Consider the following 114,320-nt stretch of genomic DNA (forward strand, 5'->3'; position numbering starts at 1 on the left):
TAGTAGTAGCTGAAGTAGTAGGTAGTAGCTGAAGTAGTAGTAGTAGCTGAAGTAGTAGTAGTAGTAGCTGATGTAGTAGGTAGTAGCTGAAGTAGTAGTAGCAGTAGCTGAAGTAGTAGTAGCTGAAGAAGTAGTAGTAGCTGAAGTATAAGTAGTAGTAGCTGAAGTAGTAGTAGTAGCTGAAGTATAAGTAGTAGTAGCTGAAGTAATAGTAGTAGCTGAAGAAGTAGTTGTAGCTGAAGTAGTAGTAGTAGCTGTGTGTGTGTGTGTGTGTGTGTGTGTGTGTGTGTGTGTGTGTGTGTGTGTGTGTGTGTGTGTGTGTGTGTGACAGTTGACATTATTATACTACCAAAGATGTGTCGGGCTACTCTTGCCTATTAAGTGGATTGAAATAGCGATTTAGTTTTTACCATAACACATGCCCCTATCATTCCAAGTTTATAGCGTTTTGATAGAATCGGCTAAAAACAGCCAACTGAAGAATCCGTCTATATGCGTTTTTTTGCTCCAAAACGAACGTTCCAACTCATTATAATACCTAACATATCCTAAATCCATTTTACACCGGATTTGTCCTTTAAGTAATATAAGTGTCAGAATGGGCAGACGGCTTCAATGGGACCAACTGTAGAATATCCCGGTTTGAAACTAAAACTGTGATTCTGAAGAAAGTTTAAATGATATCGAAATTCCGTTTAGATATTATTCAAGATACAAGTGTGTAGATTTATTAAATGGTTTGAACGAAGATAAACGGTTGAAAATCGATTGAGTTACGTCTTAAACAGTTAAAGTACAAGAGGGAATTGACTCTCATGTTAAAAAAATGTGGAAAAAGCTGAATAGTTTAAAAAGTTGAAAGAATTGAAAAACGCTGAAAAATAGCCATCATGTCGTTAAAGAGCTGAACGTTTTAATAGTTGAATGGTTTCTGTACCTGAAAGTATGGCGGAGGAGTTGAAGACCATAAAACGGGCAGAAGAAGAATAAAAATAAAGATTTCAATATCTAGCGTGTGAATGCTACAGCATTCACACTAATAATAAAGATTTCAATATCTACAGTGTGAATGCTACAGCATTCACACTACAAAAGGATTTCAATATGTAGAGTTTGAATGCTACAGCATTCACACTAATAAAGATTTCAATATCTAGACTCTAGATATTGAAATGTTTATTAGTGTGAATGCTGTAGCATTCAGACTCTAGATATTGAAATCTTTATTATTAGTGTGAATGCTGTAGCATTCACACTCTAGATTCTAGAGTGTGAATGCTGTAGCATTCACATTCTAGATTCTAGAGTGTGAATGCTACAGCATTCACACTAATAATAAAGATTTCAATATCTAGAGTCTGAATGCTACAGCATTCACACTAATAAACATTTCAATATCTAAAGTGTGAATGCTACAGCATTCACACTAATAATGATTTCAATATCTAGAGTGTGAAGGCCACAGCATTCACACTAACAATAGTTGAGCGCTGCATGCAGCGCTAACCTAATTAAAGACTGCGTCGGGTTCTCGGACGTCTCTCTCTACTTCCACAACAATAAAGACTCGTAGTGGGGGTTATCTCGGCCAGAGTCCTAGATGGGATCCGGTACCCGACGGGTGACCCGCACAATTTTGATGTAACGGGGGAAAAATTATGTAGATAATGTGTCGGACACGGGTGCTGTTCGGGTCGAACGCCTGAACAGCGCGGGTCGGTCGCAGGTTTGCCGATTGGGAGCAAGACTTCTCCGGTGCTGGAGATGTTATTCAGGAGCAGAGGAGTTACTAAAACCGTCCACAGTGGATGATGTGCTTTTTTGGCACAGCAATCTAAAGCACAACACCAAACACCAGATAGTGTAATTTCCGGCATTCAATCTAATGTTTCTAATTTTCCTTTGGGTGCGGGTCTGGCGTCGGTACCAATTCATAGAGGGTCTGTTCGGGTGCGGAATGTAATTCTCGGGTACGGGCGGATGCGGGTTTGCAATATAAGTGACTCTCTAAAGTACAGAATGAACTGCAACTTCAGATTGATGTGGAACCGCGAACCGCGACATGGAGGAGAAAGGGATTGTTGCCCGCGATTGTCTCCCGCCGAAGTCCTGCTGCCCGCTGTGAGGCACCACCACCGCAAGGCACCACCGCCACGGTGCGGTGGTGCCTCGGCCCTGTCCGCTGTCCGCTGTCCGCTGTCCGCTGTCCGCTGCCCGCTGCCGAGGTGGAGGTGCCTCAGCGTGGGCAGTTGTGCTCCGGCGGAAGACAATCGCGGGCAACAATCCCTTTCTCCTCCATGTTGCGGTTCAGTCTACTTCAGATTGATGTTGAAGTGGAAGAACCAGAGACGTCAGATAACCCGACGCAGTTGTTTGAGATGATATTATGAATAAACGACAATCTGAAGTTGCACTTCAATCTGGACTTCAAGAGTCAAAGCCAATGTTTCTTCAGGACAGCTGGGCCAAGGGAAGACTGGGTAAGACTGAGGGAAGAAAAAACTTTTTTTTACATTATAATATCGATTTTATAATGATAGAATGCCGGTTCTGTATCTGTGAAGTATTCCTTTAGTTTGAATATTTAAATCCTAATTATGTTTACTTCCAAATTATATTTATATACTAAATATCTCTATATCTTAATTACCTTTACATCCTATCTTTACATCCTTACTATCCTTCCATTGCAACTATCTTCAAATTCTAACTATCTTTACATCATAACTGCCTATACTCATCTATCTCTACATCCCACATCCTTACTATTGTAATGAAGGACATTTTGTTTTGACTGTCTTGTGTGGGGGAAGAGGCCTAAGGTAGGAGCGGGTTGCATTAATTAATTGGTCGCACCTGCTCACTGATGAGTGTGGAGGAGCAGGAACTTGGGAACGGGGATAGAGAATAAAAGAAGAGCACAGCGTTGAGTTGATCTGGGAATTGGCGTGTTGTCGCTAACGCCGAGCTGCACTCAAGGTTAGGGGTGGGTGCCGTTCGCATGCTATTAGGGCTGCTGGCGGTGAAGTCAGCTCAGTGGGATAAATGTAGATAGGGCCGAGGAATAGGAGTGCGTAGGTGGTGCGGCTTTCCAGCTAGGGGATCTCCGATTCCGCTCTATTCGGAGGCCTCATGAGTGCTGGACGGGCGTCTTCCTTATCCCTTCTGCCTACCAGCACCAACTCCTAGACCCCAGGGGAGGGTCTCGTATCCCGGGAGAGTTAAGTTTTACACCGTGTGTGTGTGTGTGTGTGTGTGTGTGTGTGTGTGTGTGTGTGTGTGTGTGTGTGTGTGTGTGTGTGTGTGTGTGTGTGTGTGTGTTTGTTGCTTGTTTTAAACTTGCCAGTCTAACCACTTCATGATTGGGTTGGGAGGGTTAATGATGAACTGAATCCTTATGTTGCCTAGTCTGATTGCGTCTTTAGTGTGGTTTGTTATTTGCATTGTGAACGTGTGCAGTGCCCTAAGGGGTTGGTGTGTATAGCGTTGACTTATTATGGTGTGTGTGTCTGAGATAGCTGTTGCATTGCCTGATTATTGTGGGGTTCCCTGTGTGCCGTGTTAGGGCCTATACTTTGCTGTGGTGGGTTCTTCACTTAGAAAAACATTTTGGGTTGAGGACTTCATGAACCTGACCCAGTCTGACATGTTTGCTAACTGCCTGAATTACATTAAAAAAATGTTATTGCTTCTACCTGTGTGGTGTTGCCTGGGTTGTAGATCATATCCCTCTAGCCGCAACATTCTGACCTCACATTCTAGGTTTATTACATTATCTTTACATCCAAAATATCTTTACAGCCTATGTTTCATTGCTAACTTTCTTCCGATCCTAACTTGATTTACATCCTTACAATATTTACAGCCTATGTTTACATCCTAATTATTTTTACAGCCTGACTATCTTTACATCCTAACTATCTTTACATCCTTATCATCTTTATAGCTTAAGTTTTTTCCCATCCTTACAATCTTTACATCCTAATTATCTGCAATGCTTGACTATCTTTAGATCCTATATTCATATCCTAACTAACTTAGCATCCTTACTATCTTTACATCCTAATTATCTTAAATCTTAATTACCTTATCTACCTTTGCAGCCTGTTTGTGTTTAGATGCAAAATTTAGTAACTATGTTTTTATCCTAACTATCTTTACATCCTTAGTATATGTACATCCTAACTATCTTTACATCCTAATTATCTAATTATCTTTAAATCAAAACTGTATTTATATTGCAACTCTCTGTACATCCAAAGTGTTTTCACATCTATCTTTACGTCCCCCTTTTTTCATAATTTTGATAACTTTCCTCCAGAAACCAAAGTGCTGTTACAGACATCTTTTTAAGCCCTTTTAATAAGTACATCTGATATTGACTCACGGTGGCATATCATCTTAGAACCTCAATACAACGACACATTAATACAAGGTTTATATTGTAATATCGAGGGAATCTGTGAAACACACACAAAAAAAAGTGTATTGGGAATTGTGGGAAATATGAAATCCATGTCATAAAATTGCACACATCATACACTACTATGCAATACCCCTTCTTGCTACGCATATGTTTAGAGCTGTGCTGTATGTCCAACAGCAGAATGTTCTCTAGTTTCCTTTGGGTCATGTGGAATCAACTGATTTACCCAAAGGAACCCAGAGACGTCGTTTTGGTTCGGCTCCAATGTACTCAGGGTTGTATTAGTTTGAAACACTGGTTTGAATGACATTAGTTAAGGTAGATTTGGTTTTGTTAAGGTAGGGTTGGTTTGTTTCAGGTAGAGTTATTTGGGCTAAATCAGGGTTAGTTTTGTCCAGGTAGAGTTCGTTTCAATAAGGTAGGGTTAGTTTTGGATAAGGCAGGGATGTTTCTCAGGATTGGTATAGTTCAATTTGAATGTATTGGTTGTGTTTAGGAGTGCAACGGATCACAAAACTCACGGTTCGGATCGTGTCACGGTTTTTGAGTCACGGGTCGGAATATTTTCGGATCAACAGCAACAAAAAACATAACAAATGTGACTTTAAATAAAATCTTCAAATGTGTAAAAAAACAAATAAAGTGAAAAATTAGGTAATAATCCTGCTTCGTTTAAGCATAGCAAATATTTTTAAAAAATTGCTTGTGTCCACATAAAATAAAAACTTATTTGAAAACAAAATAAAGTGCAATCTGAGGCATTATTCCTTCTTCTTTATAACATGGATAGTAAATAAAATAAAAAAAACCTGTGTCCAAAGGAAGCACAGCAGACCTGGATTTACAACTTTAAATTCAGGATGTCTGCATTGCCTGGGGAGAGATTAGAGTCTACGCTCTCCCCAGGCAATGCAGACATCCTCATCTTTTTTTTTTCATCAAGTATCGTAGCGAAATACAGTTTCTGTTGTGTTTTATTTGGCATTTTGTAAATCCATTGATTTCTGTTTGAAGACTCATTGCTTGTTGACCGGAAACGGAAAGGAGGGGTTGGTTGTAGTCTTTTCGCTCGGTTTTAGCCCTACTGTTAATACAGAGAACCAAGCGAAAAGACTACAACCAAACAACAACAGCCCATTTCCGCTTCCGGTGCGGTTTACGTTTCAATTGGATTTACAAAATGCCAAATAAAACACGAAAGAATCACTTGCGTCCCGAACCGTGAGGGTTGATCCGTTGCACCACTAGTTGTGTTACAGTGAGGGTGACAGTAGGTTATTTTAGGTTGGTTTGGATTTGGTTTAAATTGTTCCATTTTGCAAGAGTTCAGTACCTCTGGTATCAAACCAAGCCTCTGGTAGCAAACCAAACCTCTGGTATCAAACCTAATGTTGTCAGAGGAAAGCAACCCCTCTGCGATCACAGGCTGGGTCAGACGTCGGTGCTGAAGCTGTGAGGGAGTGAGTGGGTGGGGCTGCTGGAGTGCCAGAAGCCCAGTTTGTTGTGGAAGGCATCCAGGTGAAAGGGCGGCTCTGGCTCCCCCTGCTGGACGCTTTGGTAGAGCACATCCCCGTGGGCACCGTTGCACAGGTGCTCTGAATGCTGGAGGTGGAAGGGCAGCGCCCGGTGAGTGCACGACGGGCAGAAGCCGCGCGGGCGCTGCCTCCTCCGAGGGGGGGGCGGTGGTGGAGGGGGTGGGGGGAAAAGGGGGGAGGGGCTGGCGGGGCCGTCGGGCTCGGTCAGGAACGTTGGGGGGTAGATGTCTGACTCTGTGCGGTCGCTGTAATGGTCCTGGATGGGTGGGGTCGGGGGCGGAGGCAGGGCCAAGGGGAGAGGCGGATACATGTCCACCAGCCTTTGCTCCTCCCCTTCCTCCTCCTCCTCTTCCTCCTCCTTCTCTGACTCCCCCCCCTTGCCGCAGTAATACTGGATTATAGTAAATATTATTAATTTAGGACAGGTTCAAAACAACAGGTCTTCAACACAGACAAGGAAGTGCATAGAAAACCTTCGAGCCGAAAGCAGCCACTAAGACACAAAGTCTACAAGTCAAGCTGATCTGCAGGAAGGCTAATGTGTTAGCCAATGTAGCAGCAATTGCAAAACCATGTTATGTGGCTCGTGTGGCTTTACTGGCAACATGCAAGTTATCTGTGATGGTTCTTCTCGTGTGAAAACATACCTGCAGTCTACATAAACATATAAAGTAAGTGTTATCTCATGTGAAAACACAGCTGACACTATCTCTTTATAGTTCATTTGAGCTAGCCATATGGAATGCTCAACTGCACTATATATATTATCCATTTTACATATCTTGAGCTTTTATTTAGACTTGAATAATTTTCATGCTTTTTTTTATATACTTTCATGATTACTATTTTGATAAAACTTTATCATTTGTATTTGACTTGTTAATCTAACTTCCCTGTACTGTTGAGAGCTTGGAACACAAGAATGTTATTGCCAGCAAAGACTGCTGCTGTCTATTTGTCAATGCTTTGCATTGACAAATATAGAACTTGAACTCCAGTCTACACCTACATATAAAGTAAGCGTTATCTCATGTGAAAACACACCTGCAGTCTACATATACACAGCACAGCTACGATGGTAAGTAGGATGACTGCAGCCAGGATCCCTCCAGCGATGACCACTGTGCCAGCAGACATTCAAACACCTCCCCATCCACAGTCTGCAGGGGAGGAGAAGAGAGAGAGAGAAGAGAGAGGAGGGGAGAGAAAGGCGGTAGAGAGGAGTAGGCAGAAAGGAGCAGAGAGGAGAGGGGGAGCTGAGATGGGTAAAGGGCGGGGAGAGGATGAGATTAGAGGGGTGATCATATTAAAATGTCATTCAAGATAACCCTTATTTAAGTGTAGTCAGCTTAGGTGTTTTTGCAGCAAAAGTCAAAAAGATCATTAAATAACATAAAAGGACGGAAAAATATGTTGGTATCATTATTTGTTTTAGTCACATACACACACACACACACATTCAGAGGATCCATTGGTTATTGTTCTCTCCGTGTTAACAAAGCTTCTGTTTGATAACGACTGTGTCCTAATCATTATTTAGAACATAACAGTTAAAACCATTTTCATTTGATCTACATTTTTTCAATTCTCTGCATAGGCACATGATCCAGTGTATCTGCATAGATTAAAGCAGGAAAAAAACAAGATTTCTCATGATAATTTAATTGATCAGTGCTGATCAGACTTTTCGTTTGGCTTCCTAATGGATTCATGACGTCATCAGCATCAATCAGCCCCATGGACAGAACCATCACAACTATACATTCAAAGATCATTGATGGTTTCTCGCCTATATGCACTTATATATTTGCATACACATTTGTGCCGGTAGTAAGTGAGGGTCGGTTTCTGATATGTGATCGAAGGCGACCCCCGCAGACGTAAGGTAAAATTGAGGACAACTTACCTTCCGTTAAATAAGTCTTCTCTTTCAGACACGTGACGTCCAGAAGCTTTAGCCTGGCAGACAGAAAACCCAACTCAGCTCTCACTTGTCAAAAGTCTGAACCTGACGGAATTCAGCTCCTGTCGTTGTCCAGCTCAGTTTCTTTTCCACTTCAAATCCACTAAAGTTGTTTTGTTGTTCTTGATCATTCAACACATAATGCCTGTTCCTTGGTTCTCTGCCAAACAGTCTGAGGTCTCCTCTGTGTGACGGCAGAATAACGTACCACCACCTCTGCTGTTGACCTCACGGAGCGCAGCTCCGTGCTAACATCAAGGCTCCTTACCGGAGGACACTCAGAAGACGGGTAGAGGTGGCTATGATTTCATATCCTCTGCAGAAAGAAGAGAAAGGAGAAAGTCGAACAAAGAAAGAGATACAAAAAAGAAAGAAAGCAAAGAGACCGACAAACAGTATCTTATCCGTCCATCTCCCTCTCTCCTCTCCCCCACAGGCCACAGTTTGCAAGCCAGCAGATAAAAATGGGTTTTTAATGGCTGAATTATTCAGGCCATAAAGGAGCAGAGATTTCAGAGTATTGTGCCGGACTTGCAATATTGATGAGAGGAGATGTGGAGAGTGAGGGTATGCATCATCCCTAACCCCACCTCAACCACCATGATCACCTCCACCCTGAATCCAGGAGGAACCAGGACCAAATTGATCTGCACTAGTCCAGCTGTCTGTGTTTGTGGCCTCATATCCTGACACAGATCTTGGAACAGGTACTCGGGGCTAGGTGTTAGGCTAAGGGGTAGGTCGTAAGGGCTTAGGTCCTACGTTTTGGGGTTAAGGTTGGTTTCAGGGTTAGGCTTCAGTGTTTGGGTTAGAGTTCAGTGTTAGTTAGGTTTTTGGTTAGATGTTAGGTCTAAGGGTAAGGTGCTAGGGTGTCAGGGTTAGGTGTTAGGGTGTCAGGGTTAGGTGTTAGGGTGTCAGGGGTAGGTGTAAGGGTGTTAGGTTTTTGGTTAGATGTTAGGTCTTAGGGTTAGGTGTTAACGTTAGGTGTCAGGGTTGGGTGTTAGTTGTCAGGGTAAGGTGTTAGGGTGTTAAGTGTTCCAGTGACTCCTGGACTGGCCCAACCAGAGATGAAACCATGCCCAAAGCTCCAAACAAGGGGAATATTGTGAAATATCTTGAGATTTTCTCCAGCGCATGTGAGCAAAAGCTGAGTAGTGCTGCAGAGATGAGGAAGCGTCTATCTTCTCACTCACAACCCTCCCGCCCTTTCAATGGCTTTCAATCTGTGAAAGCCTATTTTGATGCTGGTTGTTAATGTAGCTATGTATTGATATAAAGCTGGGATCTGGGTCACATCTCTCTGAAATGGGACGTTTAATATGAATGGGAATCAGCAAATCGAACAAAAAACAAACCAGAGCCTGATCAGATGTTCTCTGGCCTGACTGCCATCCAAGGGGCTCAGGACTGTTTAGTCTGGGCGTCCAGAGGAACAGAGCTCTGCTTCAGGGCTAACCCTTTTATGCAGTCTTCAGCTGCTCAAAAAACCTGTGGTCTGAGGATGGTAGCTTTAGTTTAAATTAAAAGCGCTAACCCAAGCACCCCTGATACCCAAGGAAACCTCCGACCTCAGTGTTTGTTCAGCGTATTGAGTTGTTATCATGTTACGTTTTCTGATGTCAGTGAGCGCTTGAGGCTCGCACTGAGCACTTCCTACCTGCGTCACCACGGCCCCCAGTAACGACACCCGATCCAGAGTCCCACATCATTCACTGCTCCCACTTGCAGGAAAAGGTCAGTGGAGCTTTAGTCTTCTGATTGTGTTCAGGAGCAAAGCCACACGTTTTGAAACTCTAATTGAATGTCATGAACTGCAGACCTATGCTGGCAATCTGACCCTCTACCCTGATGATCTGTCCCTCTACCCTGAAGGTCTGACCCTGTACGCTGACAATCTGACCCTCTACGCTGACGATATGTCCCTCTACCCTGACGATCTGACCCTCTCTGCTGATGAACTGACCCTCTACGCTGACGGTCTGTCCCTCTACCCTGACTATCTGACCCTCTACGCTGACGACCTGACCCTCTAAGATGATGATCTGACCCTCTACGATCTGTCACTCTACCCTGATGATCTGACCCTCTACGCTGACAATCTGACCCTCTACGCTGACGATCTGACCCTCTACGCTGATGATATGACCCTCTACACTAATGATCTGACCCTCTACACTGACGATCAGACCCTCTAAACCAATGATTCCTAACCAGCTGTATACATTCTATTTTAGTGTAGTTAAAGTAGTTAAAAAAAGAACAACTAAAATTTGAAAATGAGTTTATTTCCTTAAATATAATGCATATTTATTGGTGATGAGTTTAGAGCGAAAAGAAAGGGCAACTTCTTCCATTTACAATGCCTAGGTTTTCAGTACTGGATCTGTAGTGATGGAGCTGTGGGGGAACATGAGACAAAAAAGGTATGGAAACACTGTTCTATGCAGACGATCTCAGGGTCAAGCTAATTTACCATCTCTACTGAAGACCATATCTGCTGACAATCTGCACTCTCAATCCTCAGTCACATTGAAAACAAGTCAAAAAGTCAACCACTTTATTGTTAGCATTGATTGACCTGTCAATCAGAAGGTAACCATGGAGATTCCACCACGCAAATCGGATTGTGTTTGGTTGGGGAAATTTCACAGAACGCTCTCCCACAGAGTCCCCGCTCAAAGGTCTTCTGGAATAAATATTTTATTTTCAAGAAAGATCAATGATTAAAAATATATGCGGTATGAAACCAGAAGACAGGAGAATACTATATATATATATATATATATATATATATATATACACACACATATATATGTACAGTATATTATATACGGTCTTGGTTAGATGCTGGCTGAATGAGAGCTTCCAGCATCAATAATACAAGACGTGATCTTCATCTGGTGGCTGTGGCCTGATCTCCAGCTTGTCTCACTCCCGGTAGAGAGGAGTGGTCCTTCTCCCACTGTAAAGGGATGGTAACGTATCCTCTATACGCATTCCGTTGAACTGAAAAACAGCAGAACAGAACCAGATCAACCTCAGAAACAAAGGAAATGTGCCACCAAGGCAGCCACCATTCTACCCAGATGGAGGCTAGAGAGTTTGAATCAAATCTAACGAGGCATTTCTTTGTTCTTGTGTCTTGTATCACTTATGTCTGAGATTACAGGTCTACACTTTCAGGTCTCCAGTCTACAGTCTAAACTAATATCAAGTATACAAAACTTAAAACAAGGTGACCATAATGAATATAAGTCAACATACTTTTATTTAGGAAGTAAAAAATGACATAAAATATACCAATGAATGCTCCTTTTCCTAATCTCTCTCTCTCTCTCTTTCTCTCCTTCTCTCCTCACTCTCCTCACTCTTCAACACTGTGAGAAGGTGACAGAGATGTCATCGTAGGACAAACACAGCTGTTGCTCATGATACTAATTATGGGTCTGCTTTTTTATGTACAAGGGTGAAGGAAGTAGACTAAACCAGTGTTTCTCAACCTTTCTTCAGTCGCGGCACCCTTTGCATGAATGAAAAATCTCAAGGCTCAATATATATATATATATATATATTATTTTTTTTAATGTTGATTATCATTAGAATACATACACACACTGTCTCTGACGAACAGCAAATGCATGATGTATGTAGCCTAATACTCTCACACACACGCACGCACGCGCGCACACACAGGAGGGCGTAAATCTGACTTACTCAGTGATAGATTTTGGCCTGGGAGGATGCACACAACCGCTCTGTTCTCGCAGGAATGGATGGCAGACACAAACGTAGCTCCTGGTCCACAGCGCTTAGGCGCTCTCTGTACTTGTTCTTGATGCAGGTTAAGCTCGAAAAGCTCAGTTCACACAAATATGTAGTGGAAAGGGGTAACAGTATGTCAACGGCGCTACTGGACACTATCGGGTATTCTTTTTCCAATGATATCCAAAATGTATCAAATGTCATATCTTCCAATTTCATCCTTAATGTACGATCTTCTTTCATCTCTGCCAGTTGCACCTGTGGTCAGCTGCGCTCTCCAAAGCGCACGAATTCCAAGGGTCACGGACCCAGTCAAAACCAGCAAAGGTCTCAGCTTTTATTTTAGAAATAAGTTCATTGAGGTGCTTCAATATATCGGCCACCATTGCGCATCTGCAATGAACTCTTTATATGCAGAATTCTCTCCCGCTAAAAACACTCTGAGTTCTTCTCTTAACTCGTACATTCGGTCCAAGCACTTTCCACGTGAGAGCCAGCAGATTGTGCAGCAACAAGCTCTGATGCTCGGCTCTCATTTCCTCGCATAAAATGGAAAAAGACGGGACTTTAACGGTCACGTCTTTTTGAAATTAACGATGTCCACTGCCCTGTCCAGTACATCTGAAAGATCTTTGGGTAAAATCTTGGCAACCAGTGTCTCGCGGTGAAGGAAACAATGCGTTATGCGAAAAATTTGGTTTGCTTTCTAATCCTGCTGATGAAACCTTTGACATTGCCGGTCATCGGAGCAGCGCCATCGGTGCAGACACTGATACAATTTTTCCAACTTTGACCTCCCTGTTCAAGGTACTCTGTCGTTACACAGTATATTTCCTCTCCTGTTGTTTTGTGCGGTAAACACTTGCAAAATAAAAAATTCTCATGAATTTCTCCTCCATCAATGAATCTCAAAAATCCCAAAAGTTGTGCGCGGTCACTCACGTCTGTTGATTCATCAACTTGCAGAGAGAATTTCCAACATTGCCTTATTTTCTCTAAGACCACGTCTTCTATGTCTGCCGACATAGAAGTTTGAATGTGGTACCTTTTGCGATCTCTTTAGCTGCTTGTGGGCCTATAATTTTGTTTACAATAACAGTGCAGGCTGGCATTATTACTGATTCCGCAATGGTGTGAGGCTTTTTAGCCTTAGCTATTATTTTGGCTACCAGGTAGCTAGCCTCTAGTGCATTTTTTGAGACTTTTGCACACTTGAACATCACCTGCTCCTGTCAGCTGTGTTCGCTTTTGAAACGAAAAAAGTATTCCCTAATTTGGTTGGCATCTGATGGGTGATTTGTTGTCAGATGTCTTTTCAACTTGCTGGGTACCATAGCATGGTTGAAGCATTTCATATCACATAACAGGCACAGGGGGAGAGGACATGACAGCTCTCCAGTGAAGATGAATCCAAACATGAGGTAATTGTCATCATACTGTCGTTTTTTCATCTTGCTGGTGGTGTCTACCTCCTTTACTGACTGACCGGACGATGACGATGTTGAGGGCTCAGATTCAGATATATCAGACTGTGGAGCTTTTCTTTTCAAAAACCTGTTCAATGACGCTGGCTAATAAACGCTGCGCAACGCTATGACAACTCATCCGATATCGCGCGCTGTAAATAATGCCGCCTTCAAAGCAGCTCGGCGGTTCGGAAGCTCTTACCTGTCTTTACTTCAACCTTCCTATCCAAACTATGTTCTCTGATGTGTGCCTCGATTTACTTACCGTAACTGTATGCTATCAGTAAAAGAAAGATTCCAAAATGATGCATTAATTTATTTCCATTTCACCATATTAGCCTAGTGTCAGCCACGTTTCTGCAGCACCCCTAAGGATGCCAGACGGCACCCAAGGGTGCCGCGGCACCCATGTTCAGAAACACTGGACTAAACTACTGAAGATAACACCCATTGATCACGGACCCTCTCTATGAGCGATGCATTATGTCCTGGGATGACGGCTCTGTGTAAAGGCGAAGAGAGAAAGGGAGAGAGCCTATGAACTGTAACACATATTTACTATATGAATATCAATTAGCTGGTAATAAACCGTAAAATGGGTTAGAGTAATTGGAGTACTAATTTGTGCTAATTGTGCTAATTAATTTAGTTAAACAGCTTTTTAGTGCAACTGTGAATTGCATTTCCATATAAGGTTATTAAGTGTAAAACTTTGTTTTTTTAAGCCATATTAGTGTTGACTTATGGTGTATAATATTTTGTCATTTGCATATATTCAACCCAAGGTGTGTAATATTTTGATGAAATAAAGAAACAGCTTAAAATTGTGCTACTTTCCAAACATACATCGAAGCCAATTCGTTTTGACAATGACGTAAATTCCTTCAAAGACGGTGAAACATTCAGTTAATGGAGAAGGGGCTTTGGGCCTGTCTGCTGCTTCCCCCTAGTGGGGGACGAGTGTTGCTACACATGGGTGTTCGGTGTCTGTCCACCAGTAGCACACTGTGGTTGTACTTTGCAGCTCCCAGTATATCCAGGGGAAGATTGATATCTACGGAGCCCGGAGGTGACATGGGAGTCCATTTTTTATAAAGCTGAGACAACCAGTATCTTATCCATCCATCTACTCTCTCCTCTAGTGCGTTTATAACTCGGACGCGCGCTTTAGTGAGTCGCATGCGCGCTTTAATGAATCGCACGCTCGCTTTACTATAGCGCGCGTTGGCTTACTTTCACTCCTTCACTTAAGAGATATATTCAATAGAAGCAAACATGTCCCGCCTGTTTAGTTAGATCCCGTTTTGATTTTGGTTGATGTATGTGACGTCGCGATATAGGCCTATTCATGTCTTAAGTAATATTGATGGCATTGTTATAAGTTTGTCGACTTGGAGCACCTCAGGACTGATGTTCTGATCTGATGTTTTGATCTGATGCTCTGGTCTGATGATCAGATCTGATGTTCTGATCTGATGATCTGATGTTCTGATGTTCTGATGTTCTGATCAGATTTTCTCATCTGATGTTCTGATGTTCTGATCTGATCAACACCCTGGTGTATGTGGAGGGTGAAGCTCAGTCTGAGCAGCAATGCATTTAATGTCTGCGTCCGAGTGAGGGATAGGCTTCCCGGACACCTATAGTATAACATTTAGTATAACATATAGTGTAACCTATAGTATTACATTTAGTATGATGCTACGTTGTGTGGTGCATTTTATTAACATCATCGGTCATTATGATGCTCATACATAACGACTTACACAACATACTTTATCTTTCTGCGCCAATGTCACCTTCCGGGCTCCGTAGATATCTCTTTTAGAGTGAAGATACTTTTGGACACATCTAAATAGAATGGCAACATGCCAGCTGTATCTGATCAGACATGACTACATGAAGGTCATCTTTCTCCTTGATCACTGTATCTCCAGCACATGTTGATTATCTACCCCCTTATCTAGCTTCACACGAATAGTATTTTTTTTAGTTATATGTAGTTGAGGTAAACAGGTAAGCCTATATAAACCTGCAGGTAAAGACAGGTGTCTGAGTAGAGGACACAGCCAAGACAAGGTGAGTCGAACCCCTGATAGACCTCTAGATAGATATATTATAAGAGATACAGACAGACAGACATGCACATACATATACATATATATATATATATATATATATATATATATATATATATATATATATATATATATATAGATAGAGAGATGGATTAACCCTCCCCGATCACGACCATTACCCTATTTGTTTAGACTGTGCTTCTGCTTGTACTTTATATTTCCCTTTTTTATCTTTTTCTTATTTTAATATTACTTCTTTATTTTTTTTTTCCCTTCACTAAATCCGTTTTGCATGAATTGGGTAAATAAAGACGTATACACTGAGAGACGTTGCCAACATGTGTTTCCTATTGCCTGCAGATGAAAGCGTGTGTGCTGCTGATCTTGGCCTTGTTTGGTCAATCGGGCGCGAAACTCAAAGACATCATCGAGAAGAGCTCCAAGACAGGTAGCCTTCTAAACACCTACACCCTCTATCCATCGACACAATCGACACACGTCTTTTTGCTGAAAAGACTATATCCTTAGACATAACCAATAGTTCCCCTCGGTGAAATTCTGTCTCTACCTTTGTAGATGTGCCAATTTCTAATCTAACAATAACATTTACAGTTCTATCACCAGTTGTTCTGATAAAAGATGTCATAAATTATAATGACTAACCATATTCTATGATATATATGCATTGTAGTGCAAATTGACTTGCTCTTTGCTCAGTAATTTTTATAGATCTGATTCTCAGTCAGCATTTTTATAGCGAGGTAAGCAAGCAGGCAGGTAGGTAGGAAAGCACAGGCAGGTGGATGGTTAAATGAATCAAACTAAAGTAAAGAGTAAGACGGTAAAGATCCATAGGCCTCCAACTTCTTTCAATGGTTTCCTATAGACTTTCATCATCAAATATGCAGTTTAAAATATCAACACCACATGGGTCCTACATGTTCTCATAGCCCCTGTGGTGTCCATCTATTCCCTGCAGCCTCCTCCCTGAACCCAACGCTCTACGATCGGGAGCCCGGGCGCTCTGGTAAGGGTGTGATAGCGGGGAGCCTCCTGACGCCCCTGGTCCTGGAAGAGCAACCCCCCACCCCCTTTGTGTTCGGTGACAACGTTAACCTGGGCTGGCTGGCTTGGAACCAGTCGCTGCCCGACGGTGCGGTGGCCATCTACAACGGCTACACTGAGCGCACCGACTACGTCTGCAAGCACCAGTGCGAGGCGGGCTTCTACAGCCCCAGCCTGGGCCCCTACTGCCACTACCCCTACGCCGACCGTGGGTACCGGGCTGCTGACTTCCACGTCCTGGTCAACAAGGACAACTTCGAGTTCCTGGAGTGGAAGGAGGACTCGTACGGATCGGTGCCCAAAGACTCGGTGCGGACCTGCTCTGGCGTGGACATCTTTGTGGGGAAGAACAAGTATGGCCTGGGCAAGGTGGTGAGCCTGCACGAGGCCTTCTTCCTGCCCTGGGAGGGGGACGAGTACTGGTACAAGAAGTACCAGGTGCTGAGCATCAACCGGGACGCCTACAGCCAGCACATCTCCCATGTGGTGTACGCCCTCAATGACGCGCAGATCTTCCAGCACCCACCGGAGACCATGCGCATCTCAGGGGTCACCAACAACGAGTGCCAGACAGTGACCAAGACGGTGACCATTTCCAAGACCACGGAGACCGAGACCACCTGGAACATTGGCCGTGGCACCATGCTTGGCGTGCAGGGCAGCATCACCGCCAAGATCCCTCTGCTGGGTTCCGGCGGCATCGAGCTGGGTGGGGAGAAGACCCTCCAGTTTGACCGGGGCACCTCGGTGACAGAGGCCATTAGCCACTCTGTCTCGGTGGAGCTCAGCGTGCCGCCCAACCACTCCTGCCGCGTGCGAATGGAGGGCCGCAAGTTCACCGCCGACATCCCCTACACAGCTCGCCTTAGCCGCACCTACCAAGGCGGGGAAACCCAGTGGACCTCCGTCTCTGGGACGTACGATGGCGTGCAGATCGGCGAGGTGCGGGCAGTGGTGGACCGCTGTGAGGCGGTGGTGGACGCCAAGCCGTGTCCCTGAGGGCTGACACAGCCCAGAGTCATCCAGCCAGCATTCAGAAGAGCACCTATTAACCACTGCTAGTGATTAACTGTCTGTCTGACTGGCATTATGGGTAATAATAAAAAAATATATATCAAAAAGTCTTGACTACGTTTCATTGTATGCTTTATAAAGTGGTGCTGTCATTTTGATTTTTGAAGATGTCAAAAATCTCGCTCTTAGTTTGTCAGAAAAGTCCAGCAAATTAATCGAATAAGGAATCACTACTTGAGTTATTAACTCTTGCAAAGTATTATACCTGACCAGATGATCTCAGAGTTTATTTGTAATGATTTTGAGTTTGCTTTGTAACTTAACCACCACAATAATAATGATAATGCTAAATGAAAATCGTATAATATTCATTAAGCATTATCATTACATGTATTATGTATATTATTATATTAAATTATAACAGTTTTATATTAGTTCCTAGGCAGCTACAATACAATTAATAATGCTAAATTATAATAATATAATATGAGCTACAACGCCACCACAATATGATTAAAAACAATAAATAATAATGCTATCATATTAGTTAAAAGGACAACATTGTGGTTTGGGGGAGAGGGTTGTGGGAGTGCATGGCGAACATTGGTGTATTATGTTAAACATAGGCTATACATGGATGTATTTAAAAAGAGAGGGCAGGCCCTGCTCTCTTTTTTTTGGCCCCTGGGGTATTAGTTTAGATCTGAAGAGGAGCCAGAGTTATGAGTTAAACCTGCAACACGAAGCCGTGGCGTGTTACTACAAAGCCTCAATCAAGTAAAAGACCTTGATACCTGTTTGATAACTCTGTTATCAAACAGGTATAATAAACAACCCCGATAAATATCTGTCTCCAGGCTTATTTCAGCTGGCCTTGACACTGCACGCAATCAAAGCAACTGTAACCCTCCAGAACAATGGATCAGTCGCCTGTATTCTGTCCCAATGACATAAGAGCAGCAATCAACACGCAACCCCTGATGGCCCTGAAGAGCTTCAAGCGGACGATAAGGAGCGATATCACGGTGACCTCAAACCAGCTATCTCCACTATCTTCCCTCCTCACCACCGTACCACCGCATGGCATAAAACTGTGGTTGTATCGGACAGTCTTTTGGTGAGTGTTAAATCTCTCTCTTTCCCTCTGCCCCCCTGCCCCCTCATTCTCTCCCTTTCTTTCCCTCCCTCCCTCTCCCTCTCTTCCCCTCCCTCTCTTTACCTTCCTCCCTCTCCCTCCCTCTCCCTCTTTATCCATCCATCTCTCAACCTTCCATCCTTTCCCTCCCTCTATCTCTCTCCCTCCCTCTCCCTCCCTCTGTCTCCCTCTCTCTCCCTCCCTCCCTCTCCCTCCCTCCCTCTATCAATCAGATCACGGGCAGCAGTGTATTTCTGACAGGTAGAGGAGCTGAGAAGGTAGAGATCAGTTCAGAGCTCTATATTCTTTATCCATAACTTTACTGAATCATCATTTTGATCTGATTTATTGTGATTTCCATAGAAGACAAAGAGAAATGATTTATTAATGATTGATTGATATTTTGATTGAGTGTTTGGTTGGTTGATTGACTGGTTGATTCTACTTATATACTGCAGGCGGAAAGAAAACTTCTCGATCAACCAACTCTTCTAATGTATAATGCAGTACTAAATTAGTACTGAAGTAGTATGTCAGAACTGTTAGTACTGTAGTAACATGTTAATACTGTTTGTACTGTAGGAACATGTTAGTACTGTTTGTAATGTAGGACCATGTTAGTACTGTTAGTGGGCTACTACTATGATAGAACTATGTGACAATAATGTTAGTACTATGTTAGTAATATTGTAATGCTGAAGTACATTGTACTTGTACTATTCTTTGTTAATACCATATTAAATGGGACCTTTGTAGGATTTTAGGACATTCAGGGCACAGATTAACATTAATTTACAAGTAAATTAAACATTTATTAACAATCTACACCACCAGACTAGATACAAAGTGCCAAGTTTTGTGGAATTATTCTGCTGATTGGAAAACAGCGATGGATCACTAAAATCGTATTACTTTGAAAGGTTTAATGCATGATCGGAAGGATAGATTAAAAGATCAATGGATATCTTTTTATTTGTTTCACTGCTTTGAGACCGTATATTATATATATGGTATATATATGAGACCTATTCATGAAACATTGGGGTCTTTGGGCTCCAGCCTTGGGCCTGAAGATGCCATGTATACTAAAATAGTGCTATGATGGTGCTGATACTGTAGGACTGCATATTTACAGATGAGGCACTTTCTTCCCTTCCTGCTGTTGCTGCTCCAGCTATGCAACTGTGGTGAGTTTGCTACCTTATATTATCTACTTCAGATACCTGCACCACCTTCTAATTACTGCATATACCACGTTCTACAACCTACTAGTACTACCTTCTAATACTTCATATACCACCTTCTACTACCTAGTAGTACTACCTTCTAACACTGCATATACGTCCTTCTACTACCGTAATCTTCAACTACGATCTCTGTGTTCTTGGGGAACACGGAGATCGTAGTTTACTACCTTCTCCTACCTTCTCTGTAGGCTTACCATTTATTCCAAACAGTAAACCAGGTACTGCTATATGGGTATCCTTCATTAATAATTTATAATTGTTAAGTTTCTTACTGCTACATTAAAAAATGCACAATAATCTTCTCGTGTCTTAAGGTGAACGACAGCGTCATCCTGAGGCCAGAACAGTCACTGCAGGGAGACCGTTTATTCATTAAAGTCCTTAGTGTCCATTCAATGACAAAATCATTCAATATACTGTTCCCTTCCTGGGGTTTATTTATGAAGGTGGATTGATTATTTAGAGCGTAAACCTACCACTCTGTCCTTCTGCCAGTTATCCTGTTTTCTGACGACTCTGTTCACTGTATCCAATATAAAGAATATACCATAAACTAAAGGACGGGTATGGTTTATTTGGGATGATCCAGATGGTTTCCTGAAGCCAGAGCTGGAGGAGGTCGTCCCCTCTCTGGACGCCCTCAGCACCGCCTCCCCCCGGGAGATGGACCCTGTGCCAGGGGTCCCCGAGGGGCCCCACCTGTTTGGGGAGAACGTGAACCTCCAGTGGGTGACCTGGGAAGGGGTTCTCCCCAATGGCACGGTGAGCATCTTCAACAACTACGCCGGGCGCACTGACTACGTGTGTAAAGTCAACTGCGAGGCGGGCTTCTACAACCCCAGCATGGGGAACTTCTGCCTGTACCCCTACTCCGACAAGGAGTACAGCTCCACCAGGTTCCAGGTCCTGGTCAACGTGGACCACTTTGAGTTCCTGGAGTGGAAGGAGGACTCATACGGTTCCGTCCCCCAGCACGCCATTCGGACCTGCCCTGGGGTGGACATCTTCGTGGGAAGGAACAAGTACGGTCTGGGCAAGGTGGTGAGTCTGCACGAGGCCTTCTTCCTGCCCTGGGAGGGGGACGAGTACTGGTACAAGAAGTACCAGGTGCTGAGCATCAACCGCGACGCCTACAGCCAGCACATCTCCCATGTGCGCTACGCCATCGACCAGATGGAGCTCTTCCACCACCCCCCCGAGGCACTGCAGCTGGCCAAGGTCACAAACCTGGAGTGCACCAGTGTGGAGAAGAGAGTGTCCCTTGAGAAGAGCAGCAGCACCCGGAAGACCTGGGACATCGGCCGCCAGACGCGCAACGGATCCGTGTCCACCATGAAGGCCCAGGTGCCCATTCTGGGCCCCGGCACACTGGACTTCACCAAGGAACAGACGGTGAGCTTCTCTGAGGGCACTAGCTTGGAGGAGACCCTGGGCCACGAGGTGGCGGTGGAGCTGCTGGTGCCACCCAACCACTCATGCACCGTGAGGATGGAGGGCCGCAAGATGACCGCCGACCTGCCCTTCACGGCGCGGCTGAGCCGCACCAACCCCCGCGGGGAGACGCACTGGACCTCGGTCACGGGCACTTACGACGGCGTGCAGGTGGGCGAGATCAGCGCGGTGGTGGAGCGGTGCCAGCCGGTGGCCGACGTCGCGCCCTGTGCCCCCCGCCCGCAGTGAGGTGCTTGCAGGGAGTCATCAGCATCGTCGTTAAAGCCATCGAGTTAAATTTAAATAAAGCTCTCTCAAATCTTCCGGCTCTCCTCGAAATCGTTTGTGGGGGTTTTTTCACGTTATTTGGGTTGTGAATCCCAAAAGTGCTGAATTGTGGGAAGACGGTAGCATAAATGAAATATGAAGCAGATCAAATGCTAAATATTGTTATACCCTCTTTGTCAATGGCAATAGACTGTATGTTCACATATTCAAGGAATTTCACTGGTATTTTGAATTTTCTGGAGCTGTCAGTGAAAATAATTTAGACATATTTCTAATGAGACATATTTCTAGTAATATTAAAGAAATGTTTATTCATCGAAAATAAGAAATACTTGAAAAATGTACACGGGCTAAATACATATATTTTTACAGACAGTTTACATTTACAGGGTTATTCATAGGCCAAGGTAAAGATGCATTAAATTAATAAAAAACACACACACAAACTGTGTATATATAGTTTGTATAGTGCTTATAGTGTGTGTGTCTCTCTGTGTGTGTGTGTGTGTGTGTGTGTGTGTGTGTGTGTGTGTGTGTGTGTGTGTGTGTGTGTGTGTGTGTGTGTGTGTGTGTTTTATTCCGCCCGCTGGAGGGCGCTGTGATCGGACAGAACAGGAAGACGTTGACTCTGGAACCGTCTGAGCTCCAGTGTTATCATCTTTCACCCTTGTTACACGCTGTGTTCCTTGTACCTCCACACAGGTTGGACGTTTTTGCAATAATTATCGATTAAACCACTAACGACGTAAAGAAGATATCGGAAGTGATTGATAAACCGATTTTGAGTTGTGTTGTGAATGCTAATCCGTAACTATTATCACTTCAATATCAGAAGTACCAACATTTGTAGAGATTATTCAAATCAGCGGAATTCCAGAGCGTGTGGATGAAGACATTGAGAATTATTGACAGTTTTTGCCAATAATTCTTTGCCAATAGTTTTTTTTTTAACTTTGCAACTATGCGACGCACAATCACCCGAGTCGTGAGTCGAGTTCTGCTGTATAAACGGTTCAGTCCGCTGATGGAGACGCAGAGAGACTCGCAGAGAGACGTGCACTCCGGGGCGCGCCGGAGGATGGTACGTCTGTCAACGGAGAGACAAGTTTTATACTTGTCTCTCTGTTTTTTTGTTATATTTTTTAAAAAATAAAAACACTACGATGTTGAAATTCTGTGAATGGACACATTTTCGGGATTATATACAAGTATATTGATATATTTTCCAATTCTATTGTTCCAGTGATACTTTGTGTGTGTGTGTGTGTGTGTGTGTGTGTGTGTGTGTGTGTGTGTGTGTGCGCGCGTGTGCATGCTGGATATTCTGGTAGCATTCTCTGAATGCAATGTGTTGGTGTACCGTGGTCTGGTTGCTATGTAGTGTGGTTTCTACTAGGTGGTCTGGTTGCTATGTGGTGTGGTTTCTACTAGGTGTTGTGGTTGCTATGCAGTGTAGTTTATTCTAGGTGGTCTGGTTGCTATGTGGTGTGGTTTCTACTAGGTGTTCTGGTTGCTATGCGGTGTAGTTTATACTTGGTGGTCTGGTTGTTATGTGGTGTCATTTCTACTAGGTGGTTCTGTTGCTACTTGGTGTGGTTTCTACTAGGTGGTCTAGTTGCTATGTTGTGTGGTTCCTACTAGGTGGACTGGTTGCTATGTGGTGTGATTTCTACTAGGTGATCTGGGCCCCGTTTCCCGATAACGATGGATCCACGCTCGTACGATCATTCTATTATAAATTTCTTTGGAGCGTTTCCCGAAACTCCTCTTAAAGTTAGGGTGGGTAATTTTTTTACTGTAATATTTGGCAAAACTGTCATAATAGCCAGTCAGCTATATGTAGGTGAAGTGCTCTGAGAATATCTGCCCATTACTTTGCTCTCCCCTGCCTCTGTGTGCCGCTCCCAAAAATTGCCACCGCTCATGTACACTTTGACCAATCAGAGCGAGGCTCTGATTTTCCGTTCTTATTGGCTGTGGGACTGTCCGTTTACCTTGGCAACGACGTTGGTGCATCCCTGCGTGAGCGTTCACGAGCCTAGCAGTCTGACAGTTTTGCACTACTACGGCGACAACAAATGAATCGCAATGTCTTCATCAACGGCCCCTAAATTTCCCATTCCCCGGATACCAACAACACCACTTAGACAGCGAAAAAAAGAGGAAAGACACTTGTTGAAAGGACAGCTACTAAAAGGGAGGCGGAGAGAGCTCGAAATTAAACCAGAGTAAACATTGGCGTGGCTTATGAGCGATGGAGAGAGTTACGTGACCTGAGAAACGTAAAATCGGACGCTGAGATGGCTACATTTCTTATAGACAGGTAATGAATAGTGATATCTCTCCATGGTATATTGTGAAGAATATGTAAAGTGTCGGCTGGTATGTTTTTTTACTAGACAGCGCCACGATAACTGTTACATTACGGTTCTGTAATGTAACCGTTTCAATACGGTTCCGTAGGATATCTTGCATTGGCCCATGGTTCTTTTCCGGTCCGTTTTATGTGTTAGTTATGGTCACTCTAACCTGTCGGAAAAACACAGAGATTGTGCTCACACGTCGCCTGGGCCTCAACGCAACTGTGGATAATGTCCGAGTCACATTTGTGTAAAAGCTACTTTGACACAACTGCCAAGATAAGCACAGCGAGGGAAGTGTAGCATATGATATTCCATGTATTGTTATAACGTTGTTGAAATGGTGTTTAGTCTTCCTATCAATGTAACTGAATTCACATGAACGCGCATAACTGACGTTCGGAGGGAGGAGCTACAGCAGGTAGAGCGTGGCAGGGAGGGACCAGAGAGAACACAACGGAATCTCAACGGCTGTTTTCTCCAAAATTACCCACCCTAGCTTTAACATGAACACGCGTTCACTGCACTCACGACGTTCGTAGGATTGTAACTGTCTACTGTCGACACGGTACTGAAATGGGCTCCGTAGGAGGGGGAGACGTAGGAATGTCACAGGAAAATGGGGTTAAAAAGGGTTAAAATATCTCCCCATCGAGGCCAAGAGCAGAGTAGCATACGAAAAGAATAAACTGCAATGATATGAATGCTAAAGATATTAAAACACAATTGATTAGGCCTAGGCCGACATATGTATCAGTCCTAATCCTGAATGCAGTGTGCGTACATTTTTTCAAGGCTTTTACCCCCCTGAAATAATTCCATATTAACAAAAATCTAAAATAGCTTGTGTGACAACTACATTTATCTTAATGTGCTGATTTCTGAAACGTGCTTTGCACAGCAAAGAGAGCCGACTTTATCTGATTCCGCATAAGGTTTCATTGATTGGCGCGCACTCTCTAGTCTAGAATATTTGTAGACATTAAAAATGCAAAGTTCCATAATTCAAATGCAGAGGCAATGACACACGGCTATTGCTGACCCGATTAGGAGAGCTTGGTCTAGATCCTGCCCATATTGTTGGGCAGGATGAAGTAGGCTATAGGTCTTTTTACACTGCCAAGCTGGTTCGGTCGCAGCTTGGCACGCCCGGCGATTTCACCTTCTTATCTCAAGTTTCCTGTGTAAAACCGAGGGGGTCCAATCCCCCGTTCGTTGGGAAGGCGGGGCTGCGCACGGAGTGTCTTACCTCTTTAGAATAATTTGTATTATTGCATACTCCTGAATGTTTTAATTTTTTTATGAATGAAGACACCCGCATGCAATAATGAGTGACTACAATGACTGAATGACTACAAACGCGATTAACTATGTTCAGGGATGTTCATTACTGTCTAGACAGGGTCCAATAAATAGTGAACTTCATCACAGCCTCACCGAAGCGCCTACAGTGCTTAATGCAAACAATCGCAACGAAAAACGCCTGCAGAAATTCTCCGAAACCCACTGGTCTCAGCATGATGCATGTCTACAGTAGCCTATGTCTTCTGTCATTGATCAATATGAGCACAGTGCGATTTGTGAAAAAACCAGAGGGGGGGATAATTTTGAGAAACATTTTAAAATGTTTCAAAATGAAGACGGACCCTGTGTATTTTGGTTGTTAATTATTACGATGTAATGGTGAAAATACTTTGGGTGGGGGGGATAATTTTTATCCCCACCGAGGATGAAAATAATTCAGCAGAGGGTAGGACGTGTAAACCAGAGGGGGGGATAATCCCCACCATCCCCACCGGCAAATTGCACCCTGAATATGAGGACATTTTAACCACAATGGTTGAATTAAAATCAGAGGGAGACAGCAAGTGCAGCTCAAAAGCGTCCTCCCACACAAGAGCAATGGAATCATTTGATTTTATTATATGCCTTGTGACGTGGCATTTCATCTGTACATTTCTGCTGCGCATGTATTTTTGGAATTTTAAATTGCTGCAATAAATTATGTTGTTGACATTTCTCTATCTTTGCTGTTTAAATCTAACAGTAGTCTATGAGTAATATATCAGCGGTAACCACTGTTTTCGGTTGCGAAATTGCGCCAGCTGGGCATTCCGTGGTATCGGATGTGTTTTAATAAAACGCATCAAATACACGGAATGTCCGCTGGTGATGCCACTAAGGCTATAGTAGGCTAACGATGCTCTTAGCATCCTATAAGTACCCCTGGAGTCCTCGTTAGCTACGAGCATTTTCACGACGTTCGTTACCATGGATGCTTTCGGGAAACGGTGTGACAACTACGATGCTTGTACGACGCACTTCACGATCCATTTAGGCTAACGATGCTTTCGGGTAACAGGGCCCTGGTTGCAATGTGCTGTTTTTTTCATAAGGTTCATCTACGTCACGTTTTTTGGAACGCCGCCATTTGCACGACCGATCTCGCCTAGTATGGCCGCCCACACCACTCATCTGAATGTTAGAGAGAGACAGAGATATCTGGAAAAAATAATAATTTTAGGTTCCGATCCTTATTTGTTACCCCAAGTTTTTTTTTGTCCATTAGTATCGGCCTCACGCTTGCCTCAAATCAATTTTCATGACATATATTTATTTAGTCCAAAACCCCTCCCCATACAGTGGAGATATCTTGAAAGCGTTCAAGAGCACTGATGCCCACCAATATGCTGTGGCTGGATGGGTGAAGCTAAAGTGAGGCACTTGGCCACCAATAATCTTTATCTGATAATGGCAAAGGTAAGTACTATAGATTTGTGACTGTATGTGAACAGTTTGTGGTGGGTTACTATCATTGATCGTTGCAATCAGTCATCAAATCATAGGAGATAATTTCGCTGCGGACGCTTGGGACACAACACACATTTGACGAATCTTGACGAGTTTTCGTCAAGATTCATTTTGTACCCACCACAAAACCCAAGTTTAATTATTATGGATTATTTTTGTATGAGCTGCCAGCCTGGCTTGGACAATGAATTAGGCATTAATACCAATACTCTTTGGCTGGGACGTTGTCAACATTGGGTATATGGAGCAGAACATAGTGGGGTCATATATCAATGTTTTTTGTATACATTTTATTCATTAGTAAGCTACATGGGTATGCCATCTTTCAGAACCTTTCATTACCTGCACTAAAGAGAAAAAAAGTGCATCCTCATTGTACCCACCACTTCGGAAAATGCACTTCTGAATGCGTCTCTGTCCAAAGCACATTTCATAACAAACTGACGCTATAGTGGCTTTTTGCCAAGATTAGAAGCCACTATAGGAGCGGGGTAGACGATGCCAATCCAAAACCAAAGTAAAGCAATCTGATTCAAAGTTTAAACAAAAATGCTTTATTAAATAAAGAATCAAACAAAAAAAATTTGTCTTGATAACTATACTTTTCAACAAACATTTGCGGTCAAAAAACTGTCCCGCTTCCCCCTGTCACTCTCGTTTGTGTCACATTCCCGCAGGTGAATTAAATCCCTTCATTAGCTGAAGGAATGCAATAATATAACTAACCGACAGGGGGAGACAATACAAAATTAATGGTTAAATCAATGGTTAAATCAATTTAACCATCATTATATAACTTATTATTATTTCCATTCCATTATAACCATATATCCGTTATGGCTCCAACATACCGGCCCCTAATTGTTAACGCGGTAGCAAGACAATTAATCAATTAAATAAGGAGCCAAAGCAAACAATTTCATAAATTGACAAACACAGCATACACTTCATAGCCCATCAGAGTCCATAAATCATAATTTCTCGTAATCCATAGTTCATTATAATCAAATCCTTGGGAAGAAAAAAGTAATCCATGGAACAAAAAAGTAATCCTTTTGGAAAAATGAATCCTTGGAAATCCATGCATGTATTCATGGGCAAAGGGGTTCAAAAGTCAATGAAATGTGTGCGTGCAAGTATGGGAAATGAGAAACTCAAGGTTCAGGGGGAATGTGTGCAGGTGTGTGTTTCTGTTAACAATCACAACTCGATCACACTCAATCACCTGCTTCCAGGAGCAGGCAGCCCTCCTGGCCCAGGTAGTGCCTTCACCACACGACCCATGAGCCAAGAGCTCCTTGGTGCTGTGCCGTTGACTATGATGACCAGATCATCAGGGTGAAGGTTCCGCTTAGAATTCTGCCATTTACTTTGCTGCTGCATGATAGGGAGATACTCTTTTACCCATCTCTTCCAGAAGAGGTCAGCAAGGTACTGTGCCTGTTTCCGTCTCCGCCGTGAATACATATCTTCCTTTTTAGATAGTCCCGGTGGCATAATGGGTTTGGCCTTTAGTTGAAGGAGGTGGTTTGGGGTTAGGGGTTAGGGGTTCCAAATCATTAGGATCACTGGACACTGTTGTTAGCGGTCTGTCGTTCATGATAGACTCAACCTCACACAAAGCAGTCTGCAGAGTCTCATCATCCAACACCTGTTCCTTTAGGACAATGGCAGAATCTTCTTCACCAGCTTAATTAGCCTTTCCCAAACTCCACCGAAGTGGGCTCCAAATGGGGGATTTAAAGTCCATTTCTTTAAAGAGATTTCTGCAGCTCTTTCTGCGCTCCAACAAAATTGGTCCCATTGTCTGTGCTTATGCTGGTGACTGGTCCTCTGCGACATATGAACCTGCGAAACGCATTAATGCACGAGTCTGTATCCAAGTAGCCTGCTACTTCCAAATGCACAGCCCGGCTCACCAGGCAAGTGAAGATCACTCCCCAGCGTTTCACATGTGCCCGGTGGCAGAAAACACAACTCTTGATGATCTTTCTGGCGGAGGAGTTGGCACTAGGCAACCAATATCTTAATTCAGTGTGGAGAGCATATGACTTCTTCCAGAATGCCCAACTCTGATGAATGTCGCGTAAGACTAGTATGGATATGTGAGAACCTTTTGGAAGGATAATTGGAGTCTTCATCTCTATCGGTATTGCCAACTTGCTTATCTGCCCTCCCACTCTCAACATTCCCTCATCCAGAATTGGATTTAGTTTACAAATTGAGCTACTTGCCTTCACTTGTATACCTTTCTCCAAGTGAAGAAGCTCCTGAGAGAGGTAGCATTTTTGCTCGAAACAAATTATGGATTTTTCAGCTTCTCTGATGTCTTCTACAAACAGCTCCTGTGCCCCAGTTTCTATCTTAAGATGCTTCATCTTTTCTTTCGACTTTAATTTTGTCCACTCTGGGCTCAGGTTTCCACTAGCTGCTCTCTTCCTTTCCTGTAGTAGAAGGAGAAGTGCCCGTATCCTTAATATCCATGCAATCCCTTGTTTCAGTCTATTCCATGATAACTAATACTCAATCAACATGCTGGTTGGATTAGTGTCCACACTAAAGATGTTTGCAGAGCCCTCCCTTTTGACCTCGGGATCATCTAGAGCAGGGGTCTCCAAACTTTTTTAGGATGAGAGCTACTTTCAAAAAATAAAACAAGTCGCAAGCTACTTCTACTCCCCGTATTTTTATTTTGCTTTTGCAGTGTATATTAGCACATTTTAATATTATTATGCATGCTGTCGACCAGGGCTTTGTATTCTGGTGTGTATCCCAAGAAGTTCATTCTGATGCAGTCATCCAGGTAGGCATCAGTGAGACAAGTTCGGAACTTCATTTCGGAAAAGGCAGATTCGCAGAGGTATGTTGAGCCAAACAGGGTAGCATATTTCATGGCTCCTGTGCTAATGTTGGGGTACTTCTGTGCATCCACAAGTTTCCAGAAATCTGCAACAGACTTATTTGATTTCAACTGTGTGTCATTTTGCAGATTTTATCAACAATCTGTTCAGAAATGTCAGATATTTCCACATCCTTGAAGGGGTTTGTAATAAATGTGGCACAGGGCTCCAGCCTCACAAAGTCTGTGAATCTCCTCTCAAACTCCGCACCCAGCCTGGTCAAGAGGTCTAAATATTTCTGGACGCCATGGCCCCAGATGCAGTATCATTTTCTTCCAGCATTTTGTGTGCCGAGGGGAAGTGATGCATTTTCCTTTTCCTCACCTGTTGGGAGAAACAGGGCCAGTTTTGCCTTGAAAGCGTTCACAGCACTAATCAAGTCACAGATTTTTTCCCCTTGCCTTGCAATTCGCAGTTCAGGTTGTTTAATTTCTCTGTAACATCTGCTAAAAATGCCAGGTCCAGTAGCCATTCAGTGTCAGACAGCAGAGTTTTATCCTCATTTCTTTCTACCATGAAAGCTTTGATCTCATTCAGAAGTGCGAAAAAAACTGCAGGACTTTTCCTCTGCTAATCCATCTGATTTCTGTATGCAGCAAAAGATCGCCATATTCTGATGACAGTTCTTCCAAAAATAACTTAAAACTTCGATGTTTGGTCTTTGCTCAAATAGAATTTATTATCTTGACGACAGGTGTCATGACATGATCAAACCCCATGACTTTGGCACAAATGGACTGTTGGTGGATGATGCGATGATAGTTTAAAAAACAAGGAAAATCCGGGTCTGCTTTGCAGTTTGCAATGAAGCCATTATGCCTCCCTGTCATGGCCGGGCATTCATCAGTTGTTATTGACACCAATTTTTCTAATGGCACATTCTTTTCAGCAAAGTAGTTCTTCACTACGTTGTAAATGTCCAGGCCTCTGGTTGTCAAAGGTAGCAATGTGAGAAATTCCTCTTTAACGGAGAAGTCTTCAAACACCATTCTTATGAAAACCGCCAACTGAGCAGTGTCGCTTGAGTTCACTGATTCATCGCACTGAATTGAAAACCATTTGCATGTTCTGACTTTGCATCCTCTGACAGCACAGAATCCCTCCTTGCCATGGTATTCGCGCCTAACTGCACCTCTGATATAGCAGACAGGATTTCAGGGTCATTTTTTTGATCTTTGAACAAAGAATCAGCCACGAGAGTCATAGCATCCTTGACAAAACCCCCTTCGGTTGCAGCCTCGGCTCTCTTCCCTGGTTTCGTGAAAAACTATTGCTGCTGTTGCAATCCCACTTTCACCTCACTCACCTTAACTGCTTGTGAAGTGTGGTGAAGTGCCGTTCCACATTGCCTTTCTTCCCGACTGCGACGCTCGTCCCGCAAATCAAGCACACACACTTGTCTTTTACCCGTGTGAATAAATATTCAGTCTCCCACTCTTGATGGAAATGATACGCCTTTGGTTTTTTCTTCAATGGCCCTGCCTCACTCATTTTGCATGATGTATCTTGCTTCAGTCATGTTAAAATAAAATCCACACTTGTTCGATAGTGTTCATGTTCGGCTCAAAAATCTTTGCCACCGGCTTGCGGTCCTGTTAGCATACTCAAACGTGATTGGTTGATATTCGTTGTGGGGTGGTGTAGGGGTTAGATAGATATAGAGTTGTAGGAAATAGATAAAGTTCGCTTAGAGTGAGGTTTTGTTTATTCATAGTGTTGATTATTTTCTTTCTTTAAATTTTTTATATTTTTGATTTGCTTGGCGAGCTACTAATTGAGGGCTTGCGAGCTACCGGTAGCTTGTGACCTGTTGAAGACCCCTGATCTAGAGGGATTTGTCCTAGTCTCACTGGGATTTCAGGCCAGTCTGTTTCCTCCTCCTCTAGAAACTGAGCACACTTCAGCCATCTTACCGACTTCAAGAATGGCTCTATGTTTAACCCACGTGAAGCGTCATCAGCTGGGTTGTCCTTAGAGTTAACATATCTCCATTGTTTTGGGATAGTTCACAGATCAATGAAACTCTGTTGGCAACACAGGTATGGTATCTTCTTGTTTTGTTGTGGATATATCCCAATATCGATGTGCTATCTGTCCAGAAAACAGAGTCCTTAAGTTCCTGTTGTAGCTCCCTCTTCAGCATCCGATCCACTTTCACGGCAAGTGTTGCTGCAGTAAGCTCCAGCCTGGGTATCGTGATCTGTCTGAGAGGAGTCCCTCTTGATTTTCCCAGAGAAAATACAACATAGACCCTTCCTGCTGTGTTGGTGGCCCTGAGATAGCGGACAGTGCCGTAAGCTATTTCACTTGCATCACTGAAGTAATGGAGCTCTGCATTCCTTAAAAGGCCAAAATCCTCCCGTGATCCATCTCTGCCATTGGTTGGAAAAGTCTTCTGGGATCATTTGGTCCCATCCTGACTTTACTTTGCAGAGTCCTTGGAGTATTTGTTTTGCTTTCAGGGTGAATGGAGAAAGGAATCCTAATGGATCATAGATTGAGCTAACCATAGAAAGGATGCCTTTTCTGGTAAGGGCTCTATCCTTGATGGCAACGTTGATGGCGAAAGAGTCACTTTCGGTGTTCCATTCGATCCCAAGTCCCCTTTTGATGAGATATTTCTCCTTGTAATTGCTTGGCTCTGTGATGTTCTGGAATACTCGCCAGCACTTCACGGCTATTACTGACCCATTTGGTCAATGAGAAGCCCCCTTGGGCACATGCCTCTCTGAGGTCACTGACAAGCTTGATAGCTTCTTCCACTGTGGCTGTAGACATGAGGCAGTCGTCGACATAGAAGTTGTTCGTGATTGTCTGAGTTACTTCTGTCGTACCTGTGGCAATTGTCTTCTGCAGTTTGCCTTAAAGCGAAATTAGCAATGCTAGGAGAAGACGCAGCACCAAAGAGGTGGACATTCATCCTGTGGGTCTCCAAGGGTTTGTTGGTGTCGCCTCCTGGCCACCATAGAAATCTGAGGAAGTCCCATTGATGTTCTTGGTCTTGCACTTGGTAGAACATTGATTCAATGTCTGCTATGAAGGCAATTTGTTCTTGGCGGAACCGGAGAAGGACTTCTATGAGGGTGTTTGTTAAATTGGGTCCTTGGAGGAGTTCCTGGTTTAGAGAGGTACAATCAGCACAATCAAACACAACTCTTAGTTTACCCTTCTGTTGATGGTAAACACCATGGTGAGGTATGTACCAGACCTGTCCATCCTTACGATGAAGCTGTTCCATTGGTACCTTTTCTGCATAACCCTCTTCCAGCACATCAGTCATGAACCTTTTATACTCAATTGCATATCCTGCATCCCACATTTCCTGAGGAGATTTAGAGTGTGTTGTTGGGCCACTGCATAGTTGTCTGGCATAACTGTGTCTTTGTTGCGAAAAGGTAAAGGCAGCTGGTGGTGTCTATTTTTGAGAAAAAAATAATTACATGCCATCGTCATGAACTTTTTATCCTCATCCGATGTCTCTTCCTTTTCATCATACTCCTTTTCGCAGAGGTCGTGGTTATACTGCGTAAGGAGAAGGTCCTTGAGATTGGATACCGATATTCGATTGGCTAACACCACGCTGGGTCCAAGTTCGACAGCAGAGCAAGAAGAGAGTGGACCATTTACCTCCCATCCAAACAGTGTCTTGACTGCATATGTGCCATTGCCTTTGCTATTTATTATTTCCCAGGGTTCCATTGCCTTAGGAACATCGATCCCAATCAGCAGTTCGATATCTGCATCGATTTCGTCCAGCTGTATCCGGCTCAGGTAAGGTCATCTTTCAAGATCCTTTTTGGTGGGCATATTTTCTTTGGAGACAGCAATCTTGCCCTGCGTGTAAACCTTAGGTAGATCAAGATATGTGCTACCATCCAAGTGACTTATCTCCAATCCTGATATCTCGTAAGTCCTAACCGTAAGGCCTTTCCTGACCCATGGTTCTTAGGAGAATTGTTGTTTTGAGTCTTTGGACTCAACTGCCTCATTAAATTCACCTTCAGAATGACGCTGAGCTGCCAGGGTCAAGGAAAGCGTAGGTTGAGATGAACCTATTTCCTTTGTCAACCTTGATTTTGACGGGAACATGGCATGGAACATTCTTACCGGCCCCAGTTGATTCACCTGCTGATACAAGGGTACTGTTGACAGTTATTTTTCTTTCAGCTGGGCTGGACGTTGGCTGATGTTCCAGGTTTGTGTTTTCAATGTTCTCTATATGCAGTATGGTTGGGTGAGTCTTTTGACACTTGTCACATGTCAGCCGTCTCCTGCAGTTTTTGCTCATATGACCTCTTTGCAGACATCCAAAACATTAGCCATTTCTTTCAGAAAGTCTGCATTTTCTTTGTGTGGATGGGCTTTAAACTTTGGGCAATTGATGAATGCATGTTTGGCTTTGCAGAAATTGCATGAAGAAGCAGGATTGATACATTGAAGCTGTTGCTTAAAGGTCCAACTTGGTGTATTTGTAGGTACAATGCTGTCTTCTTCATTAGATGATTCCACTATGGTCGCAAAACTGCTGCCTCTGTTCTTGGGTGACTTGGGAACAACTGCTTGGTTCCTTGTAACTATCCTCCTGATAGGGGGGATGTGGTCTTGTATATCCCCAAAAAGTGGATCCAGGAGTATTTTTGCTTGCCTTTCCATGAATTCCACCAGGTGATGGAATCTAGCTCTGCCTTTCGTTTTCTGTAAAGTGTCATAGGCAGTCGTTCGCCGTGTTTCTCGCAGCTTGTAGGGAAGTTTGGAAATGATCAACTTTAAATCTGATGGCACATCAAGCTCTTCCATATACCCTAAGCTTCTCATTGCATTACAGTATCCTCTTAGGTACAGCGCATAGGCATGGAGCCCTTTTCCATCATCAGCTCTGACTGCTGTCCAATTTAAAGCTTTTCCAAATAGACGTTGGTTATTTTAATTTCATCCCCAAAGTGCTCCTCTAGTAGCCGCTTGGCTTCGACATATCCATGACGTGCGTCCATTTGGAGACAGCTACGCACAAGGCTCCTTGGCTGGCCTGATGTGTACTGTTCCATAAAGTAGAGCCTGTCTTGACTGCTACTAGTTTTATCTTCAATAACATGTTCAAATGCCTTCATGAAAACATGGTATTTTAGCGGGTCACCATCAAATGCTGTGCCTTGCTCCCTAGCCGGTAGCAAGGCTAGCCTCTGCTGTGTGATAAGTAAGATAAGAGTTCAGCAATATTTCCTTGACATTTTATTACCGTGCTGAGGTTATCATGAGTTTCATGACTGTGGCTTAATTCATCCGTGACACGTACTCTTGAAGGCTTAAATTGCTTTATTGGAGTCTGAGGGCTACGTTGGCTCTGCACATTTTGACTAAAGCCAAAGGTTTCAACAGTGTGCTGGAGAGGTGTTTTGGGTACTGCACCCATACTCATGAACTCCACTGGTGAGACTTCAGGATCCATAAAGTCAATGGTCTTCAATTTGCTGGCTACAAAATAGTCATTCATTGCATCCTGTTGAGTTTCCTCATCCATATCCATTAGCAGAACTTTAATTTTAGCTGCTGATGCTGCAATTTCTGTGTCCAGCTCCATTCGTTCCAATCTTGCTTTCAGTTCAGCTTCTTGAAGTTTTAGAGCATGTTTTTCCTTTAATGCTGCCGCTCGGGTCAGCTGAGCAGTATTCTCAGCAGCTGCTCTTTTACATGCAGATGACACTGAAGATTGAGCCCTTGATCCTTTTGATTGTCGAGACACATTGGAAATGCTGTCGATGGGATTGATTCTTGATCGAGCCATTTGTTAACTTTTCCACACTTTGACCTCTTTCTCAAAGTATTTGAAATTTGTAATTCGTGGCTCATACCAGTCCACATGATCCTCCTCTCTCTCCTCCTTTTATAGGCGCTTTTGCACATAATGATTAACATTTTTAAAATCATTGACAGCTTGAATAAATGTTTCCACATCTTCCTCCACAATATCCACATTTCCACCATCAACCTTTATTTCATTCATTTTTCTTGTGCATGATCCCAGTTGCCCTCTGCGTGTGGCTTTGAGGGATTTTAACAATGCTTCTGCGTCAACAGCAGTCTCAAGTAGGCCTATGTCTGACATATTTACACACTTTATTATGAAGTTTTTCTTTTTTTTTAATGACGTGTGTCACGGACGCAGTGTGCGCTGTTCCTTTAATGACATTTATACAGCGCAACACAGTATCCTTTTACACTGCTTGCATCCACAGATCACCAGATATTCAATTAAATTTTTTAACCACCGTTATCATCTTCTTCGTACATCCCGACAACACGTTGTCAGCATTGTGTACGGGTTCATTCATGAACTTATTCATGTAATCACGACCTGTCCAAGACGTCCACTCCGGTGTGCTTTTCCTTCCGATGCGGTGCTTACCTTCTTCCTCCTGGCAGAGTTTTTTGACTTGATATAGTGGCTTTTTGCCAAGATTAGAAGCCACTATAGGAGTGGGGTAGACGACTCGCAATCCAAAACCAAAGTAAAGCAATCTCATTCGAAGTTTAAACAAAAATACTTTATTAAATAAAGCTTCAAACAAAAATGATTAGTCTTGATAACTATACTTTTCAACAAACATTTGTGGTCAAAAAACTGCCCCGCTTCCCCCTCTCACTCGCGTTTGTGTCACATTCCCGCAGGTGAATTAAATCCCTTCATTAGCTTAATGAATGCAATAATATAACTGACCGACAGGGGGACAGAATACAAACTCAATTTAACCATTGTTATATAAATTATTATTATTTCCATTCCATTATTGCCATATTTTCATTATGGCTCCAACAGACGCACATGATGCTTAGGTTATGTCATAATGTACAATTGTCTCCTTTCTCTACATTAACTAATGGTGTTCAATGCTGTTTCTTGGGAACCTGCAGAGCACAAAGGATACAATACAATACCTGAGTTTACAGTTATCTTTGGAGTAGACCTTCAAATTAAATAACAAACTGGCACAAACAATGCAATTTCTTATTTTGGTTAGATCGCATCTGTTAGTTATGCAAAAGGTTTACAGAAGAAAATCATGTCATTTGTGAACTAGATAGGATCTATGACTCCAGCTATCATTATGTCACCCATTAGACCAATATTAGGAGAATTAACTTTTGAACAGATATTCACTATTTAACGGTTTGTTCTTCACTGAACAGGTCCTTCATTCACAGGTTCTTAACACTAAGCCCACATGGCCATGGGTAGTTGTGCAGGAGGAAGGGACTGTTGTCATGGCACACTGCACTTGTATGACAGGACTTGGAGTGGTGTGCTCCCACGCAGCAGCACTAATGTTCTCACTCCTGGCTGAGAGGGAAAGGCATGCACAGACAATGGATGTGCATGGGAAGACCCAGGGAAGTCATTTGTGAAGTATGATGAGCTATCAAACATATTTCAAAAGAAGGAGAAAGCTAAAAAACAAGACGACCACCATCAAATAAAACCATTCGCTGATGAGCTCAAGCAGTTTTTTGAACAGCTCCACCGCAGTAAAAACCAGGAGGCCATCCCTAAGAAAAGTGCCATTTTGTAAGTTGCTGAAGGCCATTGCGTCAGATACATTCCCAAGAATGTTCAGTTGGATTTGCCACCACCTCTCTCTACTCTGTACTCAAGCGCCAGTCTTGAAATAGATTTGCCCTCACTGCTGGAGGAGGCTGCTAGGATTTTTGAGGAGCTGCATCTGACTCCGGAGCAGGTAAGATATTGAAAATGACACAAAACCTCCACTTTTACCTCATCACACTAACGTAATGATTATAATAATTACCATTAAAACCCTTTTGATGATTCGATTATTTTTGAAGTGTTTGGTAGTTGAGGAGAAGACAAGAAAGCAGAGAAAGTCCAGGGTGCAGTTTGATCAGTGAGCAGGAAGAGTAACTGCGTCAGTATTTCGTGAGTCAGCCAGGACAAAGAACTCTTCATATCTGATAAAGACAATTTGCTATCCCCAGTCTTCACACTTTTCAACAGAAGCCAGGTATACATTTTAGAAAGCAAGAAATTAATCAGGCTTTTTTTCTCGGAATTTTGTCATGGTTACACTCCAGGAATGATGTTTTATATAACAGTGTTAGGGACAATGTAGACTAGTTGGTTTATCATAAAGTTCAAAATATCATTGCTGTCTTTCATGTTTTCATCAGATGGGGTCTGCAAAATGAGGAAGCTGCCAGAGTCATACCTGAAGACCATGCAAGATCTCCATGGGAACTTCAGCATTACAGCGTGTGGTGACTTGTGATTGTCATGGGACTGGTGTGCTTGAAATAAAATGCCCTTTAAATGGATATGGCTGCGCTCTCAGGGATTGTGTCAGCGACCCACGTTTCTGCCTTACCATGACTGCAGAAGGTATGGCCCTCAAGCAAGATCATAGCTACATGTACCAACTGCAGACCCAAATGTGTGTAGCTGGGGTAATGTATGGAGATTTTATTGTGTGGACACCACAAGAACTTTTTATGCAGCGGGTCCAATTTGATCAATGCTTTTTTGATAAGGCCTACTTGAGGGTGGAGGAATTCATTAGAACAAGAGTACTGCCTGAGCTGTTGGGTAAGTGGTTTACTGTGCCACGCCTCTCCTCAAGTTCTAATTTTGAGACAGCACCTGAGGGATGTTATTGTGGAAACCGTATTGATAAAGCAGACATTCTTTCTTGCACATCTGAGCAATGTAAACAAAAGAAGTTCCACAAGTCATATCTGAAGCTGAGCAGGGTGCCAAAGAGTTGGAAATGTGTAGAATGTAAAAAACAAACAAAAAATAAATGAGTTTGGTATCCAGAAACACTTTTATTTAAATTAATATTTATTCAATTGATTTAAATTTCTTTCTTTTTTTAACCATTTTGTTTGTAGTCATGTGACAAATAAATGTGATCCATACATAAATGAAGAAAAAAATAATATTTTTTAATAACTGTATAGTAGTTGGTCTATGTAGTTCAGAGTCAGAGAAAACAATTGTATCACGTCTCTACTCTGTAGGGATGACTGATGGGCAAATATTACAAAGAGCACAGCAAACTCACCATTTTGTCAATGGAGGTAGGCTGTCCATGCGAAGCGGCTTGGCAGAGGGTCAGAGGGATGGTGGTCTGAAGAATAGTGTACTTATACCTCACCAGGCCAATGACTCTCCACATGGATCCTGACAGCTGCCAGTCCCCTTGTTGCCTCTAGCTCCAGTGGATGCAGCTGTTTCTTGCCTTTGGTAAATGCCGGTATTTTCAGCTGAGTACAATACAGACCCGTTGTATCGTTCACATTAAAACCTCTATCAGCTAGAAGGACATCTCCTGGTGACAATTTATCAAGATATCCACAATTTTATGTTATGTGCTTGTCGCTTGTGCGACCCCCCCACCTTTTGGCACTTAGGATATAACACCTTGTGATGTAATTGAGATCAGAAATTTTGCGGTGTTGTGGTGCTAATATTGTGAGTGTCGAGTATGTGCACGGAATCTCAGGTCCTTTGGCTTTTCTATAAATATTTCAAAACAATCAATTATGGTTGTGCAGTTTTTAAAGTTATTGGGAAAACACATTGGGAGACTAATTAGAATTTGTTCTTTAGGTGGCCATAAGATTAGTTCTGATAATCTGAAAAACAAAACATCTAATGTGCTATTAAGCACTCGGACAGCAGTTGACTTAGCAAATCCAAAAAGTAGTCTGGCAGGATGGATTCACGCATGTTTCTACAATGCCAGGGCCTGCGTCTCTTGAATAGCTGTGGTCAGTGTTGTGGTCAGTAGTGACTTCATGCTCCTCCATGTCAGCAACATCGGTGGTTGAAGGGTCAGCAAGACATCTGCTGGTCTTGCGGATCTTGCGCTTCCTCTGCTGAGTCTTCAGAAACTCTTGGAAGACGTAATTTTGCTTTTCCCTCTCCCTCGCCGAGGTATATGCAAACAGGCTGGGCACAAAAGCAGGGCTCAAGGGGTTGTCCTGTTTTGCTCCTACAAAGGCAGAGCATAGTTAAACAACAATTGACACATCGTCCAACCTGAGTAAATACATCTCTCGCAGATTATACAAATGTAGGTTTTAGTGTCTTGCTGGAGCTGGGGACCGAACTAGCAACCTTTCGGTTATAAGACAACTGCTCTACCTCCTGAGCTAAGCCGACCACTGATATGCAATTGTACAAAGCAAATTGCAGCTGTAAATCTAATCATGAAGTTACTGCATGGGCTCAACATAGGGACTGACATAGTGATTTCATCCTACTTTCAGGAAATGTGTTTTTGTGAAGTATCACAAACACAGTGCTATGCATTTATTGCATTGCATGTCTTTTCATATTTGTTGTCTTGTCTATGTTGCTGCTATGACAATGTCATTTACCTCTGGAATGAATAAAGTAATTATCTATCTATCTATCTAATACAACACATACGCATTAGTGCTACAGAGGCTGAAAGACATGTTTACAAAAAACGTGAAACTCAAGAACTTCTTACAAAATCAAGTTTTGTAAGTTCTCCTGGTTCTCCAGACATAATATTACAGCTCTTGTTAGCCCTAGCTACTACTAGTGGTGGATTTATTGATTTGTTTCCATGATTCAGTTCGCGTCGGTCAGTTCGCCAAGAGAAGCGAATCGTTCGTTCAGTCGAGTTCCTGGTAGCGGTGACTCGAATCATGGAATGCACGGTTCTCAGACTCAGCTCCTACCTCTTTCTCATTCTCAAACGTCAACATTACAACTTTAACCAAACGCAGCGGGATGGGGATTAGGGTGCATCAAAAAACACAATTCTTGAATTTTGATATGGCTGGGTGCTAAACGTGTTCCAATATTTGTAGAAACAACACATGCAAAATATTTTTCCAGTACATGATGATTTAGGGGCGCCACCGCACATCTGTTTTTGTTGGATAAAGTGGTTAACAGGGCTCAATGGTTGCCATGGAAATCTGAGGTAAACAATACTACAGCTCAAGAAAACTGAGGTGATCTTTCTGTTTGAGGTGATCTTTCTGTGTTGGGTATGTATTATTACATATTCCTATCATATCTGTAGTTGTGTCTTTGTATAGTTATTTAATCATAAGTCATTTAAGCCATGTTTATAGGATTTGGTGCTCATTACATCTAGGTAACGTTAGCTAGCAACAGTTTGCTATCTATGTTAGCTAGGCTATTAAGCTTAACATCAACAGTATTCTAGAGTGGACAATGTCATATTCAGAATATAGATGTCTCATGTTTATTGAGAGTAGCATTGTAGTTGTTACAGTAAATTAACATTTTAAATACAAGTATATTTGCAAGCACAGCTAGCTACTCTGGTAGTGATGTAAGTAAGTTATGATGAAGTTAGACTATGTACAGAAAAATTTGAGGCTTATACAAGAGTGGTTTATCATAATTGTGTGGAATTAAGTATGGTAAGATATGATTTTAAACACTATCCTTGAGCTTGTATCCTTTTCATTCTCAGGCACTGCACAACACAATCCACCCCAGGACCCAGCTCTCCTAAGATGCTGCTCTCACCAACTGGTCCCTGCCAGACTAGCGGTCGCAGCCTGGTCTTTGGTCTGGGCCCCAGCATCACCAGTGGGGATGGCATCATCACCGGTGCCAAACTGCCAACTGGTCGTCAGATCTTACGCTGCATGCTTGCCAAGAAACCTGGTGCAAATGGAGCGTTGTCGCAGTTCGAGGCAGCCAAGGTTGTCCTGGAGCAGGTGCGGCCATTTTACAAGAAAGCCAACATCCCAATGGTGAGCGATAAGCGTGCGTGCCACAAGATGGTAGACTTAGTCAATGCTAACAACAAGCTGCGGAAAATCTCCATGCCAAGCGCTCCAATGAGAATACAGCGAAACAATTGGAGAAAATGGAGTGCAGACTTGATGCCACATTTCCGCTGTGGCCTCCAAATATTGAAAAGCTAATTGATAACCAAGAAGACCTAGCTTTCTTGGCCAGCATGAAGATTGACAGAGTGGCCACATTTGGTGTATTGGATAAAAAGCTGCAGCTCAAGGTGAAGCGGCGAGAGGAGCGTCAAGCTGCCGCAGCAGCCAGGCAGTCCCGCTGTGAAAAGGAGCTGGAGGAGATGACGGCAATGTCCATCTTGGAGTCGGAGAGTGATGAGGAGTCAGAGGAGGATACTAACAGTCTATCCACCATCTGAGGGCGAACCATCCCACAAGCATAAGAGTGGAACAAACGTCTTCATTCCACATGACATCCTTAGCCGACCAAGTGTCGTGTCACTGGCTACAAGGTTGAAGATGTCACCAATGCAACAGGCTGCCTTCACGCGTGGCCTTGTTGCAGAGTCAGGCGGTGAATGTACACATCTCTCTGCATCCTACGCAACAGCTGACCGAGCAAGACGCAAAGTGCTGGAGACAATCAGTGAGGAACAGCACAAGCAGTGGACACCACCTCCATTGTGCACCCTACACTGGGACAGCAAGTTAACACCGATGCTCAGCAATGTGCGCCAGTTGGAGGAGCATCTTACAGTGGTCGTTGGAGATGCAGACCGGCTGAAACTGCTTGGTGTCCCGGCGTATAAGAAGCAGACTAATGAGGCATGTGGAGTGATCATTGCCCGGTTGACATGCAAGTTGCTGCAGGACTGGTGCTGCGCTGACCAGGTTGTCAACATGGCATTTGACACCACTTCGTCAAACACCGGCCATCTCACGGCACCACATTGGTGAGGTCCTCCTGAATCAGGTTTTCACAGACCTGAAGGTGGAGACATCACGCTCGCCAGAGGTTACCTTGTTCACACATCTGAGAGAGAAATGGAACCTGTTACCACAAGAATCCAGCAGCCAATGGTCCCGCTACATTCCTGGCAACACTGAGCAATCAATCCTGGGCAATTTACGTGCTGAACTTGTCAGGTGCACAAAAAAAGTCACAGACCACAAGCGAGGTGACTACCATGAGTTTGTGCAGCTGTGTCTTGTGATTCTGGATGCAGATGGTGAAGAGCAGACTGCAGTGACCTTCCAACGACCGGGAGCGCTCAACAAGGCACGATGGATGGCCAAGCTGCTCTATACTCTCAAGCTGGCTTTAATGGAGCAGCACATCGCGTTGCTTCCCCAGGGCACAATCACCACACAGCAGCAGGTGCCGAAGATTCGGGCATTTGCCATTTTCATTACACACATCTATGCAAAGTGGTGGTTGACCTGCGAGAAAGCTGTAGATGCTGCCTGGAATGACCTGACACTCTACCACCACCTGCAGGCATACAAGGCTGTAGATGAGGGCATTGCAGCATCAGCGATCAAGGCGCTGGAGAGGCATCGCTGGTACCTGACAGGTGAGATGCTACCCCTGGCTCTCTTCAGCAGCAAGGTGCCTAATGATGACAAGCGTGCACTTGCTAGAGCGATCTTGGAGCACAAGCCCGCTGATCTCCCCATGCACATCCCTTAGCAGCGCTTTGGCACTGGCTTTGGCAAGCCAAAGTTCCCCACCCTCTTGCCAACCACCAGCTTGGCTGACCTTGTCAATAAGGATTGCTGGTTTGGGATGCACCAGCTGCACATTGATCAAGAATTCATGTATCTTGATGTGAAGGAATGGGCGACCAATGCTGCATTCAAAAAAAGTGAGGGCAATGAACGTGGTCAATGACTGTGCCGAGCGTGGCGTCAAGCTCACATCCGACTTCGTCGCAGTGGCAAGGAAGGAGCAGCACCTGCAGAATGTGCTGCAGGCAGTTGAACATGACCGCAACCAACAGCCAAACCTTCGTCGCTGCAAACGCAAGCTAATCCCTGAATAGGATCGTTACTCTTGGGTGGCGGGTGGGGAGACATATCTGGGGGGAGACGCACTGGCTAGGTTCAGGTTCCATTTCCTCTCTCTTTCTCCCTGGTGATGTTGCTCAGTGGAGCAGACTCTGGCACAGACTGAGCAATTAAGTTTGAAGTTTAGTTAGTGTCAGCTCTTACCATTAGGCCCTGTTAGTTGCCAGTGAGTTAGCCACTAGAGAGGGTTTGTTCTTTTAAGTGTGTCAGTATCGCCCCTTGTGTTTAACAATAAAGTCAATTAAACTTTATATGTGTGTCCAACATCCATCACTGCTGCACAAAATTCAGGGTAAGGCCACGTGAACATGTCCCATTGACCTCCATTAATTTTGTCTATAGAACAAATGAATGAAGAATCTTGAAAGTTGAATTCTGAGAAATGCCCAAGTTACCCAAAGGGCAAACAAACAACTTTTACTTTGATAACCCTATAGAACATGTTACTGTATAAAATTTCACTGTACTCAACATTTCCAGGTCAACCTTTTGGCAATTAGACAAAAAATTGCACATTTGTCGAAATTTTGCCAAAGTTCATGTGTTAGGTGGAACCCCTAAATCTCAATAGAATTCCTCAAAACTTTGCAAAAGTCATTTTTATGTTAATTGAAACAAAATGCAATGCCAGCCAAATTGATATTTTGAAATTAAAATTTCCCATTCAAATTTGATGCACCGTAATGGGGAGTGTAGTTGATTATTGGATGTTTAACATATCAGCAAGATAATAGACTTTATTTAGCAATGATGGTGGGGGTCCCGGGTGTTTTAGGCTCTCATAAACAGAACCCTGTGCAGCCCAAGACTAAATCTAAAATGCCTGCCAAAATTAACACTGCCTTCAAAACGAGAGCTGGTAAATTGTGAAAAATGCATTAAAACTGTAATCAGAAAATGCAGTTATATGCTATAGACCCTATAGTATCTGTGGTATAAAGGCTGCTACGAATTTCAAATTACAAATATGTACACTTTATGTTGAAAGTAAAGACTGTTGCGATTCCCATTGAAACGAATGGCGCGGTGACTAGTCTTCAAAACGAGAGCTGGTAGGTTGTGAAAAATGAATTAAACTGTAATCAGACAGCGCGGTTATATACTATAGACCCTAGAGTATATGTGGTATAAAGGCTGGGCCGAATTTCAAATTACAAATATGTACACTTTATGTTGAAAGTATAGACCGTCGCGATTCCCATTGAAACGAATGGCGCGGTGACTAGTCTTCACAACGAGAGCTGGTAGGTTGTGAAAAATGAATTAAACTGTAATCAGACTACGTGGTTATCTGCTCTAGGCCCTGGAGTATCTGTGGTATAAAGGCTAGGACGAATTTCGAATTATAAATATGTACAATGTATCCTTTAAATTCGTCCATGCAACAGATGGCCAATGTGAATAATAGATAGCCTACGTGTGGACTGATGAAGAGGTAAAACTTTTCCTTGTTTTCATCAAAGAAAAAATCATTACAGCTATTTTACATGGAAAACCACAACGCAATTCCACTATATATCAGGACCTAAGAGAGAGCATGTTATCAAAAGGATACGACAAGCCCTGGAATGTGTGTACGGGTCGCGTGCGGCAGAAAGAACCATGAAAGAACCAGACGGATTGACGAGACATTCAAATATTTTATTAATCTGGCATGACACAGAAAATACAAATACAACATGCATTTACCATTTCACTGATATTTAATCGTATTATCGTACACTCGCTCACTAAGTCAATTTGTTTTTTCTTCCCAAGAAATCGGTTGATTTCTGTCTCTCATTGGCTAAAATTCAACGAGAGCGTCCTAGACTCAGTCCTAGAAGAGCATATGAATGATTGGCTGGCTCTCGTGAGTCATGACGTCTCTCAGTTAACACTCACACAGTGAGTGAACGAACTGTCAGTGAGTCAGCGACTAGTGGGTCTGGGATCAGTCGAGTCTGAGAACGAACAAGAGACCAGTTCGGTTCGTTCATCTTAAAGATTTGTTCATTCGAACTGATTCGTTCGTGACCGAGCCACCTCTAGCTGCTACTAAGTTGAGGCGAAATCTTACCTGACACAAAGTGATCTGAGCACAGCAAGCTGTGAGATGTGGGTGCCCAATGATCTCGTCTGATTGCAGCTAACCACTTATCTCTTCTCGTTTTTTCGGATGGTAAAGAATAAAAAATCAAGCCGGGGTTCCTCGTACGGCTGTTGTTACAGCCCACTGCACAACAAATTGCAGGCATGACTGTTGTTTGATTGTGGTCGTAGGTGTTGTTGTTGGTTGCTGAGTTACCACTGCAACCAGTGGGTCAGTGGGTGGGATTGGTCGTCAAGATGGCGGCGCAAAGCTACAGTGACGTCACATGAACCAAACAAATAGTTGATGGTCTTAAGTTTTTGCTTTGTGGTTCAAAACGTGATCTGATTGCTAGGTTAATGGTGTAAGTGGTTGCTAGTTGATTGAAAACAGGGTCTTGTTGCACTGGGATCTGGTTGCTATGTTTGGTTGCTAATTCATGGTATAACTAGTTGCTATAGTTGCTATGTAATGGTTGGTAGGTGATTTAATAACTGTTTGCCATATTGGTTTGCTCTGTGAAGACCAGTGTATAACTGGTTGCTCTCGGTGTGGTTGGTAGATGGAGGCATGTGTATAAGTGGTTGCTCTGTATGGTTGGTAGATGAAGGCCATTGTATAACTGGTTGCTGTGTGTGGTTGGTATATGGAAGCCTGTGTATAACTGGTTGCTCTCTGTGTGTTTGGTAGATGGAGGCCTGTGTATAACTGGTTGCTCTCTGTGTGGTTGGTAGATGGAGGCCTGTGTATAACTGGTTGCTCTCTGTGTGGTTGGTCAGTGAGGACCTGTGTATAACTGGTTGATATGTGTGTGATGGCAGGTGGTGGGTTTGGGGAACCCGGGGATGGATGCGACCCGGCACAGCATGGGCATGGCAGTGCTTGGTGCACTCGCTGCCCGCCTGGAACTCGCCCACTGTTGGCATGGTGACAAGCAAGTGTCTGGTGAGGTCATCGTCGCAACAATCCAGGACACGCCAGTAATTCTCCTCCGACCCAAACTACTGATGAACATCAATGGGGTGTCGGTGGCCAGGGCAGGTTGGTGACTCCACTCAGGACCCCAACATGTTAGTGTGTTGTCCGTAGCATGTTGTGTGTTAACCGTACCATTTTGTGCGTTGTCTCCTGCCGTGTTCAGCGGTGAAATACGGCGTGCGGGCAGAAGACATCGTGCTGGTCCACGACGAACTAGACAAAGCACTGGGAAAGACGGCCTTCAAAGATGGAGGCAGCGCCAGGTGAGTAGGGTTATCTTATATTTGACTGGTAGATTAGTAGATAGACTGGATAGTAGACTAATATATATATATATATATATATATATATATATATATATATATATATATATATATATATATATATATATATATATATATATATATAATACCAATGTTTTGGTTATGTTTAGGGTTATTAGAGCTAGTGTTAGTTGAGGTAGGTTAGGGTTAGTAGAGATAGGGTTATGTTTACGGATAGGGGTTATGTTCTGATAAATGATCATATGCAAAGGTCAGAATGCCAGGACAGGATTAACGAAGACCATTAAACCATTTAGTGGTTTGGAGACTGTGGGGGGGGGGGGGCCTTTAGCGTTTAGCTGCATAAACGCTAAAGGCTGACTCAACACATTTTGTTTTGGCAGTAGTTTGAACCAAAAGATTTTTGTTTTCAGACCTCAGTGATCTGTGCTGTATGAACATGTCATGTGTGTATAGTTTGGTCCAATGCCATTTAGTGCTTTAAAAACAAGAAGTAGATCTTTAAAATCAATTCTGTAAATAACAGGAAGCCAGTTTAAGGACCTTAGGATAGGGGTGATGCACTGGAAAAAGATTTTAAAGCTGTACTTCATCTGATTATTATTTTGTAATTCAATTCAAATAAACATTTTTTGTTTTATTTTTTAAATAACTTTTTTTTATTTCAAAATACTGTTAAATATAGATATTTTTAATTAGGAGCTCAATTAAGAAATATCCATTTTGCCAAATGTAAAATTGTAAGGGTGTGTATTCAACTGATTAATAATTAGTCAATCAATCCAAATAAACGTTATTTGTTTTCTTTCTAAAATACTGTTAAATATAAATATATTTGATTAGGAGCTCAATTAAGAAATATTTGTTTGGACAAATGTACAATTTCAAGGTTACGTACAAGCATGCGCATGCGCATTAAACACAACGACGCTTGACTACTGGACCAAACCGGATTTCAGCCATCAAGACTGTGGATAACTTGAGGGAATCAAGTTCTATAACGGATACATTCTAGTAAGTTAAATCAACAATAATGCTGCTGTGTTTAGTAACCTGTTAATTGTATACAATATGTTGTCTCTATACTGACTTTCTCTTGTAGATAAGTGTAGTTTGAAACATTACACTAGGTGTTTGCTAGCTAAGTTTGCACTAGGTACCACGTGAGGTCGGAGTTAATGGGCCTAAATGTCTAACCTGTTCCAAAAATGACTGCATAAGTTAATACATTTGACACATGGCTTATTTTACATGGGTTATTAAAGGACAATTCCGGTATTTTGAACATTGAGCCCCCTTTCTCGTTTGTTTAGGATGAAATAGAGTGGTTAACACCAAAATTTCGAATATTGGTCCTGCCTGCTTCACAATGGCTGGCTATGGGCATAGAAAAAACACCCCTAAACGTTTGTTTTCAGAAATGTGAAACTCATCAAGTGGTTAGTGGTGTTCTTTGATGTTCCTTATCAAGTATCATGGCAAAATACAGTTTCTGTTGTGTTTTATTTGGCATTTTGTAAATCAGCATTTTGTAACAGAAGTGTAGGTTAGTCTTTTCGCTCGGTTCTCCGTATCAACAGTAGGGCTAGAACCGAGCGAAAAGACTACAATACCATTTTGTAAATCCCATTGAAACGGACGGCTTCAGTGGGGGGGCAGAAAGGGGGTTCAATGTTCAAAATACCTGTAATTGTCCTGTTTCTTTACCGTTTAAATGTAGACGTTTTTTGTGTCTACACAGTAGGCTGAGATGAAAAGTTACGTTCTTGCCTGAAGTAATATTGGCACTGGGAGACCACATGTCTAATAGCGGACAATTTACATACAGTCTGTAATTCCTTCGCAGCTTGCCACAACAATTATTTAAAAAAAAAAATGAACTGTCTTCAATGTGAGTGTAATGTAAATCAACTGCCATTAGTCAGAAACGTAGAGTAACATTATGGGGTGAAATTGGTGAGATGGGTCTGCTCTGATCTGAGCATCTCCTAATAATAAAAACAATGATGCACAAAGCTATTTATAATGTGATGTTAATTGGACGAATGTGATATGAAATTTAATCAATATTATCTTATATACAAATGTATTTTGCTATTGATTTGTGCATTTCAAATGCTGATGTTTGTTAAGAATCTTTTTTTCTGTCCCTCTTATTCCCTCAGTTCTCTCCCTCTTATGCAGCATATCGGATTCCTTTTCATATGTAGAGACCCCAAGAATCAAAAGTAGTGGAAACAACATTCATAGCAAAATGGACCTTATTTCTGCGCACACCAGAATTATTTATTTAACTTAATTTATCTGAGTAAAAAAATTAGTTGGATGGCTATGGAAGAGGTCAAGATAACTGAGATAACTAGATGACTTCTTCGTTCCACCTGGACTTCCAAGATATGACTTAACAGTAGAGCTTAATTAGCAATTGTATCTTTATTCATGTAAACATGCATTTCCTTGCCACTTTAATCAGAGTACCATGTGCTGGTAAATGTGCAAAACTGTAGAGGTAAACCCAGGCTGAATCAATTTCAGATTTTTTTATTGTAATTCTAAATTATTATCCAGGTGTTGGAGAACCATGGCAGTCTTTGTCATCAGAGATGCACAAGCCTTACCTCAAGACATTGGCATCATACTTGAGGGACAACAGGTTCAGAGTGAGTTGCCTTCTGTGCAAATGCTGTTGCCGTTCTCATGGGCATCCTTTATGCTCTCAATCTGGAATATCCCAAAACTTTGAAACTGATATTTGAATAAATCCAGAAAGTCCTCATGGAGCTGGACCCGAAAGGCATGACCAACAAAGTCAAGATTTACACAAACATCCCAGTTGACCTAGTAAGTTATATCACGTTTGAGTGGCTGCCTGTTTTGGAATTATTAAGTACTGAGTTCAGTATTTCAGTAGTAGAAATTGTAAAGCATAAGAAAACATGCAAATTGTTTAAGAAATTACTGTGGAAACAAATTGAACACTGCCCTGGCATGTGTATATATTTTTTGGTTTTTGTAATATGAATATAATATTTTGTGATAATATCCATATTATGTTGGAATGCCAGCTCTAAGTTGGAGTTTAAGTTGACACATCCCAGTTGACCAAGTAAGTTATATCACATTTGAGTGGCTGCCTCTTTTGGAATTATTAAGTACTGAGTTCAGTATTTCAGTAGTAGAAACTACAGCTTTAAAGCATGTAAGAAAACATGCAAATTGTTTGAGCAATTACTGTGGAAACAGATTGAACACTGCACTGCAATGTGTATATATATATTTGTTGTAATAATATACTATTTATCCATATTATGTTGGAATGCCAGCTCTAAGTTACAGTTTAAGTTAAAAATCTGACCTTGATGAATGGATGTGTGGAAATAATGTAAAGGATGCTAATAAATATTGATATAATGATAATTATTGATGTAGTCCATATGTTGGGGGGGTGGGGGGGGGTTGGATTATATATTAAGTAATGAACCTTAAATCAGAATTTTCTTTGTTACTAAATTAATTATTTCGATTTTTAAAACTCACAATTTAAATTTATTACAATTTTATTTTAATGAGAAATATTTTTTAATTTAATAGTTTTTTATATTGGATAAAATTAATAATTTCTAATGCATATTGTTTCTTAAATGAAAAACAATTGTTTGATTCGATTTTTAGCTTTTAAATTGGATAAAACAAATGTTATCGCATGCATTTTATGACTTAATTGAGAAAAAATTGTTTGATTACATTTTTATCTTTGATTGGATAAAACAAATTATTTCTGATAGATATTTCTTAAATGAGAAGCAATTGTTGGCGTGAATCAATATTTTTTTGTTTAGGATAATACAATTTAAATGTATTACCTTCATTCAAAGAATAAAATTATACTTAGAGCCAAGTTGTATTATTTTGTTTCTGTGAACATAGGAAATATTGTTTGAGGTAAGCTATATATTTGTCATTGGCGCAAGTTATGCAATATAGATTTGAACCATTACCCTAAAAAATTGTATTAGTTCAATGAAACACTTTTTCCAGTGTGTGCTCACTCCTTTTAGTCCTAGTTAGTACCCTAGCAGCAGGATTTTGTATAGTTTGTAGTTGCTTTATAGTTTTTTTGGGAATCCCAGTTAAAATGGCATTACCGGCGTAGTCTATCCTGCTTGAAATAAAAGCGTGAATACGTTTTTCTAGGTCGCTCTCTGACATAAGGTTCTTCAATTTTGCAATGTTCTTCAGGTGAAAAAATGCTGATTTAATGACTGATTTCACATGATAATTGAAGCTCAAATCACTGTCAATGATGATGCCAAGATTTCTTACAGCATCCGTTGCCTTAAGTACATTTGTGCCAAGTAGAGTAGCAACCCTTGATCTTTGCTCTTTGTTCCCAAATATAATGACCTCAGTTTTGTCTGTGTTCAACTGAAGAAAATTTTGTGACATCCAAGTGTTAACATGTTCGAGACACTGATGGAGAGAATCAAAGGGTGCATAATCATTAGGAGAAAGAGCAAGGTAAATTTGAGTGTCATCCGTATAGTTATAACACATTGAGTTTAGATGATAACACTTCTGACAGCAGCTGATTTTGTGTGGGCACATCAAATGTATATTTTCATTTAACTACTACTACTATATTAATAAACTAGTTCTACAAGCACTACTACAAAAGTGGCAATGCTACTACGACTTCTGATACAAAATACAAATGCTGCTGAAAGGACTGCTAGCTTACCAATTGGCATTGTGGAGACCACAGCAATGATCCAGAGACCAAACCCTTCTCAGACGCCACTTGAGGTGGTTTGTGTTGGGACTGGGATAGGGTTAGGTCAGGTTAAGGGTTGGGTTATTGTGAGGTAGGTATTGAGTTGGGGTTAGGTTATAATGAGGTATGTATTTAGTTGGGGTTAGGTTAAGTGTTGGGTTATTGTGAGTTATGTATTGAGTTGGGGTCAGGTTGAATGTAAAGTCTAATGTTTGAATGACCTCTGACCGCAGTCCTCTTTCCAGAGGTCACAACGGTGTGCGTTCCTGCGTGGACATGCTGCAGAGCGACGTAAGACTTCATATTATAACTATTTATGACATCATATATGAAGTATAACTATATATCATACATTAATATAGAATAATCAATTATATATACAGTCAGCTCATCACCTACATCATTTATTTTGTACTGCTAATATTTCTGTTGTACACTAGCATTGGCAGCTAAAGAGACAGACCTGTTTATAACTGTATTGTTACAATGGATCAGGTAAGCCACCAAAATCCTACTTGTTTTTTAAACTGGATTAAAACATGTCTGAACTGGATCCAGGTGATGCTGCGGCTGAGGGTGGGCATCGGGAGGCCGGAGGGGAAGACGTTGGTGGAGCGCCACGTGCTGGGCTGCTTCTCCCGCTCCGAGGAGCTGCTGGTGGCGGCCGTGCTGCAGCGCAGCGTGGACCTGCTGCTGGCCCGGCTGGCCCCCACCCACCGAAGTTCCCGGGCCCACCAGCAGGGGGGGGGACAAACCCCGGGAGCCAATAGAGTTTCCTAAACCCTTACATTAATTTAGACATTTAGAGAGCATCTAGCAGTTTGTATTGAAAATAAGTACATTTGTCAGAAGAAGCTGAAACAATATATCACTGTCGGTACATTAAGGACCCAGGGCATGGACCCTAACCCCTGACCCAGGGCACGGACCCTAACCCCTGGAGCCTAGACCCGGACTGAGCTGGGAAACCGCCCGCAGTGGACTTCAAAATGTTTGCCATCCATTTTTGCATTTTTGAAGCAGACCTCCTTAAAAACTGAAAATAAATAAATAAATAAAAATAACCGTGCTCCAAAGAACGAAATGTAAACCAATGCATTCTGAATGGGAGCGTTTGTCCAATTTTTCCATGCTACACAGAACGAAATGTAAACCAATGCATTCTGAATGGGAGCTTTTCTCCAATTTTTCCATGCTACACAGAACGAAATGTAAACCAATGCATTTTGAATGGGAGCGTCTTTCAAACGAGAGAGAGTACGCAGGTAGTACAGTGCACCCTCTAGTTATATATATGTCAATATTTCCATTTTTGCATTTTTGAAGCAGACCTCGTAAACTGAAAATGAATAAATAAATAAAAATAACCGTGCTCCTCCAATTTTTCCATGCTACACAGAACCAAATGTAAACCAATGCATTTTGAATGGGAGCGTTAGTAAAGTGCACCCTCTAGTTATATATGTCAATATTTCCGATTTTTTATGCAGACCTCAAAAACTGAAACGAACATCTCAGACAATTATCGTGCTCCACAGAACGAAACGAGAGAGAAAGAGAGAGAGAGAAAGGCTTCAGAAGGGGTGTGCGATAGTACAATGCACCCTCTACTTACGTTTGTGTCAAAACAATAAATGCATCATGAAATGTCCACGAAAAGTAATGTATTGAATCGTGCCCCAGAACAGATTGTCTGACTTATTTTGTGCTAGACAGAACAAAATTTAACCCATTGCCTTTCAATTGGGATATTTTCTTCGACCACAGAAGGGGTGTGCGCAGATAGTACAGTGCACACTCTACTTATGTATGTGTCAAAAAATAACAAATGCATCAAAGGGTAAATGTAGTGTATTAGGGATGCTCTGATCTTCCCGTTTTTTACAGCAAACCTCCTCAAAAACCTTTAGTTTTCACACTCACGGAAAGTAATCTATTGAATCCTGTCTCAGAGCACGACTGTCCGACATTATTCGTACTGCACACAACGAAATGTAAACCCATGCATTTTGGATTGGAGCGTTTCTCAAAATATATATATATATATATATATATATATATTCATTATATAGGAGAGGCCCTCTTAAACCCATCAGTTACTTGGATCCGCAGTGCATCAGTGTCCCTCTCTATGGCTCCCTCTCTCTCTTTTCCACTGTGTTTTGAGAATTCATATCGATATTACGAGAAAGGATGTAATGATAACGGCAAGAAAATAAAGGCTCCATGGTCATAATAATTAAAAATAATTAAATTAAAGTGTGTAACGAGGAAATGAGATGATCTAGTTGTGGGCCAGCAGAGGCTGAATTTTAACCAGAGGCTTTAATTTTAATTCGGCCCATAACCTTATTTTTTACATCGTTTTTATATTATGAATATTTTAATATTGTCGGTGTACCTGAACCACACTTACACATTGGTGGAAGTGGATTTTCAACGGTCAGTTAGGCTACAGATCTTGTTATAACGATAATTGAATAAAAGCTACATGGTCTTAATATTATAGGCTAACTAAATAATTGCATATTTATATATATATATATAGTATATATTTTAATATTCAATTAATTCAATATTAAACCAATGCATTTCAATCGGGAGATTTTTTTCGACTTCAGAAGGGGAGTCGGGCTGCGCAGTGCACGCTTAAGCATCATCTTGTTATTACGGTAATTGAATAAAAGCTACATGTCTACTTATAATATTATAACTAAAGAATTTTATAATAAAAAAATATATATACAGGCCTACATAATATATATTTTAATATTTCATTAATTAGATATTAAACCAATGCATTTCAATCGGGAGATTTTTTTCGACTTCAGAAGGGTGGCGCAGTGCACGCTCTATATCGCCCCCATATCGTTCTAATTCCCACAGTTGAGACTTGTAATTAACAAGTTTCTTTTGTAGTCAACGTGACTCTTTTCTTTTTTTTTATCACTGTCTGGTGGATAGTAGGCTATAACGTCACTCTGAGAGATGTGCAAGGACACATTTAACGAGGCAGGGTTATTTGAAGTAATTCATTAAGTTATCATGTGTGAGAGGTCATTCCTCCTCCTGAGTGTGTATTGGGGGCAGACGCTATTGCCACGTTGCTTGGCAACACCTGCATACGGGAGATATTAAATAGTCCGCTCGACTTGTAAAAAAAAAAAAACCCAGATCAGCTGCTTTCTGTTGACCCAGGTTTGTGGCCAGCAAGATTGACTTACAATGACAGGGCAAGTATTTTCAGAAAGATTGCTGTGGGGGAAGATGAGGAGATGCCCAACGATGGAGAGGGAAAGCCTTTCCCTGATTACCTTAAATATTCCAAGACTCCAAATGGCAAGGTAAAGAGGGACTGGTTATTCCATAGCAAGAGTCTCAATGCACTTTTCTGGATTCCCTGCATCCTTGATGATGATAATGACTACCCAATTTTGACCCAGTATTACCCAATATTTAATGATTATAAAAGGGGGTGGGCTCCATAACTGAATTCTGTCAGGGGGCCCAGAATTCCTAGGGACGTCCCTGGGCACGCGGATGGTCCAACCTCTGTTCAACCAATGGTCATCAGCACATCGTCGTGGCTCCACACACTCTCTAGACGCATGAATTCAAACATTGACTTTCAAAGATTTGTTTCTTCAGTTTCTTGTTACAGCATATTTAAGTAGGCCTACTGTAAGCGCAGCATGTAAAGAAACACATGTAGGGCGAATATGTCATAACTTGGGGAGCTTGTAACTATACATTGTGATTAGGCTTGGGGGTGAAAGTGAGCGCTTATCAAACTCACATTCGCTGTACAGTCAGGGCATGTTCCATCACATTAGAAGTAGGACTACCTTTTTGCGGCAGGTTGTTGTAACACAGACACTAATATAAAGTGTTACAATAAGTTATTTAATCTTAACATGAGCTCATTTGTTTGGGAATTAAATGATCATATTTGACTGCAATATTTCCGCCAGTATCAGGAGATCAATACGTGTGTGTGTGTGTGCATGTGTGTGCATGTGTGTGGTGTGTGTTTGTGTGTGTGTGTATGTGTGTGTGTGTGTGTGTTTACAGTGTTGGCGTCCGGTACTCAGTTATTCTAAGCAGGATGTGAAAAGGAAGCAGCTGGCAGGTCTTTAAGAGGCAAATGAGCATCCATAGAGGATGTTCCCCAACCACCTCTCCCCCTCCTCAGCACGATGGACATGAGCCCCCCCCCCCACAAGCCTAATGATGGACAGCAGTAGGAAGAAAGAGATGGAGAGAATGAAGAAGTCGAGAGAGGACAGATGATATATACCATAATAGATAAGTGCATAGAGCATATAGAGTAGGCCCCATAAAGAGACTCCAGTCTCACTTAGACTGAGAGAGGGTCATGGTCTGCAGGGCTATCCCAGTCGACCACAACGCAGTATTGCTCCTCTTACTTCCTCTGTGCCATGTAGTTAACAGTCCCTAAAGTGAGACAAATATAAAAATGATGAGAGGAATTACAACAACAGAAGCAAGGAGAATAAATATAGCGTTTTAGACAAATAATGTGACAAAGCAATATCCCAAACATTTAAAAGAAACGGGTATCCCTGTCGCTGGCCTCTTGCTGCTTAGCCAGTTCTTGTTTTTATGGACAGGCAAATCTGTTCAAGACGCAAAAGGCGCCCATGGATTCAACTTAATAACGTTTAGGGTTTTGATTGTAAATCCCTGCCTCTGAAGCATTCTCAGAATTCCCACCCTCTCTCTCGTTAATAACACATACTAGGCCTAACTTAAATTGGATTATTGTTTTCACCAGACGTAGTCAAATTGAATCCAAACTCGCCACCTGCAGTGGCTCTGCCTGCAGTGCCAACTGTACCTGTTGCTGCTCTCCCCATAGCTGCACCTGTATCATGCCTATAGCTCTCCCCATAGCTCCACCTATAGCTCTACCCATAGCTCCACCCATAGCTCTCCCGATAGCTCCACCTATAGCTCTACCCATAGCTCCACTGTAGCATACCTGGAGGTCCACCTGTAGCTCTACCCATAGCTCCAATGTAGCATACCTGGAGGTCCACCTATAGCTCTCTAGGGCTGGGCGATATGACCAAAATACCATATCCCGATATAGGTCATTCATATCCCGATAACGATATATATCACGATATAGCACATTTTCTGTATATTCAATGAAAAATAAATAGTTTAGATAAAATCACCACATGGAAAGGCCTATTTCGTATTACAATTTGAATTATATACTCTACAAATAAAGATAACTTACTCATGATTATTTTTCTCCTTTTATTTAGAAACTTTGTGCAAATTATGCATGCAACAAAATATAAAATATGATTGTATAAATATAAAAAGGTAAATAGAAAACACCTTTTTGGTTGGTTTTCAAAAATATTAAAACCAACCAAAAAGCTCTTGAGTCGTGGGGACTGCGTGAGGATCACCTAGTCTGTGTCACCACGGATAACGCCACTAACAACATCCTTGCACTTCGGCTGAATGACTGGACACGCTTACAATGTTTTGGTCATCGTCTTCATCTAGCCATGGTGAGTGTCTAAAACAATGTAAAAATATATTTCAGCAAGAATAAGAATTTTTATAGTAACAGCCATACATGGTAAAATATGTCAATTGAGTTTCTGAGCATTTAAAAGCCAGTTTAAAAGCTTAAAATCCAGAATACTCCCCCTGACTTTGTAAACAATCAAGTCATGATTTTTCCCACCCCCTAGTGCGCACCTCTATAAAATACAGTAACAATAAAATATAATTTTTAAATTAAAATAGTGGTTGGTTTGTGGCGTTATCCGTGGTGACACAGACTAGGTGATCCTTACGCAGTCCCCACGACTCAAGAGCTTCCCTGAGACCTCTGGCTATAATTTCTCCCGTGTGGTCATCTGGGAAATAGCGTGTCTGTAAACATCGACTGCAGAGTGTCCAGTCTCGAACAAAGTGTATCGTTAGGCTCATATAGGGATGTGTCGTTCGGCTCGACCACATATCTGTTGTTGTAGCGTAGTACAATACCTTGTGGATTTCCTCCTCTACTTTGGCCCAACACTCTTGATATAAATGAGGCAACTGGACTCGAGTGAAGTATTTTCGGCTTGTCATTGTGTACCTTGGGTCGAGTGTTCGCACCAACTCACGAAACCCCTGTTTCTCGACCGTGTAAACTGTGGCCATGTCTTTGCAGATGTAAATTGCAATGGCAGCCGTTATCTCCTTCCATCGTCGGGAATCTTTGTCATATGGTGTGCCGCGGGCAAAAGCTTCTTGCACGGTCTGGCGTTTGTTTTGAGCACTCGACGACTGTATTTTTTTGGATTTCATCCGTAGACTCTCTCCATACTGTTTGTCGTGATTCTTTCGTAGGTGGTAAAATAGGTTGGTGGTGTTTGAGTCTGGTGTGGGGACCGGTTTGCGGCATACTTTACAAAGTACGTTTTTCTGGTCCGTGTCCGACTTTTCAAACCCAAACCACGTCCATGCGATAGAAGTAGCCCCTCTTTTAGGTACAAGTTCACTTTGTCTTGGCTGGTCGTCGGAGTCCTTCTCCTGTTCAGAATTGTCATGTTCACTCTCCTCCATGTTTGTTTGTGTTGCCTTCATGTGCCGTGTGGAAGAATGTAAAGCGTCGTCCAAATGACGAAAAATATTACCGTAAAGAGTGTGATTTGCGGCAAGACGATATAAACGATAGAGCATCATATGAAACGATAGACGTTTTTATATCGTCACACGATATATATCGTCATATCGCCCAGCCCTAGCTCTACCCATAGCTCCATACCCGTAGCACACCTATAACTCTACCTTGGAGTACATGTAGCTCCAGCTGTAGCTCTACTACTTGTCCTTTAGCTCTACTGTCACTGTCCTGTAGCTCTAGTTCCTGTCCGGTAGCTCTACCTGTGGCTCTACCTGTAGCTTTGTATACCCGTAGCTCTACATAACTTTTCCAGTGGGATCTTTTTCTAAGTCTCAAAGTTATTTTGCTTCAGAGGGTCGTTAAAACAAACAATAAACCATAAAACCGGGGTAGAGTCACTCAATAACACTTTCTCAATTTAGATTTAAAAAACAACCACATAATTGTTACTTTCAATGTGCGAGTTGGCCTCTAGCTACTAATAACCCAGAGGGATATATCACAATTTCTCTGCTCAGGAAAAATAAAACTTAATTTCTCGACTTAAAGCAACATATGTAGGCATTCTGGTCCGTTATACACATTGACTGGTGGTCTTCCCTGTTAAATGGCCAAAGGACACTTTGGCCGTTTCTGAGACTAACAGCGTTTGGATTGTAGAAAATCAGCCAGTTGTTTCTTTAAGAGGTGCTGCTTGGTGATTTGCAGCTGCTGCTGTGGCGGGGTGGCGGTCAGAGCAAGGAAAGCAGATTCATGACTCTTTGCAGCACAATGGGCATTGATCACCAGCTGCTGTTATTCAAATCAGTACCAAGGGAGGTCCGTCCCCCAGCTCATTTACCATCCACCTCAGTCACACCGGTTTTGTTGGAGGGGATCAAGAAGAGGGCCTTGTTGTTGGGGTCCGAGGCCAGTGGACATACAGGAGCCTGGGCTCTGGATGACTAGAACCGCCAGATGAGGGGCCGGAGCTCGGGTTCTGGACGGGGACCGCCGGGGCGAGGGGCCAGGAGCCCGGGTTCTGGACGGGGACCAACGGATGAGGGGCCAGCCGGGGGAGAGAGTGCCCTAATAAGGAGTACCGGGAGAGCATTCATCCGATATCATCATCAACAGCTCATTGAGTATTCCAGGGGAGAATTGGTTAAATGTGTGTGTTGGGTGTTTTGAAGCATTGGGGGGGGGGAGTTAACAGGTGGAAAGATGTTTCTGCAGACTCCAAATAGTTTGATTTGGAGGATAAGCCAGCGTTTATCCAGCCTACTGAGAAGTAGCATACTGAGGAGTGAATAGGTAATGACGCTATAATGTATAGAAACAAATGTGATTCAATCATCTTTACATCGGACTGTGTTTGTGAACACACATAATAGCCTATAACCAATTACCCATAACGTGGTGGTTTAAAATCTAAATGATGAATCATATACCAACTAGACTCTAACTAACTAACTCAAGGCTGCACCTTCTTATCCAGAAATGCAATAGTTAATTAAAGCTAGAGGTATGACTGAATCATTGTTTCTTTATGGTTAATTAAACCTTAAAGTATGACTGAATCATAGTTTCTGAACTGTTGAGCCCAGAAATGCAATGGTTAATTAAACCTAAAGGTAAGACTGAATCAATCAGCTCAGTTAATTGTTGAGCCCTTGCGGCTGATTGTCCAAACACAATTCTTGTGACGTCACAAATCAGAGTGTTGTGAATGGATGTCTGCTGCGGGACGCTCCTGAACACATGGAGGAGACATGTCTTATTTAGGCTATTCATTTGGTGTTAGCTGTCCAGATAACGTCTTACTTTGCTGGGGGATATAATGATATAAAATCCTATTCACTATCTAGATTGAATGTGGCAAACAAAGCTATTAAAGGCCACCTTGTATCGATATCAATTTTGTTCGTGTCCTTCTTATGTCAGATATTTTTTATAAATTTAATGATTTGTGAATTAAAAATTAACAGAGTGCTAATTCAATCCGAAAACACGATGTCCACAAAAGAAGCAGCAGGGCAGAAAGAGGAGACTTTATTTCGTTAGTGTTCGTTGATCATCGTTTTTTTTTTAATTACCATATTTAAATTGTAAAACTACGATAAATGTTGTGGCAACCTCCTCGTCGTATATAAGGAGAGTTCTTAAATGAAAAACGCGCAGACAGGCTCACGTTGCTAAATCATGGCTTTATTGCCTACAGCGCAGGAAAAAACGAAAAAAAGGTAATAACTGAAATCCTTCCTCTACAGGGAATACTACGATCCTGGCTAGGGCCGTCATCGGTGTCAGCGGGTGCACCCCTCAAGTCTCGCCCGGCTCACTGGGAACAGAAAAGGCTCGTACGTTTGAGTGCTACGAGCGGCGTTCCTTTGCCGCCTCGATCTTCCGCTTTTGACCCACTCTCCTGTTTCACTCGTCTCCAGCCCTTAAGTCCCTTGCCCTGGCCCTCTCCCACAGGTGCCCCCAATCCCCGTCAGCGCTTGGGCCCTCCTGATCAGTGGCAGTTTTAGGACCGGGCGAACCGGGCAGCCGCCCGGGGCGCCATTATTTTATGACACGTGGGGGGCGCTGTCACACAAAAATTGTACCGGGGGCGAAAATTGTACCGCCTACGTAATCCGCGTTCGAAACATAACGTCATCGTTCTACGCGATTGTCCGTTGCCAGGCAGGTTTCAAAAAACATTTGCGCTCATGTTGCCAAAGACGAAATAACATAATACAGATAACACTTGTTTTTACTTTATATTTGTATTCTATTGAATTTAGCTAGTAAACTGAGTGTTTAAAGTGTATCATAGTCTAGCTAGCTTGTGTTAATACACTCAGTTTGCTAGCTAAATGCGGTTAAACAATTAAATACAATACAAATATAAAGTTAGCAACGTTAATAAATGTCATATGTAAAATAAGTGTTATCTGTTTAATGTTATTTCGTCTTGTGACGCTCATCGTTCACCTGTCATCGTTCGACGCGATCGTTTGCCAGGCAACGTTCGACGCGATCATCTGTTGCCAGGCAGGTTTGGAATTTTCGAACACAGATTACGTAGGCGGTACAATTTTCGCCCCCGGTACAATTTTGGTGTGACAGTGCCACGAGCAGTTAATTGTGTGGAGAATTGGCATATTGGCGCCCCCTACGGCTGCAGGCGCACCTGCTTGTTGAGAAGGTGCCGTGCACAGACGGACCGAAACCCCCGCCGAAGTCCGTAGGGCTACGACACCAACCCCCCAACCGCCACTGCTCCTGATAGACAATCTAGCGCAGCTGTGCAGAGGGGTGTATACAGTGTGCGAAATAATAATTGTACTATTGTAGAAATATTGTAATGTTATAAGCCTAATGCATATTGAGAAAATTTAGATCGGTATTGCGCAACAATCGGGGGATGGGGACCCCCCCCGTATATTGACGGGTATTTCGCCCACTGGGTGTATACCTCCCGTCCACTACCTGTCCGCGGGGGGGCGCTGTCCATGGTGCTGAAGGGGCATGTCCCTGGCTGACGGCGTGGGGTTGCCACAATGTAAAACACTTATGAATGTAGGCCTATGTATGTATTTATAAACAACAATAAACATATATCTGATAATGTCATTTAGCCAATATCATTAAATAGTGCTAGTATAGCGCTATGTGGTCGTAGTTTGGATAATAGTTTTTTCATTTAGAATGAGAAGGTAATATGTCTGGTTTCTATTCATTGGTTAGATACAAATAATACAATTATTTTTGCTGTTCTTGGTTTTTTCGAAGCACCCAAAAGCATTAGATTGTCACTGCAGCATCGACACTATAATCAAGAAGGACTTAAGATAAACACTTTCATGTTGTTCCCTGTATGATGGGAGAGAACATTACTCTTATGTGAGGGGGTTTGTGTGATTCTCACCCAATCCCACCCCACATGCAGAAACAGGAGCTCTTGCAGACTTAACGTCCTACTAACTACTACAGTACTAAAAAAGTACCACTAACATAGACACCACAATGCTAACACAGTGGGCTGCCAGAGAGGTCTATCCTACATTCTTCCTATACTGTGAAGAGGATTAGGATAGGTTTAGGGGGTTTGACTCCCAGATGAAAGGTTCTTGGTTGATCGACAATGTCCAGTCCACCTGTAGGCATCCTAGACTTAGATCTAACCGTATCTGCTCCTTAAGGAAATGTATCTTAGTTCTATGACTGTAGTGCTATACGACTAAATAGTACTTATAACACACAAACACACACACACACACACACACACACTGGACAGCTGGTGTCAGGTCGTTGGAATGCCAGTGGCGGACATTACAGGGTCAGTGGGGGAGTGCCCTAGACCCCCACAAGCCTACACCAGGTCAGGGTGTTTATGAGAGAGAGGGCCCCTTCACAAGCTAGCCGTAGTGCTCACAACATAACATCTACCAAGTCGGAGGAGAAAAGAGCAGTGAGGACGAGAGAGGAGGTATAAGGGCTGGCTCTGGGGCCCGGCCCTCAAACAACCCCTCCCTCCCACACACACTCTCGAAATAACTCCACAGTCCCTTCTGTGCTCCTCTCCTCTCCCCTCATTGTATCATCACACCCCCCTCCTCTTCCGCCCTGACCCCAGCCACCCCGGGGGCATTGTTGGGCGTCACTAGAGTTTGTATGTGTGTGTGTATGTGTGTGTGTGGGGGGGGACTCTTAAGAAGCCAATCGTGATCAGTTTCTGCTCTTCTGGTTTTGAGCGAAAGGAAAACATAAATAACGTCATTCTACTCTACAGGTCAGCATCAGGAGGCCCTGTTCTATTTAGCTGTAAGCCTATGTTTAATATATTTGTTTTGTCTCCTTACTTAGGCGATGTTTTTTTTGGAAGTCCTTTAGAATGCATTCAAAGGAAACTAGTGTAGAAATACAGCGATAGATTCAGCACTTTTGATTAACTTCATTGATTAACTGAACAGAATTTTTTTTATATTGAAGCAACACAGCTCCAAAAGTAGATGGCAATAGTACTGGTCTAAAGATGTAAATCCAAAAGGAGTAATCCAGTAATAACCACAATATCCACAATTGCAACATATGACAGAAAGTCCCTATAACACCGGTTGTTCTGAAAACCTTCAGAAGATCTTACTTTAGTTTCAGCGTCTGGGTTGTTGGCAAATTAACACATGATTACTCCCACCTGCTTAACACTATGGTCATGTAAAAATGATACTGACACTATGGCCATGCTTTTTTTTTATGTTGTTACTATTATATGGTGTAGTCACGGATAATTGTGTTTGGATGCCGTTTCTACATGGTGATTTTGATGCTGTTACTATGGTAACATGTTTAATGTCGTAAAAGTGGTAAAGTAGAATATAAACAATGAAAATCAGCATTTATAAATGAGTAGGACCAATTAGGACTTTATTCATGATAGCATTCATCCTATTTGTCATAAACATGTTGATGGTGCAGTAATACCTTCCTATAACACAATGGCTATGTTCATTTTGGCTCACTTGTTCCCTCATTCCCTATTTGCACTACGTAGTACACTATTTAGGTAACAAGTGATGGGTTGAATCAGTTGCAGACTTGCTTTACAGTACATTATGGTATCAAGTGGACCAATTCAATACTACAAAATGGTGATGCCCTAAATAATGCACTATAATAAGGCACAAGTGGACCAATTAAAATACAGCAAAGATGTTGTACCCCATTCATAGAACAAGGCATTAGCCCTGCAATGGGGTGAGAGGTCGGAATCCAACCAGGAAATGGTAGCCTCCTATCGCTGGAGTGTGTCATCACACACACCGGATCAATGGAGTGCAAAGCAGAGACGAATCAAGAAGAAATTATGTTGTTTTGTCATTATTAAACCATTGCAACGCCAGTGATATAAATAATAAAAAATGGAGTACAGAGAAACTGAGATTAAGACAGATCCATGTGAATGTCAATACTTATATATCTGAATCTCGTGAGTGAGGGGTTATGTTCCCCTTAAGTTACCTTGGACTGGAAACTTTATGTTCAATGACAAATCAAGCCAAGACTGTAGAATACAAATATACAGTGCAACAATAAATAATCAAAGGAACTGAAAAGTAAACAAAAGCCCTCACAGGTCAATATATAGATGCATTGAGTCTTGATTGACCCCTAATGTCATGAAAGACATGTCGTTTCCATACCTTATTCATAGCAATAAATCACTCTGTAAGGTAATGTAATAATGCTATCATTATGAATCATGCCAAAGTAATGCGAGAAGTTTAACTATATTACTACTGCAGGTTGGAAGTGTATGAAACAGGGCTGCTCTGGAGCCAAACATCCTAGTGGAAGTTAAACCCTCTTAGTGAACCACACATTGATCCTCTCATCAGTTCAAGGTTTCATCAGGAAATTCTTGATTCAACCATCAACGGTTGATTTGAGGTGGGGAAGAGTCTCAACCAACAACCCACTAAACAGTTCTGGCTCTGCTGCCTTGGGTCCCAGGCCGGGTACAGGTCCCTGCCACCTGCCCCGCCCCTATCAGTCCAGACACCAAGCGCACCTCCCAATGGGTCACAGGAAGAGGTTTATTTTGGCAGGGACAGCCTTGCACCCGCTGATGGAGAAGTACTGTTCCTGCAAGGGAGTGTAGTGCATGTCGCCCCCTACTGCCTCCACCACATCACTGCGCCCACACATCCCTTGCTGGCACAGCTGTTGCCGGGTGCAGCGCTCCACGTGGCGTCGACACAGCGGTAGGAAGGGGACGAAGCGCGTCACCAGACCGTCTTCGATGATACTTGACCCGGAGAATCCACCTGGGGGAGGGGGGGGGATACCAGTTAGTCTGTCCTTCATCACAGCTACATTATGTCCTTCATCACAGTCAAGGCCTGTGCAGCATGTTTCAAACTGGTTGGATAATGAGTCAAACACCAAATCATATCGGTAATCTTTCCCACCAGATGGTGTGCCAACGCGTCCACAACGCAGCTGCTAAAAGGTGGAACATAATGATATGTGTGTCTGGCACACCAGATGTTTACAAATTTAGAAAAAAAATAGAAAAAGGATTAATATAAAATGTAAACCTTTTGTGTGTGGACAGCAAACATTTGTATGCTAACACACCAATTCCATTACACAACATCCAGTCCGGATTCAAACCTGAAACTTTCGCAAATCTCAATTGCAATCTCAAGATAAAAAATGTGACTTTAGCTTGATCCTACAAAGTGGACAATGGCCATGATGTGCTTGTGATGTTAGCTTTAGCACTCGCATTTTCAGAAAGAACCATGAACCAAGTCATTGAGACGGTGTGAAAATGGACTCTAGATGTTGCAGTGTGAGTAAGACTCCCACTTTGGCATTGTGGCCCGAATTGTCAATCATCTTTCCCACATGACAATCCATACCCTGCTCACTCAGCTGAGTAACTGTGTTTAAGAACATAATATCATTAATATAATATATATGATAAAAGTAGCATATAGTCCTAATCCAATAAAAGTTATGTTTGACATCAACCCTAGTTGCCAATATAAGCATTAAACTACGTTTCAATTTGCCAGAACGTTTCATAATGACATAATTAAACAGGTATAAGCTCAAACAATGCACCCTAAAGCCAAAACCGGACACCACCAACAACTTACAGTTACAGATTGTTCTTTATTACAGTTAAGGTTTGTCCTTTGTCTCAGCTACAGTCTGTCCATCTCAGCTGCAGTCTGTGCACCTCAGCTACAGTCTGTACTTCACCGCAGCTAGCGTCTGGCCATCTCAGCTACAGTCTGTCCATCAACACAGCTACAATCCGTTCATCTCAGCTGAAGTCTGTCCTTAATCTCAGCTACAGTCTTTCCTTCATCACAGCTACAGTTTGTCCTTCATCACAGCTACAGTATGTCCTTCATCACAGCTACAGTCTGTCCTTCATCTAAAATGCAGTCTGTCCTTCATCTCAGCTACAGTCTGTTCTTTATCGCAGCTACAGTCTGTCTATCTCAGATACAGTCTGTCCTTCATCTCAGTTAGTCTGTCCTTTTACACAGCTCCAGTATGTGCTTCATCATATATAGTTTGTCCTTTATCCCCGTTCATCATCACAGCTACAGTCTATACTCACTAGAGTTGGTTTTGGAGACGGCCTGGGCGATGGCGTCCTGGAGGTCCGAAGGCCGGATCTCCTCTCGGTCCCTGCCCTCCTGTCTGTATTCCAAAGCCATCCTGTTGATTACCTCCTCCCCCGTCGTACTGGACACACACACACATAGAAACAAATACATACACACAGGATCAAACAAACCGACCGGGCCAGACGCACATACACAAAGTAAGAAATACATACAACACCTCAATCAGCATACACAGTAAGTCACCCACCTGATGAAGATATAGAGCGCTTTGCGGTAGTTGGTCTGGAACAGCACGTGGGACGGCCCCAGGAAGGGCTCCAGCACCCCCAGCACCCCGGAGGGCATCCGCTCCATCTCGTCAAAGATGAAGACGGAGCGGGCGCATGCCGTCAGGTTACCCTCCACCCACGCCTTCAGCTCCACCTACAGCCAGCAGGAGGGCGTCACCGCGCAGGTCTGCACCCTCATTATAATACTCATCCTTCATTAGGATAGAGGAGATGGTCTGTACACCCTAATAAGAATACTCATTCTTCATTAGAATAGAGGAGATGGTCTACCCCAGGCATCTCCATACGGCGGACCGTGGTCCGGGTCCGGACCAAGTGATGGTCCTATCCGGACCCATGACCAATTTAAAATAATGCGATATATATATATTTTTATGATTTTATTTTATTATTATTTTTTTAAATATTTTATTATACAAAGCATAATTATGTTAATAAAGACATTTCTCAATGAAATACAAATTGAAAGGCAGAAAAGTCTGTAGTACAGCATAAAAACAGCAAAAAGTAATGATCTTCACAGAGCAAAGATCATGCACTCACCGAACTCCCCCACTCCCTCCGTTTGTCACGGCATGTACGTAATAGCTTCACTCAAAATATAGCCAATCAAATCGTTTGTTTACCGGAAGAGCGATTTGGAGTGAGAAAATCGCTTGCTCGAAAATTAGGAAAGTTGACCACGAAAACAGACATTTTAAAGATGAATGGACTGACCAATACATGTTCATTCTCCCGCAAGGCAGTACTAAATCTTTGTTGTGTCTTTTATGTGTTGAAACCGTGGCGCTGATAAAAAGTGGGAATATTAAACGGCATTATGAATCCAAACACATATCCTTCGAGGAAAAGTATCCTCAGAAGTCAGAAGTAAGAGCGTGGAAAATATCCGAGCTGAGAGCTCAGTATGAGAGGTCTACTCGAGTCTTCACACACTCATTAACAGGCCAGCAACGTGCAAATGAATGCTCACTTAAGATTGCATGGATTTTTGGGTAACATAAAAAAACTTTCAGTGACGCGACTGTTGTGAAGGAGTGCTTGAACGCCGCTGCCGAGATGTTACTTGAAGGTAAACAAAGGGATGAATTGTGTGAAAAAATAAAGCAAATCCGAAATCCCTGCAACGACAACCAGAAAATCTGAAATCAGATGACGCACTGTCACAGCTTGATGCGGCTGTTCAGAGTGCCCCATCCTTAGCCATTGATGAGTCTTCAGATGTAACAGATAATGCCCAGCTTTTGGTTTATGTGCGATTTTTTCACAAGAAAGAGATCTGTGAGGACCTGTTGGGTCTAACACCACTTAAGACACACAAGATGAGAAGATATTTATGAGGCTATTAAGGAGATGCTGTCAAAGAGGGGGATTGATCTAACAAAGGTTGTCTCAGTCACTACAGATGGGCTACCTGTTTTGCTTACTTGAAATGTAGGCCTGGTGTACCTGTTTTGCTTACTTGAAATGTAGGCCCAGTGTACCTGTTTTGCTTACTTGAAATGAAGGCCTAATGCTCTTTTTGTGTTTATTTGAAATGTAGGCCTGGTGTACCTGTTTTGCTTACTTGAAATGTAGGCCTAATGCACTTTGTGTTTATTTGAAGTGTAGGCCTAGTGTTCCTGTTCTGCTTACTTGACATGAAGGCCTTATGCACTTTTTATGTTTACTTGAGATGCAGGCCTAATGTACGTGTTTTGTTTACTTGAAATGTTAATATGCGTTACTTTGTCTTACTTATTTTTCATGGTTAAAAGTAAGCTATTTGGAAATTGAAAATAAATACATCTGAAATTATAAGGAAATATGCCATGTTGATTGTATTTGACAAAAGTAGGCTATAAGAACGTGGTAGGTTAGAGGTTCGGACCTTTCTTGGAAGGAATTTTTAGTAACTGGACCTTGTTCAATTTTAATTGAAGACCCCTGGTCTACACCCTCATTAGAATACTCATCCTTCATTAGGATAGAGGAGATGGTCTACACCCTCATTAGAATACTCATCCTTCATTAGGCAGAGGAGATGGTCTACACCCTCATTAGAACACTCATCCTTCATTAGGCAGAGGAGATGGTCTACACCCTCATTAGAACACTCATCCTTCATTAGGATAGAGGAGATGGTCTCTACACCCTCATTAGAACACTCATCCTTCATTACATTTATATCATGCTTTAAGACACACAAAGCTTTTCAGCATCAAACACACCTGAATTAACGATAACACGCATCAGGTTAGCTCAACCTGTTTCTGACTTGCTCACGAGTGTTTGCCACGGGGCCCTGACTCAGGGACTCTAAGTTGTCCCTCAATCACAGATGCATTAAATGCAACACTTCTAGTGGATCTCTTACCTACTTCAACACAGAGCCCCTACTTTACCACCAAGTGTCACCTTGACCACAGATCAAGCTGCCAGCATACCCTAATGTAGATTGAACCAAGGCTGACGGTAGGCGGATCTATCTATCATACATCTGGGAGGACACTCCCACGTGTGTTGTCACTAAAGGGTAGATTGTGAAACGGCTTGTAATGGCTAATCAACATCACACCTGGGGGTAAATAGTGGATATAACATACCCGGTACATATTGACTCTTTCATGGGCGGGGAAGTGGAGGGTGGGGATGAAGTGGTGGACGTAGCTGCTGCTCATCGCAGAGGTGTACAGGTGGGAGGCCAGCATGGAGCTGAGGAGGGTCTTCCCGGTACCAGAACCCCCGTGGAGAGACAGTACCAGCGGCCGGTCGGGATTATTGTTGGCCAGAAAGTTCTTCACCTCTTCGGAAACGATGTCCTGAGCCAGATGTTGTCCGTAGAGATTGGTATAAAGGTCCCATTCCAAGTCTGATAGGGGTACACGAAGAGGGTTTTGCGACTGAATTTTTTCGGTTTTGCGACCATTTTAATAACAGTATGGTTATCATTAGGATTATTCTAACGAGGTGAACTGGGTGGGTTCTCCGTAGTTTGACTAAATTATCACACAACAGTACTGCTTAACCACTGCTAGAAAACGTTATATCAGAGATGAAACCAGATTGTTTCGTCTGGTCAAACAGGAATCTAGTTAGATAGCGTTTAATTTGTTATTGTCTTACCTCGTATATTTGGCTTAAAGTCGCATTCACATGTATCTGTTATGGTGCAATATAGCTCTTTAAATACGCAGTGAACTGTGTTAAAAAACAGTAAATAAAATACAGCCCAGACGAGCAACATTTCGACAAGCACTCGCGACCATTTGTAGTTTTTGGATGTTATGGTTGCATGGTTAAAAACCAAGAGCGGAACAACGAAAGACTACATTTTCCAGCTATATTTGGACATTTGGCTGACGCAGAGCGTAGCTTCCGCCGAACACGTTGGAAGGTCACAGTTCATACTGTGGTACAAACAATTAATATACTACTACTACTACTTCAAATAATATTAATAATCTAATCAATTCGATGCTTAGTAAAAATAATCACAATCATTCAATAATAAATAGTTTACTGTTGACTTTCTGTTAGAACAAGAAGTTGTGCTATTTAGGGTTTGTATATAACATTCCAAATGTACTACATGTCACAGTATAACAAACTAAAGCTAATACAAATTGAGTTAAAATAAAAGTTAATTGGGGGTTTAAACTACGGAGCCCGGGAGGTGCATTGGAGTTATATTTTATAAAGCAAATCTCAATTGCAATCTCGAGATAAAAAATTTGACTTTAGCGGCTAAAGTCTCAATATTTATCTTGGTATTACAGTTAAACTGTATTTGTTTAGCCTTCAGTTTAGCCTGAACATAAACAGTGGACAGAGGCCATGATATGCTAGTGATGCTAGCTTTTGCACTTGTGCTTTCAGAAAGAACCATTAACAAAGTCATTGAGACGGTGTGAAAATGGACTCTACGTGTTGCAGCGTGAGTTGTACTCCCACTTTGGCTTTTGCCACCATGGCTTCTGTTGAGATTGTCATCGTGGCCCCAAATTGTCTATCATTGTTCCCATGACAATCCATACACTGCTTACTCAGCTGAGTAACTGCGTTTAAGAACATAATATCATTAATATATATGATAAAAGTAGCATATATTCCTAATCCAATAAAAGTTATGTTTTGCATCAACCCTAGTTGCCGATGTAAGCATTAAACTATGTTATTTGTCAGAACGTCTCATAATGACATAATTAAAATGGTATGAACTCAAACAATGCATCCTACAGCCAAAACCGGACACGACCAACACCTTACCATTACAGATTGTTCTTTATCACAGTTAAAGGGGACATATTATACCACCAGGTGTGAGTGTGATTAGCCTTACAAGCCGTTTCGAAAATCTGCCCCATATGACATCACTAGTGGGCATGTCCACCTAGATCTGTGCTGGATAGATCGGTCTACCAGCCTTCCCAGTGGAGATTTTACTATTTTATATCGTTCGTCATAAATGTGTCAGATCAGCCTTCCCACATACAAACACAAGCGCTCACAGACAGTTAAACTGTTAAGACATCATGCTTTTTTGACTTTTCATTATATTTCGTATGTATATTGTTTTACGTCTGCTAAACTAGAAAACCTAAGTCCTTGCCAGGTGGAGTATTCACGAGAATCCCTGAGAATGCCCCCCAAGTGCGGCAAACAGCTAGTTTGCGCTCAAACTTTACTTCCGTAATAAGGAGACGTTCAGTGGGCGGTGCTGAAGTGCAGAAGTCGCACCTCCTGGCTACCCGCAATGTTTACAACTTCTCGGGGGTGTGAAATTGCAGACACATGCGTAGAGCGTTCAAACAGTCGCAACAGACTGGGCTACTTGGGAGGGGGGCCTTAAAGCGTCATGATACAAAATAGAACGTTTTTGAAGATGCTGCCATTGGTTTTGGACAAATGAACAGTATGAGAATAATAAGGGCTATTTCTAACATACAGGCATGTAACCCTATTCTAGTAGTACCCCCAAATGCAAATTAATGTCACAACCAAGTCTATATTAGCAGAGGGGAGTAAATGAGAGCCGTCCGGCCAGTGTGTGTTTGTCAGGTGAAAGCTAAATGTCAAGGGAAAGAGGCGGTGGTTGAAAAGAGTATTTCAACCACTTATTATGTTCACTCATTGCTTATAATGGTTTATTCGTTTCCCAGTATCATTTCCTTAATTTAGAAGACAGTTTTGTTCATTTTTGATTTGTAAAATAAATGCAATATTTTTTGTTGTGCAAGTTTTTGAAATTATTGGAATTTATTTTCTGCTTGGGTGTTTCCAGCAATTAATTTCTTCATGAATGACTTAAACCCATTGGTGAAACAAAACACTGTTAATGTGGCAGTTCCATGCGCAACGGGGATTTCTAAAGGTTACAGTGGCGGCGAATAGCGTCAAGAGCTGAACCATCAGATAGGTTCTACGAGCGCTTCAGACCAACCTTACCAATAAACGACCTACGAAAGAGATTTGTAGCAAAGAACGTTTCAGGAAACGTGTGAAATGTGAAGGTAGAACTTAAAGTAGAGGTTACGAATGACGCAGCGTTAAGAAGGCTTTAAGAAGGTTTCGGGAAACCTGGCCCAAAAAGCTAATGACGTAACAGTTATGATATCATTGATCTCTGGTGCAGGCTTGTAGAGAGTGTACAGACTATCCTGGGATCGGTAAACACATAATGCCCGGCGCAAGAGGGGAGCGTGAAGGGGTGTCGCCCACCCAGATGACCATCCCCGCCCACTTAATGAAAATGTATATGTATTATGTTTACAATTATTTATTTTACGTGCATATTACGTAATATTTAATCTTATTTGCCCAACACAACTTCTTAGTTCCAAAGTAACAGTTTAGTCTACATTTCAAAATCAATATCATTGGTTGTTGGGGTAGCTAGAAGCTCCAAAAAGTGTTCAATTTTGTGTGTAGTGGAATTAACGGTCAGACTGCACAATCATATTGTCATTGTGAACAAGCAGTAGCACTAGTCTAGCTGTCTGGTTTTAAAATGGATATTTAATTTTAATTTATTTATTTCAGGACAATGCACATTAATAAACATGTACAGCAGTACACATAAATGTGCCAGATTGTAGCCCAGGGGCTAAAATCTGCGCCAGTCCGCTGGCTTGTTATTGTTTAACCCTCATCGGCGCATGCGCCGTCGCCTGCCTTTCCTTTTTTTTGTTGTTTTTCCTGCTTGTCTCCGTGCGCGCTCCCCGCTCCCCTGTGTGGATCCTCAGTAAAGTTATGTTCGACTACTATACTCTTGGTTGTGGGTTTTTCCTAACTACTGGCGTGGTGGCAGCGCAAATTCACCGAACCCAGCCTCACACTTGAAACATCTCCAACTCCGACGAACAAGTCATCAACCGAGAAGGTAGTTTGAGATCCTCTCCATCTGCGTAATGGCGACTAACAACTGCGCACCTAAACAGTGGTGCTTATCCAAACAAGAGACTCTGAATTCTTTTGAAAACTGGAAGCAAAACCTGCTTTACACACTCTTTGGAGCCATTGTTTGCTCCACTTCTCGTCGAGAGGGCGATGTGGGCTAAGAAGAGTAGAACTGCCGTTCTCAGAGGATTCCGGGACGATGGTGAGCAAATTGCTGAAGCTCGCAGGCGAACTGCTCAACAGAAAGTGAGCCATTTAGAACTGATGCTAGGTCAGATTGCTAACTATTGCCCTGTGATTTCACGTAACACCATTGTTCGAAATTCCACATCGATAGATAGTATCTGGCAAGCCATTTGACTACATTACGGTTTCCAGACAACTGGCGCTCAGCTAATTGATTTTGTGGACATTCACTTAGAAACTGACGAGCGACCTGAAGATCTATATCAGCGCCTTATGGCATTTACAGAGGATAGCCTCCTCAAAGCTCGTGTGTTGACTCACCATGGCGAAACTCTAGCTGAGGATGAAGAGCTGTCCCCATCCCTTGAGAACTTTGTAGTTGTGACATGGCTATGCTTAATTCATACTGGCTTACCCAAACTTATCAAACAACGCTACGGCACTGAATTACGCACATGTACATTGGCTTCTATCAAACCAGAGATTTCCCAAGCTCTTGACTCCCTCCTGAATGAAATCCGCACAGCTGGCGATGCCAAAATCATGCGTGCGGCTGCCACTAGCCGCACATACAGTAGCTCATTGCCACGCAAGCCCGCATTCGGTGCTTCCCCTAGAATGCCGATGAGAATGAGCCCCCGTGAGAAATTATGCCCTCTCTGCAAACAAGCAGGCCACCAGGGCAACACACACTTCCTCAGCGCATGCAAGTACTTGCCCGAACAGGACCGTAGATTCATGCTGAAGGCAAGACAGATTGTCTCTGTGCTTGACGAGGATCCTGACGACACAGCCACGTACCATGAGTATCCTGATGAGCCACTTCCTCACGAGTGCCCTGAGCCCACACAGCCCCACACTGCTCGCGCTGTACAAGTTCGGCAATCTCCATACATCGACACCTTCTGCAAACACCACCATGCACGTATTATTCTTGACACTGGTGCTACGTGCAACATGATAAGACTGTCAGCAGCACGCCGCCTTGGTGCTCTTGTGACCCCGAGCTCCCAGTCGGCTCACCAGGCCGACGGTTCCTCTCCCATGAAGGTGGTAGGAGAGACCCGCCTCGCGTTCTGTCGTGACTCAAATGAATTCCACTTTGACGGCCTCGTAGTTGAACACTTGGATGTGGACATACTGGCAGGCACCCCCTTCATGTCCTCAAATGACATTTCTGTGCGTCCTGCTAAAAGACTGGTCACCGTAGCCGATGGTACAGCATTCCCCTACGGCTCCGCGGACACCCAACTCACCAGGAACGCTGTCCGCCGCACCATACTGTTGCGTGCCCCTCCCACTTCAACCACCATTTGGCCGGGTGAGTTTGTGGAGATATGCCTCCCACCTGATGCTCCGTCCGATTCGGTATATGTCTTGGAACCCCGCCTGGATGCGCACAGTGCGCGCAAGTGTGAAATGTCACATGCCTGGCCTCACCCTGGAGTGATATCAAGCGTTGCAGGCAGGGTCCGCATCCCGAACTTCTCGAGTGAGCCTCATGTCTTGAAGCGCCACCAGCACTTCTGCCAAGTGGACCCCCTCTAACCACCGTCCACACCACACCAAGCACCGGACTCTTACACTATCACGCCCATAGTCAGACACCTCCCTGTGCTGACTACAGGTGTTAAACACTCCCGGGGCATCCAAGTGGATCCAGACAACCTACTCCCTCCTGGCTTTAAAGATAGGTTTCATACCTTGCTGGACGAATATGATGAGGTTTTCAACCCTGCTATCTCGGGTTACAATGGCGCTGTAGGCCCATTCGAATCCAAAGTGAACATGGGTCCGGTTGAGCCTCCTCAACGCAAAGGCCGCTTACCCTTATATGGCAGAGACAAACTTACCGAGTTGCAACAGAAGTTCGATGAGCTGGAGAGTCTGGGGGTCTTCCGACGCCCAGAGGATGTAGGTGTGTCAGTGGAATATCTCAACCCTTCCTTCCTAGTCAGGAAACAGAGTGGCGGTTATCGTCTGGTGACTGCTTTTGCTGATGTTGGCCGATATTCAAAACCCCAGCCATCTCTAATGCCTGATGTGGACAGCACCATACGTCAAATTGCTCAGTGGAGACACCTGATAGCGACTTATTGGACAAATGCCTTCTACCAAATACCACTGTCGCACGAATCCATGAAATACTGTGGCGTTGTCACTCCCTTCCGAGAAGTCTCTCGGCTATGGGCATGCCTGGATCAGAGACGGCTCTCGAAGAACTCATGTGCCGTGTGCTGGGTGATCTGCTTCAAGCCGGTGTGGTGGCGAAGCTCGCTGATGATTTGTATTGTGGCGGCAACTCCCCAGAGGAGCTGGTGAATAACTGGTCCTCGGTCCTACATGCTCTGAGACGCTGCAACCTGCGCCTTTGGGCGTCAAAGACTGTCATTAACCCTCACTCTACAAATGTGCTGGGGTGGGTGTGGTCCCAGGGTAAGCTTCAGCCAAGCCCCCATCGAGTGTCCACACTAGCTGCTTGTGAGCCTCCGAAGATGGTAGGAGGCATGAAGTCTTTCATTGGAGCGGTTAAGGTAATGGCCCGTGTGATCCGACACTGCTCTGCCCTCCTTGCTCCTCTGGACGATGCCATCGCAGGGAAGACGTCACAGGAGAACATTACTTGGACTGAAGAAATACACTGTGCCTTCAGTAAAGTTAAGGAGTGCCTCTCCTCCAGCCGCTCAGTCACGCTGCCACGTCCAGATGATCAGCTATGGATTGTGTCTGATGGCGCCGTTAGGAGACCTGGCATAGCCGCTACCCTGTACATAATGCGCAACAAAAAGCTTGCCCTTGCTGGCTTTTTCAGCGCTAAGTTACGTAACCATCAATTAACATGGCTGCCCTGTGAGGTGGAGGCTCTTGCCATTGCTGCGGCTGTCAAACATTTTGGTCCCTAAATCATTCAGCCATCGCACAGGGCCTGTGTCCTGACCGACAGCAAACCATGTGTGCAAGCCTATGAGAAGCTTTGCAGGGGTGAGTTCTCTGCTAGTCCCCGTGTGTCTACATTCCTCTCCACGGCAAGCAGGTTTCAAGTATCGGTCCGACATGTGGCTGGCGCTGCCATTCTCCCATCTGACTTTGCCAGCCGTAACCCTCCTGACTGCACTGACATGGCGTGCCAAGTGTGCAGCTTTGTGCAACAGACTCAGGACTCAGTCGTGCACTTGCTGTCCAGTGATGATATCCTGGCTGGTCCGCAAGACTTCCGTTCACGAGCAGGACAGCATGGCGGTCCCTACAGTCTGAATGCTCTGATCTGCGTCGCACCCATGCTCATCTCACTCAAGGGACACGGCCGTCTAAGAAGATGACCAAAATCAAGGACATCAAAAGATACCTGAGCATAGCGTCCATAGCCAGTGATGGCGTGCTCATCGTGCAACGTGATGAGCCTCTCTCCCCATCGAGGGAGTGCATCATTGTCCCCAGACAGGTTCTGGATGGCCTGGTGACCGCTTTACACTTGCAGCTTAGTCACCCAACGGCGAATCAGCTCAGGAAGACAGTAGGGAGATACTTCTTTGCCCTTGACCTCGACAAGTCCGTCAGCCGGGTTACTGATGGCTGTCATTCCTGTGCTGCCCTTCGTCACACCCCCCAGGTCATTGTGGAACAGTCATCGTCTGATCCCCCAGCTGCTGTCGGCATCACCTTCGCCGCTGACGTCATGAAGCGAGCACGTCAGTTAGTGCTAGTGGTACGTGAGTGTGTGACATCCTTTACAGTGGCCATGCTCGTGGAGGATGAGGGTAGCCAGACCCTGCGGGATGGACTCATCAGGCTATGTGTGGAATTGCGCCCCCTAGATGGTCCATTTGCCGTGATCCGGACAGACCCAGCCCCTGCCTTTAGGGCCCTGGTCACCGACTCGCTCCTTGCCCAGCACAGAATTTCACTGGAGCTGGGGCGAGCGAAGAACCTTAATAAAAACCCTGTCGCAGAGAAGGCAGTGCAGGAGTTAGAGGAGGAACTGCTCCGGCAGCAGCCACGGGGTGGTCCTATATCAGCGAGACTCTTGGCCATAACGACCGCTTGCTTGAACTCCAGACTCCGTTCACGTGGCCTGTCTGCCCGGGAAATGTGGACACAGAGAGACCAGTTCACCTGCACTCAGTTGCCCCTGGCTGATGAGGAGCTTATACGCAGACAACACGATGTGCGGAGCAAGAATCACGCTAACAGTGAGGAATCTAAGGCCCCTCATGGGAGGACCTTGGTCCCCTCTCCAATCGAGGTTGGCGACCTAGTTTACATTCGCACTGACCGCAACAAAGCATGCAGCCGCGACCGATATCTCGTCGTTTCCATCGAGGGTCTCTGGTGTGGTCTGCGCAAGTTCGCCGGATCACAACTTAGGAACTTCACCTATCGAGTCAAGTCGACGGACTGTTACAAAGTCCCTGTCACCTGCCATGATGCCATTCGGTCCACCAGCTACGATGGCGTATCTGACGACGACAGTCCTAGGTCCCCGGCTGCGCCCCAGGTGGAACCCCCCGTGCCGCCTGCTATTCCCCCTGAAATAGCATCAGTGCCCACCCCTGTGAGCCCCGTTGGGCCCCGCCTTGTGCCGGTGTGTCAACCAACTGACTTTACTGCCCCATCGTTCGATTTGGGATTTGGGTTGTGAAGCTGTGTATTGTGTAGTTTGCCTAGTTGGGTCGTCTATTTGTATGTTTGTTCGCCATGGGTTCAGCATGTGGTTTCTGCTGCTATGTTGTATTGCACTGATGCCTCCCACTGGTTAGGAGGGGGTGGGGAAGAAAGGTGGTCACGCCAGTCCGCTGGCTTGGTATTGTTTAACCCTCATCAGCGCATGCGCCGTCGCCTGCCTTTCCTTTTTTTTGTTGTTTTTCCTGCTTGTCTCCGTGCGCGCTACCCGCTCCCCTGTGTGGATCCTCAGTAAAGTTATGTTCGACTACTATACTCTCGGTTGTGAGTTTTTCCTAACTACTGGCGCTGGCACATTTATGACGAACGATATACAATAGTAAAATTTGCTATCTAAAACAGGGAGAAACAGAAAGAAAGGAAAAGAAAAACAGGACAATTCATTAGCATGTGTTAAAACGGAGACACGATTCATTAGTATGCTCTACTGGGCAAATAAGGTACAGCATACAGTTAGAGGTGGTTACACGTTTGGTTGGCTCTAAGCCAGACCTTTACCTGGCTCTTGAAGGTGGCCAGAGTGGGACATTCCCTTATAGTTGGGGGTAGTGTGTTCCATAATGCACTACCTTTAATTGACAGTGCGTAACGGCAGAAGGAGGATTTTCTGAAAGGAACCTCACAGTCCCTTTTACAACAGCTCTGGTGATCCGAGTCTGTCTGTATTTAATAAACTCTTCCAGTGGGGTTGGCGCCAGGCCATGTAGTGCTTTATAAATTAAGCATATAGAGGAAAATTTACAGAAATGATCAAAGCTTAGTAAGTTATATTTCTCCAGGATGTTGCAATGATGATAAGAGAAAGGTTTTTTATGTAGAGTCTTGAGTGCCTTTTTGTACAGAAGCTCAACTGGTTTTAGGATAGTAGAACCAGACATAGACCAGGGGCCGTATTCACAAAGGATCTTAGGGCTAAAAGTAGGTCCTAACTGGCGAATTTAGGAGTAACTCCTAAAAATAATGGGCGTGTCACTCTTAAATTTAGGACTCCTAACTTTTTTCACTAAGAGCAATTCACAAAGTATTTTAGGCCTAAAAGTAGCATCTAAGTCTAGGAGAGCTTAAAAGTCCTCGAGGACTCCTAACTCACTAAGACCAATTAACAAAGAATCGTAAAATGGCTGCGAGACGAAATGTTTTGGAGACAATGGAAGACTGTGAGTTAAACTTGTTGTGGAGTTAGTGCGGGATGCAATAACATCCCTGACTAACAGGAATAATCCGATTAGTCCCGAAATAAAATGTTTGGCAACACTACGTTATTTAGCAACAGGGAAAATGCAACTTTGCAATGCCGACGACTTCGGAATATCGCAACCATCAGTCAGCCGTGCCATAAACCAAACTATCAACGCGCTCTCTAGACCACATATCATCCAACAGTTTATCCGGTTTCCTTTGGACATTCAACAATTACACAGGATCAAAGCCAACTTCATGGCAATTGCAGGTATGCCCGGTGTGGTCGGTGCTATTGACGGGACGCACATAAAAATAATTGCGCCATCAAAAGATGAGGACGTGTTCGTCAATAGGAAGAAAGTGCATTCCATCAACACACAGGTTGTTTTTGATGCAAATTTAACATACTGGATGTTGTTGCAAAGTGGCCTGGAGCTACCCATGATTCGTGCATTTTAATGGAGAGCGGTCTGAGGCAGCTTTTTGAGAGGCACCATGTACCAGTTGGGTGTCACTTGCTGGGTGACAGTGGCTATCCCTGCAAGACGTGGCTCTTGACACCCTACCTCAATCCACAACCGGGAGCACAGTTAAAGTATAACATGTAAGTGATTACGCAGATTACGCTTAGTCCTATGCGTAAAACACATCGTATTGGCTCTTTGACGCCTTTTATTTGTTGAATCCATATTTATTATTGTTAACTGTTTTCCTCCATATATGTTAGAGCACACAAACATACACGAAATGTTGTGGAGAGAGGAATCGGGCAGATGAAACGTCGGTTTCATGTCCTCCACGGCGAAATACGCCTCACCCCAGAGAGGGCAAGCACAGTCATCACTGTATGTGCCATTCTACACAACCTCTGCAAGTGGAGGAATATTCCACAGCCAGACGATGATGATGATGATGATGATGATGACGATGAAGAGGACAATGACCACGATGATGATGATGATGATGATGGCGATCAACATGACAATGAATTTGGCCGTGTGGAACCGAGTGGACTGGCATTTAGGGATCACTTTGTGAATACACATTTTAGGTAAAGACCTTGGCACAAATCAGTCAACACACATTTGTGTAGTTCATAACATTTATTTTCTTTCAATTTTTTAATTTTTCTATCTTAAGACTGTAATATTCTGTCTTCATTTTTATTAGCTACTCTTTCGCTTTGAGGACCTTTCTTTGCCTTTTTAAAACCCTCATTTCCATCCTCAATTTCTTCTCCAACAGTGAACTGGCACCAGCAGCAGGAGGGAGAGGAGAGGCAGTGGGTGCACCAAGAGGGAGATTTGGAAGAGGAAGAGCAGGGAGAGGAAGAGCTGTGAGAGGAGGTGCAGCTGGAAGAGGAAGAGCTGTGAGAGGAGGTGCAGCTGGAAGAGGCAGAGCTGGTAGAGGAAGGGCTAGGAGGGGGAGAAGAGGAAGAGCTGTATGATGTGATGCTGCAGCTGCAGCTGGACTTTGATCTTCATTTCTCCTGTGGGGAATATATGTATATAATTTGTAACACAATTTTGGGAAGTGGGTTGACCAGTTGCACATTGTAATTCTTCTGTAAATATTAAACAGAAAGGTTTTTCATGTAGCCTATTGCAATCATTGCATGCATACCCCTCAATCTCCTTTAGCAACTCGACTGCAGGATCAGCTGCACCCTCAAGGCCAGTTATGCTTGTGTCCGAGCCTAGGACGGCGAACACCACCGATGCGACCGGGGACAACGGCTTTGGTGCAGACGGCTTTTTTGCTCCAACAAATTAAATTTCAGTTTCATTCATGTTTCATATCACTGTAGCCTTTGTTAATTATAAATTTAAGACATGCAAATGCATTTCCCAAATGAATGCAAGCAATGTTAATAATGGACTTACCTGTAGTTGCGACAGCTCTTTTATAGTCGGCAATCTCAAACCTACACTGTGACTGCAGGGCATACCAACGTTTTTCGCAATCGTCGGTAGAGCGACATACAGCAGGGAAGGAAGCATTTAGGTTCACGCATATTTCTTCCCATGCCTCCCGCTTCTTCTTACTGGTCACTCCAGCCCCGAATCTACCCTTTATTACCCCCCTCCGCTCCAGCACAAACTGGGCAAGTAGTAACAATTGGTCCTGGGACCAATTGGCCTTTCGCTTGCGTTTCACTTTTTCATCATCCATCATGATAAGGGGACTTGAACGGCGGTATGGGCTGTTATTTAAAGTGTTTAAGTGCTGAAATATGCTCATTGGATAATAGTTTGCAGGGTGCTTTTAATTGCCTCCTTGATTTAATGCAATTTACGTATTTTTATTGTTTGCTTTCTCTCTCTCTCTCTCTCTTGAACGTGCAGGCTACAACGTCATTATCGTGGTCTGAACAAGCTTGTCATCATGCGTGTATTCTGCTAACTGCACTGTCCATAACTACTTAATAGGAAATCATTTCTAGCCTAGGCTATTTCCTTGTTTTTCGGTGATTTAGTGGGCTCGTCTGAACAACCAATCACCGCACTGACCCCTTCTAAACTCGTGCACGAGAATCAACGTAATCCATAGCAACGGCGCGGCACTCTTAGTTCACTCTTAGTGGTTCATCCTTAGTAAGAGTAGGTCTCAGCGGCTTTGTGAATAACTTTTAAGAAAAAACTCCTACGTAAAATGTTTTAGCGCGAGTTAGGAGCACCCCTAGCGGTAAGATAAAATGCTTTGTGAATACGGCCCCAGCTCTTTAACGACATGATGGCTATTATTCAGCGTTTTTCAACTCCTTCAACTTTTTAAACTATTCAGCTTTATCCACTTTTTTTTAACATGGGAGGAGCCGTCCTCCCATTTCCTCTGGAACTTCAACTGTTTAAGACTTAACTGAATCGATTTTCAACCGTTTACCTTTTTCCAAACCACTTAACAAATCTACACACTTGTATCTTCAATACTATCTAAACGGAATTACGATAAAATTTATACTTTATTCGGAATCACAGTTGTAGTTTCAAACCGTCATATTCTACAGTTGGTCCCATTGAAGCCGTCTGCCCATTCTGACAATTAAATTACTTAGGACATCGTTACTCTGTCAAATTTCAACCCTTTACCATCGTTCAAACCATTAAACAAATCGACACATTTGTATCTTCAATACTATCCAAACCAAATTTCGATAGCATTTATACTTTTTCAGAATCACAGTTTTAGTTTCAAACCGGCATAGTGTTCAATTGCTCTCATTGATTTCCGTTGACACACACACACACACACACACACACACACACACACACAAACACACACACACACACACACACACACGCACACACACACGCACACACAGCTTTATTCCAATTCAATTTTAACATTTTGAACTGTGTTCAAATCTCTCACTTGATTAAAGCTATTCAACATTTCTAATGCCTACTACTACTCCTACCAATAATACTACTACTACTTCAGCTACTACCTACTACTTCAGCTACTAAAACTCCTTCAGCTACTACTACTATTACTTCAGCATCTACTACTACTTCAGCTACTACTACTACTTCAACTACTACTACTTCAGCTACTTAAACTCCTTCAGCTACTACTACTATTACTTCAGCTACTACTACTACTTCATCTACTATTATTACTTCAGCTACTACTTGTACTTCAGCTTCTACTACTACTTCAGCTACTACATACTACTTCAGCTTCTACTACTTCAGCTACTACTACTACTTCATTTTCTACTACTACTCCAGCTACTACTACTACTACTTCAGCAACTACTACTACTACTTCAGAAACTACTACTACTACTTAAGCTACTACTACTTATACTTCAGCTACTACTACTACTTCAGCTACTACCACTTTCACTCAATTCATTTTACATTTCTTCATTTTCAGCAACACTTTGTGCTTTTCATTCAGCCGTCAGCATTCACACGCGTTTTCTGCAGGAAATGCAATTTCTAGTTATGATTATCCTTCAATGGGAGTCTATGGCAGCCCATAGAACGCCTTGGTCAACTACTAGTACTACTTCAGCTACTACTACTACTTCAGCTACTACTACTACTTCAGCTACTACTACTACTTCAGCTACTACTACTATTACTTCAGATACTTCACTTCAATTCATTTTACATTTCTTCATTTTCAGCAACGCTTTGCGCTTTTCATTCAGCCGTCAGCATTCACACGCGTTTTCTGCAGGAAATGCAATTTCTAGTTATTATTATCCTTCAATGGGAGTCTATGGCAGCCCATAGAACGCCTAGGTCAAAAGTTGTGAAATTTGGCGCTGATTCAGGACTATTATCCCATCAAGCAAATGAGGTCGCTAGCTCATCAGCTCTAGCGCCACCAACAGGTCAAAGTTGGCCAATGCCTTCATGTTTATAACTTTTGACCCATTCATCTAATATTCAAAAACAATGTATCATTGGAATCCTTGGGCCAAGCCGAGTTCAACGCACCCTATAGGCCGATTTATACCTCCGGATCCGGACAAAATTCGTCCGTCCGTACCAAACGTTGTCTCCGGGACTACCCTTCATACCTCCGTCCAGTTTCAGCATTATTATGGATGTCACGCAATACATCCTCTAGAGGGCAGTGACTGTCATGTCACAAATTAACGGCATTGACAATCGCAAACATGGCATCTGGAGAGGAGATGATTTTGCTCTGTGTCATCCAAAATCAGCAAAAAAAAAGATGCAAAAAGTGTAGGCCTAAGCGGCGGTGGCATATGACACCCCTCACCAACCTGCAGATTATCTCCTCAAAATGTTGCACCATAACAATAAAATAAAAAGGTCAGGTATATAATATAAGTACAAAATGTTAAATACAATATACATACATATCAGATATTATACTACTCTATCTATTTTCAGGAATGGTCTGACTCCTGACTCTATACTGCCGCCTCCATTTCCGGTGGTATTGCTCCGTTTCTCCCGGAGCACTCCGGATTCGTAAGCTCAGAGCGACGGACCCATTGATGGACAAAACACCTGCGGGACCGGACGAAACGGTCTGTATCCGTATTTACCCTAGGGTGTGAATGGGCCTCTTGTCGTCATTTTGCGCCATGATGGATTTTCCGCCATCTTGGTTTATGTCAAAAATCTTCAAAATGCATCATCTATCACAAATGTTGTCCAATCATCTCGAAATTTGGCACAGATGATCTTCAGGCCAGGCTTGACAAAAATCATTTAATAGTTTATCAAATTCAAAACCGTTTGGCCGCAACAGCCAATCAAATTCATCCGCAAAGCCGCCAAACAGGAAGAAAGCCAATTTCTCAGCAGCCCTTTGACATATCATAACCAAACTTGATACATAGACCCATGACGTCATCATGGGGACACTTATTTCATTTGGTGACCTTTGACCTCTAGCGGGCGCTGTAATTAATGTAGATGTGTTTTAACTCCTCTCTCTTCACATGAGTATATTTCAAACAAATTTTCAAAATAGGAAGTAAGCCAGTTTCTCAGCAGCCCTTTGACATATCATAACCAAACTTGGTACATAGACCCATGACATCATTATGGGGACACTCAATTTGGTGACCTTTGACCTCTAGGGGGATGTGTTTTAACTCATCTCTCTTCTCATGAGTGTATTTCAAACTTATTTTTAATGTCTGGTGACACTGTCAGACCTCCCCATGTAGCTAATAAAATATTTCCCATGGCAATATCAGAATTTGGCCGCCATGTTGAAAGTTGTCATAATCAATAGTACATATCCACAGGCCACAAATTATGTCCCATCATCATGAACCTTGCCATATATGATCTTCAGACCAAGCTGGACAAAGGTGTCAAACAGCTTTTTAAAATTCAAAACCGTTTAGCCGTGACAGCCAATTAAACTTGATGGCAAAGCCGCCAAACAAACTATTTGGTGACCTTTGACCTCAGGGGAACGTCAAACAGGAAGTGAGCTCATATCTCTGCAAGGCCTCCATGTATCCAAACCAATCTTGGCTCATTGTCTTCTGACCCTATTCTGATGATGCCCAAATAATTTGGTTGTTAGCAGCAAGTCTATTCCAGCCCTTAGAAAGCAACTTCAATGTATTTTCATTGTGATAACCATTTGCCAATAGCTTTCATTGTCAGTAAAATTTTATCTAATCATATGCATTTTATCATGGTTATTTTATACTGTGTTATATAAAACTGAACATATCAATCATATTAAATCATCCTGTCAATCTGACATACAGCATACAATCAGAACACTACTTCAACAGCGCTCATTAAAAGGTAGACACTGCACTCGTGTGGCGACAAGCGGTACTGCATGTATTATGCAACAAGGACTTTATTTACCATTCCGCCCACTTACAATATAAACTTCAATTCTTACTGGATGAGATGCTTCATGAACCACCTCAAGAACGGATGCTTGTTAACATTGTGTCTCTGTTAGGGATATTGTTCCGAATACCCCTATGTATTTGTGTGATTTGTTCTTTCAGGCAGACGATAATGCGCTCTAGGTGGGGTCATTTTTCCATTTTGTAAACATTGACGCGTACTCGCATAATGCTGTAGTTCATTCCACCTGCTGTCGTTATTACTAATTACTGAGACGGTCATCATGTAGCCACCTAGCCGATTACGTCTGTCCAGCAGAATTTGTCTATTGAGTTCTATTCTGCTTGACCCCCACATTGCTGCTCGCAGCTATATTTTTAACTTACATTTATTATTTAATCTAGTTGCTGCTCTTCTATTTATCTTGTAAATTGTATATTCTATATTGTTGCAGCTTTTTTCTATTTTATTTGTATATTGCATATTGCATGTATTTTTTTATATTTATTTCTTGGCATTCAGTCTGTGGAAAACAAAGGAAGAATTTCATTGTATGACTGAGAACATGTTTCTTATTGGGCATATGACAATAAACACTTTGAATTGAATTGAATTGAATTTAAGACAAGGCAGAAGCTTTGGCTAAATCATTCGCTAAAATAAATAGCTCTGCTTATCTGACCCAAGAGGCAAGAGCATGTAGGGATGGAGTGATTAGGGCACATGCCAACACAATAAGGAAAAAGAATGACACTGAGGAAGCATCAAATGTTTGTTTTTCCATGCTTGAATTGAAACAAGCTTTAGCAGGTGTTAGAGATACATCCCCTGGTAAGGATAAGATATGCTATAAAATGGTGGAGAATTTAACTCCTCATGCACAGATGGTGATCCTGCAGCTATACAATAGGGTTTAGGAATCAGGGACACTACCATTGGCATGGAAACACTCAGTGATTATCCCGTTTGGGACACCAGGGAAAGATAAGAGTGAAACGACTAGCTATAGACCAGGGGTCAGCAACCTTTTCAACATGCATACATTTTTTTTTTCTCAAGTGTGCCAATGATTATGCTGCCCCGTGCCAGTGGTGGCATGCGTGCCTAGGGTTGCCGACCCCTGCTATAGGCCAATAGCCCTGACCTCTTACATGTGTAAGGTAATGGAGCGTATGGTTACTGATAGATTAACCTACATAGTAGAAAGCAGGAACATTATTAATCCAAATCAGAGTGGTTTCCGTAGACGGAGGACGACCACGGACCCTGTGCTGTGTTTGGAGAATATAGTAAGAAAGGCCCAGGCAAATAAGGAGATGGTAGACGCCATCCTTTTTGATGTTGAAAAGGCGTATGACATGTTGTGGCGGCATGGTCTCCTTATTAAGTTTGAAAGCATGGGAATAGGTGGGAGGATGTTTAATTGGGTAATGGATTTCCTTAAGGATAGAACTATTGCAGTAAGGTGGGGGCAACCCATTCTAGGGTCTATCCTACAGAGAATGGAGTCCCACAAGGGAGTGTGTGCAGTCCATTGCTCTTTAGTATTATGATTAATGAAATTTTCTCAGAGGTTGATGCTAGTCTTTGAAGCTCTCTGTATGCAGATGATGGGGCGGTGTGGGTTAAAGGCCGCAATGGTACGTTTGCTGAAAAGAAGCTACAGGCAGCTGTAAGCACAGTAGAGAAATTGGGAAATAAGTGGGGTCTATGGACCAATGGTAAAGCAAGTCCAAGTTATTCAGTTTCTGGGAGTCTGGAAGGATAGTAAGCTGACCTTTGGAGAACATATCCACACTGCCATAATCAGATCAGCATTAGACTATGCATGTATTGCATATAGTTCAGCTGCAAAATCACAACCTACCAAATGTGATGTAATACAGGCACAGGCCATCCGGCTGTGTTGTGGGGCATTCAAGACTTCATCAGTTCCAGCTCTACGGGTGGAGGTTGGAGAATTACCATTATCTTTGAGGTGTATGCAGTTATCTATGTTATACTGGACTAATTTGCAAGGACACACACAGGCTCATCCAACCAAATCAGTTCTAGAGCCATGCTGGGAGCATGGGCGTACAAAGTTAAATAGTTTTGGATGGGTAGGAGATAGCTCTGCCAGGAAGCTAGGGTAATCCAATTTAACACACAGCTGTACAGTACCACCACCAGCAACTCCCCCTTGGCTTTTCCCCATGCCTACAGTAGATCTTGAAATGATTAAGAAATCAAAACAATGTAATGAATTTGGAGGGATGAATAGTTTGTAGATCCAGACACAGGTAAGACCGGGGCAGCAGTACACATATCACAGTTTACTGTATCAATTATCAAAAGAACATCAGATCATTTAGCTGTATTCACAGTGGAGCTGTTAGCCATTTTATTGGCACTCTGGTGGATAGAAGAGGGAAGGTCAAGTAGATACATAATTTGCTCAGACTCAATGGCAGCTCTAATCAGCATTTCAAATGGAAAATCTACCTGTAGGCCTGATCTAATTTATGAGGTTCTTCAAAGTCTGTTTAAAATAGAACAAATGCAAATAATGGTGAGCTTTTTATGGGTCCCATCCCATGCTGAAGTAGAAGGCAATGAGGTTGTCAACATGTTGGCTAAAAAGGCACTGAAACAGGATATACAGCTGGGTGTTCCATGAAGTATATCTGAAGTTAAAACAATAATTAAATCAGAAATCAACAAGGTGTGGCAAGAACAATGGGATAGGTAAAATAAGGGTCGGTTCCTTCATAGAATTCAGAGGCAGGTGGTAACAAGGAGACAGGGCTACTGGAACAGAAGATGTGAGGTTAACATCACAAGACTACGCATAGGGCACACATGTCTTAACCACATTTGAACATCATAGGCAAACATGAAACAGGGGTCTGTCCAAAATGTAATGAAAGAGAAACAGTGGAGCATGTCTTACTGCAATGTGAAGCATACAATTTGGAGAGAAGGTAGCTGTTGGAAAATGTTAAAGCTTTGGGTCAAACAAGCTTGACCTTAGAGCAGGGGTCAGCAACCTTTTCAACATGCAGTGCCAGTGCCACTTGACATTTTCTCGTTAATGAGTTTGCCTTAAGCAACAATATATAAATGATTAAGCTGAATTATGACCCAGCAACCAAAAACATTTCCAGAAGCCCTGGAATTATATTATTTCCATAAAGTCCACAATCATGCATCAACATTTTTTTAAAAAAAAGTTTTTATATTTGCAACATGGGCTTACAAATTATAATTACATATGTCCAATCTTAAAACACCACTTTCAGAAACTCATTCAAAAACATATTTGCACTGTGAGAAATGTAAAAAACAAGAATATATAAGAATGTTGGAACCATCCACATCAATATCTTTAAGACATGTACAGCTTTGCAAAACCATGTGAAGGCGATGCATACAGGCCACTTGCAACAATATTTTAAATACTTTCTTGTCTACTACTCACGACATAGCCTTAAAAACTATTAAGTGATCCCATTTCAGAACACTGCTTTCAGTAGTAACTCATTTAAACATATTTGCACTGGGAGAAAATGCCCACAACAGAATAAAGTGCAATTTTTTTTTTCAATTATTTATTTAGGGGTTGTTTTCTTATCTGTTGTTTAATATTTATATGATTTTGTTTATTTACTTTTGTTCTTATGCATAGTTTATAACGTATAACCTCCATCGAAGCTCCAAACCAAACAATAGGTGCGGTAATGCACCATATCGGTTTGCAAACCGCCAATAAACACGAAAGAAGAAGAAGAAGAAGAAGAAGAAGAAGAAAAAGAAGAAGAAGAAGAAGAAGAAGAAGAAGAAGAAGAAAAAGAAGAAGAAGAAGAAGAAGAAGAAGAAGAAGAAGAAGAAGAGGGCATCCTACACGAAGGAGGTGGGTATCTTACATTATGCTAAATTAAATTACTTAGTTCAACTGAATTCAAAAGCGAAAAGCCGACTGATGCAAGCTGTGGAACAGACTATGGCAAGGCAGACTGCAAAAACAATGGGCAAAGTGATGAAAAACTAATTTGATCCTTTGCGGTATGGTCGTCTCGTGCTAGGTATGACTCGGAGTGGTAAATATAAACAAGTGGTTTATTCCAACAGAGATACAAGGTAAACAAGCTTGTGTTCTGGAGGTGGTTCATGAAGCATCTCTCGAACACAGGTAAGAAAACAGTTTATATGGGGAGTGGGCGGAATGGTAAATAAGCCACGCCTACAGGTTCGTATTTACAAAGGTAAACCTTTGGTCTGTCTTGGCTTTAGCGGAAATGGCAAAGTGGCCATGTTCTTAGTCTTTGACCTATCTACAAACTAAAACGTATATGGTGTTGTCCATTATGTGAAGGGCAAGAAAAAAAAAGAAAGATTACTCTGCTGGTATTCCCTGGATTGACCATGAATGGTAGTGGGTTATGTTTTTTCATCAGTTAATTGTAGACAATTATTTACAAGTCTGACTTCCTTATTTTCATAGAAAAAACTATATATATTTGACCTATTTATTGACTTCACAGAGTACATTTCATTAAATACAAATTGTCAGAATTCAGAGAATTCTACCACCATCATTTGAATGCAGTGACAGCTGTGTGGCCATGAGAGAGGGGTACTGACCAGGGTGAAAGACTTAAATGACCAAGGTGAAAGGGGTTTATTGCATAAGTTGTTGGTTTATGGGGGACTGCTGTGTGAAAGCAGAGATTTAAACGATGCATTCGCATGTCTAACACCAGCCTGCCACAACTGTCTGATGAACTGAACTGACTGATGTTTGCTTACTGTCACATTTTCAAATATGAACAATCCCAGTGTTATATTAACTTTAAAACTGTACACTACTAGCTCCCGGTGATCCCTTACTGCAGGTGTCAAAGGAAGCCCTTACACTGTGTATAAATTCATTGACATTTCTCATAAAAAAAATAGCTACAATTAATTTCGTCCTCTCAAAGTACCCCTCTAATATGTCTGTCAATTCCATAAAAGAAGCCGTTATTTATACACATTGTTGATCCAATCCCAGGTCTGTTCCCAGTATTGTTCTAACATGACTAGCTTGAACACAACAAATTTACCAATACAATGTTCAGGCCAATAATTCCTTCATAAACATCTATATATTTAAATATTAAAGTACTGTATGTAGCGGTGTGGTAAAGAGGACTAAGGAGACATTTGCAAAAGAAATGGGCAAAACATAATTTGATATAAAAAACAGTCTCGCTGAGCAGAATGTCACAATACTATGTCAAATATTGAATTAAAAACAAATGCATGGCAAAAAAACAATAATCATGCCACCTACCAATTTTAAAGTAAAATAAAATAAAGCTTACCAGATGTAATATCCTTGAACAGATAAAATAGTTTAATACTAACAAATTAGCTTCCAAGTCAATGTTACTCAGGAGCCTATTGAACAGAAACCTGGGATGTGGTTTTATAGGACAAATAACGACAAGGCAAGTGGATTTTGGTTTTGGCTTGACAGTATTCATCTTTTGGCTCTTACAAAAAAAAGAGGACCATTTCAAATGTCACAACTAATTGTGTTTGCATGACTAAGTATAAATCAATGTGTTACCTTGTTTTTGGTAATAAGTGACAAAGCATCAAATACCGTTTAATGAAACCCTCATTTGCAAATGTCTTATGCTTAGGTTAGGTCTTTTGAAATATAATATTCCAGCATGTGTGATGTGTTCTATAAAAGGAGATTGAGTGTCTGTTCTTCAAGAGCTGAAGTGAGAAACAGTAAAGCTCTAGATGAGAAACATAATGTTCAAGAGCAGACAGCTCTCCTTAATACGCTGTTTTGTAGAAATATGATGGACGCAAATAGACAGTGTATATTCTTCTTTGAAAGACAAAATATTAAATAAATATGTTAAAATTTGCACAAGGACAATTGTTGTAATGTTGTATAATCGATATAAGTGTGATTTACAGTAACAAGGCAGGCAGGCCCTCAACGCTGAACTTCTAGCGGTAATGTGTCACAAACCCATATTCAATGATCACGGACGATGAACAAACACGCTTCTTTAACAAGGCCAGAGAAACTCGAATTAAGAGCATCCCTCTCTCTTCAAAAAATACCATTCATTGCTGAAGAAATTTAACAGCCAGAAACATTTTGAATTTTAAATATTGCAAAACATACAAAAAAGGTTTTCAGAAGTGTAAACATTGAATTGATGCCTAATAATCACTTATTTTCACACATGGAGAAATTATATAAATTAAATCATGTCCATCCTAACTATAAAGTTCTTATTAAAATGTAAAAACAACGTACTAAATATTGAGATCTTAATAAAGTTCAAGGTAACGTTTAATTTTAAAAGGGCTTTGTCTGTAAATGTCATAAATAGACAATATGCGTAACATCTGTCAATCCAAACCTAGGGCTTTCACTTTTCAAGGCAAACCAATACCTCCTCCCATCACTCTCACACACACACACACACACACACACACACACACACACACACACACACACACACACACACACACACACACACACACACACACACACACACACACACACACACACACACACACTATGTGCGATTTAGGGTCTGGAAGATTCTGGAGATTTGGAGCATGACCGGGCCAGTCTCTGGATCATTCATCCATTGCGTGCTGTTCAGAGGATTTTCTAGCATGTCTTCGAACGCTGAAAACACACACACAACAGGCTTCTTTAAAGACCTCTGTCTTCAAAAGGGACATTGGTGAATGTCATACATGAGTCATGTTTTAATAAAGGACTGTACCGTAGGGCTCGATTATGGAAAAAAATCATAATCACGATTATTTTGGTCAATAACGAAATCACGATTATTCAAACGATTATTTTTGAGTTTGAATAAAATTATGTATTTATTCAGCATGTCTCTCCCAAAAAACACTTTGTAACTGAGAACTTTGAAATGTCACATTAAAAAAATACACAAAATGGTCAAAAAGAAAATGTTCAAATCTTAAATAATGTACAGATATGTATCCAGCTGTTCACTTTCTATAAAACATTTAATAAAAAATATATATTTATATTAGTTTTGTGATCCGTTGACGCTAAAGTCGAAATGGCGAACAAAATTCGATTAATCGCACAGCCCTACTGTACCGTCTCTCCTGTTTTCACTTAAACATCTGTTACCAATTTCATCGATGAATATGAATCTGTTAAATCGATTCGGTTGAAGAGCATTTACCGTAAGTGCGCCGTCGACATAAATGTAAACATAGAAGAAAATAGCATTTAGAACTTCGGCTTTGTAGCATCAATGTGCATATTACAGAGTTTGCAAAAGTTTGTTGAATAAGACAGTGAATTGCCATACAAGTACTTCACTCAACCATGCCCTACCACTAAGACCAAGGTGCTACTGCTATGGTTTTAATGTGTGCTGAGGGCACGCTCACACGCTCAAGGCTCCTCGGCATAATCGGCACAAGGATTCGGACCAGTAAGATTGCTAAGGGATGTTTTGGTGAAGCCAGAAGAGACTGTTTGTGGGTATGACCGGTACAGTCCTTTAACCAGGCTTATGGTTCATGTGGAGACAGTGCCCACATGTGGTTGACTGTATTAGATGTTACCCAGGAGAGTCTTGGGGTTGGTGAGGCCCAGCTGGACGACTGGGTTCTCCAGGATTGCCTGAAACAGGAGGCTGTTGGTGTCGATGCCCTTGTCCAGGTCCTCAGGGGAGGGCTTCCGGTCTCCCAGCAACCACTCGCACTGGAACACAGAGAAACACCTTGCTTGGGATTCCATTCTGACCCCTGCAACTCGTATCACTACAGCATCGAGGCTGCAGAAATAACAATTCATTGTTTCCTTAAAAATCCCCTTGAGTAGTCATCTCGGTTCCTCAATCCACCTCTGCCAACCGGTTTAGCAATGCGCCCTACAGCGCAGGTTTGATTCCCACCTGTGGTGCTAGGCTACAGGTCTCTTCAACCCACACACAAAAAGGCCAGAACAAATATATATAAAGAAATACAAAATCTTCTTGGATTTGGATGTGTAACTGATGGTTGGTAACATTATGATTAAAGGGATAGTCCGTTTTTTTCAGGTTGTTTACAATGAAATAGATTGGTTCAGATGCTAACGTTGCTGAAAGTCTGTGTTTGGAGAAGTTTAGGTTTTTTTCTAGCCCCCGTCAGATCCCATTGTACAGGTTGATGTGCATGAAGCATCAGTCCTAAAACAACATTAAACATTTGTTTTCAAAGCTGTGAAACTCACCGAGTGGTCAATGGTGTTAGTTATGTTATACAAAAAAATTCAGAGCAAAGTATGCTTTCCAACAGGTTTTATTAGTAATTTTGTTGTAGCCACTTATTTCTATAGGAAGCCTTGAAAGTGTCAGTCTAAGTCCGCCGCCGGAACCGGAAAAGGGATTGTTTCATCCTGTTTGTACTTTTTTATTGCAGCGGTGTTATGTGCGCTTCTTAAACACTCCTCCAGGACAGCGCACAAAACACCTCCAAGAGCGCATACAAGAAGCGCATGTAACACTGCTGCAATAAAAAACTACTAACAGGGCGAAAACAATCCCTTTTCCGGTTCCGGCGGAGGACTAATACCGAATACTTTCGCTTTGCAAACGTTTAATGTTGCTTTAGGACCGATGTTTCATGCCCATCGACCTGTACAGTGGGATCTGACGGGGGCTAGAAAAAAAACTAAACTTGTCCAAACGCAGAGTATCAGTACCTGAACCGATCTATTTCATCGTAAACAACCTAAAAATAAGGCTTAAAGTGCAAAAAAAACGGACTATCCCTTTAACGTACGGCAGCATCCTGCTGGTTGTTGTTCACCCTCAGAGCATCCACCACCTCCTTCTCCTCAAAGCCCATCTCCATCAGGGCAATCACTGCCTGCAGGGATAAAAACAGACATACACAAAGACACAAACACCTTTACAATTACTGTGGATAACTACAAAGCAGTGACAACCACCAAGAGATTCCAAAAGGTCCCATTTGTTTTGTGTCAGATCAAAAGGCCGGCTCTGAAGCAAGAAAGTTTCAATACTGATGAGAAGATCACCGATCACTGCTAGACAAAAATAAGAAAGAAATGGTCAAGAGACAGAGCTAGAGAGAAACCTAGAGCTAAATAGAAACTGAGTGAGAGAGAGGCAAAGAGACATCGCCAACCCTGGAGTCCGGCCTGAACTCTCGTTTCCTGCGGATCCGCTTGAAGATCTCGGTGAGCTCGTCCTGCCTGCTGCTCTCCTCTGTGGAGGCCTGGCGGATGCTCCGGAGCTGGAGGACCCCGGACAGCGAGGTCGGGCCAGCGAGAGAGGGACCCGCTGGGGCCGGGGCCGCAGCCGTGGCTCCTGCAGCCCCCGACGTCTCGTGGCCCGGGAGAGGTGTGTCCACCGAGGGGTCGTCGACATGTTCGATCAGCCACTCCATGGCCTGAGTGACCGACATGCTGACAGTACGGGGTGTAGAGATACTGTGATGAGACTCAAATGAGACTTAAAATCTGCTTCAATAGCTTTACTATTAATAGAAATTATTAAAATCACCACAAATAAATAATTTAGAAGGGATATGCCGATACCACTTATTCACTTCCGATACTGCAGCTTTGGCTATCTACCGATGGCAATATAAGTCAGATACTTTGTTTTACTCTAACAAAAAGAATAAAAAATAAAAATAATAACTAGAAATTGCATTTCCTGCAGAAAACGTGTGTGAAAACTGACAGCTGAATAAAAAATCATTGCTGAAAATGAAGAAATGGAAAATTAATAGAATATGAAAGTAGTAGTAGTAGTAGTAGTAGCTGAAGTAGTAGTAGTAGTAGCTGAAGTAGTAGTAATTGAAGTAGTTGTATTGGTAGGAGTAATAGTAATGGTAGTAGTAGTATTGGTAGGAGTATTAATGGTAGTAGTAATATTGATAGGAGTAGTAGTGGTAGGAGTACTAGGCAGAAATGGTAGGTAGAAATGTTGAACTAAAACTGATTCTGAAAAAAGTATAAATGCTATCAAAATTTTAATTTAGATAGTATTGAAGATACAAATGTGTAGATTTGTTTAAATGTTTGAACGAAGATAAACGGTTGAAAATCGATTGAGTTACGTCTTAAACAGTTGACGTCCCATTGACTCCCATGTTAAAAAAAAGTGGAAAAAGCTGAATAGTTTAAAAAGTTGAAAGAGTTGAAAAAAGCTGAATAATAGCCATCATGTCGTTAAAGAGCTGAACGTTTTAATAGTTAAATGGTTTCTGTAGCTGAAAGTATGGCGGAGGAGTTGAAGATCCAAAAACTGGCGGAAGAAGAATAAGAAAAATAAAGATTTCAATATCTAGAGTGTGAATGCTACAGAATTCATACTAATAATAATTTTACGGGGGCCAAGCCTAAAACAGACAAATAAGACCCCGACAGGCCTTTAAGACCCTGACAGAACATTAAAACCATGACGCAAACCATAAAGACCCTGATGAAGACATTAAGACCATTTGTTTTTACATATTGTTGACGACGCTTAAATAGCCTTAGCTTTGCGAACAAACTTCCAACACCGTACGTCAAAAGGCTGAGTAATGCGTCTTTAAAGTTTTCACTTGATTGCTTTAGTGCCCCCTATAGTCCTATTTTGATTACATTCACCCTGGTTAACTTTCACCTATGCTTCTTTAAGTAGACCAAGCTTGGTGATTATTGACTCAAGATAACCTCGCTTTTTGGCACCTAACATTGATTGGGCTAATTTGATGGTCCAGTGTATTCTGTTACAGGTTCCGGGTTCCCTAGGAACATTTGCTCAACATGACGAGACAAATGTCTACAGGATTTCATGACAGCAGGTGAAAGGGGTCAGGAAATATGGCCGTCAAAAGTATGCCTTTTCAGTTAATGGTTATAGTGCCCCCTATGGGCCAATCTGGATGCAATTTGGAGAGGTTGCTTTTCGGTTAATTGTTATAGTGCCTGCTATGGTCCGATCTGAATACAATTTGGAGTGGTTCATCTTGACCCATGTGCCTTTGACTACACCAAAGGCACATGACTACATGTGACTACACGTTTAATGATGATTGGGTTAAGGTAACCCAGGTAACTTTTGGCTTCAAGAAAAATGTGGATGATTTTGATTTTTTTATGTACTTTTGTAAATCGACTTCATTTTACTTGAGCAGTTAGAACTTTGGTCCCCAACAGCCGGTAAGTTGGTCCCCCTCAAATCAAACATTCCGTCAAGGAACTGTGGTAATTTTAGGCCACGCCCATCTAGACGCCACGCCCTAATTTAAAATATGTGGAATTCATCTTGTTCAGAATTTTATTCTGAAAAACTTTTGTATTAGGAGTCCATCTTGATGCTGATGTATGCATTTAAAGGTCCCATGGCATGCTACTTTATGGATGCTTTAAAATAGATATTAGTGGGCCCCTAACACAGTATTCTAAGATGTTCCCAAAATTCAGCCGTGGTGCAGAATTACAGCCACTACGAGCCAGTCGCACATTGAGCTTTCCGCAAACGCGCCACGTCGGTGTCTGCAGCTTTAATGCAAATGAGTATGAGCGCAGCGGGTCAAGGAGGAGGGTGGGGGTGTGGCCCTGAGCAGCTTGCGGCCATGGTACCATGCACTCTGTTTACATTGGATGTATCGCAATAGCGAGGCGCACACAGCCTTTGGCCGTGTTCTGTAAATATTTTAGAACACTCCGGGTGTTCCGGCCAGAGTCCTGGAGCTCTATGTCTAAATCAGGGGTCAGCAACCTTTTCAACATGTAGTGCAAGTTTGACATTTTCTCGTTAATGAATGTGCCTTAAGCAACAATATTTTAAATATTAAGCTGAATTATGACACAGCAACCAAAAATATCTCCAGAAGCCCTGGGATTGTGTTATTTCCATATAGTCCACAATTATCCATCAACATTTAAAAAAAAAAAAAGTTTATTTTTGCAACATGGGCTTACAAATTATAATAACATGTGTCCAATCTTAAAACACCACTTTCAGAAACTCATTCAAAAACATATTTGCACTGTGAGAAATGTAAAAAACAGGAATATATGAGAATGTTGGAACCATCCACATCAATATCTTTAAGACATGTACAGCTTTGCACAACCATGTGAAGGCGATGCATACAGGCCACTTGCAACAATATTTTAAATATTTCCTTGTCTATTACTCACGACATAGGTTTAAAAACTATTAATTGATCCCATTTTAGAACACTGCTTTCAGTAACTCATTTAATCATATTTGCACTGGGAGGAAATGCCCACAACAGAGTAAAGTGCAAAAAAAAAAATCGGTAGTAATGATTATGCTGCCGCATTGTGCGTCAAACTTTTTAATAATAAAAAAGAAAATCGATTTTTTTCTTTCAAGTGTGCCAATGATGATGCTGCTGCGTGCCTAGGGTTGCCGACCCCTGGTCTAAATGATATATGATACATAGATATCTATTTCATATAATATATATTATCACGGCCAAAAGCTGTGTGCGCCTCCAGACGACATTATGAATCTCAAACGACTGCGTTGGGTTTTCCGACGTCTCTGGTTCTTCCACTCAATATGAAGTAGACTGAACCAAGACATGGAGGAGAAAGGGATTGTTGCCTGCGATCCCACCAGAACCCCGCTGCCCGCTGCCGAGGCAGCAGGGCTCCGATGGGAGACAATAGCGGGCGACAATCCCTTTGTCCTTCATTTCGCGGTTCATGTACTTCAGGGAGGCAAAGCCAAAGTTCTTTCCCCAATTCCTTCTCAACCATGGCTGAGATAAGCCCCACTACGAGTCTCGCTGTGGAAATACTAGAGAACCCGACGTGTTATGCGCCAAACAAAGAAGTGTACAACACTTGCGTTCAATCATATATATATCATAAATACATAAACACAGATATCTACATCATAGAATACATACTATCACGGCCAAAAGCTGTGTGCGCCTCCAGACGATATTATGAATCTCAAAACGACTACGTCGGGTTCTCCGACGTCTCTGGTCCTTCCACATCAATCTGAAGTAGACTGAATATCGACATGGAGGAGAAAGGGCTTGTTGCCCTCGATTGTCTACCGCCGGAGCCCCGCTGCCTGCTGCTGAGGCACCACCGTCTCGGAAGTCGGCAGCGGGGCTCCGGCGAGAGACAATCGCTGGCATTTACTTCAGGGAGTCAAAGTTAAAGTTCCTTTCCCCCAATTCCTTCTCCACCATGGTTGAGATAACCCCCACTACGTGTCTCGTTGTGGAGATTCAAGAGACGTCAGAGAACCCGACGTGTTATGCTCCATGACACCAACAGCAGAACGGTTATCAAAATAACAAAGAAGTGTACAACAGTCGTAGCTCATTGACGGGCCAAATTCTCTGGGTGGGCAAAGCAGAGAAGGGGAGGTAACCTGGCCCCTTATGATGACATATCGGGCCAAATTCAAAATCGGAGCGTCTGAGATTCCATTTTTGAAAGGCGGAGCAGGACACCTAGTGCTCGTTTTAAACCTAACGCCATTTCTAGCCACTGGGAGACCATAGGCAGGCTAGCGGAACTCATATTAATGTTAGAAACCCTCATAAAGTGAAATTTTCATGCAATGGGACCTTTAAGTCTTTACGCGTTTTAAACCATACCCTTTTTTTAGAAATGAATGGCTCCTGGGTGCTTGTATCTTTATTGTACAGACTTCCCTTCATGTCTGATTGAAGACATTGGTCCATAGATGATATGTGCTGAAGGATTTTTGTCTAAGTCTAAAAACCTGGGATCCTTAGGGAATTTTGTGTTTTTAACTAAATTCAAGGTGGCTGTAAATCTATCCAAAGAAAGTCAAAGGTTCTTGAGGCACATTTGTTCAGCATGAGGATATGCATGTGTGAACAAAGTTTCATGACTGTAAGTCAAAGCAGTTACGAGATATGCTTGTTCAAAGTTAGCATTTTTGGACTGTTGCTATAGCGCCACCTTTGAGCCAATCAGTGTACTATTTGCTCTCTGTTAATCTTGAGTCAGCCTCTACAGCTGTAGAAAGTTTCATCAAAAGCATGCGAGCGGTTTAGGCTGTGTAAGTCAAATTTGGCGGAATAATAAAACTAACCACAATAGATTGCCTTCACACTTTGTGCTTGGCCCCCTAATAAAATATATGGAAGCACTTTGCTCATGATTGCCAATTAGCCAGCTAAAAATATCTAACTAAAGAAAAGTTGAATCCCCATAAATCAGGGGAAAGATTTGAACAGAGTTTTGACCGTTCCACAGGTGGCTCTCATGCGGTAGCTGTCATGCGCATGCGACTAATTTGCTACTACTGTTATTTAGTGGTGCAACGGTTCACGGGTTACCCATGATCCGTACGGATCAACCCTCACGGTTCGGGATGCAAGTGATCCGCGGATTGGCTGATAAAAAAAATAAAAGAGTTGTGCGTTCACGTGATCAGTGCATGTTTAAAGTACAATTCCAGTATTTACAACATCATCAAGTATCGTAGCTACATACAGTTTCTGTCGTGTTTTATTTGGCGTTCCGTAAATCCCATTGAAACGGAAACCGGAACCGGAAATGTTTATGTTTGGTTGTAGTCTTTTCGCTCAGTTCTTGGTATCAACAGTAGGGCTAGAACCGAGTGAAAAGAGTACAACCAACCCCCCTTGCAATGAGCAATGAGTCTTCCAACAGAAATCAATGGATTTACAAAATGCCAAATAAAACACGACAGAAACTGTATTTCGCTACCATACTTGATGAAAAAAAAAGATGATGAGGATGTCTGCATTGCCTGGGGAGAGTGTAGACTCTAATCTCTCCCCAGGCAATGCAGACATCCTGAATGTAAAGTTTTAAATCCAGGGTTAGGGATTATTTACTATCCATGTTAAAAAGAAGAAGGAATAATGCCTTCTTCTTAAATTTTTTTAAATATTGACTATGCTTAAAGGAAGCAGGATTATTACCTAATTTTTCACTTTATTTTGTTTTTACACATTTGAAGATTTTATTTAAAGTCATATTTGTCTTGTTATCGTTGATCCGAAAATGATCCGACCCATGACTCAAAAACCGTGACACGATCCGAACCGTGAGTTTTGCGATCCGTTGCTGTTACTGTTATTACGTGACATGCTGCACGCATATATTTTTTTCTCCCCGCCAATGTCCAATATCCATTATCGGCCCCATACCGATGCTGTGGATCGGATCGGGACATCCCTATCATTTAGGTATTAAGTTTTGGTTTTCCTAAAAAAATGTTTTATTTGGCTACGCTCCCTCTGCTGTGAACCACTTACGAGTCGTGACTCACAGTTTGAAAACCATAGAGCTTAGACCTTAGCACTGGGAGTAGCGCCCTAAACTACCCAGCCTTCTTAATCCAGATCCTGATAAGCAACATGTCTAGAAAGCCTATGTGTAAGGCCTACTACAAGAGTAAGAGTTATGAGCATTACAGAATGTATGCATTTATTTTAGTGTAATTGATGATGTATATGAATCATATACATTCTTTTCTTTAAAGAGAGGGGGGTTGATCACTGGGGAACGGGAATTGATAAAGTGATATATCTTTGTACTCAAAAAGCTTTTCAATAGAAATGAAGCAGAAAGACGAAATACTATCAAATCTCCACTCACTGGTTCAAGCGAAGAGCTTTGATGGCTCTGCTCTCAGGGAAACCCATCTCCGTCAGCTGCTGGAGTGCCTGTTCATCCACCCGGTCCTCATCGTCCTCATCCAGCATGGCTAGAGGACACAGTCATTTTTCCTTCCATTAAGACAAAATCCAGTATAATGCCCTGACATTAAGGTCAATGTGGAGGTCGAGAGATGACAATAAGTGACATTTGGCATTAAAAGTCAACCAAAATGAAAGAGGTATTCTGAACCAGTCATCATGCAGAGGATTGTCCTGATTCTAGCTTTACCGTTGGCCTTTTTGAACAGTTCCACTGCGTCCGGGTTCAAGGCCAGCAGCTTCTGGGCCACCTCGATCAGAGATACCAGGATCTTCCTGAGCTCTGTCTGAAACTGGTACAGCAAACAAACATGCAGAAAAAGTACATACAATTAGATCATCTTCAAATCATTAATGCTGTTAATCCCTTCCCAGAACTTGAGGCTGCGTATAATCCTCACGTCTCGGATGTTGTGCTGGGTGACCGTGCGGTCGGTGTGTTTAGTGGAAAGGGCGGCAGTGGCTTTAAGGATAGCATCCTTGTCTGGAGCCTTGTTCTCCTGCTTCTTCTGCTGGGGGACAAACAAATAACCATATGTCACCATGAGCTCAGAGCATCACAGCAAATATAGGCTCATACTATTACACAACTGAAGACTTTCCCAAAATATGGACATTTATTTTCATAAACTAGTTCAAAGCTGGAAACCTTTTCATCGGCAGATATGTCGGACATCTTTGGTGGTGGAGGGGGTGGTCTTTTCTTTATCAGCAGCAAAACATCTACAAAGGCAGTTAAACAGGTCTTAGCAAGTATAGCAGTGCATGGAAAGGTTACTTGACCTCTGTAGCCACGGTGACTTTAAATGACGGGGAGAAGGACCAGTATACCTCTATCTTTGATGTTTTCATCGTTGACCGTTTTAGTGTCTGTGAGGATACGCTCTGAAGCAGCATGGATAAGTTTATGGTGCGTCAGTGTTTTTGGGTCTTCTAGACTTCCGTGCACATACTGCAAGAAATACAAACAACTTCAAAATATCATAGAACCAGTTGACAAACAACAGAACAGCACAAAGCATGGATGGAGTCATTCATTAAAAACTGAATTAATATTGAGGTAAAGCAATAAAAAAAAATGCATTCAGTTTAAATCTAGCTGGCTCAGCTAGGTTTGATCATACTGTTCCAAAACATTGGATTAGACACATTTCCGAAATGTTGAATAAAGCTATAACAAATGCATTCATGCAAACAGTTTGAATTATTTATTTTTATCCACTGTTGGCTCAATGATATTTGATCGAACCAACACTGTTCCATTGAACTAGTTCTGCTGTTCCACTGTGTTGCAATTGATTTGGGCCTCCTCTTGACTCAGTTGTTTTCTATTCTTCTCTCTCTAATCTTTGCTTCTGTTCACGTTCCTACCACGCTGTTACTTCCAGTTCCCTTCTTTGGATATCCTATTAACAGAGGCAGCAGGGTGGCCATTGTCACATTTCTTATTCAGTGCATCCTTAAAAGGGGGCCATTGTAACCCATCCCAATAGCGTGGGGTCCATTTCCATGACTGTTTACTACTTCCCAGGGTTCAAGCATTTGAGTCATTGGTGCCTGTCAACAACTCCACGTCAGCTTGGATGCAAGGAACACCAATAGCATCCAAGTACGGTCACTTAGCCAGTTCCTCTTTTTTGATGTTATCTGTGCTTACAGGCATCATCTTCTGGCTGTAGACTTCTGGTAGGTCATAGAACCTTTTTCCAGTGAGACAGGAAACCTCCAAACCTGTCAACCTGTAACTGGAAACTGATGTTCTTGAGCCCATGGTTCGTATACTTATTTGAGCTCTTATGTTCAGCTTCCTCATCAGGTTTTCTGAACAAAATGTGGACTGCCTTGATCAAGGAATGCATAGGTTTGAATGACAGTGTCCTTTGCTGGGCTACACCTAAACCAGTAGTTCAGGTAGTTCAGATAGATAGAATCTCTTCAGTTTTTCGGCCCCTGTATGACCACATGCTTGTAGAGAGACCAGTGCACTGCTCACCCATGTTTCCTTGGGCTGTTTACAGTCCTTGTGGCTTTCTCTCACCAATTGATGTGAAGAACGCTGGGAAGGTTTTTGCTGCACACCTCGCATGTCAAGCGCTTCTCGCAATCCTTGCTCAAATGCCCAATGCAGAGGCCCTTCACCATACCCAGAGATTGGTATGGTTCTTTTCAGTTAGCCTTATAGCCGTTAGTTAGCCTTATGATTTCTCAATGCAAATCAAACAAGCTAATAGGCTTACTGAAATAAAACCATGCCAATCTCTGGGTATTTGATGATGTGGGGCTATTTTAATTCCAAAGGCCTTGGTGACTTTATCAAGATGCATAGTATCCTGGAACCATAAATGGCCTTTAAAAATAAAAATGTAGTGGCCTAAAAGGTTGGAATTTTCCTCAATTAAGGCATTAAGATCGATTTCCAAAAGAAGATTTTGGAAGAATTCCTCTTTTTAGTCAACTTTAGCATGGGTGCATAAACGTATTCTTTCCACTGTACCTTCATTTTGCAACTTTGTTTCAGAATTCATAGTCAACACAATAAAACCCACTCGTTGAATAAACCTCTCACCGATTTGCCCACCCACAGCTTATTCAAATACCAGTTCGAACCAATGCATTGGATTTCAGTCAATAGTCTACGTGTGTACACAATGTTTAGATGGCCTTGTAGTTGGTAGCGCTACACACACCTCCGGTCCGGTTGATTGACACATGTATCGCGGTGGTGGTCCTTGCTGCTCGACCAGTAGAAGCTTTCGTCTAATCCAACGATCCAATTAAATGTAGGGGTATGTATAGGGTGATTAAAGGGTATTTACAGGGTGAATAAAGGGTATGTATAGGGTGATTAAAATGAATGTATATGAAGATTAAGGGGTATTTATAGGGTGATTAAAGGGGCGGAGCCTCGGACCCAGTGGGAGTCCCAGTGTCAAAGTCACAGTGAGACCAGTCGGTACATTATAAATAGCCAGGTCTACCCGGAGACTAAATAGGAAACCATCGACACCACCCTGACAGGTGACACGGAGGGCCTGTCCGACAACGATCAGGATGACAGAGCCACACTCACATGTTTCAGACACTTCTCCTTGAGCCTCTCCACGGTGGTGTCCTCGGTCACTTCCTCCAGCCACTCCGTCCCCTCCGCGGTGCAGATGTGGACCTTCAGCACTTTGACCGCAAATATTTTCTCCTCCTGGACGAACATAGCTGCTGTTTTCGTTCCCCCGACCCACTGATGTTAGCTCCTGTCTCTAGCGTGCTAACAGCTAGCCGTCCTTCCTTTCCCAGCTTAACTGTGCGGACATGCAACTTTTAAGCCACCACCATGCTCACACTGCTCCGTTTACTAACTGGCGCGAATCAAACGATGTTGTCTCTGCTGGCGCAGCCGTTTGCGCCCCGTAAAGACAACCAACAACACACAGCTAGATCCTATTTTGATGGTTAATCATTGAACTTTGAACTCTACGTGCAACCGTAACGTCGTGCCCTGGTGCATCATGGGAGCGTGAGTTTACTTAGGCTGTTCTGCAGTGTTGCCAGATTGGGCCGGAAATCTGGCCCAATTTGGCAACACTAATTGGCTGTAACGTTAACCATACTAAGTACATACACAGTGTGGGTCTTATTGTGATAAAGAAGGGTCTGTTTTATTTGCAAACATTATTAGTGATGAGTCTGATGCCTATAAGCGTAACGGAGATAACGCTTCCAAAATGTAAATATACATTCCACTCAGTGGCGGCTGCTGGTCTTTCAAATAGGGGAAGCTCATTTTCGGACTACCGCCCATATGGGCAAGTGGGGCAGCGAACTCCCTGCAAAAGATAGTTCCTCCAGTAAATCATTGCTCAAAGTTTATTTTTTAATAATTTGATTGTCACATTAACTATCTATAGTTTCTGTAGGCTTTTCCAAACTGTGTTCGATTGTTTGTTGCCAAATGCGTTCTGTAAAGGCCTGGCTATAGTAGCCTATCTTTTCAGCAGGTATGTGTATGTTCTTCAGCTGATTGTTGAAATATAATATGGAGGAATAACTTGCCTATAAATGTCGAATTCGATTTTTTTTTTACTTTGCAGACCTATAGTTGGTGTTACCAATGCACATAGGTTATTCTAAATAGCCCGACGTCATATGACGAGTGTTGCGGATGGCTCTTCAAAAGCGCGCAGTAACATTAGGCTATTCGTTTTTAATTTTTTCATTTTTAATTCTTACTCACAATTAGTTTAGTTAACATGTTTTAATGTAGCTCAAAATATACATGTTAAAAATATATGTACTGTGGCGAGCAGCACGGGAAGGACGGGAGAGACGGGAGCCCAGGTTAAGCGGTTACGCAACTCCTGTGCCCCATACACCGCACGACTCCGGGAGTTGCCTTTATTGAACACCACCGAACATAACAGAAACACGACACACCTGACCAACACACGCAACACTCTCACTAATGGTCCCGATCACACTACACATCACACAACAATGGAACAACACACAATTAACACACAACCAATAAAAACCCCAAACCCGTTAATCCCACTTAACCTAACAACAAAACAAGTTGACAAAAGCCCCTTTTGTCAACTGACAACCCCAATTCCCAGGATCCCCTGCGCGACCCCGGAGATGATTTGTCTCAATATCAGAATAACAACAATGGGTCAATAGCAATGGCTGGTGGAATGGCCATAAAGTAGGTCTGTATATGCAGTGTAAGCTTGTCCAGGCCCTGCAAGTCAGGATGTAGGCTATGAATCTGAATGAATAGTAGGTGATAAGTAATAGATAGTGGCCATCCCCAAAATGCACCAGAATATAGGAAATCAAATCTATTAAATTCAATTTTTTTATGGGGGGGGGGACCCCATATCCCCTGTCTATTACTGTGCCGCACCAACTTTTTTGATCACCCGCCGCCACTGCCCCAAGCGGAGGTAGGCTGCTTAAACAGCCTTGGCCCATTGTGTTAAGGGTCAACCCTGTCTCATCAAAATTACGTTCCCAGAGAACTATTTGGCATACTCAATTACGTTTGTCTGAAAAACGTATTTTGTCCGTGATTACGTTTTATTGAACATATCACAAGTACGTCCGTTCTCAGCCAATTTTTTGCCATTTATTTACCTCTAGGAATATGTTTGGTTGAAACATATCCCAGATATGTTAAATGTCAACATAAAACACATTATTGTCATTAAGGCGTATTTCCCTTTCAGGAACGTTTCATTTAACGTATTGTAATGACCTTGCCGGTGACATAACGATGTCCAGTCATAAGTATTTGAAGTAACTTTTTAATCACAAAAACCAGGTCCCTGAAACCCGTAACCCCTGGCAAAAATCCCACTAACAACAACCGGTTACCCGGGCAACCCCCAACCCGGTCCCTTCAATGTGCAAGCCCCCACCATCCTGTTCTCCCAAGGCCCTCCAAGGAGAGGGTTAGTTGGGGACCTAAGGCCAGAACACTGAGGTGTGTGTGTCCTGGGCCAATTCGCACCTGTGCGGGGAGCTGCAGGGCTCGCTGGAGCAGGTTGAGGGGTGGCGGTGCCTCGATAAGGGGCCAACCTGTCTCTGTGGAGGGCCACCCTCCTTCCCCGAGGTGGTAGCTAGACCCTGTACACCACCTCCACCATTCTCTCCAGGGCCCTGCATGGCCCGATCCACTCGCTATCAAGCTTCGGGCATCTTCCCTTTCTCTGCGGGCTGTAGGTCCAGACCAGCTCCCCAGCCTCAAAGTGCCTGCCACGAGAACGCACATCATAGTTGCTTTTCTGCCTCACCCCTGCGCTCAGCACCTGTCCCCTGGTGAAGGAGTGAGCCGTCTCCAGGCGGTACTGGAGTCTCCTGGCATACTCCGGGCCTGGAGGAACAGGGGGAGAATCGGGCGACCGGCCAAACGCCAGGTCAGCTGCCGGTGCGAAGCTCCCTGCCCAACATCAGCAGAGCAGGCGTGCAGGACGTCAACAGATGAGTGTCCCAGTCCCGCTGATGCTCAGCCGAGACCATGGCCAGCTGCTGCTCCATACAGCGATGAAATCGCTCCACCAAGCCGTCACTCTGTGGATGCAGGGGGGTAGTACGGGTCTTCTGCATGTCCAGCCTGCTACATGAAGCCGCAAAGACACGTGATTCAAAATTCCTCCCCTGGTCACTGTGGATGGATTCTGCTGCCCCAAAACGGCTAATCGTCCCCCCGACTAAAGCGTCCGCTATGGTCTCTGCCCCTGGTCAGGCAGAGCGTACACCTCCGGCCACTTGGTAAAATAGTCCATGGCCGTGAGGACATACTTGTTCCCCCTCTCTCTGCTGGGTAGCGGGCTCACCACATCCACCCCAACCCTCTCCATAGGGAACCCTACAGGGAACTGCTGTAACTGGGCATGGGACCTTTCTGTGGGGCCTTTGCGGGCTGTGCAGCCATCACAGTGGCGACAGAAGTCCTCGACGTCCCTCTTGTGCTGCCCCCATTAGAAGCCTCGGCGGAGGCAACGCAGGGTCTTTGTCGCCCCAAAGTGCCCCGAGCCCACAGCTCCATGGACTGCTTGAAGCACTTCCCCACGCAGAGAGCAAGGCACCACCCCCTGCCACCTCACCTCTCCGGTGGCGGGTTCCTTCCAGGCCCGCTGAAGCACGCCATCCCACAGCCGCAGGGCCTCGAACTTAGCCCACAGTCCCTTGGTGACCAGGGAGAGAACGGCCACTTCTTCCCATGGGGGCTGCCGCTGTAGGTCCAACCACTGGAGCACTGGTCGAAGGTCTGCGTCCTCCTCCTGCTGCCGTCTCCATCCTGCAGTGTTGACCTCCTGGAGCTCACAACAGACTGGGGACGCCACCTCCACTGCAGAACATCCCTTCTCCTGGCTGCACAGCTCCTTCTCACGGCTCTCCCTCCTTTCACAGTAGCGGCAGCCATCCTGACTGCAGGGGCGTCAGGAGAGAGCGTCTGCATTAGCATGGCGTGCCCCTGCCCTGTGCACCACACTGAAGCTGTAGGACTGCAGCTCCTCGATTCACCGTGCGACCTGCCATTCTGGCTCCTTGAAAGACATGAGCTACTGGAGTGCGGAGTGGTCAGTCCTTACAGTGAAGTGCAGACCACAGAGGAAATATTTGAAGTGGCGTACAGCTCGATGGCCAGCAGCTTGCGACGAGTGACGCAGTGGCGGCGTTCAGCTTTGCTAAATGTCCTGCTGTAATACACCACCACCCGATCCCCTTCCGGTCCCTCCTGTGCCAGCACGGCGCCATTGCCAATGTTACTAGCATCCGTGTCCAGGATGAAGGGCAGGGCAGGGTCAGGAGGGGAGAGCACCGGGGCTTTGGTGAGAGCTCCCTTGAGTGTCTCGAAGGCAGACTGGCAATCCTCTGCCCACACAAACTCCCTGTCCTTCTGTAGCAGGCGGAACAGGGGAGCGGCCACACAGGAGAACCCCCTCACAAAGCGTCTCTAGTAAGATAAGATAAGCAGAGAAATGTAGGTGTTCCAGCAGCCAGCATACATACACAACACAAACACATGTATACATACATATCCCACCTAAACAAAACCATGCACCCGCAATACCTAGCCTAGGATAGAAAAAGTGGAATGGATGGTCCATGTGCATAAGTAGAAGTAGCTGTTACTCAGACATAACAGTACAAAATGTGTGCAAATATACAGGTGTGCAAATAAACAGGTGTGTGTATATATATATATATATATATATATATATATATATATATATATATATATATATATATATATATTTTTATATATAAGTAGATATAAGTGTGATATATATAAGCAGCGCAAGCTAAAGTTTAAATGAATATTCTTCTGTCCTTACTAAAAGGGTTAGAAACACTCTTTTGTTTACTCACTAGATTGTGCAAGGGATGCGTGTTATCGTCCATAATACTCAACAATTTCTGTACCATCCTTCTCTCCATCACCACCTCCTGGGACACTACAGCAGTCCCCAGCACATAGCCAGCCCTCCTAATCAGCTTGTTAAGCTTTTGAGAGTCACAAGCCCTGATGCCTCTGCACCAACTGATGGCTGCAAAGAAAATGGCACTTGCCACAACAGACTGATGAAACATACATAACATGTTGCTACACACATTAAAAGACCTAAGCTTCCTCAAGAAGTAGAGTCTGCTCTGACCCTTCTTGTAGACAGCCTCCGTTTGTTGCTTCCAGTCCAGTTTATTGTTCTTGTGCACACCCAAGTACATATAGCTCTCTACCACCTGCACTTTATCCCCAAGGATAGAGATGGTGCTTAGCTCAGGCCTGGCCCTATTGAAGTCCACCACCATTTCCTTGGTCTTTGTTACATTTTAAACAAGGTGGTTTTCCCCACTCCATGCAACAAAGTTGTCCACCAGCTGCCTGTATTCTGTCTCATCTACACCACTGATACACCCCACTACCGCAGTATCGTCTGAGAACTTTTGTAAATGACAAGCCTCAGAGTTATACTGGAAGTCTGAGGTGTATAGTGAGAAGAGGAAAGGGGACAGCACAGTCCCCTGCGGCGCTCCTGTGCCACTGACTGCCTGCTCAGAAACAGACCTCCCCAGCCTCACAAACAGGGGTCTGTCATTCAGGTAATCCATGATCCATGATATTGTGGTGGTGTCTACCTGTATCAGCTCCGGCTTCTCATGTAACAGTACTGGCTGTATGGTGTTAAAAGCACTTGAAAAATCAAAAAACTTGATTCTCACAGTGCTTCCCGACTTGTCTAGGTGAGAGTGGGCTCTGTGGAGTAGGTAGATGACGGTGTCCTCAACCCCCACCCTTGGGCGGTATGCAAACTGCAATGGGTCCAGATAGCTGGTCACCTGTGGAGTCAGGTGGGCAAGGACCAGTCTCTCAAGTACCTTCATGATGTGTGATGTTAGGGTAACTGGTCTGTAGTCATTGAGGACAGAGGGAGAGGGTTTCGTGGGGACTGGAACAAGGCAGGATGTTTTCCACAGCACTTGGACGAACATTGGAACGAAATTAATTGTTTGGAGTGCCGCGACAGAACAATCAAGATATAGGCGCAGTTAACTTCATTTCGGCCCAAAGGCAATACAATGCACTTTACAAAGGAGAAAGGCGAGAATATAGCCCGCCCCAGACCCACCCCAAATTCTCGAAGGGGATCAATAAAAAAAAAAACAGTTTTTGCCCATAGAAGGGAAATCCGTTAAACATAGACTGTTATACGATATCCCCGGACCATTTTTTTTTTTTACCTATAGGTCTCCACTAAAAGGGCCAGTAAATATTCCCTCGCAGGCCGGATCTGTGTGTGTGTGTGTGTGTGTGTGTGTGTGTGTGTGTGTGTGTGTGTGTGTGTGTGTGTGTGTTTTAAGACGTCAACCTCTTAGAGCTCCGAAAACATGACCTCAACACAGAGACAAACGCTCTTCTAATTAGCCTACACATATTTGTAGGAGTGAATTTGCTCCAAAATTGATTTGTTTGCTCACAGCCTGCTGCTGTTGAATTGCGGACAGGTGTCATGAAAATTGGCCTGTGTGAAAAGCAACGCCTTTAAGGTGGGAACGGTGCGGTTCATCTCGTCAGTTCAAGTATTGTTCATGATGGAATAAAGATCAGTTCAACGGGAGCATTAGTACCAGGCAGCACACGGCAAATTATACATTCATTTTTGTCTTGTAATCTCCATGCTTCTGAAATGAGCGAGCATCTCCGGCCAGCGCTCATCCGCCCAATGGACAAGCGCTTTCCACTGTGCAGATTAAATCGCGCAGCATTCCACTGTGTGATTATCCCTGTTGCGTATGCCCTCTCACATTGTTGAAATCACATGCTGGATGCTTTAATCTTTCTATGTGTTTTTTAGTTAATATCGGGCTATAAGAAGACCACGTTGGCTATGTAATCACGGACAAAAGGGCAGTAGGGCCGAGATCGTTTATTGGTCTGTGGCATGTGCCACCGCGACCACTGACATACCATGGCATATGCCGTTTAGGATCGGTAACTGCCGTTCAGGTGCAACGGCATATGCCGTTCAGGAACGGTAAGTGCCGTTCCCAACAATAGTATATGACACCAGCACGCCCCGCCTCCTCCGTATAATTTCAAGACAAGTACAACGGAAAACGGTAAAAAAAAAACGGTAGGTGCCAGTATAAACTGGTAATTACCATTTCACATGAGTGGCATGCCAGCGGAAAATATATGCCAAATATATTGGCCTATATGCCATGATACCACTGGATCATGTCGGTATAGAAAGGTGTATGACACTGGATCAGTGTTAAATGATAGGAAACTAGGCCTACTTCAAATTTTGGGTTAAACACCAATAAGAACAATGCAAAACTTAATATTTGGCCTATTGAATAGTTATGAGTTGAAGCAGTCATACAGTAGGCTATATAGGCTACGCTACTAGGACACCTTGATAAAACAGGAGTGGAAAAATGGATGACTGTCTAGCCATAGGCTACAGTTCCACCCCATGGTAGATATAGGGACCTGCCTCTCTAGTCATAGACTATAGCTCTAAATCTCTGTTATTGATTAGTCAGACCTGTTTAGGTGGCTAGGCTAACTACCGTCACCGGAGCAAGTCCGGCTGTTTTCAAAAGCATCTGTCATTTCAAAAGCAACAACAAACAGATCGCACATATACTAAAAACAGAACGGACACGAGAAACGTATAAATCCCTTTATTTACGGCGTTATGTTGTGATATAGATTCGATAAAGACCAAATATATATAGCTTTACATTTACGGCAATACTTGTCTTGAAATTATACGGAGGAGGCGGGGCGTGCTGGTGTCATATACCATTGTTGGGAACGGCACTTACCGTTCCTGAACGGCATATGCCGTTGCACCCGAACGGCATTTACCGTTCCAGAACGGCATATGCCGTTCCACCTGAACGGCAGTTACCGTTCCTAAACGGCAGTTACCGATCCTAAACGGCATATGCCGTTCCTGAATGGCACATGCCGTTCCTGAATGGCACATGCCGTTCCTGAACGGCATATGCCATGGTATGTCAGTGGTCGCGGTGGCACATGCCACAGGCCAATAAACGATCTCGGCGTCTCTCAAAGGGGGACATTTCATAGTGGATGGTGGAAACCAGGACATTTTAGCGTGCCGACAGGCTTTTGCTGGGACTCGGGAGTCGGGACACGCAACTCAAAATCGGGACTATACCAATCATCAATGACGAATGTCAGTGTACAGCGCATGCTACTAAGAAATAATCATATTAATTAATTGAAGTACAATGATAATTGCAGGCCTAATGCAATTTATATTTAGAGTACGTTTTACTTCGGTTTCCTCATACTATTTAAATGTTTAATAGTTGTATGTACATAAACCTAGAAATACTACATAAACTTTACTCTGAAAGTGTAGCGTGTTTTGAAACGCATGCACGACGCATGCGCACAGTACAACAGTACTGGCTCCTTCTCCGGACTTTACAGGATCACAGAGCAAGGTGTAGCAGAGGCGTTTTTGGATTTGTCATTTCACAGGTAAGTTATTACCGTTCTGTTTAAAATTTGTGATAATATATAAGTCTGCATGTATTTTGATACTTTGACGCAAGATATGTTACTGTTCATGTTACTGTTAATTTAAAGTTAGCATTAAACCACTTTGGTCCGTGCTGGCCTGTAAGTGGGAGGGCTGCATTTTTTCCTGATTAAAAATAACTAAAGTTAGGATATTAAAAAAGCGCCAACGTAACGTTAATCAACTGACGGCAGCATAGTAGAACATGGTTTTGTTCTCTGTAAAACTTTTGGTGGCGACACTGAAGTAAGTTAGCGTGGCTGCAGGTGCAGTGCGCTATAGCTAGTTTTATCGGTCACGTGTGGGCAAGCCGATTTTGTGTCCAGTGTTAAAGGACAATTCCGGTATTTTGAACATTGAGCCCCTTTCTGGGTTGTTTAGGATGAAATAGAGTGGTTAACACCGAAATTTTGAATATTGGTGCTGTCTCGAGTATTTGGCTAATTTCGAATGGCCCCTGCCTGCTTCCCAATGGTTGTCTATCTGGGCATTCAAAAACACCCCTAAACGTTCGTTTTCAAAAATGTTTAACTCATCGAGTGGTTAGTGGTTTTCGTTGATGTTCCTTATCAAGTATCGTAGCGAAATACAGTTTCTGTCGTGTTTTATTTGGCATTTTGTAAATCGGCATTTTGTAAATGAAAGGGAAACCGGACCAGAACCGGAAACGAAAAGAGGGTGCTTGAAGTCTTTTCGCTCGGTTCTAGCCGTACTGTTGATGGAGAACCGAGCGAAAAGACTACAACCAACTACACTTCAATTTCCGGTTCCGGTCCGGTCTTTACATTTAAGAGGAAAGCGGACAATGGAACTGAGATATTCTGGTGTTCATTCTTCCCTGATAATGAAGTCATTTTGAATGATTCATGCAGTTCTATTATTTGTTTCTCAATAACATTCTTCTTTTTTGTTGTACATTGTATGCAGGAGGACAGAACGTGATGTCAGTAACCATATCCTCAATATACTCGTCGTCCATGGTACTGATGAGGACAGAAAATAAACAGTTAAATTCCATTGTAATTTAGTTGTGTGATATGTGATAAATATATATATTAAATGCAGAGAGTATTGGTTAAATTTATTTGGTAACATTTATCAAAAGAAAACTGGCAATGATTACCTAATTTTAGTGAGTAATGTAATGTAATGCAACCAAATAAATTAAAATGTCAAGCACAAGAAAATAATTAAAATCTACCACTATCTACTTCTTCCACTCCCACATCAATCTGAAGTAGACTGAACCGCGCGCTGCCTGCTGCCCGCTGCCGGGCGGTGGTGCTACGCGGCGGTGGTGCCTCGCAGCAACCAGCGGCAGGCAGCATGTCACAGACAGTTCATGTACTTCAGGGAGTCAAAGCCAAAGTTCCTTTCCCCCAAATCATTCTCAACCATGGCTGAGATAACCCCAACTACAGTCTCGTTGTGGAAATACAAGAGACGAGTTATGCGCCAACAGCAAACACTTGTGTTACAGTGTGTGTAATCACACACACACACACATGTGGCGCTCGCACGGTCATGTCTCATTGGCTGGCCAAATTCTCTGGGCGGGCAAGGCAGAGAAAGGGGAGGAGCTTAGATCCTTTAAGACGACATATGGGACCACATTCCAAATGAGCCTCGTTTTTTCAAAGGCGAGCAAAACATCTAGCTCTCGTTTTACACCTAACGCAAGTTTTAGCCACTGGGGGACCATAGGCAGGCTAGGGGAACTCATATTAATGTTATTAAAACCTCATAAAGTGAGATTTTCATGCCATGG

At 42.8% G+C, this 114,320-nt stretch overlaps 5 protein-coding genes across 6 annotated transcripts; 3 read left to right on the forward strand and 2 right to left on the reverse strand.

Annotated features, from left to right (window-relative positions):
• Window positions 1–15,590: 15,590 nt before the first annotated feature.
• Window positions 15,591–17,294, forward strand: LOC307075291 (natterin-3-like; the record flags this gene model as incomplete). Its single annotated transcript, XM_079735840.1, has 2 exons — window positions 15,591–15,678; window positions 16,210–17,294. 2 exons carry the CDS (start codon window positions 15,591–15,593, stop codon window positions 17,292–17,294), a joined length of 1,173 nt encoding a protein of 390 aa, XP_079591966.1.
• A 995-nt stretch (window positions 17,295–18,289) lies between these two features.
• On the forward strand, window positions 18,290–21,371 carry LOC307081993 (natterin-3-like; the record flags this gene model as incomplete). The annotated part of the gene is made up of 4 exons (XM_079745392.1): window positions 18,290–18,334; window positions 18,678–18,722; window positions 19,580–19,631; window positions 20,281–21,371. The coding sequence occupies 4 exons, from the start codon at window positions 18,290–18,292 to the stop codon at window positions 21,369–21,371; spliced, it is 1,233 nt and encodes a 410-aa protein (XP_079601518.1).
• A 720-nt stretch (window positions 21,372–22,091) lies between these two features.
• Window positions 22,092–52,653, forward strand: ptrh1 (peptidyl-tRNA hydrolase 1 homolog). The gene is made up of 5 exons (XM_079741341.1): window positions 22,092–22,491; window positions 46,216–46,435; window positions 46,536–46,635; window positions 51,673–51,718; window positions 51,986–52,653. The coding sequence occupies exons 1-5, from the start codon at window positions 22,372–22,374 to the stop codon at window positions 52,205–52,207; spliced, it is 708 nt and encodes a 235-aa protein (XP_079597467.1). The 5' UTR covers window positions 22,092–22,371; the 3' UTR covers window positions 52,208–52,653.
• A 10,878-nt stretch (window positions 52,654–63,531) lies between these two features.
• Window positions 63,532–69,737, reverse strand: tor2a (torsin family 2, member A). The gene is made up of 5 exons (XM_079733450.1): window positions 69,598–69,737; window positions 69,078–69,343; window positions 66,450–66,625; window positions 66,193–66,320; window positions 63,532–64,879 (listed from the first exon to the last, which is right to left on the reverse strand). The coding sequence occupies exons 1-5, from the start codon at window positions 69,716–69,718 to the stop codon at window positions 64,635–64,637; spliced, it is 936 nt and encodes a 311-aa protein (XP_079589576.1). The 5' UTR covers window positions 69,719–69,737; the 3' UTR covers window positions 63,532–64,634.
• A 21,345-nt stretch (window positions 69,738–91,082) lies between these two features.
• Window positions 91,083–104,442, reverse strand: ubac1 (UBA domain containing 1). Of its 2 annotated transcripts, none has more exons than XM_079757482.1 (10): window positions 104,059–104,442; window positions 101,820–101,940; window positions 101,638–101,711; window positions 101,390–101,497; window positions 101,179–101,281; window positions 100,888–100,996; window positions 94,422–94,701; window positions 94,053–94,139; window positions 92,850–92,988; window positions 91,083–91,920 (listed from the first exon to the last, which is right to left on the reverse strand). In XM_079757482.1, the coding sequence occupies exons 1-10, from the start codon at window positions 104,194–104,196 to the stop codon at window positions 91,805–91,807; spliced, it is 1,275 nt and encodes a 424-aa protein (XP_079613608.1). In that variant the 5' UTR covers window positions 104,197–104,442; the 3' UTR covers window positions 91,083–91,804. The 2 variants fall into 2 exon arrangements, with proteins under 2 accessions (XP_079613608.1, XP_079613607.1); XM_079757481.1 differs by having other exon boundaries at window positions 101,390–101,500.
• Window positions 104,443–114,320: the final 9,878 nt, after the last annotated feature.

This window comes from Pollachius pollachius, assembly GCF_949987615.1.
Source record: "Pollachius pollachius genome assembly, chromosome: 1".
Classification (NCBI taxonomy): domain Eukaryota; kingdom Metazoa; phylum Chordata; class Actinopteri; order Gadiformes; family Gadidae; genus Pollachius; species Pollachius pollachius.

Coding starts and splice junctions, on each gene's coding strand:
- ptrh1 (XM_079741341.1), top strand. CDS start 22,372: ATGCGACGCACAATCACCCGAGTCGTGAGTCGAGTTCTGCTGTATAAA. Junction 46,636..51,672: donor AAAGATGGAGGCAGCGCCAG/GTGAGTAGGGTT, acceptor TCCTCTTTCCAG/AGGTCACAACGGTGTGCGTT. Junction 51,719..51,985: donor TGGACATGCTGCAGAGCGAC/GTAAGACTTCAT, acceptor AACTGGATCCAG/GTGATGCTGCGGCTGAGGGT.
- ubac1 (XM_079757481.1), bottom strand. CDS start 104,196: ATGTTCGTCCAGGAGGAGAAAATATTTGCGGTCAAAGTGCTGAAGGTC. Junction 101,941..104,058: donor AGGAGAAGTGTCTGAAACAT/GTGAGTGTGGCT, acceptor TATTTCTTGCAG/TATGTGCACGGAAGTCTAGA. Junction 101,712..101,819: donor TGAAAACATCAAAGATAGAG/GTATACTGGTCC, acceptor CTGCCTTTGTAG/ATGTTTTGCTGCTGATAAAG.
- tor2a (XM_079733450.1), bottom strand. CDS start 69,718: ATGTTGCTCGTCTGGGCTGTATTTTATTTACTGTTTTTTAACACAGTT. Junction 69,344..69,597: donor CTTTAAGCCAAATATACGAG/GTAAGACAATAA, acceptor TACCCCTATCAG/ACTTGGAATGGGACCTTTAT. Junction 66,626..69,077: donor AAAGAGTCAATATGTACCGG/GTATGTTATATC, acceptor TGCTGGCTGTAG/GTGGAGCTGAAGGCGTGGGT.